The sequence below is a fragment of the Falco rusticolus genome, chromosome Z (genome assembly GCF_015220075.1).
Source record: "Falco rusticolus isolate bFalRus1 chromosome Z, bFalRus1.pri, whole genome shotgun sequence".
Lineage (NCBI taxonomy): Eukaryota > Metazoa > Chordata > Aves > Falconiformes > Falconidae > Falco > Falco rusticolus.
The window spans coordinates 36,666,707-36,793,075 of NC_051210.1; the positions used below are offsets into that span (position 1 = coordinate 36,666,707).

General features: G+C 40.3%; 2 protein-coding genes across 4 annotated transcripts; one reads left to right on the plus strand and one right to left on the minus strand.

Annotated features, from left to right (window-relative positions):
* Positions 1 to 15,779: 15,779 nt before the first annotated feature.
* Positions 15,780 to 16,812, plus strand: LOC119140961 (tubulin polymerization-promoting protein family member 2-like). Its single transcript, XM_037372620.1, is given in 5 exon segments — positions 15,780 to 16,034; positions 16,036 to 16,152; positions 16,308 to 16,465; positions 16,617 to 16,634; positions 16,637 to 16,812. Coding segments are annotated over 5 exon segments (690 nt in total). The 5' UTR covers positions 15,780 to 15,813.
* Positions 16,813 to 22,313: 5,501 nt separating this feature from the next.
* Positions 22,314 to 75,971, minus strand: SYK (spleen associated tyrosine kinase). Of its 3 annotated transcripts, none has more exons than XM_037374045.1 (14): positions 75,669 to 75,971; positions 57,832 to 58,278; positions 54,857 to 55,017; positions 44,859 to 44,997; positions 43,345 to 43,426; positions 42,295 to 42,344; positions 37,574 to 37,642; positions 31,117 to 31,207; positions 30,254 to 30,431; positions 28,781 to 28,990; positions 28,113 to 28,302; positions 26,604 to 26,744; positions 26,251 to 26,363; positions 22,314 to 24,654 (listed from the first exon to the last, which is right to left on the minus strand). In XM_037374045.1, exons 2-14 carry the CDS (start codon positions 58,243 to 58,245, stop codon positions 24,582 to 24,584), a joined length of 1,911 nt encoding a protein of 636 aa, XP_037229942.1. In that variant the 5' UTR covers positions 58,246 to 58,278; positions 75,669 to 75,971; the 3' UTR covers positions 22,314 to 24,581. The 3 variants fall into 3 exon arrangements, with proteins under 3 accessions (XP_037229942.1, XP_037229943.1, XP_037229944.1); XM_037374046.1 differs by having other exon boundaries at positions 57,832 to 58,283; XM_037374047.1 differs by lacking the exon at positions 37,574 to 37,642.
* Positions 75,972 to 126,369: the final 50,398 nt, after the last annotated feature.

Genomic DNA, 126,369 nt, shown 5'->3' on the forward strand with positions numbered 1-126,369 from the left:
TACAGGTAAAAATATCAAAACTACTTTTCTAGGTATCAGGACTGAAGATCCAGGTCTCCAGGTCTTGCTGATTCATACCTATAACAGAGGCACTATTAAGTAGCTTCAGGAAAGATTCCAGTATTCCTGCCCATCTCCACAGCTTCGCAGGGATTTATGGTTACTGGTGGTCTTTCAGCAGCAGCCCATTTTGCCAGCAGATGCATGTGGAAATGAATTTATCCCTAAAAAAAGAAAAAGAAAATTAAAAAAATTCTGTAATTGTAAGCCAGAACAACTTATGATGAACTTGTAAAGAAAAAGCATCCTTCAAAACACAGGATAATTTCAACAAATGCTAGTCATTTTCTTGTCCCTAGTCAATACAACAAGAAGAAACAGACTCAAAGTAAGGGAAGAAAGACTCAGGGCAAGGCATTAAAAAAAGAAATAGCGAAGTACTGGGACAGGTTGCCTGGAGAGGCCATGGAATTCCCATTGCTGGTGTTTGATGCTTGTCTTATCTCATCTAATAAGACAAGCATTTGTAGGGAATGACAGAGATAGTAATTTTGCCCTAAGAAAAAGAGTGGATGGTCTCAAGAATTCTCTTCCAGATTCCTGCCATCCTCCTCTCTCCTTTCCCTATGATTTGTGTTTGCTTGAGGTTTTTGCCTGCCCGCTCCTACTTTCTTAACCCTGTATTATGGCAGACTTGCATAGATAATTACTGGGTATTTGAGTGTAATAAGCTATTTTTCATTTTCTTGGATTTTCCAACTACATTTTGTTTGTTACATATCTGAAATAGCATATGACCTTGTTAAACCACAATTCAGTAAACCGTAGTTTGGAACAAAGAAGGCAGTTTTGGATTTGGAGTTCGGCAAGGAACAAACCAATCTCATGCTAATGTTCTGCTAAAGAAAGATGTGGAATGCTTGAGCTTATGGTCCTCAGAGGCCACTGAGAGGCCAGTGAGCCATCTCCTCAACCACAAAGTGTACAGGTTAAATCACAGGGAGGGTATTAACTATCGGATCATATGGGTGGTCTTCATCCCTCAGCCTAGCTGGTTTGCAAACTATGCAAATCTCCATTTGGCAGATGAGCAAGGGAAAAGATGGAAGAGTGTTTCTTTCCACAGTATGTAAACCATACATTTCACTCTGCCCTTCAATCATGTTGCTTGAAACAAAGCTTCTGTTGGGTCATGAAACCAAAGGGACCACTGCATTCCCCTGTGATGTTAAAAATGTAAGACCCATTCTCCAAAAAAAATATTTTGAGTGGACACATTAAGATGCCTTTGCAAACCCTCCAGAGTAGAATTTGAAGGTTATTCTCTTTTTAATGCCTGCGTGCATACATATATAGGAATATGTCCATGGGTAAGTAAGCTTTACAGACCAGGGCTGTGTGCTGCGGCTCTTACACAGGTAGTCCCCTAACTTTGTATTGAATATTTGTCACAGACAAGGCAAGAAGGCCTCAGGAAGACTTATAAATCTTGACCCCGGTCTACCTTCTCATAGCTTTAAACAAAACTCTTCTGAATATAAAACATCTGCGTGTTTTATGTTGCTGCAGGTACAAGTGACTCTTCTGCAAGCAGAAGAGTGATCAGTCAGTGAGAAGGTTTTTCTTCTCTCAGAAAAGGAAGAGTGGGACAGCCTAAAATACCTTCTACTACTTGACCACCTACCCTTTGTGCCTGGAACACCCATTGATGCTGATGGATACTGGTTTAACAGTATGGGTACCAGGGTTTAAGACAGCAGATGGCCCTAAGTATTGGATTTCATATCACAAAATTGACCTTAAAAATCAGCTGTGGAAATAATACAAGGGGTAAAGTGAAAGGGTGGAAAAAAAAAGAGACTTTGGGACCATCAAATTCTATATTTATATCTTGTTGCCATGAGGGAACCAGTGCCTGAAATTAGAGGCTGAACAGTTGTATTCAATGAGAGTGAGTGTGAATGTGTGTGCGTGGGGTGTGTGTTTTTCTGTTAATACAGACCAGGACTCCCCTATAATTAGAGATGGCAGGTGGTGAGGTCCTGCCACAGCCATGCGTTCACTCTGGCTCCTCGCTCAGAAATAGGATCTGGGGAAGCGGGCAGGCATGAGGGGCGGATGTCATAGGCTCTTGGGTTTTGTACAAGGCGTACATAACATGGTAACAGCAAGCATGATGGTATCAGTTTGAAGCAAGCTTCTTTTTTTTTTTTTTTTTTTTTTTTTCCTCCCTTTAACCAAACCTGAAAAGCAGTCCTAGGCTGTGGCTTCAGCAGCCAGTGGCATGAGGCCAGCTGAGCTGTGTAGACTCCCACAAAGGGTGTCTTGCTTCTGGCAGATGTCCCAGATACCAAGCCATTTGATCTCAGCACAAAAATAGTGGCATAAAATACTGTGCATTGGCTTTGCCCTGACAGCAGTGGGACTGTTGCTCTTCGCTGGATGGGTGGAAACGTCCTGCTGGGGCTGGAGCTTGTGTCCTGTGAGCCTTCTCCCCCCATGGGGCAGCAAGGTGCCTCTGTGCCAGGATGAGAAAGGGAAGAGATAATGGGGAGTTTTCCCTTAGCTTTAGAGTCATGCTTTTAAAAACTGACACACACTTTCCTGACAGACTGCTGGCTCCTAGCTTTGCTGCCGGGAAGGACGGAAGAGGGAAAACAGCGGGGCTTAAGGCTTCTGACACATATTGGGAGTGTTGCTGTGCCTTCAGGCGAGTAAAGCCTCAGCTGGTGTCAACTGGTGGAGATGGGTGACCAAACTGCTGAGAAACTGATGAACACCTGCTAGGGATCTGACCCAAGAGAAGAAGCACGAAGGAAGCAGAGTGTTTTTGCATGGAACAACATGAGATGGTGAGGAGCCCACAAGCTCAGGAGCATCATTAGTGTGAAGACTACTGTTGTTTGTTTCAATGCCACTTTATCTTTTCACTTTTGCATGCTTTCCCACCATGGCCTTTCCTAGCCTTGCCAGGGTAGAGCTATATTGCTACAGAATTTTAAACTGGTAACTGCTACTGACTGCTGCATACCTATTTTTTTTCAGAAAATCATACCATAAATATTGTGCCATAAATTATCCCCATTCCACAAAACAGTCCCATGTGGATTGGTCAGGGAAAAAGTGCAAGAATGCTCAGTTTGAAAACAAAATGTTCTTAGCCAGAAGAGGTGTTCTGTTTTGTTCAGTGGGTTTCAGATGTGACTGAAAGCTGGCCCTGCCCCCCTTATCCTTCCTCCTGGTTTTATGGGATGTGTACTTTTAAACTGAGCTGTGCAAATGGCTTAGGCACCACACCCAGAGAAGCAATAACCTGGTACTGTCATCAGTAAAGTGACAGCAGCCCAGCCCAGTGGCCTCAGTACTTCTCCCAGGCCACTGCGTGTGACAAAGTCTGCACTGCCTGACTTGCAGGTACAGTGAACTAAGTTAATTGCCCTTGGGAAGTTCAAATGTGTTGGAGGCACATGTGTAGCCCCAATTCTCTGCCTCCATCGCTTGCACCACTTGAGTAATGCAGAGTGTGCAAAACAGGTGTCAGGTCTTCTGAGGCAGTTCTGATGCTCTTGCTTAAGTCAAATGTAAGTTATTTTACAAGCTGTAAAACAGTGAAAAATGAGCACTTACACTCTCCTGCTTTTCGTGGACTGATGAACTGTCCTCTCAGTTTCTGGTGTCCAAGACTCTGGTAATCATCTTCAGTGTATTTGCAAGTGTGAACTTCTCTGGCTTCCATCCACAGCACACATGGTTTTTGCAACCTTCCCAGCATAAAAAAAGACAGTATTTTGTGGTGCGCTGGCAGTTTGTTGGTTTATTTGTTTTAGAAGAATCTCCAACCAAAGCAGATTTTTCCATTTTCTAGGAGAAGCACTATAGGCCAAAAGTGGAAGAATGAGAACTCAGGGAAAATATAATAGGTTAAGAGAATCATAGAATCATAGAATTGTTTAGGTTGGGAAAGACCTTTAAGATCATTGAGTCAAACTGTTAACCTAGCACTTCCAAGTCTACCACTAAACCATGTCCCTAAGCACCACATCTCCACATCTTTTAAATACCTCCAGGGGTGGTGACTCAACCACTTCTCTGGGCAGCCTGTTCCAGTGCTTGACAAAACCTTTAGTGAAGAAATTTTTCCTAATATCCAACCTAAACCTCCCCTGGTGCAACTTGAGGTCATTTCCTCTTGCCCCATCACCTGTTATCTGGGAGAAGAGACCGACCCCCACCTGCCCACAGCCTCCTGTCAGGCAGCTGCAGAGAGCAGTAAGGTCCCCCCTGAGCCTCCTCCTCTCCAGACTGAACAACCCCAGTTCCCTCAGCTGCTTCTCACAGACTTGTTCTCTAGACCCTTCACCAGCTTCGTTGCTCTTCTCTGGACACGTTCCAGCATCTCAATGTCTTTCTTGTAGTGAGTGGCCCGAAACTAAACACAGAATTTGAGGTGCAGCCTCACCAGTGCTGAGTATGGGAGGACAATCACTTCCCCAGTCCTGCTGGCCACACTGTTTTGGATACAAGCCAGGATGCTGTTGGGCTTCTTGGCCCCCTGGGCACACTGCTGGCTCATGTTCAGCTGGGTGTCGACCAGCACCCCCAGGTCCTTTCCCACCAGGCACTTTCCAGCCACTGTTCCCCGAGCCTGTAGCATTGCGTGGGTTGTTGTGACCCAAGGGCAGGACCCAGCACTGAGCCTTGTTGAACCTCATACAATTGCCCTGGGCCCATATGTCCAGCCTGCCCAGATCCCTCTGCAGAGCCTCCTGCCGTCAGTCAGATTGACCGCCACCCATCCCCACCCTGCAACTTGGTGTCATCTGCAAATTTACCAAGGATGCACTCAAACCCCTTGTCCAGATCATTGATACAGATATTAAACAGGACTGGCCCCAATACTGAGCCCTGGGGAACTTGTGCCCGGCCACCATCTGTATGTAACTCCATTCACCACCACTCTTCAGGCTCGGCCCTCCAGCCAGCTTTTAACTCAGTGTAAAATACACCCTTTTACACCAAGTCCAAGCCATGGGCAGCCAGTTTCTCAGAATGATGTGGAAAAAGGTGTCAAAGGCTTTACCGAAGTCTAAGTAGACAACATTCACAGCTTTTCCCTCATCCCCCGAGTCAACTTGTCATAGAAGGGGTTCAAACTTGTCAGGCAGGACCTGCCTTTCATAAACCCATGCTGGTTGTTGTATTCTACATGCCATGTGATGGTACTCAAGACTTTGCTCCATAACTTTCCCTGGCACCAAGTCCAGACTGACAATGTCGCTGAAATTGGGACTAAGAAAACTCCTTAACACCAATGCAGCATTAAGAAGCAGACATTCCTTTATTGCAGCGCTGGATGCACAAGGGATTATGCCAGCTAATGTGCATGCCATATGTTACATTCAGGCAAGATTATATAGATCATACATATGTTTATGCATTACATTTATCAGAAAAATCATACGTACTCATTCAATAGGTGGTACTATATTAATTAAGCATTGCACATGCTCCTTACAGATATTTTAGAATATCTGTATTCTGGGTGTCTCAAACAGTAGTTGGACCCTCTAGTTATAGCTGACTGAGAATTGAACTTTAATTACCATTCCCTATACAGACTTGTCTTGACCACAGTTCAACTTCTTTTGGTAAGTTTGGTTTCAGATCTGGCTTTGCAAGATCTTTTGTTTTAGCTCCTTCTTGGAATTATTGATAAACTTTCCCTTTAACAATATAGTGTCGCACAACTACTCTTTGATGTTAGCTATCCATTATACTGAAGCAAACAGTACAAGGTGACAACAGGCCTCTATTTCCCCAGATTCTCCTTCTGGCCCTTCATATAGATGGGTGTCACATTTGCTAATTTCCATGCAACAGGGACCTCCCCAGTTAGCCAGGACTGCTCATAAATGATTGAAAGTGGCTGGATGAGCACTTCTGCCAGCTCCCTCAGTGCCCCTGGGAGGATACCATCCAGCTCCATAGACTCGTGCATGTCTAAGTGCTGTAGCAGGTCACTGACCATTTCCCCTTGGATTATGGGGATTTCATTCTGCTCCTTGTCCCTGTCTTCCAGCTAAGGGCCTGTGTACCTGGAGAGCAACTGCTCTTACTATTAAAGACTGAGGCAAAGAAGGCATGAAGTTCCTCAGTTCCTCAGCCTTTTTCTCATCCTTTGTCAGCATGTTTCCCCTTGCATTCAATAAAGGATGGAGATTCTCCTTGGCCCTCCGTTTGTTGCTAATGTATTTATAGAAACATTTTTTATTGTCCTTTATGGCAGCAGACAGATTAAGTTCTAGTTGGGCTTTGGCTCTTTCAGTTTTCTCCTAAAATGTTTCCCTAGGTCTAGAAAGCACGAAAACTAGGTTGACTGTCAGTATGAAAACAACCATATAAGATCTGAAGAAAAGTTCATCCACCTACATGCCCTGTCTGTGGCATGTGCTTAGACCAGAACAAGTATGTGCTCCTAGAGCATCCTCCAGTATAAAACTTCCTGGCTACCAGTCAGGTTCAGAGACTTGCCATGCTGGAGGTTGTTGCCTCTCTATCTTTAGTGGCCCTTTTAAAGACCTCCTCTCCCTGGCTTTTGCCAATTGCTTTTTGAACTTCTTTATATTTCTGTTACAGAAAGCATCTCATGGTGGTGAGTTCCACCGTTCATTTCACACTATGAGGACAGAGTGAGTGGCTGTCATTTCTCAGCCGGCTGCAAGACCACTGAAGCACAGAAAGAACAGGAAAACAGGAACCCCACTGGACTGTGTCAGCACCCAGCACTGATGTATCAGAAATGCCAGGTGGAGTGGGATTTGTCTGTGCCATGGAGCAGCAACATCTAGTACTAGATAAATGTTCTTGCTAGCCTCCATCCAGGTTAGAGTAATACAGAGTGCTGGTGCCAGGTCCTGGTCTAGCTAGGTGAGTCCCTGACTGCTAGGATATGATTGCTATTGCAGCAGTACCCAAAGATCCTAACTTGGATCTGATCTGCATTTTCAAGATGCTGTGAACATGCAGGAAAAAGACAGCTCAACTCTTGGGAGCTAGCCACTGAAATACTTCGTGAGCAGGAGTAGATGGATTCAAGTAAGCACACAAGGGTGTAGATAGACATTACCTTTCTTTTGCCATTCCTAGATTTGCTGTGTGTCTGAGCTGGTGCTAGACAGTGTAGATTTAGAGAACACCTGTCAGATCATCACTGGAAAAATAAGAAGATCCAATTGGTTTCTTGGCTCCCTATGATGCTTTCTAAGGAGCACACTCTGCCCTGAGGCAAGGTGCAGGGCTGTGTCTGACACATCCACCAAATTAATCTCTGCTTTTGATATGCCTGGAAGGTGTTAAATCAGTCAAAACTGAAACTGTTGTCTTGTCAGCACTAGCCACTCTGAAAGGCAACAGAAGTGTGTATCTGCATGTTAGCTCTTCCTTTGCAAGCTGCAGTGGGACTTCAAATAGGTTGTCAATTTCCTTAAGTAGTGACAAAAATGTAACCTCTATTTTAATTTTTTCATTGATAGACCAGAGTAGGAACAGGTCTGTAGCTTTAGAAGTCTGGTGTCCCAGACCACCCTTACTCTTGCACTTTACAACCTGCAGTAAACACAGCAATTCTATTTACTAAACAGGATGCAGGAAAACTAAGCAATCAAGCAGGAAGCCCTAAAACAAAATGTAAATCCTCTTGTGTTGTTTAAGTCTGGTTGTGTTCAGTGCTTTTAGCTGGGGTACGTTGCATATGTGATTTCTTTGGTGGAAGGCAAGGTAGAAGAGAAGATATAGGGCAAAGACAGTGTAATACTAAGAATGCAGCTTGTGAAACTGGCCATTGTATGGCTTAGTATGTCAGCAAATAAGGTAAAATATGTGTTTTTAAATATCAGTTAAACCATGGTCTTTATGGACAGATAATGAAGAAGATAGCTTTTTGATAGAATAAGGCATAGAAATAATGTTGATAATTAGTTGTTAGTATTTTTTCTTCTTTTGTTTGAAACTCATTTTTAAATGCTTGAAATAGAACTCTAGTTGAAACAGGTCTGTGCACCTGGTCAGAAAAGGACAGAAAAGTTGAGCTGTCATAGAAAAATAATGGGCCAACATCAGCTATGGTATAAATGAGAATATCTCAAGAAGCTCATTGAATTTTTTCACAAAGGTGTTAAGTGATAAATGATGAGGAAGTCTGCTTGTCCTATTTGTATTTGATGCATGCCAGCATCTGAGACTTCTGTTGGTCTGAATGACAGCACACAACTGATGGATTGCAAACACCTTTCTATAAGGATCAAAGCAGTTTTGGAGCTTGTTACAGTAGATATCTAGAGGCGTGTTTCTTACAAGCATCTAAAATTTAATCTCTGACATATATATATATATATGTATATTTAAAAGCATATAATACACTTGCTTTTTGTATGGAAGTATATTAGCTCTAGAAAATGCTTTAACTTAATATTTCTTGTATGTCCCCCTGCTACAGAATGCTTTGACGTGCTGTGCAAAAAAATCATCAGCAACAACTCTGTACAGTATGTACACACAAATAATCTGTACCTTTTCAGATGAACTTCTAGATCAGAGTTGAGGAACTGCCAAATGACTGCTGCAGGCAGAAGGATGTTGTTGGAACGGTGTGCAAATGGATCAACTTGTTGAAACAAGACAAAACGAGATCATTTATTCCTAGATAATTGCATCAAGACAAGTTTGAGGTAAATGCAATTTTGCCTATGGAGGGAGATAATATAATGTAGTTAATATGGAATAGGAAAACAGACTTCAGGAGCAACATTAGTTTCTAACATAGCTTCAGTGGAATCAGTAGATGTTACACTGGCACTGGATGTGATCCACATTATCATATAGAAGTGATATGTATGAATATGACCTTTTCAATATGTTAGTAATAACTTTCATTAATGCAATCATTAAATGCCGTATTTCCTAATGAGTTAGCTAGAGTGTTGTAAAAGCATTTATCTAAGGCTTTTTTCTTAAGTCTTGGGAGAGGTTTAGCAAAGTGGCACACCTGCTTAGTACTCCAGCATTTTCAATGCCATGGGCCAATGTCTGCTCTCACTTATGCCAAGAAACTCCATTGTAATAGGAAAGCAGGACTTCTGGCCAACGTGAACACATATTTTTCCTAGATGAATTAATTTGAAAGAGGATGGTTATACTGTCAATATTCCTATAACAAACAATAGCTTTAAAATGCAACTGTAGTATCCCTAAAATTAAGTTTTGTGTTCTGATCATAATACATTGACTAGTCTTAACATCTGATTTTCCTCTAAGGTTAACATCTTTAACCCCACCCCCACCCCCCGCCCCCTTTTTTTTTTTGCTGTGACTGATTCTTGAAATAAACTGACGATTGTGGAAAATGCATGCTTACAAATTTTCATGAAAAGAAGTGAACAAAGTGGAAAACTGCTCAATGCTAAAGCAACAAACTTCTTTGTAGAGGTTACAGTCATGAGGTGCATCTAGAACATCAGAAGATTCCACACTGTTTTTACTGTCTAAAGAGAAAAGCAAAGGAGGGACACATGTGAAGAGGGAGGGCTGTGCCAGAGCCTTCATGTGGGAATGGTACTTGAGGAGCAAAACTTCTTCAGCTCTCTGGCTAAAATCAGTTCCAACCAACACTGATCCAAAAGGCATGCAAGGAGAGAAGAAAGCTGTGGCTGAAACTTCCTAAGAGAACTGGCTTAACCTTCAGTTTATTTGTTCATGTATTTTTTTCACTTCACATCCTCCTACACACAGCTTGAGGAAGACATTGAAGTTAAACTATATAATGACATTTGTATAATATAAGGAACTGTATGAAGCTCTGAAGGGCAGTGCTGACACAGGTTATATTTACCATATGTCTGTACCAAGCACTGACCGTGATCTTGCTTAGTGCCTCCATGAGCTGCCACACCTGCAGTATGACTACTAGACTAACTAGCAGCAGCACTGAGAGTAAATGAAAAATGTTTTAAGTACTCACAATTTGAAGGAGGGTAGTGAAAACTAGTTATTGTTTCATTTCTGCCTCAGCCCCCTTTAAACACATAAAGATAGCAGAGAGTATGTGGGGTTTCTGTTGGGGAGATAATAATAGATGTGAAGCATAGAAAAAAATGCAGTCCTATGCTGCTTCGTGCTCACTGTAATCACTCTTCCCCCCTGCAAGGCTGCTCGGCACAGCTCAGCTTTCAGGCTCAGTTTACCTCCTTGGGACAGCCAAGGGATGCTGGGGTCAGCAGCCACAGTGGCAACCTGCGCCAACTGTTTGTGTGGCAGGTATTTTCCCACATGTTTCCCGGGCATCAGTGCGGTGGGTTTTCATGCCTGCCCTCTGTCATCCATCCCGCCACTGCTGTGGGACACCTTGGCTCCTCTCACACCAGTACAGCCTGCCATGCAGAGAGCCTGGCTCAGACAGGACCAGGCATCTCCCATTGCAATGACTGCAGAGCATCACACACCATAGACAAATTCCCATGAGAAGGACTGTTCCATGGGTGTCCCCCTAAAGAAGATTCAGATTGACCACAGGTGAAAAGAGAAATCATAAACTCTTCCTGCGTTCGGTATCTGAAATGAGAAGCAGGTGATTTCCACAGACAGAGACGAAATCTGTTTTTCTGTACTTATTCATTTTTGCTAGAGGAATATGCTCAGTAAAGTCAGTGGTTCAGCACAGTGTTAAGGGTACATTATTTCTTTATTTTTTTCTGTGGGCTCACTGTGGGGTTTATGGCTCACCAGAGACACCAGGACAATACAGAAACATAGTTTTCCACATATCAGTTTTCAAGTAAAGGAGGAGACCCTTGAGTTCAGGTGGGCTAGACTGACGCATAAAGAAGATCACTTCAGTGCAGGATTATTAAACTTGCCCTAATTTAATCCTTTGAATAAGTTTGATCTACATGTCCATAAGAGGTTTCCTGATTGTGTATGTGTGTGTATGCCTGACATAAATAAAAGGTGCACTGAAGAACTGAAGGTATTAAAAAGAAATCCTACAAAATACTTTTACACAGAACAGCTGCATGTCTGGAGTCTTTAGTTTTGTGTTAATTTCTGACAAGTATCTTCACATTTTTTTCAGTTCAAGAATCTTGTTCTTTCAGCTTTTCTGTAAAACCCTTTCAAGTCCAAGCACCAACATGGTGCTCTCTTTTCTCACCTTCCCCTATACATCTGCATCAGAAAGATTATATTTGTTCAGCAAGACAGCTGAAGTCACTGCCTTTCAAACTTCTGCTATGTATTACATTCTCTTACTTGACTCTCATTTTAAATCAAACTTGGTTCTTCATCTACTCAGAGACCAGGAAAGGGACAATTTGGTTGCAAGAGGACATGCTCTGCAATCAAACTGGGGGGCTTGTGGAATAGGTACAGCTCCACATCTGAGTTTTGATTCATCTTCATCCTCCATCGTTTTGGGTTTTCTGGGTCTAGCAGTAATCCCAGCAGCTCGTTTCGACAGATTTAGAGTGTTTCATACAGTAATTGGACCCTCACTGCTTTAATGTCTTCGTTCAAACAGTTTCTCTGATCATGACACTGAAAGTGAAATCTTATGCTATACATAGCTTTATGTGAAAAAGGAGGTTTATGTGATTATGGTAATAGTTCGTAAAATCTAGCAGACAAAGAATAATTTAGAATTCATTTATTCATAACAGCAGCACTTAATATTCTTCTTGCCTACAAAAGATTTTCCAACATTAATCTTTTCTCTTGGATTTCCGCTATTCTGCAGAGCTAGTTTGGATTGCTTCAGTATTACGGTTGCCCCAACTTCTTTGTTTGTCCCTTTTAGTCTATTCAAAATACTGTTTTTCCTTAAATAAATAATTCTGATTCCATGAAGATGGTATCAAAGCTGTCTTCCAACTTTCATGCAGATTTATGTAAGTATTTAAACAGAAGAGCGAATTCTGGTCTCTGTTTTGCAGCTAAGCATCTTACTGATACATAATAAATCACTTCCCTACAACTGAAGATTTAAGCAACTTAGCATATCCTTTCATAATCTGAGAATTTCTTGTTAATGGTGCATTTGCTTCAGGAACAGGGGAATAGTATGTGTGCATGTCTGCTTATATATGTTGTTTATATTATTTCAGTAGGATACTGCTATTTCCCCCCCCCCCCTTCTTTTTTCCCCTCTCTCTTTTTTCCCCTAATGATCCTTTTATATTTCTTCAGCATCTGTATTATTGAAGATGCTACAAAACTCCCTAAATGTAATTTTAAACTGAGCTCATAAAAGGCTGGAAACAGCTTCAGATATTTAACTAGTTACTTGGGAACAAATTGTGTACTCCCTTGGTCTGACTTTGTCAAAAGCCTTGCAGTTGAAAGAAGAAAAATTCTGGCATATAGTCATGAGAGAATTGAAGAGTGGAGACCATAGGCACAGTGATTCAGATTAATCTCTGTACTAACGTCACTGACACAATACATCTGGAACATATTAAAACAATTTTGCTGTGTGATCTGTCAGTCGCGTGCTATCATTCTAGAGAGCAGCTTTTTAAAGCCCTGTCCTCAAGGTTAAATGCATTTAGTGACGGCAAACTGACAGATCACAGGAGATGCTTTTCCTTAGAGGTGTCTGTGGGGGTGCTAGGCCCAATGGCTTTTCATGATTTTATCAGGGAGCTGAAAGTACAGAAACATTGCTGTTAATAAAATCTGTGGATGACAACAGGAACAGAGATGTGCTAGAGAAAGAACAATGTAAGGAAGGCAGGAAATTTCAAAAGAACAGCAATCTGGTCATTTGCCTTTTACTTAATAAGGCATGTTGGTTAACAAGAATCCCTGACCGTACATGCTTCTGAGTATTCGTGCACACAAGGATGGAAATAACATAGTGTTTTTTGTTTGTTAAACATTGATAACCTCTGGTGAGCTTATTGCATGCTCACTCTACCTGTGAGTGCACAGCTAGAGAGGGGGCTTTGCCCTTTGGGGCAGATGGAGGTTAGATAAGACCACCCATTCAGGCCATCCAGATCCACAGGTGCATGACCCACCTTTCCTGGCAATCTCTGCAGTTCTGGAGCCTTGGTTGGTTTGAGCTTTTTTTATTTACAGCTTTGTTGATTTTATGACTGGGGAGCATTGCCCTGAAAGCTTTAAGGGAAGTGACCTTTTGGTTTATTTATTGTCATATGCAGACTGTGAGGAGCAGAAACAAATAAGCTGTTGGCATCACAGAACCATTCTGAAGTGCTTTTTTGAAGTTAGAGGCAAAAACTCCCCAAGAGGTGAACTCCTGACCTTGAAATTTATGGGCATGTGGCTACTCTCTCTAAGAGAGAGTAGCCTTCTTTCTGGGTCTTTCAAGCTTCACCTAATCACCGAAAGCTAGGTAAATATTTTTCCATTTAAAAAAAAAGTCATAGGCTTTAACTAAAAGGGGAAAAAAAGTTCAGTTCCAAAAATACATCCTGCCACAGAAAAGAGACACCTTAACAGAATATAAGAAAAATCCCCACCAACATGCACATCTGCCCTGCACGTCATCATTCCTGTGATGACACCTAGTGTCTCATTTCTTCCCTGCTTTCCTTGCACAGGTAGGGAGACTGGCATTCCTGCTGGGAGAGCCCCAAAACAGGCTGCTTGCAACAAGGGAAGAGGAAATAACTCAAAGGGGTGATCGGCACTTGTCTAAAAGGCAGAAACAGCACTGCTACCAATCGTTTGTCTGAGGTTTACATTGGCATTGTCAGTCTCTGCCCCTGCCTCACCAGCGGCAAGTGGTGCTGCAGCACCGGTGTGCTGCATGGCTGTGATGCTGCAGTCACCCTGGTGGGGTTGGCCTGGCTGTGTTCCCCAGCGGTGACAGGAGGTGGCACCGGGCACATTTTTGCCATTTCACTCTCATCTGGACCACCCCAGTCTGCAGAAGCCTCTCAAGGCTGACAGCTGTCCAGTGACCTTTGCATAAGACCTGCCAAGGGGCAAATGACCTTCTCTGCGGGGCAGTGGAATTGGTGAAGAATTATGGTTAGCCCAGTGGGAAGGCTGAAGGCTGTACAGAAGTGCAAAGGCAGTGATCATGCAGCAGTATCTGCAAGGTTTTCCTCCTGGAATGGGAAGAGCTTGGCCAAGCTCACCCCACTTGCTGTGGGCTTACTGTAACCAACAGTAAGACTGGAAAGTACATTGCCTGTTAATTCGTGGTGAGAATAAAATAATTCTGAAATAAGGCTTGGTTCCATGTTGCTAAGCACAGCTCAAGGAAAATAAATAAATCAACCAATGAAGCCACATTAATTTAATTTTACATGGTCCACAAAGATGAAATGCTTTTTTTGACAGTGTGCTATCACATTGTCGCTTACAAACATGGCAAAACTGCTAGGGTGCAAGCTGGGCCTTATTGCTGGCCAAGAACATCCCAGATCCAATTTCCAGTTACTTTAAGTTGTTTAGCCTGAGTGGAAAATGGTGTTTCTCAAAGTTTTTTCACAGGTGATGTGCTTTGTGTCTCTCCCCCTTCCCACCCCACCCCACCTTTTGGAGTTATTGGTTTCCTAGTGACCTCCAAAGATGTGTGGGCACATCCTTCAGCCAAGGCATGAGCACACTGTTGGCAGATCAGCTTGTCAAGGAAGGAGGAGCAAAGACTGGCTGCATTTACTGCTTATAGGGATAAATGTCCCTTTCCTTTGGAGTACATGCCCCAGCATGGATGGCATTTCCAGTGTGTGATGCTTATGTAAGGTGAAGAGGGCGAGGCATTTGTTTATTTGTCCCACAGTGAGCTGAAGGTCTAATACCCTCCCCCTGGCTCCGCCCCCTGCCCCCAAGGGGTTTGGACCACCACATCTCTGGTGGCACAGAGTTGTGTCCCACCTTTCTCCTTCCCAGCCCCACCTCTCCCTGTGCTGGGCCTTCTGAGGATTGTGACATGCATGGGTGCTGAGGTGACAAATGTCCAGCAAGGCACAAGGGGTGGCTTCAAGTACCCACAGCCTCCAGGACAGTGGGAAACTTGCCAGCACCATCACAATCACCACCAGCTCACACAGGTTAGCTGGGTCCACACCTCCCAAGAAAGGAGGGAAGGTCCTGGGAGACCCCCAGCAAGGCCACCTGGGGCCCCCTGCTACTCCCTTCACATAGCACACAGCCTCCCTGGGACAAGCCTGCCTGATTTTTCGCTCTAGAAGTGCAGACCCATGCAGGATTTATGTTAAATTGCAGCTTGCAAACAGCCTGGAGACCAGAGTCCCTAGGTGAAGCGCAAGGCTGTAGGAAAGGCTGATTATTTCAAAAGAGTTCAAGGGTGTCTCACAAGCAGCAGGAGTCAGCTGCTGAAGTAACGATCACGAGCAATAGCTTTTATGTTCTCAGAGATCCCCGATATCTGGTTGTAGTGATCTAAGTTGATCAGTACTGGAAAATTTACTGGTGTGGGGAGGACAACCTAATTCAGGGGATGAAGTGTGATGGAGAAAGATGGGGACAACTGCATGGTGACTACTTGCAAGAAGGTCTGTGAGATTAAGGCACTTATCTAGGGCCTGGAAGACAAATCAGGACTCATCATCAAATAACAGGCAAAGCATTAATAAGCTTACAAATGCAAGCATTTGTTATTGAGACAGTCTAACTGAAGCTTGCATTTCAGAAAGGTTCAGAAGCTTTGGATGCCTCATTCTTTCACATGCAGCAGTCATTAATTCACCCTAGAGCCCCACCTCCACCCCTCCTTTGCCTTGCCTCAGGTCCCAACCCACCACTGCCCTGATCCTCCCTGGATCCCGGATGTTCTGTGTTTACCTGTGTGGTCATCATGGTTGTCCCATGGTGAAGAGATACCTGTGGGTGATGCCCCTTGCTCTGCTGGAGACGAAGTGCATGCAACGTAAGTGTGTGTCCAGCGGCTGCAGATGGTCCTCACCTCCTTCCCTGCTAACTTCTTTTCTCCACAGCAGCAAGATGTCAGAGGTAGAAACCACTTTCTGTAAATTAATAATATATGGTGACATCTGCTAGTGGCAGCAACATGACAGGGAAAAACTTCAAGCTGTGCAAAGGTTGTAGGGTGATGGATGGGAAAGCCCTGACCAGCACTGACATTGACATCATATTCAACAAAGCTGAGTGTGGTAGGGAGTCATGGTGGCAGCACAGCTGGGCAGGAGTAGACAATGGCAGGAGTCAGGCAGGGTCTTGTGCAAGGGGCAGCCCTGGGGCTTTCTCATCCCACTGTCAACCAGCAATGAGGTAACTTTCCTCTCGGTCTACTGACACCACAGGACCAAAGGTGCTTGTGCCATCACCTTTGCTGAGTTCCAGCAGGCCATAAGGGAGCTTTGCAGCAAGCACTTCAAGGGAAAACCACCAGAGGAAGCTCTGCAGGTTGTTTATGGCCTCATCAAGGGAAAGGATCCCAGCAGAGTGGGTGCTACAGTGAGTATGAGTTTCCTCACCAATCCTGCATCTAGAGCTGCCCTGGAACCATTTGTCCTTGCTGTAGGGACACATGCTGTCCTCAAACATAAGGAAAAGCTTGTCTGTGAGCTGTTTCCAAACTCTTGCCTGCTGACCTCTTTTCTTGCACAAAGCCACCAAGGTTGGTGGGGTAAAAGGCTGACAGACACTAGCAACTACACTGACAGCCACAAAGAGTGTTTTGATGAGAGTGGCAAAAAGAACGGTCTTGTTGGCCACCAGGATCTGACGGACAATGGTGGCTATGCAGTTGGAGCCTACACAGGAGCTGGCTTTATGACCAGATGCAGTAGGACTGAGACTGCGTAAGGAAACAAAGGCTGTTCCTCTATAACATGGGAGGAGGGGCAAATAAACATCCCAAGCAACCAACCTTCTGTGTGCATCCCAAGTCCTACAGGGTGAAAATGCATGGAATGGACACTCAACGATGCTGAGGAGTGACTCAGGTTCCCCAGCCAACTACATTTTGACTGCTGTGTGGTGGCATTAAACCCATAGATAAGCTAGCCTTCTGGAAGAAATTCTATGGGCCAGCTAGCACTGCTATCACACTGCTTTGCATTTCCAGTCACGTGAACAGCAGGTTAGTCTGAACAGTCACTCATTATTTTGTCTCCCCTCCCAACATGCTACACTTTTTACTGTGATTTTTGACTTGGGGAGAAGCATGTGCGTTTTTTTGTACATCTACACTAGGTTACGTTTGAGGTGATGGTTTCTGGTGGCAGACAGCCTACCAGTGGTGCCTGACCACACCTGGAAGAGCACTCTTACAAGGTATAGGATGCAACACATACTACACTGTGGAAAGGGGAGGGGTATCAATCACACCGGTTCATGCTTTTTTCTTTTTCCTTCCCCTAGCTTAAACTGTTTCACCCATTCCTAGCACTTGGCATGGTCACTCATTACTATTCCCCCAGGCTTCAGGATGTGGGCTGCTGTGGAAGAGTTTGTGAGTCTGTGGCTCTATTGTCCTGTTGCTTTTGAGATCCTCTTGCAAAAAACATGGCTGAGAAGCTGCAGAACTCTATGACAGTGCCCCAGATCCAGTCACAGCTGTTTAACTGTTTTCTGTGCTTTGGTGTGTAAGTCATAGTCCCTTGGTCTTCCCAGGATGAAGGGCTGACTGATTTCTTCCCCACAATACAGTACTGCATGGGAAGCATAGCTGGTGCATGTTACAGTGTAATCAAAGAGATGGGTTTGAGGTTCTTCCAGTATTTTCCACACCCCCTCACTCCCAAAGACTTACTACCACATGATGGATAGTAGTCAGCAGGGTCCTGCTGATGCTTGGTGGCCAAGCAGAAAGGCTTACCAGCTTCATTGGCCTAGCAGTGTGCTACCACCAAATAATGCAGTTTTCAAGCAAAATATGCAGGCACCAGCAGCCTCCGCCACTGTATCATTGTCCAGGTTTGCTGTGGCATCTCATGTGTCCATTTCTTCTTGCTGCCCTTCAAACACCTTTGGACATTTTCAGTTTGGGGGCCAGGAAGAAAAGGACTGCCCTCAACAACCAAGCAAACCTTGAGTATATTTCTGTGTTCAGGCCTCATCTTCCTTGTAATTAAATGACTCAAGAAATTGCCCACATACAGTTCTGCAAACCAACACAGGAATGTGTTATTAGTTGGTTGTGTTTGGTTTTGTTTTTTGTTTAAATATGTAGCTGGCATGGAAAATGCTGTGGGAACTTTGGGAACAAACCGAGAGCTTTGTACTTGTGCTTGTGTAGTGTGAGCTCTGGTTTGCATTAACTCGGGTACAATGTGACACTGGAGGGTGAATTTCTGAGACATGATTCAATCTGTACTTTATCCTCTAATCTAACTTTTGTAGTACTCCAGCACCAACAAGAATCACTACTTGTCCTGCCTATTCCTTATAAGTAGAAACCACAAAAAGATGAGGAATGCCACGCTCACTCCCTATGGCAGCTACAGAGAGGACAGATAAAAAGGAAGTGATGGTGGACTGAAGACTTTAAAAATAGTACCTGATTACTGCATGCCCCTGGGGAAGCAGTAATACTGTCAGATGTGATTTTAAAATAGACAAAGACATGCATATGTCAATGACAGAGTCAACAACACATTTGCAAAGGAAAAATAAAAAGAAAAAAAAAGAAAAAAAAAAGAAAAAAAAAGAGTTTTTGCTCTTGTGGGTTGGGAGCCTACAAAAACTGAAGTGGCTCCTCAGTGCAAGGTGTGTGTGTGTGTCCTGTTACACCAGTGCCATCTGATACTAGATATCTGTACCATTTGCTATTTGCTTTCTTAAAGAGACCATATCATCTAGAAAATCAGCCATGCTGGGAGAAAGAGGTTAGTTAGGAGCCTTCCTCTTGGCAGTGGCTGAAGTTTATTGCGCATCATTTCTTTGTGCTGTCCTGTGACCATCAGAGGGAGCATGAGGGCTTTGGGAGAGGGCTGAGTGCGGTTGCTCCTCTTGCAACTGAAGAATGTGTTTGCATAGTAGTCAGAAGAAGGAGGCACGTGGAAGCTGCTAGAAGAGAAATGTAGTTGCACACATACAGATGGTCCAGTTTGGAGGATTTACTGGTAAAAGTGGAAGTCTTGGTGAAACAAAATTATGTTGGTAATGTAGGTGTTTATACCCAGATATGGCTAATAGGTGTCATTACTGAGGAAAACAGGGAAGATTGGCTCCAAATTACACATTTGTTGGAAAAAGAGTCATCCAACCAAGCCAAACAGTCCATTTACAACTGCTTCAAAGTAAAGTGAAAAAACACCCCCAAGTCCTGTTCTTTGGCAAGCTTGGTGAGCTTGTTTCTCTGGTGTTTCTCTTGATATATCCCTGTCCCCTGCAGCTGTTCTCTTCCATGCAGTTTCCTTGCTGTCTTCTAGAAATATGACTCAAGACCAATATCAGCAGTTCTTTTCCAGCTGGTCATTGCTTCAGGGTACTGGAAGTGGGATCTGATACACTAGTCAGCTATAGAAAAATTTTGGTAACATTGATGAAATCTGTACTTAAATTGAAACAAGATCTGAAGATACAGCTACAGTGGCTATGTATTAAGAACTGAGGCAGTAGGACAGGGTGTCATTGAACACAGGTAGGAAAGAATCACAAGAAACTATGCACACGTGCATGCGTTTGTGTGATGTTTTTAAAGCAAAGTCTTCAAACTGTGCAAAAGACAGCTATAAAAGCCTTCTGCTACCTGTTCTGCTGCATAGGCATGCAGTTACAGCCTTGGCCCTCTTGCTGTTCCCAAAACCAGCACAATTTCACTTTAACAAAGCAGGAAGAAGAAAGAACAGATGTTAAAGTCAATCCAACCACTGCCTGGTGGAAATGTGGCAGGACAGGCAAGTGAGTAGCTATGCAAAGCTGTGCTTGTGCTGCAGTGTGGGCTGATGGCTCACGCTACTTTTTGTGGTATTGAACCCTTCTTTGAGAAGTTCCTTTTTTTTTTTTTTTTTTTGTTGCATGACAAACAGCATGGGCAGCCTGGCACTCAGCCGTACTGACTCACTGTGGCTCGTGGCGTGCCAGGTGGGCAGCTGTGGCTGCCTCTGTGTGGCAGTGGGTTTCTTCCAGAAGCACTTTGTTACAAGGGTTTAGCAAGGAGAGGGCCTAAAATGCTCTTACCCTGCCAGTTTAAGGCACTTGTGATGTTAGGCAGACATGAGGAGCTGATAATTTGTGCATGTTTATATTGAACTGGTCATCCAGGTGCTATTTACATTGAGTTATGAATTTTAATGGACAGCAGTGCAATGCTTTCCCCAACTGCCTCTTGTTTCCGCTGCTTCTCTGGTTATTGAGAAATGTGCACATCTCCACTGCCCCAGGGAAGCAGTGATTCTACTTGGTGCAGAGTTAATTATATGCCAAGGAACCCAGTGGGTATTCACCTGAAATAACACATATATGACAGAAAAGAAAAAATACCTACTTGGAGATTGATACACCGTGCTAGCCTGGCTTCAGAGAGCTCTGGGTAGTTGGAAGACTGTTGTTTTCAGCTGGATTTCTGCTGCATCACTCTGGCTATTGTTTCACAGGAATCTGTGGTGTAATACAAGCCTGAAGGAAGATGTGTATGCCATTGGCTTGTCTGTTTTCCTCCATACTATTCATCAACCTAATAGGAGACAATTTCTTTCCCTACACACTTAGTCTTTCTGATAGTTGCTGCATGCTCCGCCCTCATTCCTCCCCTCCTTTCCAGCTGCAATACCTGGCTGCCCCAGTAAAAGGGTCTGCGTCTCAGCCCCCAGCTGTCCTCAGTTACAGCAGGGGTTAGTTGGCTGTTGCTCATCAGCCCTACAACCACTGCCTGCCTCCACCGGACCCGCAAGCTGCCCCAGCAGGGCCAGCCGGGGCCCAGATGTGGTTTTACATCACACGGTGGCATGTAGCACTGGGACATGCTGATGGGGAATGGTGATGCTGGCTCTTGAACTGGCTTTTTTCCATCTGAGTCTGGAATCGCTTTAAGTCTGATACTGTTTTTGTTTTCCTTCACCGCTGTTTCTCTTCACTGTCAAGAATCAGATGGTGATGGGTTTTTTTGGTTTTGTTCCCCCCCCCCCCCCCCCCCCCCCCCCCTTTCTTTTTCTGCATGACTTACAAGCTTTCTGTCCTCACTAAACTTAGGGCTAGTAATTACAATGTCTGGCTTAATGTTCCCCTGTACTATTCAGTCCAGATGCCACACTCACTCCCTTCTATGCATGCGTGGGACATACTTTGTACCTTTCTGCCTGCAGTTCCCCGCTACTGGTATAATTTAAAAGACAAGGGGATACAGTCTCAGAATTCTTTATTAATCATCCACAGCTAACCATTCACGATAGAAATCACTGACAATTTGTTTTCACATGGACCTTTGCTTCACAGCAAGCAGCAAATGGCTGAACAAGTTCCCCTGTACTGCAGAGGCACAGCAGCTGCTGGGCAGGAGGCAGAGTGCCAGAAACACTCCGACAAGGGCATCAGTCCAGCCACGTTTGGGCATTGCCGCCTCCTGGCAGGGTCGGGCTGCACAGCCCCACAGCCCACTCTCCCAAGGGCTCTTCATCAAACCTGCCATTTCGATTGTGACTATTTCAGGTGTGACAGCTACGGCTACTTTCCATGGTCTGATTAAAAGTCTCCTTTCTGCATAGTGTTTGAAGCAGGTGGAGATTGCGCCGGTTTTCCAGAAGTTTGGGTGGGTCTTCTCCGTAAAGGTGCATGGCCTCCCATGCTCTGGAAATACTCCACGGTTTTGTAGGTTTGAATCCTAACCAAAGTTGTAGTCATGCTGTGTTTTCCTCCACTGGAAAACCCTTCATACATGTTATCATCTGCTTCTTCTCCAGGTTACTCACACCAGCCCTCCATCCTCCATGCTGCAGTTCGCTACCCCCAAACTCTGCTGTGACAATTACTTGTGGGGCTACACTGCTGAATGGCACACTTGACATGAGTCGATCTAAAAATAAAAAGACACCCAAACCCAGACTGCCAAAAGACAAAAGCCCCTTCATACCAGTTGATGGTGCAGTCCCGCAAGTGGGAAGGTAGAACAGTTAGGCCAGAGTTTCTACGCACTTGAAAAGGCTTATGTGTAATAACAACATGCATATTTTTAGGAGATTTTCCTGCTAGCCCTGAATAGCTTCAAAAGCAGCCCAGGCTTCAGCGGGCTTATCTGTTGTGTCAGGTACCTTTCAGTGTCAATAGGGGAATCTTAATTTTTCACAACAATCACAATAACTCAGTAAATATACATGCTCTGCCCAGCATCAGCATTTTTTAGAAAGCACTTAAATATTAAAGGATTCTTGTTAAAACAATGTATTTTGTAAAACAGTGTCTTTAATTTCAATTGAAAACCTAATCAATTTCTTTCACAATACTTTATCTTCTCATGTAAACTTTTATTACATAACAGTAAAGCTAAAAATAATCAAGTAACACCAGAAAATGACATTCACTCAGAAGAGAGGGGAAAAAAAAATATTCCTCCAGCCTTTTTGCATCAGATAAAACTTTTAAAGATATATATATTTTAAAGATAGATAGATAGATAGATAGACAGACAGACAGATAGATTGATTTCTCAGGGAAACTGAGCATTGCCACTCACTGACTAGCAGAGATTTGTGCAATTTGTTTATAAGTAATATCCCCATGAACATACTAATTGCACATGTAGAGCTAACAATTTCTCTGTAACAGGACTGAAGTGACAAAACACCTACATATAACTATGGCTAACTTCTTCACAAGCTATTCTTGTAGAAAAATGTTTCTTAAAAACAACAACAAAAAAATCATCTTGGTCACATTTGTGGTGGTGGTCTATTGCACTCAATATCTTTCAGTAGCATGAAGTGTCTTGTACTGGACACCCAAGATTAAATTACCAAAAGTCACCAGATTTTTTTGCAAAATAGACCAGAAATCTAGTAAAAAGAAAAAAAAAAAAACCAAAACCAAAAACACAGCAGTAACTCCTACATTTGTTTATACTGATCTCTTTCATGAAAATTATTTCACACTTTCTTACTGTAATTGCCCAACCAGTTTCCTTGCTAGAGAAAAAAATATCACTGCACCTCTAAGAATACCCTCTTCACATAATTAAACACATATGTTCTAACCAGTCATATGCAATAAATATATCTAACTCTAAATCTTATTCTTCATATTCTTCTAAAATCTCTATATCTAGTAGATACAATGCATGTAGACTCCTAAGGTAATGTAAATGCCAGTAAAGTAGCTAGCTGCTAGTGAGTAATAAATGATAGAAATTTTTGATATCTGTAATACTTAAAATGAGATTGGACAAACAAAGCATAAAGGGGAAAACAGAATCAGAAGTTGATTACATTATTTGTTATTACTATTGCTATACTTGCACATTAATGGAGATGTATGGTGCACTACAAAAGAGTGGTAAGACAAAAACCTTCTCCTGAGATGCTCACAGAAGTTAATAACAGGACAAATACTAACATTTAGGAGTGGACAAAAGTAAACTTGATGTCCACACACCTGTTTTAAAACATTTGAGCTAGGAGTGAAATTTAGCTTTAGATATGATAAGGTGTGGTGAATTGTTACAACGCTTTGCAATAAAGGTTTGAAAAAAGAAAGGAATTATTGCTGTCTAAAACACAACACAAGCAGCTTTGTTATAACCAAAGAGATATATGGAAAAGATGAAGCTATGTGGAGAAGGCTGAAACAGCACAGAGAAAGTAAGCTGCTGCTCTGTCATCTTTCACTGTACAGCTATCTTTTCAGGAATACAGTGATGGAGATTACGTTAAAACCACAATCATTGTCTTAGGTGCCAATATGTTTTGTTCCAAGGGAAGAGGAAGCCCCTGAGTTCCCAGGTTTCACCAAAAAAAAGATAAATCCTTGAGGGGCAGCTGGGCTTCCACATGAGATAAGGAACAGAACTTAGTCACATTTAAAAGAGGTGATGATGTTAGAAATTCATATCTCCCAGTTCCCCTCTGCCTACATTACTACTGAAAAGAACACAATTGGTTTTAAAGGGGCGTGGGGGTAAAATCAAATCCGCTATCAGTCAAAGCAACAGACACACTTTCACAGTAAATTTCTTGCACAGTGAGAAACATTTATGGTATTCCTCATTGGGGAGCTGGAAAGCTGGAAACAACTCTTAATGCATTTGAGGGCTAAAAATATTAATAACAAGAATCTAAATTCCTATCCACATTCAAGTACAGGAGAGGAAGAGGTCTGAAAGACATTAAATGGTTTTTACATGACAACAAAATATAATGTCAATAAAAGTGTAAATAAAATTAAATGGAACGTAGCAAAAGTATAAGCATCTGCTCTGACATCCTTGCTCCCTGCTTTGGGGCATCTGCACTTTCAACACTATTCCAGGGCTGGATGTTGTACAGAAGGCAAGAAAAGGCAAGCCTGCAGACAGAGGGTTTAGCTCTGAGCTTTGCAGGGTGAAAGTGGCAGTACAAAAATCTAAGTCATTTGGTTCAGAAACTGAACTGCTTATCAGAGCATGTTGGCTGGAGGCAAGGAAGCTGCTGTTCTTCATGCTGTTAGTGGGAAATGTCATAATAGTAGTTACGTAATCTCAGCTCGACTGCAACAAATCCTGGTCGGTCCTCAACACTGTGGAAAGACAAAAAGCTTCACTATGTAGGAAGGAGAAAGCTGTAAAAGTGCATGGGCCTTTTGTAATGCTTGGGATGTTATCTCAGTGATAACTCATCCAAAGGTGCCCACAATATTTTAAGGCTACCAAAATGATGCTACAAAATGAACAACAAGTGGCAAATGTCACTGCAGAGCATCCAGTCAGTGGATTTACTATCATGCCTGGTACTCTGTGGTCAGTGAAGATACTACAAGAAAGAAATGGTAAATCAACTCAATTTCATTTTCTACTTTATTTACTTCAGTAATAATCTAAAGAAAAGAGTATTTACAGTGTATTACCTGCCTTATAATGGGTACTACAGTCATACAGAGTGGCTTAGCATCACTGAAAGAAGCCTAGACATACATTATATGGCTGTACTGTCTGTCTTTCCTCTATCTGCAACTCTTTGTTGATTTAGGAGAACACAATTAAACTGACAAGTCCTTACAATAATGCATTACATATTGAGATCCACCACCTGACTTGAGCTATCTTTTTAAATTTATTTCTTTTTCTTTCCAATATTAAATATATTTCAGTACAAACATTAAAAGCATCATGCTTTATGATATGGTTATTAATCACAACAAAAAATGATCCCTTTCACTCTAGAACTGTTGCAACATTCTTTGAGTCAAACTAAAATGCAGAAATTATTTTATGGCTCCATATTCTTTCTTGAGTACTAGATGCAATAAAACTAACGAATGAGCAAGGAACCTAAAAGTGAAATACTGCAGTTCCTTACATGGAATGCAGAGACCTTTACTGGACACAAATATTCTCCATATGTTGAACTGGAAGAATAAGTGACATTACAGTAGACTTTGGATGCTTTATGGAGACCTTCCCCCAGCTAAAAATAAGTTTTAAGAAAATAATTTAAAAAGATAAATAATAAAATATTTTAAATATTTTTTACAATATACTAATTAACATAATATGTAGGCTTTCTTTTTTATATCCCTCTACATTTCATAATTCTTTCTAAATTGTTATCAATCAGAAAAAGTGTTTCTGACATATTAGGTATGATCTGAAAAAATGTTTCGCCCCTCACTAATAGGAAGTCAATGTGGGATTCAATATGATTATATTCAGAAATGAAAAAAGAGAAAAATAGGTCAAAACAATTAATTATTGAGGAAGGAATGAATAATTTGGCAATACGACTTTGACATTTCAGTAAAAATAAGTCTTGGAAATGAAAATTAAACAAAATACAATCCAAAATGAAACAAAAATCTTTGCTCAATTTCAAACTTTCAAATATATCAGACTGATCATTTTGTGGATTTTCTTGTTTATGATGATACCCTATTTTTTGTATATAACTGTTTCAGCAAAACCAGCTGTGTCAGATCAGCTTCTTGTCGTACACTCAGTAACGCAAATAATTTTCACTTCAAGGTGCAACTGACATCTTAGTTTAGAGGTTGTAAGTTAAATACCAGTTGAAAGGATGTACTTTGAAATACCCTCCCCTCCCCCACCTCCTCCTGGCTGTTAACTAAGTAGATTACAATATATTTCTATTAAAGGAGAGAGTTTTACATTACACTCACTTGTATGTCCAACACAATTTCATTAGATCATAGACTTCTGTTGGACAGACTTCAGGACGTTCCATTCGTTCTCCTCTTTCAATCATCTGCGCAACGTCACCACCCTTCATTCCCTGGAACAGGGTGACCAGAACAGTCACTTGACTTGCAAAAGACTACAGTACACATGCTAGTATGAAACAGAGGCCTGGAATTGATTTTTTTGGGGCTATCCTTTGATTCATTTGTTGCAACAGATGGGGTGCTAAGGCCTGCTTTGGCCTGCAATAACCCTTTTTAGGTAGGAAAAGGCACTGGTTCAAATTTGCTCTTAATTTTTTACGGAAAAAAAATTGCCAGATAGAACTACTCACCTTATATGGCTTTTGCCCATAAGAGAAAGCTTCCCACATTAAAACCCCAAAGCTCCAGACATCACTTTTGCTAGAAAATTTGTAGAAATTCATGCATTCTGGAGCATACCACTTGACTGGCCATTTTCCATGACTCTGTGCCTAAAATAAGTCATAACAGAGAGGAAAAAAAGCAGGCTAGAGACAGTGATAATAGTAAACTACATTAGAATTCATATAAGCCAGGTTAACTTATACCTGAACACATTTATACTAAGTACCATAACATTTCTGATGCAGTTCACATTTGAGAGAATGGGTAGCAGCTTCTTCAAAACTGTTACAAAATTGTTCCTGATCTTCCATGTTCAAAATAATGTACTGAAATTAAATCTACGGCAAAGCAAAGCTTAGCTAAATGACCTGGAGTCATGTTTTTAGTGGCATTTAATTTAAAGTTGCTCTTTAAAAGTAAGATTTTTCATCTAGGCTCTCTGCAGAGGGTAGGAGATATGCACTCAGTTACACCGAGTCTCATTACTTGAAGTTGATGCTCCGTTTCAAAGCACAGTGACTGCCTTGTGGCAAACTGCAGTTTGATTAAATTATGCTGTAACACTGTGTTATGACAATACTAATGTCAAGCTATTCCAGCACAGTGCTAGAGCTAGTGAAAGAACCCCACTGCATTATGTGGAGTTGTAAAGGGAATGGGCCTTTGATACCTATTCTCAAACCTCTGACAAGCAGCTCTGGCTAGGCTAGTGGCAGTGATTTAAGATGTTACAGCCCTTTTCTGACAGCAGTTACTATTCCCATACGAAGGTCATCAGAAGAGAGTATATGCTTGCTCCTCCTCAGCACCGTTTCATGGTTGGGCCGTTAGTTTTAAACAGCTGATGAAAGGGAACAGGCAGAAGGAAGAAATAATTTGAACTGCAAAAGCAATGTATCAGAAAAAAAGATGGAGACACTTAGAGCCTTTGTCTCCCATGATGTTTTACCTTATTAAATATGGCAGTTATGTACCCTTTAGCTGTACAGAGATCCAACAAATTTAAACCCAAGTTAAACAAATTCTACTTAGATCAAATTACTATTTACCAATGGTAGTCTTCCAAAACCCTCCCCAGATTCATTTCTGTTAGACAATAATACAGTGTACTAGCCTAAATTTTCCTTGGACACGGTGACAACTGTAAGTGTACAAAAGTTCATCTCTACAACAAAGAGATTTTCCTCCTTTTATATAAGGAGGTATCTCATTTCCACCATATATTTCAACTTTCTGATGACAAGTTTACCAAAACTAAAGTAAAGGAATAAGCAAATAAAAGAAGGGACTGGCTTTTTTCGTCCCTACACATCTCTTAGTGTTGAACACACTTTGAAAGTCAGTGACCTTTTATCAGGCTATAAAATAATACACATTATTTCTGATTTTTGACTTTTAAAAAGAACTGCACTTCAACTGAAGATAACCTCATTAAGCTATGCTACTACCAGCTTTCAGGTCTGTGCAAACCTTACCTTATAATAATTTTCATCAGCACTAAGAGCTTTAGAAAGTCCAAAGTCACTAATTTTGGCATAATGTTGGGTGACTAGTAGTACATTCCTTGCAGCCAGATCCCTATGAACAAAGTTATTCTCCTCCAGGTATTTCATTCCCATGGAAACCTGATGAACCAGCTCTGTTATATTCTTCTCCGTGACATGTCTGAAAATCATAATTGATTTTTTAAGAGGTCAGGAGTTCATTTTCATAACTTTTCATGGAGTTCAAATATAAATCTTTACTATGAACTTCCCCATATCACACCAGGAACTTGATCTACTTATGTTAGCTAAGCTTTAATTAGAACAGGCAGCATAAGAATGTCCCGAGGAAGATGATGTGTGATCATATTAATAAATGAGCAATTGAAGGACATGGGAAAATGTTTTCATTTATTCAAAATGCACTATTTTACCAGAAATATTTGACAGTTAGGAGATGTGTACAAGATAATCATATCCTAGTGAAGAGTAACTGGAATCATTAATTATTACATTAACAACATACCAATTTAAAATTGCCCTTAAAAGGGGGTGGGTGGGGGTGGGGAGGTGGGGGTGGTGGTGCGGCAGGGGGAAACAGACCTGTATCTTTTTCCCCTTTGGATAAATCCTATGAAATGGAATCAAAGCTTACGTACCTATTTTTTTGCAAAAATTTGTTCAATGGCCCAAGTTCAGCCATTTCCATTACTAACATCCAGGCCTCAGCTTCACATATGCCTATCATTCGGACAATATACGGATTATCCAGTTGCTGCATAACATTTGCTTCTCTCAGTAATTCATCCTTTACGGCTGGATCATTACTCTCATTCTTAAGAATTTTTACAGCCACTGGCTTGGCACCCCTACAAAAAAGAATCCATTTCTGGGATTAGTTGCTGAAAAATCTGCCTGCAAATGCACACAATCTTCATCTGATGTGACTGTGCGCATAGTACTAACTGTGACGAAAGACAGAATTGACATTCAGAGGGGATAAGACCCAACTATAACAGGAACATCTCTCTATCAAATAGTCAGAAGACACCTAAGCATAAGAGAGGGAATGAAAAGAACCTGTGAAAATTATAGATTATCATAAAAATATCTTCACAAACCTGAAAACAAATGTACCAGACAAAAATCTTCTTGTCCATTCTGGCAAGAATGCCATAAAGCTTTTCTGGCAAGAACAGTTATAAAGGCCTTTCTAAGCACTGAGGTGTTTTGGGGGTGAGACTAGAACACGCAGCATTGCAAGGCCTCAAGGCAGTGCTCTGAAACCTGGAGAAACTAAGTCTACGTCTGCGATCCTCAGCTCATACAACTAAATGAAAGAGTAACTGATGAGATCAACAGAGCTCAAGTGTGAAACAAGATTTGCAAATGCACAAGCTGGGGCTGGAGCCCTTCAAATCCCCTCAGACTGTAGAAGGTAAAGAAAAATCCTTCCTGGCCCTGAAAACCTTGGTTAAAGAAATGCCTCCACCTTCAAGTGGTGCAAGTGTATATATAATCAGCCCATGCATAATATACTGATAACATTTTACTATGAAAATGCATAACAGTCAAGTGCTCCCACTTCTGCCAGTATAAAAAGGGTCTGTTCCTACTGCAATTACATGATAAAAGAGGTGACATATTCTGTCTTCTTTAAAATCAACATTCCAGCTTCATGAAACAGGTATTTATTACACTTATTTTAGGTGAAAATCTCTTTGCTGTCCATGGCACACTACACTGTTTCTCAAAGAGAGGTTGTGCAGGTGGGAAATACTGGGTAGCATGACTGCCCATACAAACTAGGGAGGAAGGCAGCAAACTGCACACTCTGCTATCCCTGACAGGAGAGAAAATAGTCATAAGGGGCACTTCACTTTACAGACAAAAATAATGTCTAGGAGGTGAGTATGCTGCAGGCAAAGAGGTGTCTGCAGAGGAAAAGAAAATGAGTGTATAGAAAATAGGTGAACGAGTGTATGTACAAAGACAGCATCTGGTGATCTCCACCAAATTACTTAGGTACAGTCTGTCATCTCAAATGACATACAAAGATTACTGCTGCTCTGAAAAATAAAGGCTACAGATTTTACATACTAGACTCCATGAAAATAGAAGTAAATGCTTACTTTTTCATTTTATAGAACCCTTTCTTTACAGTACCAAAGTTGCCAGAGCCAAGTTCTCCTTCCTCCAAGGTTAACAATTTCCTGTCAAGAGTGACATTTTTTGGTTTCATTTCATCTGGATCAGCATATGGACTTTCATAGACCTCAGTATCCATGGGTAAGGCCTCTCTCTGATCACCTGCAGTTCAATCAATGAAAAAGTTAGACATTATGTGAGACACTTTTGCTGCCACAGCTACTATATTCACTCTTTCTATGTTTAGGATCATCAGTGTGTTTGACTTATGAGGGCATTATAAAGAAAACATAGGCAGTCCAGATACAAGCACTTTAGAACACCCCAAAAGAGAGTGACTTCCAACTGGTGACAAGCCTTAACTACTGAGAATCTACGTAATGTGAAGCCAGGAGTCTCCTCTACAGCAGGAGTGTTAAAGGCTGACCTTTCTCCTTAGTACTTCCAATTAGTTGCCTCAGACGATTCACTCAGAATGGTGCCTTATATGTAGTCCATTCTTAGGTACCTATCTTTAATTACATTTTACAGAAAGCATGAGCACCAGCTTGGCACTGTGTATGCAACAGGGCACAATTATTTTTGTGAAGTGCAAGGATGCAGCTTTTAGAGTCAAGGAAGTAATAATATTTCACTTCAACATGGAAAAAATGATTTCTGCTAAATGATATTTGTTACAGATGGTAACATCTGGCAGTTTCAGCTACCAGGCTTCAGCTATGATAGTGGCTATAACCAATACACAACACGATGTGAAATATATGCAAGAAAAATGAAGTATGGGTTGAGGAGAGATCTCTGGCATAAAGAAGGAAATTTGATTAATGACATAAATTACTCTGCCTACCTTTTCCTGCTCCTGTAAGACCTCTCTTCCTTTGCAGCACATAAGGATTAAAAGGTGCTTCATCAGGCAGGTGACCAATAGCTGTCTGAAGCTGTAGCACACAAATAGAGGTTTTATGTTTAGCAATGAATAGGTAAGTTAAAAGCCTTTTTCTCCCCCAAGGATTATGGCATAATGATTGCAAGACACACATAGATGAGAATCAGAAAGTAAGAAAATAATCCAACAAAATTTATTTCATTCTGGAGGTTATTGCTTGAGTAAATATGCAGGCCAAATGAAACATACATTGCTAAAGCATAAAAAGTTATTGCAAATATTTCAGAGCATTTGATCTGAGAGAATTAACTGGAATGGGTCATGCACAAATCTTATTCTGCAGACATTAAAATTACGTGCTTTTTTCAAATCTGCCTTGTAACACAAGTAGTCATAAGGATTTCTCTTTAATCTGTCCTTCCTCCCTCTCCAAGTTCTGTCTTTTCATATCTAGGCCAAAGAGAATTTCCTAGCACAAACGAGAACAAATAATACTTCCCTGTTTCTCTTGTGGATGTTATAGAGTGACTCCACTTGGAAGAAACTGGGGTAAAATATAATTATTTTAATAGGCTTGTGTAACATCATGGACAAACATCATGGACCAGACAGTCTGCTCTAAGGGGGTTGAAAATGACCTAATTCTTACTGTAGCTGAACATCTGGTTCAAATATAATCCCTCTGCCTTTACTGTTTGTCAGAGGAATACTATGGACCACCCAAAGCATGTCAGCAGAAATACGGTGTGTTCTGGAGCTCCTTGGCTGAAGGACAAGTCTGGCACAATAAACTATTGACGAGGTAACCTGCTTACAATCTATAGAAATTTTACTATGTTCATGAGTGACTTCAGCCTCCTAAGACTGCATTTAAACCCAGAAACTCAAATACCAACACAAGTTTGATGAGTTCGAATAGGAAACAAACATACATTGTACTTCCAAAACACTGGATAGGGCCATTTTGCAAATATTTATTTCTTTTTAATAACTGAAGCTTGCAGTGGCATAAGTTCCTGCCTGAAACCATTGTGGTTTTCATGTAAAGAGAAATAAAAGCTTGAGTGTCCAGGAGTGAATTATTGGGTGCATCAGAAGTTCTATAACTTGGAAATTGCAGTTTGCAGGGAAAATGCCTGAGCCGGGTGGTACCTTTAATCATAAGGTTAAGACCTTTGATCATAAGGTTAAGACCTAATCATAAGACCTTTAAATCATAATGAAGTGATTCACCCAGCTGGATGAAGCAGAAAAGATTTCACTACAGCAAATCCTGAGAAGGATGCCAACACTCAGCAAGATTCTGGCCTGGTGGGACGATAAGCATGGTGGCATCAGGGATAGTAAGGGTAATGTTTCTGACTTGAATCATTCAGTCTTGTGAAACAGTGTTGAAAGGCCATTTGCTGTCAGGGCAAGCCCCAAGAGCCCTGAGATGGCTCTGAGATAGGTCAGGGACCAAAATGACCTGCCAGACTCAAGATCAAGGAGGCAATTGAATGGTATAAAACAAGATCCTCAGCTCTGGTTTTGTTTTTCTAGCCTGGTATTCCTTGCCAGGTCTGCAAGTTAAAAACTATTTCCAAGACCTGTATAATTTTATTTCACACACAGGCCATTCACTAACCCCACCTCCCCCCCCACTAATATTGGAATGCAATCCCAAACCTCTCAAGTAATGGGCTGGCAGTTTCAGTGTGAACAGTTAGGACAGTCTTTCCCTGCACTGTCAGGATGTACATAGGAAATGATTATGTTCAGTCAAAAATATTAACCATCTTTTGCAAAGCAAAACCTCATCAGAGTGAATTATACTGATTTTAGTTTGTGCATGTCATACATTCTATGTTGCTTCAGAACACATCAAGAATACTTAGGGGTTTTTATCTTATTGCTAGTTACTATGACCCATTCAGTATTACCACTAAGAAGTGATTACAGTTCCACTGGATAGCTTCCTAGATGTATTCTTGCTTCCTATGTTAACTATATATATACTTTAAAAGGGAGATAATTTTACATTTCAAAAGGTAATTGGAATCAATTAACTGAGTGGATACAGAGCAGTATGGACTGACATTAATACCTGTTGCTAAACAGATACAAGTACAAATAAAGCAGGTGCTGATTGCCACATTGCACAGATTTTATGGAAGCCTCTGGTTAACACTTCTTGGGCAAGGTGTCCAAAAGCACAGTGGGAAAAAAACAATAAAAATATGGTGACCTCTTAAGAAAGGGAGTAAGATGCTGATTCTTCAGTGGCAGTTCCCAGGATACTGGAACTGGAAGGAAAGTTCTGAAATATTTAGGAATGATAGAATCACAGTTTCAAAGGGTACGTTTTGTGTACTTTACCCTTAAAATAATCTTCCTGATAGAAACGCAAAGTGTTCAGAAAATGACATCTAGAAGAGACTGCATCACTCTAGGACTCCTTTGCTTTTTGAAAGCTTTGACAGGACTATCAATTGTCCTCTGTTCACTGTGGGGAGTACCTCAACTATGCACCAAAAAGTGTGATGGGAATATCTGAACCCAAGCTTTGATATGTTCCACAGCACACCCCTCACTTAAAACACTGGAACCTTCTCTGTAGTCACAATTACGTGAAGTCACACAGGCGTAGCTGTAGCTCTGAGCTAACCAATGAAGCATGGCAGCTCCATCATCTTTCCTTCCACGGTCAAGTGATGGATAGAGCTTGTGTAGTTGCTGTTACATAACAAGGAATATAAATTCAGTCCAAAGACATGTACAACTTCAGCAGATCTTCTTCATTTTTAGGTAAGTAAAGAGATTGTGTGCCACTTTTCCTCATCAAAAGCCAAGCTTATGAGGAATGAGACACAAGCACTTTGTGAACAGCCTTTGAAAATTATAAACTCAACATTTCAAACAGACTTGAACCTAGTGCTTGAGGAAGGGCTGCTCTTTTGATAGCAATATAACACTGCAGGCTGAATCATAATGATGGATAGTGCAAATTTCACTGCAACACCTTGTATAGGTCTGAGAAGTAAGCTTCATCTGGCTGCTGCACAGGGCAGAAACACTTAAGAAGTACTCAGCAAGTAATGGATAGCCCCACAAATTTTAAAAAACTTGGAGGGCATAAGGTCACATGTGATTGGTAATAGTTGCAGACTGGAAAGGTAGTTAAATATTCTTGACCCTAGGTCTCAGCATATGAACCAGCATACTTTGGACTACCCAAACAGAATTCATGTATACCAAATGCATACACCTCAAGAATCCATTCACCACTGCACAACAGCCGGTAAAAATATAACTGTAGCCATGACATAGCTGACTCCTCAAAAAGGATGTACAGAGGAATTTCTGCTCTTTGCAATTCAAGAACAGGAACTGCATTAAAAAAAGATGAGTGCATCACTCCTGTGCTTGTGAATAAAACTCTGCAGCTGTGAACTGGAAATGACACAGTGACACCAAATCTAACAAAGCGGTTCTCGGAGAGTTGCTCATGTTTAAGAAGAGTGATAATGTCTTGCATATTATTAGTGCTGGCTCAGTTAACTAATGTAAGTGTGGAATTATATTCCCTATCGTTGCAATTCAATTAAACAGCTTAACAATGTCTTTTTGATTAATATTTCTGGTTGAACCTTTTCAGCTCATACTACTAACTTGGGAATATTGTGCAGCACTCAGAAAACCTCAGATATTTTTCTTTAGTTCTGCCAGTTATGTATTTGCTGCGTGTAGCAACCCACATACCTCTGAATAGGATTTTCTAGCAGGAAGGTTGGAATTTTTCTGTTGAAGTCAAGTGAGGCTGACTAGAAATGGTGCAGGAGGTATTTATCGTTGCACATGCACTGGTCTGGGTAATAGTACAGTAAAATTTCCTTTTTACTTAACTGTCACCTAAATCCAGAGTCCTTACACTGCCCTACACTTTAAAAACAGCAAGTTTAATTCTGCAAATCTTTTTCTGACAAAGGGAGCTTTGCCTTAAAACAACCAAGGTATAGAGTAGGAGACTACTCCCTGTATTCTTACAAGCACCACAAAATGACCATGGAATTGCTCATTCAGTAAAAAGGAATACAAGAAAAGAGTCCACTAGAGAAGCCTGTTAAAATTGGCACATACTATGCGACACCTTGTGGTTTGTACACTTGTAAACTATGGGCCAGGCTGTCATTTTACGCTCTCATACTAGAAAGCTGTTTTGAGCCTGTCTTATTTTCACATAAAAATATTTTTTTTCTTCTGCTAGGGTTTAATTTTAGTTGATTAAACTTCTCAGGTACCCTCAGTTAAGCTAATCTACATGTGGCATTCTTCCCATTATTAGGGACTGGCTATACTAGAGTTGCACTTTTATAGTAATATAGCCACAACCACAATGAGAGGAAAGCAGCAGGCAGAGTTTGCATTGACCGAAAGATACCTTTCTAGCAAAAGGAATACCACCCTCTATGCATGGATAAGGCCTTCAGGTTTGATAGCATCTAGTTGATAATGTGAACAAGACCGACTTACTATTTACTTTAGCATATGAATGGACAGCTCTAATTTCTCTGATTCTTATAGTAAAGATGGTAATTTTATAGTAAAGAATATTTCTGAAGGCAATCAGTACAGCAAGTGCTATTTCTTCTCAGGTTATAATTCTGATTTGCAAAAATGAAAACGTATAGGTAGGACTAATAAAGTCGTTTTACTTTGCTAAACCAAACTGAACAGCAAAATACTGCACGACAAAGACCTTAGCCATATCCTGGGCTTTGGCAGAAACATCTAAATTTCCAGTAGGTGGCATGAGTTCATTTCAATTATCACTAAACCGCCAATTCTACATTACTGAGTAGAAGAGCTTGAAAATTTTTGATGAGTCCTAAAATTATATACAAATGACCAGTTTGTGAAACTCAAAAGAACCCATAAGTTCCAAGACAAAATAAATACAGCAGTGTAAATTTTCCGTTTAATGTCTGAAATTTTTTGACATAAGGGAAGTGCCTAATTAATCACGTAAACTCTGCATATTGGGGTTAAGGGATGGTAAATCTTGCAAACATTCAGAGCAGGACTTTTGTTTAGAGTCCAAAATTTGGCAGTATGATGAAATACATGGGTTTGGATATTCAAGGTTAAGTACACAGAAATTATAATCAAATCAGAATTCTTAAATTATTTTCTTAAACAATTGGTCTTTCTCTGCAAATATACTTCAGTCTGTACTCTGTGCATCTTCTCCAGAAGTCAGGAAATAGGTATTTGACTGCAGAAAGAAACCAGAGAGAAGCACAGATTTTACCAGGTGAACAGACAGCAGAGTGACCAAAGCCATGTCTAGAGGATTCAGACACCACACTCACTTTTTCGAACAGACCCAAAATACTTCTTTAGTCTAATGTGTGGTAGTATGGCAATATTTTTCAGGTGGCTTTAGAACATGTCCTGAGCCTATATATGCATTTGTACAAGATGACAGCACATTAAAAATGAGACGTGGGTCCTGTAAGTGTATACAGATGACAACAGCTATTGGTACTTCAGTATAAAAGTGAAGTTATAAAAAAGGAGTAATTGTTATTTAGCAGGATTATAAAATACAGTATATGTCAAATGTAGTTTTTAACTCTGAAGAACAGCATACCTCTAGTGCCTTTTATGGCGTCTCATTTTTGTTGAGGAGCAACTGGAAATAAGTAAATAAACAAGAAAAGAGACTCATGGGTGGCACAGGGACACACGTTATTCTCAGCATGAAAACAAAGCTCATTAACCACATGCTTTACAACTACATCAACTACTGGACAGCCATGCAACAGCATTTTCATTAGCACAGGGCTGGGTTCCCCTTGACTCCTGGACATCACCTTTCCCATTCTGCTTGGTCTTGTGACATCTCACATTTGTCCAAATGTAATTAATGTCAATGCATAACAAGATTTGTGCACACAGGTCCTGTAAGAACATATTTTGAGGTTGTTATTAACAAATTGTTCCCTAAATGTGCTTAATAGTAGCATTATTGTGTAAGCAAGCCAATTTTCTCATTAGGAATGATAGTTCAGAGTAGAAATACCATTTTGTTCTGATGTAAGTAACTGGCTTTTGAAAAACATTTTATCACATTTTATTTGCAGACATGTTGAGATCTGCACTAATATTTTGGGATGTGAGAAATAAATTAAAAATAGTTCCTCTGTTTTTAAAATTTCTTCAAAACCATTATTTAATTATAAAAACTAGGCCATAATTATGCAGATTGTTAGGAAAGAAGCAGAAAATTTACAAAATCTCACAATCTGATTGTTAGTAGCTAAGACACACATTTAGTAATTGCAAGCCAAAAGGGTGGTTGAGGGGAAAGAGTGAAATTAGTCAAGTGTAAGTCCTTTTAACTCAGTCAAAAACCTGGAAAGACTATATGAGGCACCTTTTTGCTGCCAGCCTTTGGAAAGGTGTACGATTTGAGTCTTGAGATAATTCCACCTCCTGCCCAAGTCTAGAAACCACAATGTCAAAGAGGAACAGTAAATGTGTCAGGAAAATAGCTAAAGGCATCTTACAAAACAGAAGTATATAAGAACAAAACACTCCTAACCTTTCTCTTGTGTGTGCCTGCAAGTACAGATATGATGCATCAAAAAATGTACTACAGGAAATCTTAGTACTAACTTTTCTTTCAACTATATTACTCTCAAACCATCTTGAATCTGTAGATACACCTTTTTAAAATTTAAGCACATCACCCTTTCCCCAGATCTTTTACACAGTATGTTTTCCCTACCTCTGTTCCTGAACTTTAGCCACTCCCCGCATATTTAGTCGTGTAAATCAGTTGATAACTTTAGTGTCTGGAAGTATGAGCAATGTATCAAACAAGACTTGAGACATACCGTAGCCTTAGGACAACATGGTTATTGAAGGAAAAAGCACAGAAACAGATACTAATTCCAAATGAAAATTAACAGGCTTTACATCTTACATGTGCACTTATGTTCTGTATAAAGATACTTCTAAAAGAAATGCAAATATGCTTTACAATAATACATAAATGTAATTAAATGTGACTTAACTAACATTTCTAGGGGTCACTGAGAGATCATGCCTACCTAATTAAAATTGTGATGCAGTAGTTATTGACCAAACATTTAGGCTTATGCTGAGGTTGAGATCATAATGAACCACATACACAGCCACTTGAAACAGCCCTTGAACTCTTACGTTAGATGTGCTGAAGTTTTAAATAACCCAGTTGGATTCCTCCCCCCGCCCCCGAAAAGGCAGCTTTTCTAATGGATCAGATTGGTATTTTTCCTAGTTGCTTTTTATTTTTTTAAATAAGTTTGATTTCACATTAAAAAAAGGTATATTTTGTTTCAAAAGTCGAAGGATAGCCATGCAGTCCCTACTCCTGCTTGAAAAGTAACTTTCTTGATGCTTGACAGTCCTCATAGCGACGATAGATAAAAAGTCAGTTACTGCATATTGAGAAAGCTTATTGAATCCACTATTTTCTTTTACCTCAGAAAACTCTTTCTATATTGTGAATAAATGAAACCCAAAGCACTTCTTAGCTACAGATTTGCAGCAGATAAATTCTCAAAGAAGTATGAGTGCTCTTTTGAACATGGTAAGCGTGGTTCCCTATACTCTTGTCAGAAGAGTTTAGGAAGTAGCTCCCTGTCTCCATCCATCCTGTGTTCTATATCTCTGCATATACTACCTTGATGGCAATCCTGCTTAACTCAAATGTTCGTATTAGAAATACAAATGCATGCTAAGAGAAATTACTCAGGGACAGCAACAGTACTAGTCTGAAGTTATGCTGTAGTCATAAGGTGTAGGCCTGTTCTTACTATCTGATAAACTGTGGCTAAAAATATACTGGAAGAGGTTCAATGGAGATTTGGTAACTGGCCAGCAGTTGGCAGCTTCACTGTAATGTCAACAGCTGATTTTAGGCTCATAACAAAATCTCCTCTGCAGGTTTAAATACGTATTGGGATGGTGTGCATGGAGAAAAAAGTAATTTACAAAGTCAAAAGGGATCAAAATCACCTTAAATCTAGCTATGGAGTTTCTGGTGCAAGGCAAGAAAAGTATCGGTCCATACACGTGCTGAGAGAAGTAAGAAGGAGAAAGCCTCCATATTCCGCACGGAGAAATTACATCCAATACAGACTCAGCAGAAAGTCTTTCCTTTTGCGGAGGAAGCATATTAGTATCATTAAAAAGCAGATGTCCAGATTACAGAAAAAGGGACAAGAAACAGTAACATCTTATTATTTACATTTGTTCTTGGAGCATTAGCAAGCTACACAGATCCCTTCCCTAATGTTGTAGGTTTTACTCCAAGCCCTTACACACCAACAGTCTGCAGTGAAATTAGCTGGACAGCCTGCCTTGTACATCATCCAGCAGATCTTTCTACAGTGGTCATACTCTCTCTTAGCTTCAAAGCAACTTTATATTTGGGCATGCTTTCCACTAAGGTTTTGGAATCTCATCTGTGTATTTCAGGCATTACTATATATGAAAATAAAAATATATTGAAAAAGTGGTCTGGTTGGGAACACCAGTATTAGATTGTCCCTCAGAACAGGCCATTGTCCTCCTTTCCTCAGCTGTTAATCATGTTGTGTCCCTCTACTGTCCTTCTTTTTCTTCTTTATTCTAATCAATCTTTTCTCACATGTCATGATCATTCCTATTGCCTGGCTCTGGATTATCTCCTGTTGGACAACATTCTTTGGTGCAGCACCAAAACCTGGTGAAAGTAATCACGCTGAGACCCTACCAGTGTTGAACAAGCTGGAAACACTCTTGATGTTTCCCTTTCTTCTACCAGCATGATGGTTGCTGGTCCTTGTTCCCATTCTGACCCACTATAGGCAACCTCTGAAAAACTGTCACTGCTCCTTCATCCATCCTGTGTTCTACAGCTGACTACTAGAAGTGCAATATTTTTCATCAGTTTCTTTCACCCTGTTTCTCCAGGAAATTTCTCCAATTAATCTCAATAATGTTGAGTCCCAATTCAAACATTAACAATCCCAATTCACATATTTTGGCAATCCATTTTGTAAAATAAAAAAGATGCAGTACTTCAGAAATGTCAGAAACTCTTAATTCTTAATTAAGATGGTGGAAATAATGTGAAGATAGATTGCACATTCTCTACATAAGTCTTCATGATTGTATTTGTTCTTTTCAGTATGCATTTTTGCTTTTGCAATCCAAATTCATTGTATTTCAGGCTCTGTGTATAAAAAAAGCTACAAGTGGTCTTCAGTGAGTTACTACTTTTGCATAATGATATTAATGTATGAGAACCTGTCAATATTAACTGAAGTCTTTGAGCTCCATAAATAGTAATATTCATTTTAAATTTTCCACTTTCTATTTATATATTATAGAAAAGTAACTTAGCAGGCTTGTTTTATCTAAAGAAAACACAAAATTCATATTTCTGTTATAAGAAGTTCAGAATGTCAAACATATTGTAACTTTAAGAAATATTTTAAGACAATATTTGCAAAATGTGCACTCAACACATCTCACTCATATCTTTGGTGCTCTTCCTTCTATCCATCATGCACAAGACTTAAATGTAATTACTACCAATCAGTCCTGAAAACATTAATGGTTGTACGTAAAACATGCAAGTGACCAAGCATATTTAAGTCAGCTACTTGCAAGAAAAGCACATGTTCAAGGGTGGAATTAATCTCACCTAAAAGCAAGGCATATACTCTTGGCTAATCGCCTGGGCTCCTTCTGAGTGGAAAGACATAGGCACATATTAGTGGAAAGTAGTTCTACCACTTCTAGGCTGAAGTGACATGTGGACAGATATGTCTCTTGTTTCAAAATTCCTCAAAAGTGAGCCTTTGTTATTTGCTGAATGAACAGTTCTTCATTTGAGTTCATTAACCTCAGGACAGATTAATCACATCCTGTTAGCGTGACCGAGTCTTTTACCTGTAAAGCATCATGAACAACTGGGGTAGCATTACTGCAATGCACTCATGAAAAGTGAAGAGGTTGGCCCATTTACTTTCACTGCACGGTCTCAAACACGAGTTAGCTTAGTCAGGTATACTTTTTATTTTGTTGTTACTACTTCTTTGATAAGTTAAATAGCTAAAATACGATTTCTTGAATTTACTGTCATACACATTTAAACTGCAAAATTTTCTATGGATAATTCCCACACTGAAGGTGCTTGATCCACCTCTATAACTGTTGTACACCAGATGATATACATGTGGTCTCATGTGCTTAAACTTCATGGTCATCTTTGTAAATTGCACAGATCCAAACCTTCAGGCAACATTAAAAAAAAAAAAAAGGCACCAATTCCAGTTGCATAATTTCCAGTGAGAATGTTTGTTCACAGGGACTCAACAGTACTGAACTAAATGTAATTGCCTACATTAACAAAACTGTTTTTTTTCTATAATGCATCAAGATAATGACCTACCTGATTAGGTTCTCCGAGGAGTGGTAAAACAACTAAATTAAACTTCCTATTTCAGATGAGATCAAGTACAGTTGAATGAAATGGTGTTATGTATCACACCTCAGGTGGCTTCTCTAATCAATGGACTCTGAGAACTTAGGCAATTATAATCACAGTTGGCCTTGCTCACTATTCTTCAAGTCGATAAAACAGCTTTGCCTAATTTCACTGCACAAGGAATCAAACCCTTGTGCAAAGTCTGATCTTTACTGCACCAAATATGAAAGCAAATTGAACCTCCATTTCTGCTTCAGTCAACAGATTCTTGACATGGACAATGTAAACAAAGCAGTAACTCTCCTACTGTTGATATAGTCACTTTGATACACATTGATAAAACATGACCATCAACAAGGCATTGTGTATATGAAAAAAAAACATTTTTCCTATACATTATACGTATAAAAGAAGTTAACATAATTAAATGATGAATAGCTCGTGCAAAACACTGATGAAAGCAATAATTGTGCTAGAATATGTTACGATTATTCTTTTCAGCTTACTGCTTATATCCCTAGAAAAACAAAATTACTGCTGCAATAATATCCAAGCATTAGGATTCCTAGAGCAGTATGTGACTATAAGCCTTCTCAAATGAATACTGCTGCTATATCACCACCTACTCTTACCTTAGAAGGAGTTCCAGGAAGAGGAGGGCAAGTGTTAAAAACAATGTTATCTGTAAAAGAATCAAATGTAGAAGGATACTGAGTAAGGTCAGAAACGTACTGTAAGAACAAACAATTTTACAAAGGGGACCAACTTTGTTTTTTAAATCACATTACAGTGCTTCTCCTGGCCTATCTTTGCCTTTGTCTGAAATGTGCAGCAGACTCCAGTACTTGCTGCCACAGAGGCAAAAGTACGTGCAATGCCTCAATGATTCAAAGGAGCAGAAAAAGTACAGTCATATCCTTTCACCATGGCACTTGTATCCAGTTGGAATGACAGAAAAAGTCCTTAGAGAAAGAACATCTCTTCTGGAATAGCATGAGTTAGAAAAGGATCAGGCAGAAGCACCTTTTTTCCCTTGGCCATCAGGGCAAGAGAGAGGACAGGGTTTTATTAACACGACATTAAAGAAGAAACAGGCCAGAGAGCATACCAGACCTCAGGACACCCCCACACTCCTTCCCCTCCTTTCTGCCAAGTTATCAGGGAATGCCTCTCTGACCCTATTTTCAGCATCGGGTGCAGCGAATCCTTTGCTCTGCCTGGCTCTCACCAGCATGGGAAGCAACTCCACATCCACGAGCCGCTCGCCTGTTGCGTGAACCTCTCGCTACACCCAACCTGAATACCCATAGCAATTCTGCTGGCGTGCTGGTCTTAGCTTTGAGCAAAGACCATTGGAAGAGTGCTGGGATGACCGCCTTGTTAGTGCGTGTGGGCCAAGTAGCACACACTGCCACTTTGAGCAGCAAAGCACATTTTGGATCTGACATTAATTTAAAGCAGCAATAACTGGAGCTGGTAGCCTCCTTTAAGCTATAAGCTACAGGTCTGACAGTTCTTGACTCTTTTGAAAAATTGGAAATTTAACATTTACATTTCTTTTAATCAAACTTTAATCTACTATAATCTGCACCCACCTACATAGCAAGTGGAAAAAAATGCACACATCTTCATCATCATTAACATGGCTGTTTATGCATACCAAAATAATAGGAATAACTCACCATTTTCTGAGCCGAGCTGTGGACAGGGAATGGTAAGAACCCTTAACAATCCATCTGGTTTGTATGAATAATGCTCAACTAACTACCAGAATGAGAGGAGAAAAAAAAAAAAAAAAAAGGAGAGAAAAAGATATTAAAAGATAAGGGAGCTATAATTAAATACATTGCCTCTTTAAAATTGCATGCATCTGTACAATAATTGGTATATTTTACAGCAAATGAACTGGGCCTACAGCAGATCTTTACTGCAAATGTCCCTACCCCATCTTTACTTCTGTTTAGCAGGGGTGCATGTTTCTGAAGTAACCTTGTGGATGAATCTGGAACTTGACCCAGGAACTGGATTTTTAAGAGTCAGCATTCTGCACCTGGTTCTGTTACTCACCAGCTTTGTAATTCTGAGCAAATAACTTCTTCTTATACCCCTGAGGTCCTGGCCTCTTTTTTTTAATTACTTTTTTTTTTTTTCCAGGATGGGTACAACTACAACACAGGAATTTTCCTAATATGCAAATGCTTTCTTTGGACCTTGAAGTCACAATGGGATGTAAGCAGTTAATAAATGTACAGCACGAACAGTTATAGCCACTTTTGCTCCTGGACTGTCCTCTCCATGCCATTTTATTACAGGCTCATTACTGCTACTCTGGCTTTGGTGCAATTAGGTACAAAGGAGGCCGGGGCGAGAGTGAAAAAGTTGCAGGTGTATTCAAAAAACTTGTAAGATACCATAGTTGCTTTTAAATTTCCAGTGACTCTAGGAAAGAAATACACAGGACATTTACAGGAAAGGCTAAGAATTAATATATGCAAATAAAGATTCATGGTTTAGATTTATGAGTCACTTTACTTGTTTTAATAGAATTTTAAGCAAGAGGACATAAGAGATTTCTGCAGGGGTTTCAATTCCCCTAGCATTTTCAATTTAAGTACTCATTTCCCCAGTATTCAATTTCCTTATCAACTATAGCATAATCAACTATGCTTTCCTTAATTGCCTAATCCTTACCAGGCTTCAGACATATTTTCGTGGTAACCCTTAGCAAACTATGCTTTTTCCGCATTGAAGGTAGAGAATTTCAAAGCTAGAGGATGCAGTATGTGTACAGCATCCTAAAGCATCCCTTTTGTGCTTCCTGGAATTCTGTTTATTGCTGTTGTAGAGGGCATCAGCAAGACTACACCTAGTATAGCCATTATTGAATATGGTCACTTGCAAATGTAAATTGCCTTAGATTCTAGAGAATGTTCAGCTAACAATAATAATTGCAGCAATTTTGAACTCGACCAAGCTGCAACATCACATTGAAAAATTATTAAACTCTCTACACTTACATAGCTTTCTACATTAAGATATATTTTCTTCATGTATAGAAACAATGTAAAGTTGGTAACATGACAAATAACCCGCCCAAACACGTTGCTGTTTAGCTAAAGACTATTGTCACTCAACAAAGTAAAACAAGCTGCCTTAGTCAGCTGACAGATAACCAAGTGATTCAAATCTAACAGACCTGCCAGAGGGTGTCAAATCTTTTTCCATCCGGTATGGAGAGCTTTCCTGTTTTATCTCTGTCAATACGGTAATGCAGTACTTTTCCATCATTCAGCAGGCACAGGGCATAGGAACCATTGCTGTCCCTTTCTCGGATACTGTAGGAATAAGAGAGATTCTTGAAGGTTCCACTTTACTAGGAACGAGCATCTGTGTTGAAAATTATTTTTTAAATCACCCTTTCCTTTAAGTTTTGAATTAAAAAGAAAGCAAAATCAGCACTGCAAAATCTGAAGGCATTTTGTTAAGCCTTTCATTTATTTCATAGTGTCATTTGTTTCCAGATAGAATGCTCTAAAATTCAAATTTCTTCTGCCTGCCGCAGCAACCGATGACAACAGAAAATCCACAGTGTGGAGCTCTTTGCTAGGCAGCTACAGAACACTGTGCAATGCACAAATAGCTCTCCAAGCAAGGAAGCATTTGAAGGCTTGTGTACAAGTTGTAAACCTTTTGTCGTCTGCCCTTACTGTCATCTCTTCATTTCAAAATAAAAGAGATAAGAGAGAAAACCCTTACTTTAATGAAGGCACTTATCTGCTGTTTTTAATTTTAGGTCAGCTGTAGAGGAGATTAAGGCGTAGCTGCTTGTAAGTGCTGGATCTTGGCCTCAGACTCCCATGGGCTTTGTAAACAAGCAGCTACACCTCAATCTCCTCTACAGCTGACCTAAAATTAAAAACAGCAGATAAATGCCTTCATTAAAGTAAGGGTTTTCTCTCTTATCTCTTTTATTTTGAAATAAAGAGATGACAGCAAGGGCAGAAGACAAAACAGTAAAATAATATAACATGAAATACAAATAAAGGGAAAATCTTTGTGCACTGAAACAGCTTGTCTGACTAGGGATTTAAAGAAAATCACACATTTCTGTATTCATCTATTCTTATAATTTCTTTAAAGACATTAAAGCTTTGTTGCAGATTTTACATAAAAATTCACATGAAATTTCACACGGTATATATATCTGGTCTCAACTTCACCAGGGAGACATCATGGAATGTAATATAAAAACATTATCTAAAATTCAGAGGTAACCAGGATGTTCTCCTTCTTCCAGGAGGTCTGCAAGCAACATCTAAGATGCCTGTAAAGCGTTGCAGAGCTGTTTTATGCATATTCAAGGCTAGCTCACACAGAGACCAGCATCTTCTCATGACTGGACCCAGAGTAGATAGGAATTTGCTACTAGCTCCATCATCGTTGGTTTCTGAGTTTAGAAAGTATGTTTTTTCATTTTAGTTTGAATTGCCCATGTTCACTTGCTGCTGACAGTGAGATGGCAGTAGAGATAGATTAAATTTTTCTTGAGTAATTTATTTTTGTAAGAAAATTCAGGTTCAGCAACACTGAAATGTTTCTTGTTCCAGTGTGCACAGAAATCTGCTCGCTCTCCCTTCAATTTTTCAAAAGCCCTGAAAAGAAACACAGCAGAAATACTCTCACTTAAGGTGTTGGAAAGCTTTGCTGTGCAACATGTGTGCTTGTGTCATATCTCAGAAGACTGCAGAGCATTAAATTCTCCTCATCAGCTGACTCACTCAAGGTTGAACTAAAACTGTGTTTTGCTGAACTATTCATGCAACTATTTTTTCAAGCAGAGTGATTCTTGTTGCCTAAGATGTGAACAGGATGCTGGATAAAATAAAAAGCAAGTAGGTTTAGGTTTTTTTCTGAAACCAAAGTAACTTGCCTAGTGTCTCTAAAGAAACTTGAAACACATCGTGGTTTTTCATGACATGCAGGTATTTTCTCAGTATGCTGATTTCCTCTGCGCTGACTGACCAGCGGAGAGCAACAGGTTCTGCTAAAAGAATGACTCTTACTTGCTCTTAGCAACAAAGGCTTGGAAAAATATTATCAGAAGAGAGGGCACTGTTTCTAAACCACAATGAATGGCATTTCATTGCATTCAGACTTCTGTTCAGAATACAGCACAAGTAAGATTATAAAAATGCAGTGCATTGTTTCCCAGTAACAGTAAAATGTCCTTCATGTTTCACATGAGGAAACAGTGGCTCCGATACAGTTAGCTCTAGTGAAGCTGGTTCTCATTGCAAGAGTTGTTACTATGTTACTATGTTACTAACATTTCTCAAAAGCACAGGCATCAAATGCGAGTAGTGAGTCCTGACTTCTCTTGGCACAGATCCCAACAGCCCTATCAGCACTCAGTGCAGGATTTAAGTAGAGTTCAGGATTATTAGGTTGTAGTTGCATTTCTGAGCTCTTCCTTCCCCCCAAACCTAACGCTATGTTAACTCTGACAACATCTGCAGTTCATGGTCACGGCAGCTTCTGTCAGACAGCTCTATCGCTGCAACATCCAAAGAATCTCCATTCTAATGCTCTTATGATTTGAGTAGTGTCCAAAAGGAGCCTTGTTCTGTTGGGGCTATGGCCCAGGTGGTTTTTTGTATACTGTAGCCAGTCCAACACAATTTGAATCCCTACAAAAGACAACAGGAGGTACTACTATTTTCCAAAACATTTCGGAAAGCATTCTGTTCTGAAAGTTCTGAAAGTAACAAAAGCATTGAAGCTACAGCCAAACGATGGCCTAAGTCTTAATTTTGGCAAGGAAATCCTTTACTGGTCCAAAAAGTGCTCTCACAGAACTTACCATCACAGTCCAAACAAAAAATATTTTTGCCTCTGGTGACAAGGATTGTCACAGGCCATACTTCACAGTTTTATTTTGGTTTTGTAAACTGTGATAATGGCTGTCTAGGTTAGGCTAAGCCTCAAGACTTCTGGCTGGGTACACAGTACCCAGTACCTTACAGTTATGATAAAAAACAGAATCAAAAAAGCTGCTCAAACTGAAAAGTTATAAACTGACCTCTTCACATGGAAATCAAGGTTATAACATCTTTTTGATGGTGCTGCCTGTACTACTCAGGGTCATCACATCAGATTTGGAGACTCTCTTTATATATAGAACTTCCCTTCTATGAAAAGTACACAATTAGAAAGTTTAGAAAAAAATCCAAAATTCCAAATGTATTATCTGTTTTAATGTGCTCTGAAATTACACACAATATTTACCATTCTTCAATACGAACTGATAACAAAAAAATCTTCACTATAAAAAGCTATTTTTTTAAAAAAAAGCACTTTGGAAAGGAAGAAAGCCAGCAGTGAAATATCACCTGGTCTTGCATTTCATGCCATTGCAGAGAATTACAGATCTACAGAACAAAAACATAAAGATAATAAACACCTGCAAATAAACATTATTTCTCTGTCATCCACTGATATTAACCAGAAACATGAACAACTTCACTGAGAGCAAATTTGAATTCATAGATTGATAGAGAAGCATCAAGGTATCTAGCTTTTCTATGACATACATTTTAAAACAGCAATTATAGAAGGAACTGAGATACTCGAATTGCTACGTGATGCAATGCAAAGAAGGTTTCGTTATTGATTTTAATTTTCATGCAATCTATGTGTGAATATTTTTACATTATTGTGAATGTAACCTAAATAGCAACGAAAAACTATTGGAGTATCATTGCAGACTGTTTGAATAGCTATCCATTCTCTCCTTTGGTAAAGGCTCTACTTTTGCTTGGAAGCAAAAAGAACAATGTCCCAATTTTTTCTGCTTCCAAGTGAACCAAGTGAAAAGCCAAATGATCCCTTTCTTCCTAAAGAAAAAAAAATCCCTGAGGGTAAAAAAAAAATAAAAATTGCTATTACAACATGCCTCATTGACTGTGTAGAAAAAAAGAAGTCACAGCATTCTACAGTGGAAAATAATGAAGGAAATAAACTAGCAAAATGCTTGCTTTAGGAATGGTGTGAAATTATTCTCACTCCTGAATCAAGGGCATGCTAAAGTTTGTTCTCGGCCTTGCTTTGCCTTCTCAGCAATAACAGCTTCCTTGATGCCACAGTCCCGCTGCTTATCAAGCTCCAGCCATTTCCTGCTTGTCTGCCCTAATGACCCTATCTCCTGTAATGTTATTAACAACACATCTATTTATTATCACTTCAATATCTGTAGCACACTGCACATTTTCCAAGTTTGAGGGCAATAAGGAATTAACTTGATGCCTTCTGTGAAAGGATCACACACAGGAAAAAAGAATTGACTGCAGTCTTCATTTACATAATTTCTTCTCCCATATTTAGTAACACAATCAAAGCTGTTTCAGGAATGCCAGCACAGTACAGAATTTAGGGGCTAGCTCAGCCACATGCTATTGCTATCTACGATGGAACCTAAAACTTCATCTCCTGATAAGACTATTGTGGTGCACTGTGCAGTAATGAAGCACCTTTGCGAGAATGATTGCATCACTGTATTCTATTTTGCTGGCATTGCCCCACCAAAATAGCAAAATACACCATGCGCCACCAAAACCTTTACAAATAGCTCTGCTGTATAACTGCACCTGCAACAGGGGATCTTGTCAGTACAGCTGTCTCTGTCAGGGATTGCATCTGTTCTTCACACCTCTGACTGATGAAGCACACAGTGTAGAGCTGGACTTGAGAAGCCACAGTGCTGCTGCAGTGGTCTGTGAGTGGCACCTAACTATGTACCTAACTGAAAATCAGTAACAGCTGTCCCAAAGAGCTGTAGGCATCATCCGGGTGGCTGTGGGGGGGAATACAGCACCTCCAGAAACATGATTCAGTGTCTGTATTTTAACATTTACCTTGGAAATTTTTTATGGTCATCTAAGCCTAGCAACTGCTTGGCACTTTGAAGAGGAACTTAATAATTAATTAACATCCCTGAATTAAGGTCATGTTTAGTAGGATTGTTTTCACCTTGTCTGATGTCAACAATGTCCAGTTTCATTTATGGATACAAACATAATACTGATAGATTTATTTAAAGAATACAAGGTCAGGTAAATCATCTAGCTCAGTATGCACTCCAGTAGTGGTAAATTCCTAGAGAAAAACAGTAAAATTAATGTAAATATAGACAGCTATATATATTGGAAACATACATTTTTGGTTAGATAGAAGACAAGAAAACTTTTATGGACAGCTTCACTTCAAAACTCGTTATTTTGAAACGGTGTTGTTCGTGCTAACTATAGGGACATATAAGAGACAGTTTAGTCTCCAGAAGTCACGAGATGCCATGATGAGTAGTGCTGTGAGTCATTCTAATAGTCTAAACTAGTTTTGTCCTCTTTAGTATATCTCACCGCATATTGAAGACATTCTTATGATAATGAAGTTATTTTTCACTTCACATTTACACAACTGTTCACATTTTATGTGAACTACATACAGCTATGAACCCATACAAAGGGTTTATAGAGACTAAACTGCTACTTATGCAATGCCTTTACTCACAATTTCCTTAATGTCGAATTTCGAAGTTTAACAGTAGCTCTGACTATTATGTCCCTTCATCTTCAGAATTTCCTGTTCTTAACACGTATGCAAGATCACTTGTTTATATAAATGAAGTGGTCATTACCAATGACAAACCAAGATGTGCCAAAAGCTATCACACACTTACCAGAGTTTCTTATGTGAAAATGAAAAAAATACTTAACATTTCTTATACTGCTGCTTTGTCACTGTTAGCATATCGTTTACTTATTTTCCGACTGATCTACACATGCATGCACTCACATAGATAATATTAACAATATTATCAATTATATTATTATATATTATGAATGCAAATATTATTATCATGTTAACTGTACTAATAATATTGATAATATTATCTATTATACCTGTATAATATTGATCATAATATTCAGCTTTTATACCCCCTACCAGGCAAAGTCTAATGAAAAATTATGTCTGGTAAGAACCAGCGTCCTACACAGCATGCAAAGTAGCCTTAATGAAGCTCACAGTGGCTTGAAATGTAAATAAAGTTCTCTATTTTCAGATGCTCTTCAGATCATTTTAGAGATACCAGATTTTCCTTCTATTCAACCACCATAGTTTTTTCCCAAAATTTTGTGGCTAGAGTGGCAATCTTTCATGAGCATTCTTCCCAGAAAAGGTGGGCACTGCTTTACATTTCATGTCATTTCATGACATTGTTTCTATACTCTGCTTTGAAAACAACCTTTGTAGCACCCACATATACACTTGTTTCACTAACTTATCAGTCATGACAAAAACTTTAAGACGACCTTTGAAAATTCCCTAGCAAAACACCCACAGTTAGCTCAGAACTTTTCCAGCAGCATGGATGAGTCGCAGTGTTATATTTCTGATGCTATCCATGACACCTTGAACTGTGACCAGGAAGCTTTATTTCCATAATTATTATATTAAAAAAATTAGATTTTATAATCTTGTAGTGCTGCAAAGCAGCACTAAAGAAATCTAGGCTTTGGGTGTGTTCTCACAGAAGCCACTGTACTGGATTTTGTTTCAATATAGGTAGGCCAGACAGCAGATTTCTGGTGCAATTACATTTTAGAATGTAAAAGAATATATGGAAATACTCTAGCCTTCTAAAATTTATTATTATTTTCATAATAAACAAAATTATTTTTGTCATATACCAGCACTTGCTTGTGGACTTGTTGAATTATCTTGGAATACCTCATCTCATTGAAAATCTAGCTTCCCTCTATGTTCCCAGGCTCCAGTTCCTACCTCAACAAGTGGTTGCCTGAAACGTAAAACAACGCACCTCTCTAGCACTCAACAATTTTGCTGCTACTGTTCAGTTAGCTAACAAATGAGTGGTTTATTTCTCAACAGCTGCTGAGCAAGCCCATGTTAGGCAAACCACTGCAGAAAATAGAAAACTTCTCTGAAGCAGACAGTTCTTTTGTTATTTACCATAAGCCTCGATCTGAGAGCTGGAAGAGCTCTGGAATTAACTGATTTCTGATACAAATGAACACCACACTACTTGTCTTGCTGCTCTGGCTGCTGAATTATGGGGCAGATGAAGATCTCACCTTGTTCTTCCCTGGGGGCATAAGAGTAAACAGCAGCTGAGTGGTTATTGAACTCTAAACCTGCCAGATAGGCAGTCCATGCAAGAACAATTGATGCATCTGAAAGAACCCTACAGACGCAGAAGTAAACAGTGCTGTCCTCAATAAGAGGGACCCAAGCTCAACTATGACTATCAGTCATATTTTCGTATTCTTTAAGCTCCGGTGGCACCTGTCATGTTTTAAACAGAGCCTTAAAGTTAACATTTCCCCCTCTATGGGTTTATCTAACTGATGTGAAAGCAGCCACCAGAGTTCCAGCAGAACTACGTAAGAAATGCACCCACTGACATAACCAGTCCCACAGGAGAAGGTCTGTCTGCTCCCTCCGCAGCTCAAGGAGCATGTCACTGCAAACAGCACCAGAAATGCCTCCTAGACCATCTCGAGGGGAAACAGGAAAATGCTGGGGAAGTACTTTTATTTAAAGCTGTAGGAACACGTACAGAAGATTAAAAAGATACCAGGGTCTGCAACAGAGGCTGAAAATGTCAGGTGTGCTAAATCACTCCAAAGCCCATCCCTGTTAGATAAGGGGTCCATTTCTTTGAAGAAAAATTATCTTCCTTTTTTCCCCCAAAAGAGAAACCTTTGACCACATAGAAACCAAGAAGTGCTAAAGGTAAACTGCAGAAGTTGCGAGTTTTAATACATAACCAACATAATGACTCAGCAGAAAGCAGCAGTATTTTTAGAAACAAAAGTCATTAAAAGAAAGGGTTGTTACTTTGTTTCAGATTACAGCTCCACTTGCCCCTATGTTTAAAAAGTAGGAAAACTATCAAAATCACAGGGCAATGAAAAGGAAGGGTGGTGTGATAATGCTTGCTGCTGATCTACAACAGTGACTGTGTACATCAAATCGATGAAACTTCTGTGCTATAGGAAGACACATTCAGGAAAAATGATCTACGATTGTAACATTTTTTTTGGTAAAAAATGTAACAAAATTTGTAACAAATGGATAACTTTTTTTGTTACAAATGGAAACAAAAGGAACAGGGTAAATTACCCTCTAAGTGTGATTCCAAGAGTATGAGACCGAAAATGTGAAGATGCATGGCAACTTGGGTGAGGGTGACTGTGAAACACAAAAAAAATCAAGGAGGGAAGGAAAGAGGTTTCAAGATTATGAGATGTCAGTACACTCAAAGCATTTGTAGACCTGACAGAAATTAACTCAACTGTAAATAAACATTTAGAGGAATTACTGGTTCCTGACGATTAAGATTGAAACATGGAAACATTTGATGGTTGCACCCACATTAGCAATTAGTGTGGCACAATACAGTAAATTACTAAAGTGAAAGAGTTAGTGCTGCAGAAGCATGTCCATTCTGCACTCGCTCCTGGGGCTTTACTTTGGACTAGCTTTAAAAACACCAAAGGTAGTTGAGTGCTGAAGGAGCCTAGGTAGGTAGGTGATGAAATTTCTCTCAGGAATTATACAGCTCCAAGTTATCCTTCCATTTGGGGGGGGGGGGGGAAGTTGGGCATAGCAAATGGCTTGGTGAAAACACTGCTTTTTTCAACTGAGAAATTTCCAAAAGAAAAACTTTTGTTAGAAGATTTCAACTGTCTAATACTCATGAGATGTTGGCTGTTAGTCACTATACCAAATGACACATTTGCACTCAGAAAATAAAAGATCATGAGGTCAAGCAAATGCAGGCAGGGCAGACCACGAATGGCAATACCAATGTAAAAGCAACTCCTTCTGTTGCTTAACTACAAAGCAAAGCACCATCACTGCCCCCTGGAACGCTGACAGTTACAGATCCCAACAGTTGTTAACTGTTAGCAGTTTCTTTGTACTGTTACCACTTTGGTAAAACAGCATATCAGTCTATCAGGTGCTGGTGGCCAGGCTTTGGCAGCAGGGCCGCAGAGGCTCTGTGAGGAGGTCAGGACCTGCCCTGGGCTAGTCACGGGTGGTTCCAGCTGGCCCAAATGGACACTCTGCAGGCCACTGCAGTGCCACTCAGCTGAGTATGTGGCATCCAGCTCTGTGAAAACATCCTTAAGAAAGGGCAGAACAGAGAGGAAAAAAGCCAAACACGAAAGAGAAGCAGCGGTGCAAACACCAAGGGCAGAGGATGGGGTGTGGAATGAGGACCTCCAGCTGCTGGTGCAGAGAGTCCCCTGCAGTCTGTGAGAGAGGCCACGGTGCAGCAGGTGTTCACAATGCAGCCCTCCAAGCAGGTGGATGCTTCCTGAAGGATATTTCCTGTGTTGAGCCCATGTTGCAGCAGGGAACAGCATGGAGGGAGTGACAGAGAGAAGCTGTTATGGGCTCACATAAGGCCCCATTCCCACTCCCAACCTCCCTCACACTGCTTGGTGGGGAGGGAAGTTGAGTGTGAAGGAGTGAAGCTGAGTCTGTGAAAATCGGGGGTGTGGGGGAATGAGCTGCAAGTGAGGGTTTTGATGTTTCTATCTTTGTTTCTTACTGTCCAACTCAATTTTAATTGACAATAAATTAAATTACTTTTCCCCAAGAGGAGTCTGTTTTGCTCATGAGGGTTAGTGGCACAGGATCTCCCCATCTTCATCTTGACCCACGAGCTTTTCCAGCCTGTTTTCTCCCCCTGTCCTGTTGACGAGGGGGAGTGTGACAGCATCGTGGTGAGCCATCATTAACCTACCACAGTCACTTAGTACTGCTTATCACACAAAATAAAGTTCAATTATTTTTTCTTGGTATTGAGTTTCTCTGATGCCCCCTTCAGAATTAAACCTAGTATTTGACTAAAACCCAATGATGCATGCCTTTGCTATAGTTTCCCACCTCCAGTTAAGTGGAAACCTAATCTTGGAGACACGTGCTTAGTACTGGAATGATTATGTCATGTGTATCATGCTGCACTGTGCTGCCTCACTGTGAATGCATGACATTTTAGGGCATATTTCATTTGAGATTCATTCAAGGGAACTGTGTAGTAACATCGGTGGCAAACAGCAATACTACAGAAAAAAGTAGTATTTTTTCTCACAGAAAACTCACAGAAATTTTCCATTGTTTCTTGACCCAATGAGGATACGGTGTTCTGATTCTTCCCGAGAGATCCTCCCATGGAACCATGGCATCTTCTCATGGGCTGTTGTGGCAATCAGCTTCTCCAGCTGAGGCTTTTGACTAATGATAGCTTGTTCAAGAGCATGCCCCTACAGAACGGTAAAAACACAGCTGGACAATCAAACTGTCTTCCGTAATAAAAACATGACAGATAGACTCCCAATATCAGCACATATTTGTTGTACGTGAAGAGAAGACCTAGTCACTATAAAGATATTAAAACAGAGACTAACTTATGATAATCCAAACACCACAAAGTTGGTATTCTTCCTTAACCTTGGAGAAACAGAAGCAAAAATAATCAATAAATAAAACCTTTAATAAATCAGTATTTCAACTGAAAATTGCATCATATTTTTATGCTAATAAGACATAGGTAAATACACTTAGTGTCACTCTTAGATGTCATAACATATGTCCATATTACATATCTCATGGCAGTTTACTGAAATAAACTGAACATGCTTTGCATTGTTGCAGCATGTCTGTGTTAAAGACTTTAATGCAAATTTCCCCAAAGCAGACAGGACAGTCCCAATTTTAGAGTAAACTATGTTAACATTCTGGTATAACCTACACACTTCTCTACCGCTTCTAAATTTGGTCCAGAATCTGTGAGCAAAACCCCCTAGTTTTGAGTTCATGAACTTCTTTCTAGATTGGGCTCAGGCTCATCAGAAAAACCTGTAAGCCTCAGCACTTGTAGCAAATGTAGTATAAGTTTCAGCCTTTTCCAATTTCAGCATTGCTCCACATATTTTACAGAGCAGAACACATTGGGTTACTTGCCAGTTCCAAAAAGGATGAAAAAACTAGCATAAATCCATGAGTTCACAATGGTAACTCATGGCTTCCCAAGGTGAAACAGCATCCCTGTTGCAGCCTGCTGCTAGTGTTTCCATGTTAAGACTGGCTTCTTCACAGTCATTCTAAGGAAAAAATGCAGCCTGTCTCCCTCATTCTTGCCTGACACATGCAGTACCAAAGGAATACAGGTAGTGCTCTGCAAGAAACCAAGTTCTGTTTTGGACATAATCTAAATAAGCATCATAGAAACAAGGCCAGCTAATAGGGGAGGAGATTAAACAAGTCACCATGTCGTCATGCCTGTCTGAACAACAATACATAAAAATTCAGAATCAGAAGCAATCACAGAATCACAGGATGTTCAGGGTTCGGAGGGGCCTCTGGAGATCATCTACTCTAACCCCCTGTTAAAGAAGTTTCACCTAGAGCAGGCTGCACAGAATTGCATCCAGACAGGTTTTGAATATGTCTAGAGGAGACTCCACAACCTCTCTGGGCAGCCTGGTCCAGTGATCTGCCACCCTCAAAATAAAATACATTTTTCCTCATATTCAGATGTAATTTCCTGTATTTCAGTTGTGCCCATTGCCCCTTGTCCTGTCAGTGGGCACTGCTGACTGATAAGTAGTATCATACTGGGCACTGTCATACCATATCATATCAATATTGGGCACTACTATTGATAAGATCCCTTCTCAGTCTTCTCCAGGCTACACAGGTCCAGCTCTCTCAGCCTTTCCTCATCAGGGAGATGCTCCAGTCCCCACATCATCTTTGTAGCCCTCCAATGGACCCTCTCCAGTACTTCCCTGTTTCTCTTGAACTGGGGAGCCCAGCACTGGTCACAGCACTCCAGATGTGGCCTCACCAGGGCAGAGTAGAGGGGCAGGATCACCTCCCTCAACCTGCTGGCCACACTATTCCTAAAATGCACCCCAGGACCCCACTGTCCTTGCCCACAGGGTCACACTGCTGGCTCATGGTCCACTTGCTGTCCACCAGGACTTCCAGGTCCTTCTCTGCAGAGCTGGCTTTCAGCAGGTCAACACCTGTACTGATGCACGGGGTTGTTCATCCCTAGGTGCAGGACTTTACATTTGCCTTTACTGAACTTCATGAGATTCCTCTCCACCCAGCTCTCTGGCCTGTCCAGGTCCTGCTGAATGGCAGCGCAGCCTGCTGGTGTATCAACCATTCCTCCCAGTTTCGTGTCATCAGCAAACTTGCTGAGGGTGTGCTCTGTCCCTTCATCCAGGTCATTCTGAACTAGACCCAGTGCTGACCCCTGTACAGCTACAGGCCTCCAGCTGGACTGTGCTGCTGGTCACAGCCCTCTGAGCTCTGCCATCCAGCCAGCTCTGAATCCACCTCACTGTCCGCTCATCCAACCCACACGGCCTGAGCTTACCTGTGAGGATGTTATGTGAGTGTCAAAAGCCTTGCTGAGGTCAAGGTAGACAACATCCACCATTCTCCCCTCATCTACTCAGCCAGTCATTCCACCACAGAAAGCTGTTAGATTGGTCAGGTATGATTTCCCCTCAATGAATCCACGTAGACTACTCCTGACAACATTCTTTTCCTCCACATGCTTAAAGATGACCTCCAGGATGAGCCTGTTCCTTCACCTTTCCAGGGATGGAGGTGAGGCTGACCGGCCTGTAGTCTCCTGGGTCCTCCTTCTTGCCCTTTTTGAAACTGGAGTGACACTGGCTTTCCTCCAGTCCTCAGGCACCTCTCCTGTTCTCCACGTGAGAACCAAACAAACCATTTCTTTACTTTCTTCTTTACCTCTATTAATTTTTGGTGCATGTGGGAATCTGATGACAAAGGTGAGTGCAGTGGCACATAAGGCTATGCTAGCCTAAGACATCATAAAAGTCCTAAGCTTTGTAAAATGCTGGGAAAACTACACTTATGGCCAATTTACTGCATGTATTTGGGGTAAAACACCCAGTGTTCAAAACTCAAACAGCTATGATTCCATTATGAAAAAATACTACATAACAGCAGCAATAGCTGGAAACAAACGCGGCAATCTCTTTTTCTCCCCAAACTCAAAAGACCACTTTATGGCAAAATCAGCCTGGATTTACCTGCAAATTCCAAGTTTGCTTGACATACTCTCTGATGAGATTCTCTTTCAAATCTTCAAAGGGTCCAGTTTTGGGTTGAACGCCTGGTGGTCTGCTGAAAGGTTTTCTCAGGAGACAGATAAGGCCATCTGCTTCCTCTGAGTGATAGTTAACGAGTTCAGCAGGACTGGCGTGTGACTTGCCTCCTGCAATAGCATATGAGCCACTCAGCTCCCTCTCAATTGTGTAATGATGAACCTTCCTTCCATGGGCCAAGGATAAGGCAAAGCCTCCCAGGTAATTTCGACTTTGGCGGAGCAAGTATAGTCCATCACTCATGCCTCCTTGCATCAGATACTCCTCGGCTTCTTCACGTGTAATGTTCCCAAAGAAGTACGGCAAATGGTTAGCAGGGTTCGTTGTGTTGGAAGCCATGTTTTCTCTTTTCCAAGTAGCAAATTTACTATCCTGTACTTGAAAAACAAAGACAGAGACATGAGCATCTGTTGAAAATAAAGGATAAACCAGTAACATGGCAGTTCACACATGGCACGTCGGTAACAGATTTTTTGAAAGGCTTTGGGAGGAAGATAACATTTTTGTTATCTTGTTAGAAGTTGTCTTCCTAAATCCCAATAGAAAGTTTTTCCCTGTTTGTATAGTAACAATGTGCAGATGGCCAAAGTGTACAACCGAGCTATATGAGCACAGGTAGAGAGGACTTCATGGAATACCATGTAAAAAGGGACGGTCCATAGTGCAAAACTGCAACTGAGGAATGAGCATCTTAACGCAGGGCCTTTTGGCACACGGTGCTTCAGGCTGACACCTTCCCTGGCCACTGCAGACAGGCAGAGCTGTGGTGTGCCCACTGCTTAGTTCAGATTTGGCCCATCAGCGGACCATAGCTGATCTGTTGTGTCTTGTGCTTGGGTCAAGAAACAGAAGAGAAATACCTGTACTGGTCTGTAATATGTGAAGAAAGGAGGTGTGGTAGGAAGGAACAGACAAGTTAAATGAACAAGGCTCACACAGTATGGAAAAGTAGTCAAGACACAGTCAGGCAGTGTTGCGCAGATCTTCTCGTCTGCTCCCTTCTCAAAGAAGGGAGATATCAAAGCTGCAGAGCTAGTGCAGCCCTACAAAATGGAGCTGTGTGCAGCATGTTATTTATTACTCATCTGGTTTGTAATAAAAGGTTTAAGATCACATACTAATCCACTAATATATCTTCTGTTTATTAATTGTAAAAGAAAGCTGTAACTGAAGAGGAAGAAGGCAGTCTTCATCAGTAAGTCACCACCAAGCACTGATTCTGCATAAACCACTATGTAAAATGACAATTTTGACTTCAACAGATGAAGACAAATGCAGCTTTCCTTAAACAAAATACATTATTTCAGTAACATAATGCAGGGTCAGAGAACTGTAATCAATAGTACAAGGTCCAGTTGGAGGCTAGTTAACTCGGGGTCAGTACTGGGGCCAATATTGTTTAAGACCTTCATTAAGGGGGTAGACAATGGCACCCTCAGCAAATTCACAGATTAGAAATATGGAGTAGTGGCTGAAACACCATAGGGTTGTGATGCCATTCAAAGGGACCTGGAAAATCTGAAGAACTGGGCTGACAGGAATTTAATGAAGTTCAGCAAGAGGAAACATCATGCGGAGCAGGCTTTCCCCCTTTGGGGCATCTGCCTTCCTGGCTTGGCAGCCATTCGGGGCAGCCCCAGACAGCCCTGTAATGTCACTGGGGAACAGCTGTGACAGCTCCTGACCTCATTGCTTTTCAGCACCTGCAGGCTCTGTCCCTGCACATTTTGCCCAGGGCTCATGTGGGCGCACACACAAGGCATGCAGGCTCCAGCAGGACTGTCAGTTTGTTCTACCTGTTTTGGCATGGGGGAAAAAGCAGCTCTGGACACTGTGCAAAGGCAGCCCCTTCCAGCACTCCTCTCCCCTCTGCCTGGCTGCACAGCGCTGTGGATGCCCTTGGCACCTGTCCCAGGACTGTGGGTGTGAGGAGGGTGCCAGGGACATCAGCAGTGGTGAAGACTCCCACTAAGTTCCTCTGTCTTCCCTGACCACCCCCTGCAGGTACCCTGTGCTACTCTGGCGGTGTCTGGGGGGGAAAGCAGGGGGGGTCAGGGTTTTGGGTATATCAGCTCTTCCCCCAGGGCTCCCCAACAGCTCAACAGGGCCCAGCCAATTCTCCCTGCCCATCCTGGCTTGAGCACTGGGGCGTGTGAAGGAGATCAATGCCTTCAGTCCTGCTCTCCATCCCAAGGGGGTGCACAAATAGAGGCACAGCCTGGCACAGCCCCGCATCTCTGTGCTGACCCAGGGCTGTGGCTACTGCTTTCCAGCCTGCAAGGAAAGCCCTTGGGAAGCTCTTCCCTCCCCTCTCCCACAGCCTTTTGGGGCTTCCTTGGGTTTTCTACTCCTAGCACCAGACACACTCCAGCACTTTGCACATCTCTCTTAGCAGGACATGGCATCAGGTGCTGAGGAAGCCATAGGGAAGAGCAGCTCTGCTATAAGGTATGGTGGCACGAGCCAGCTGCTACAGACAGGGCAGAAGTCAGTCTCTTCCCAGGTGTGATAGGATGAGAGGAAATGGCGTCAAGTTGTGCCAGGGTAGGTTTAGATCAGATAACAGGAAAAACTTCTTCACCAAAAGGTTCCCAAGCACTGGAACAGGCTTGTAAACAAGTCACCATCCCTGGAGGTATTTAAAATGTACACGTGGCACTTAGGGAAGTAGTTTCATGGTGGGCGTGGCAGTGTTAGGATTATGGCTGGACTCAATGATCTCGAGGGTCTTTCCAACCTCAGTGTTTCTATCATTCTATTAATCTGAAAGTCATTACAAACATGGAGGCTTTGCCCTAGTTCCCGTTTTCTTCATTCCTGCTTACTTGTTTCCCTCAGACACCCCATGTCACCGTGTCATTCATTTTACTCCACTCTGCACCACAGATACTGCTGGTTAGGAGATGAATGTACATCTTCCCACCTCTGACAAAGTGTTCCTTGAAGGCAGGCTCCAAGTCTTCAATCTCACTGTCACAATGCATGGAGAAAAACAGATTTGCTGATAGGTTTTCCATAAGAAAAGAGCTGAAATCATGTTTCACCGTAATTAAAACAAAAGAACAATTGCTATAATTTCTATTCTATATGAATCTTTGATGTCCTCAACAGCAGAGGTAGCTGGAACACAACATCACAGCTGCCAAATGTTAATCCTAAGACTGCAGAAGGTTTCCATTGACATATTGGTAGGTAGGTTAGCCTGGACACAAACATACTGGATGCATGGATGGATGAATGATCCATGCTGGCTTTTCACTGGCACTGTACAGCTAATTTGGAGAAAAGGCCAAAATAATTTCATACAATTCTCATACCAAAAATGGTACTACACTGCAGTACCTGTTCAAAACACCTCAGTAATGCTGCAGTGAACAAAATTCCAACAGAAAAATGCCACCACACTCTATCTGTGGGAACTTATTTTCACGGAAGTTCCTTTTCTCCATACCTTTAATTTCAGCAGTCTTGAAAAAAAATATTAGGACCTTCATATCTAAAAAGGACAAAGAACTTTAGAATGAAATTAAGAGCTAATAACATAAAAGTGGGGGCGTGGGGACGTGGGAGGGGAAACTCACATTCCCTGGCTACAAAAGATCCCGAGATGGCTACTGAAATTAAAATTCATTTTGATATTGATGTATTTCATATCAGGGTACTCCTCAGAGCATTGTTTAGTCTCAGTATTCACTATACACTCTTCAGAATGAGCTGCCCAGACAGAAGTTCTCTTTGGTGGCATGCTTTTTGTATAGTCTGTAACACCAGGTTGTTCCACTGTTGTCAATTCAGCATATTAATGAGTATTAATATAAATGCTGAAAAACTCGTATCTGCTCATTAAGAAGTCACAGAACACACACAAAACAGAAGTCATAAGTATGCATAGCAATAGACTAACACCTCCGAGTAAAAATTTCTCCACTCTTTTCTAAAAGATGTTCCAAAGCACTGTCCAAAGGGGAAGCATGTACAGGCATACCAAGTTAAACTGAACTACTCATCTCATGTACAGAAAGCAGAGAAGGTGGTATGACAGGGCATTCATTGGGGTTTAAATGTTGACCTGGAAATCTGACTAAATGCTCAAAAAACTGGACAGTGCAGAGCTTCATGCTGCTGTTCTGGCAGTGCTGTTGTTATCAAACTATTAGATTTGAAAACAGTTCAAGTATAACTACACACCCTGGGGTCACCTGTGGATTGACACGGCAGTAAGGGTGAAGCTGGAATCTGTCCAGTCAGAACTGAGATACAGCATGTTGCTGGAGGCTCCTTACCTGCATGTTCATCATTCAGACTGTGTGACTGGAACCGGTCCTTGTTACTTCTTGCTGGAGCTTGAATTTTAATGACCCTCAACTGTCTGACCTGTTAAGATGTCATGGTGTTGGCCTGTACTCTCCTACTATCTACTGGCTGCACTTCTACACACAGTTCTTCAATTTCCTTTAAAGCCCATTACGACACATCTTATGCTAGAAGGAAGTAATCTGTTATCCTGGACAGTCACGTTAACTCTGCAAGTGAAAGTTTTGACAAATTTAGTCTTTATACATTCTTTTCTACCAGACAAGTTATGGATATTATGCCTAGATTCAATAGTTAGCTTTGTTAATGCAATTAGAGTTTGTGGGTTTGAATCAGAACTTAACTAAAACAAGGCACTCGGAAATGCCATCTCTGCACACAAGTATAGTGCTGCTGAAATAAAATACATAAATTTAACTGCTGCTAAAGACCTTTCTTTTAAGGGCTTTTTGCTTCTTATTGAGTGACCTAGTTTTAAGTAGTTAAAGTTGTATTTAAATGTGGCAAAGAAATAGAAATAAGAGATTTTTTAAAAGGGTTTAATTAATATTCCCCAAAGATATTGACTGCTGTGAAAGCCATTGAGATGAAATCTGTATAGTTATTTAAAGAAAGATTGAGTTCTGTCCACTTCTTCACACTCTCTGACATAAAACCAAACTCCTTCATCCTGAAAAAGTATCAGCCCTGTTGGCAAATATGCAAGGCACAGTTACTCAGCTCCATGTCAGCACAGGGGTAGACACCTTGGCCAAGTGGTTCAACCATTCTTTGCTGATAAGTTGCACTGCTCCATCAGACCCAATTTTTGGAAGAAGGCTCTGTCTAGAATCTTGCAGAAAAAGAAAAACTATTTTTCCTTTCAATCCCCTTTTTCTTTTCATCTTGAACTCCAACTAACAAACAGTGTGCAGGGCTCTCCTTAAAACAGCAAATTGTTTCATGAACAAGGCCTGGCTTCCTATGAATTCATACACTACAGCCTTCAAGCAATAACCCAGACTCCTCCTTTTAGACTTACACTTGCTCCATCTTCCAAAATTCTCATAAGCGCCAACTCAAGTACCCTCAACTTCCTCCTTGTACATTAACTACTGGGTATCAGGGAAACACATGCTGCAGCTACATATTTAGATTGCAGGCTTAGAAAAAATGGGCACATTTTGAGCTCATGCTTTCATGCAGTGGAGGTGCTGTGCTGGCTTGTTCTCCTTTGGGCACATTTATTTATTCATTCCTGTAAATGATTGATAAGACTATCCATCAGACTGTCTCCTCCGAGAAGTTAGGCCAAACTTAAAAAGCTGTCAGGGAGAGCATGACAGGATGGTGACTGAATGAGCCCTTTTCTTTAGAAAAACAGGCAAAAATAGTTTAAATGTTATCTAGCAGTTCACAACAAATTCAGAATTCTCTCAAGCCCAAGAAATACCACAAAAGCCAAAGCAGACTCTGGTCCCCAGCAGGACAATGGCACAGATGGGCAGATAAAAACATTCTGAATGAATGATACATATGGTAGAGTCTTGAGCAGTAAGAAGTAGGTGTCTGTGACTGGTCTGTATTTAGACATCTTGGATTCCTTATTGACAGTATGACCTCTGCTAGCAGCAGCCATGGGCAATACACACCACTACCTACAGTTTGTGAAAAGACTTCATTCCAGCAGAGATAATTACTTGGCCGCAGCAACTTGCATAGCTGCAGAATCAAATTGCCTACGATATCCCCTGAATTGCCCAGAACATTTGTTCAAGAAGTCATCATTCTTTTGTAAAATTCAGACACAACAAAGCATCAAAATACATCTCCTTTTTATGGTGCTTGATGCTCTGAGCTAAGGGAATCATAAAGACTTTTTTCTGAGATGAAGACTGTGGCCAATAATGCACTTTTGGCACAACAGACCTCTCTATAAGGAGATTAAAGTTTTCCTGGTAGAAGCTTTAACCAACACTGTGAATGAAAGAGCAGTAAAAAGGAGTTTTCCGGTGCAAGACTGATTTCTTTGATTTGGCATATCATACCTACAAACTGACCTCTCAAAAGGTAAACACATAAAAGTACAGTCACTCCAGCTCCCAGAAGCCTATCAACATGTGCTGTGTGGTTCTCAGTTGGGGCAAAATGTGGGAGAAAAAGTAACACTTTGTATGTTTAGTCATGCTTCCTGCGCCCTAAATTAGAGTTACTCACATATCATTGTAATGAGAACAACATAAACGTGGTCTCTGGATTCTGGCTGCTCTAAGCATCTATCTGATGGTAACCAAGAAGACAGTCTCTTAGGTATGCTACATGTCTATTTCCAAGACTCAGAGTACAGGCAAATGTTCTATTGTCCTAAATAATGCTCTTGAGATACAGCATTCACTCCGTTTCACTGGTATTTGTTGAAGACTCATTTGGAGCTTGAATTTATACAGATGAGAAAGTCCATGCTATAAAAAGTTTATAAAATATGGACAATGTATCTCAGTTATCACTGGAAGAACAGCAGCAGGATCCTTATGATCTCTTAGATTTCACACACAATTTATTTATAAAAGTTTCAGACAACAAAGAGTTGATTTACTTTTGAAAAACAGGTTAATGTTGATGGATTTTGGACAAGGTTTCTCCACCACATCTAATATATGAATATTCAGTACGCAGCAACATTAGGATATGGTCAGACTGATGTAGTGTCCCATCAATACACAAGGAGTTAATATACCTGTAGAACATTAGATGATGGTTAAAAACTTCTCTATTTTGGAAGAATTTCTGAGTTTGAGATGGCTGTTCTCTTTGGTTGGACTTTCAAAATCTTGCTTTCCTTTCAGGAGTTTTATACCCTTCTAAAATCAATAACAGAGTAGAAGAAAATGTATTTGGAGTCACACTTTTCTCCTCTCAATTCCTCCAGGGGACAAATAACGCTCGGCTTGTCAAGTCAGCACAGTTACAAATGTGAGGCTGTAAGATGGAGATTAGGTCCCCAAAGGGCTGAATGTAAGGCTTTACCCTTGAGATGGCTGGAGGAAGTGTGGCTGGTTACCTGAGACAGGCACTTGAGTATAACAGTAAAATAAAGTCTAAAGTGCAACTCTCCCCATAGCCATTAAATTTGACTTTTAAGGAAGCTACAAATGCAATCAAATATCATGGTTATCTTACATGAAAGGAAAAAAACCTATGCAAATGCATAGGAAAATTAGGTACACACTTCCCCTCAGGTAGCTTCCTCATCAGTGTTGCAGACAGTGAGTACTCCAGACATAATTCAAAAGTTTAGTATCTCACACATTTTATGCATGCAGGGAAGCGTAACATTCTTACAAAACAGAGGAGAAAAACTTGGGAAAAGTAACCTGGAAAGAATCTATGCTGATCATACTGCTACCCTTAGCTAGCTCCTCTTTCATCTCTTATATTTAGACAAGGATAAAGGTAGAATAATTGTTTTATTGAAAGGTTTCATATGCTCAAAAGTGAGCATAGTGTTACTGAGGTACTGATCTTGACTAACAGAAGAAATTATAAAGAGGAGTATGAATCTTCCTTCAAAGATGAAACAGGAATGTGGAAGAAGACCCAAGGGCAGCTGATTGATTAGTTTACTTGTCCAACTATTTAATAAGTAAAAGGACTGAAGTGTGGCGAAAGATCAAAACGCAGGTAGTGGTGAAACAGTGGTCAACATAAGCTCTTTATTCGAACAACTATTTTTTCCCTTTCTCTTGTTTTTCAAAGTAGTAGTCTCTGAGCAATGTATGAAAGTAAAGAAAATTTTAGAGCAAGTGTCTTTTGCATGCAAAAAGCATAAGAAAGGCTCACTGCACAGCACAGAATTCTGAAAATACACACACAACTTGTGACTTCAACACTTCTCTGGTCATAAACAGGAAAAAAAAATATTAGAACGATCTGAATATGCATTTTTTCCCTAAAATTCCTGATAATTAGAACTCTTGGAATCAAGTGTGCTAATGTGAATAGCACCACAATTTTTCATTTTAATATTATTTTCTACATATTCACCTTGTGTAACACAGCTAAAAGCTGAAAGGAGTTAAGCATGCACAGAATTAGACCTATAAATTTGACAGTGACTTCATGTAGTATTCATGTAAATATTCTGGTACTTTCCAGATTTAGTACAATCTAATTGGTATACTCTGAGCTGATGTAAAATCTGATATAATTACCATTGAGTTATTATAAAACTATAGTTATTGTCTCACATATAAAACAGATATTTAGAATTTTATAGTAATTGAACAAACAAAATGGATTTAAGCACTTGCTCTATTCTAATTTCTTCACCTTTAAAATAACCTTTAAAATCACCTGAATGGTGGTCTTAATTTGATTCATCAGATTGCCTTTAAATGTCTTCTTTAGCTTCCTGAATAAACATGAAGATTTAATTTCTATCCAGACTTTAGGAGAGGAATTTTTATGAGAAAAGTATGCAGAAATAAAGGAAGAACATAGTATACGTTTAAAAGTAAGTCATTAGGGAAGGAAATGAAGCAGAATACCATTTTCTCAAGTTGTTCCAACAAACTAGATTTTGATTGGGACACTACGGTGAACTTTCCGACCTACTGAAAGAATCTGAAATCTTACTTAATTCAATCTTACTTAATTCAACTGGTAGCACTCATGATTTTTACAACTTTTGTAGACAGTGACATCTCCAAACAGTGTCCTGTTCATTATACTGAAAGGGAAGTGTGTAGTCCTGTCTTAGAGGGAAAGGTATTACACAGGGGATCACCAACATGTCTCTTCCTCAGGGAAGTGCCCTGGCTGTATACTGATGCCTAAGGCAGAATGTCTCAGCCTTCACCTACTGCATCTCTAACCAACTTACAGCCTACCACAACCTTTCCATCACTCATGCTTGGGCCTCCTTCTCCATGTGTTTCCTCCCACTTCATGAGAAGTTTTCCTCACGCAATCATCAAATGGCCATCTCTGATCTCTGCATCCTTTTACTGATGATCCAGGCATTATGCTGCACTGTTTTTTCCCAGTACTTCACTCTAAGACATGCCTTATTTCATCTCCAAAGGCTCACCGGTTGTTCCACACACACTCCTGGCCAGTGCTGATGGATACACAAAGCATATCTGTTAGTTTTTAAGCAAATTGTTTTTTCACTATTTCTTCAACATTAACCTCTCTCTCGTTAGCACTTTTAACAGGCATACCTGTCTCGGGTGCCAGGTTCCATATTTTACTTTGCAGCAGTCCAGTTTCAGAAGCATTTTCTTTTAGATATTTCTTATTTCTTGCACTGCTTTTAGGATAACTAGAGTGTTCCTGCTAGGGTATGCTGATGAGTACTTTAACACAACTGTAGCTTAATTAAGGCCTATCTGGGTACAAATAGGGAATGTGGTAGCTTTGGGATCAGAAGATATTCTGATGGGGAGTTCACAGCCCAGACCTATTAACACTGCAACACCTGTGGAGTTGTCTAATCTCTTGCAGGTTTTGCGTGTTCTCATGATTCTGAAAGTTTGTGGCCTTGCTAGCACCTTTCTCAGCTTAAGACAAAACTATGGTTGCCCTTGTTCATGTAAATCATCAGAATTTTGGCCATGTTAGAACTAAAAAATGCCTGCTGAACAGGTAGTATTGGTGCTTCAACTACTAGATTTAGGGAACCTAAACCCTTTATTTTTTTTATCTCCCCTCTTGTATCAAAGAGTTATTCATCCAAAGAACTGGGAAAAAAACCAAAATCACAAGCACACCTGAAATTATTATTAGCTTAAAAAAAAAGTTATTTCAGAAATATTGTTCTTGGGATTTGGTTCCCAGAGTAATTTTTATCTGTTCCGAAGACAATTAGACATATGTTTTTATCTTCACTGAAATGTGCTAGAAATGCTCTTACTTAAATTGCATCTGATATTCTGATATCATCAGACTGCTGAAGGCACTCTAGCTATTGAAATATTTCCAGAGGAAATACTACTTTACCTGGCAATACTATTACTGACTATTATAAGGCAAACAGATGCTTAGAAAAAACAGCACAGTGTTCATGTTATTCAGTGGTTTCCTATATAAGTTTCTGTACTGAGATCATGGAGGAGCACTGAGCACTAAAAAAAACATTCTTCACTGATGCTAGGAATCTATTGTTTCCCACAACACCTTCCTTTTGGGACTCTCCTGCCTTTGGTAATCTTTTCACATGTCATAGTTTTCCACTAAAAAGGTTCTTCTGCTTTGAGCTTTTGAAAAGCTTAGAAGGCTACTGGGGGTAGGGGTGAAAAGAAAAAAAAAAGCCAAAAAAAAAAAAGCCAGGCATATATGGATTAGAGTTATTCTTTCCCTGGGAGTAGCAACCCTATGACTTTCACATTTTTTAAGAAAAACGGGGAGAAAAAAAAAAGAGATTACACCAACACAGTAGTATCAACACTTCCTTCCACATTCTCACCCTCTACTAGTCCCTGCCTTGCCTTCTTTTCCAGGCAACTCTTATACTGTCACATATGCAACTATTGCCCCTGGCTAAAGATGTCTCTTGTCAAAGCAAACATTTCTGTCTTAAAACAGATGGCATTGTTTCTGTGGAAGTCTGCTGCCTTTTTGGCAAAGTGCTGCACTGCGATCAGTACCTACCGTACAAAACAGTGGAAGCACTGTGGATAGGCGAGCATCTGAAGGAAAGCACTCAAGTTATTCCAGGCAGACCCATCCCTACTCTCCCATTTTCCCACTGTGACAAGGTTGAACCAAGTTCTTTGAGCAGAGACAGACCTTCAACACCAGCTGTGGGCTCTGCAGTGACAACCGAGTACAGAGATAACTGATTCTTCCTAATGCAGACAAAAAAAAAAAAAAAAAGTTTGGGTTGGGGTGCACATACAGAAGTCTTTCTCAAGGAGCCCACAGCTACCTCTGAATACTTCAGGAATTACTGAGCTGAGTTACATAACATTTCTTCCTGGTTTTATTCCAAGTTTAGTGCCTTTCCAGAAATACAGTAAAAAGTAAAACTCTTCTATGTACTGCAGAGACTCTACTATGAAAGTCAGTGAAAACATGTGAAGACCAAACCAAAACCACTATCAGCCTACCTGCAAGGACAATCACTAAAAATAGATGGAACTGCCTACACAGTAGCCTGGTTTTTTCAGGTTCAAAGATACAATGACTTTAAGCATATCAGTACAGCCTGTTTCCAGGTGGGATATAATCTTATTTTTACAGAAGACTTTACAGACATAGCTATAACAAAATGCTTATGGACAAGATAGCTCAGTAAAAAAAAGACACACCAAACTATCACTAAACTTTCACAAAAAAATGCCCCAAATCTTTTTCTCAAGGTTCATTACTGTCAATTGTTTTTCACACCTCAGAAAGAAGTTGACAGAAGAAGGAGATCTACCAGAATGACATACCAACACCAAAGTTGAACCAAAATGTTCTTTTCCAGGAAAGCAAAACCTGGAACATCTGCCCAATTTCCAAACACACAAAAAACAAAAAAATGCAGCCCTGACTACCACAGTTGGATACTGTGGATTTTTATTACCATGAGAACTGAGAAAGATCTAGAAAGATCGGGCCCAAAGTGTGGACAGATGCACAATCCATAACTTTGTTGTTCATTCCTTGTGAGATTTTTAGCAAAATCTCTGGTAAACAAGACATCTCTCAGAACTAAAGCACTATCAGTTCTAGAAGTCACTACTATCAAACAAAAGATGAAAGAAAAGTAATAGCTCCAGCTTGAAAATAAAAGATATCCCAGCAGAAACTGAACATTATTGCAGCAGTATCAAAGTTTGAAAGCCATCACAGGACTAAAATAAATATTTCATCAAAATTCAGGATAAACACCACTCTGGTTTTACTAGCGGGCAGACTCAAAAGACATGCTTGCCTTTTTGGTTCAAATAAGTATCTTTCTTTTAACTTTTCTTTTTATTTTAAACTAGTTGTTTAGTTGTTGCAGGATGACATTTCCAAAGCTATTACAAAGGTATGAACTTCCCTTCTTTCTGCAGCTTTGTCTGTCTCTACTTAGTTCCTGGTCTGGACACTACAACTGTAGATAACAACCTCAGGTTTTCAGCCATGAATGTCAGCAATTGCATACTGTTAAGTGAACAACAAATCAAGACTATTTGGATCCCATTAGACGTCATTAATTTCTCTGAAATGTATTGATTGCTCTGTCTCCAGGATCACTAAAACCCGTTAGTGGATGGATGCCTCAATGGACTGGCCTCATTGTGAGCTGGAGTGGCAATATTAGGCAGGTTCCCCTTTCAGACCAAGATTACCTGTCATCTCAAGTAGTCTACAGTACCCTCCTTTACATAAAGCAGAGAAGTTATTGCAGGAACAAAAATAATTTGATTTTTGTACTTCTAGAACAGGCAAGTTTCTACAAAACTGATCGAGAGTTCTCAGTGCCATTTTCTAGAGTCTATAAAAACCCTGGCATGTTACTTCTTTCTTTGAAAAGCTCCTGGTAGGAGCATATAGCAGGGTTAATGTTCTGCTACAGAGGTACTGTAACTGACAATGGCTCATCTCTTACTGGTAGTTACACTCAGAAAAAGTTCACAGCCACAGAAGTATGAAAGAAAGGACAAGCATTTTTATTTTATTTTTTTGAAAGGAAGATGTGATACTAGTTCATACAGCCAGACTGCCAACATTAAGGACTAGTTCCCTAAAATCTGCATAATAGTTTTGTTAATTAGGAGCCAGATCAAAGGAAGACTTCTCTCCAAAAATATTATCCTCCAGCAGTATAGTTAGCTCTTCCTGACTAGCTTTGGTGAGGACATGTACATCAGAAAGGCAGACTGCATAGCAAAAAACCTCCTCATACCAATTAATACATCAGTGAATCAGCAGTCCAGAAAAGATTGAGTCTGCATCCTCTCCCCATACCACCCTATACCCTCAGAACAAGCAGCACAGCTAAAGCTTACTTTTCACTGCCATAAAGAGTGAATCAAATAGTCTTAGCAAGCAGCAACCCCTTTTAGCCAGCAAATGACCACTTACACTAACTCTAACCTCACCTCTCACGTAAAGCATGAGAATGTTCAAGAAATGCTATGCAGAGAGAGGCATGACCCTTTTCCTCCCCTCCTGCAGAGGAAGCCTATTTGCAACACCTGGACCAGTGAAATATTCTTGATAAGGCCCGTTTATCACTCTGGGCAGAGAGAGGATGCACCTGGCTTCAGCACGTTCTGGGCCAATAGGCAGAATTTCCCTAGCTCTTGCATGACAAACTGCCAGGCTGGAAAAAAAAATAGCTTTTTTTGGGTTTTTTTTTTTTTTTTCTTTCTCATGTTGTGCTGTTCTTTGCATAGCATCAACAGTTACATTGCTAAATTGTCCATTGGTAATTGTTGCTACAGATAGTTGCTACACCAGGATATCAACAAGCTGCCTACATTTGATGAAACTTGTGAGTCAGAGGCAACAGGATTTCACACTAGCAACATCACTCCCTCAGTACACCACTGCTTCCACGTGAATGCAGCTCTGCACCCTTTGCAGAAAACATGTCCAGTGGGTTTGAGTTCACTCGTCCCTTACTGGATTTTTTCCTGAGCTTCTATGCATAGGAGTGCCTGATCTTTGTTATATCCACTGGATGAAGACTGTCATGCAGCCATTCAGCTCACCTGGGGCAGCAGATTTCTTACCAACTGCACATAACTGAGGACAGAATAGTTACTTGGAGCCTCTGCTGATGCCCACTTTGATTCTGGGGTTTCCGGCTGCATGCATGACCAGAACGGTTCAGAGCAGCCTCTTGATACTCATTTTAAATAAGTCATCGTTCTCAGAAACTTGCAAGATGGTTCACTGGTTCAAAAGATAGCTAATCCCATTTATCTGATTTACAAAAATAATCCTTATTTAAGCATCCTGCTTGCTTTACTAACTTTTGAGCAAAATACTCTGGAATTCATATATATTCTTTGAAATGCAGTAGTGAAATTTAACACCTTATGTCAAAGATTACTACATTAATGCTACTTCCTTTACTTACATTCCCCATATTTCAGATATTGGAGATTTTCACCTTTTCAAAATCTTAGTTTTGTTTTTTTGCATAAACTGAACTTGCTTTCATGATTCAAGTTATCAAATTTGGCCTGAGTTTCCCAGAGTAGTAATTTATCCATGAACAACTGCTTAGTACACTTACTAGCTTCCTTTTCTGTGTTCTGTCTAAACAAAATGACAAAAAGGATTTTTCAGTTTAAGTTTTTCTCATTTTAAAGGAGTTTGGGAGGAAAAAACCCTTCCTTTACAGAAGGTTTCTAGCCTCAGTTTTCAAATCTAGATTAAGTAATCCACTTTTCAGGCAACCCTACCAAAAAATCAATAAAACTAGTTTTTAAAAAACAATAAGACTTTGTTGTAAACTGAGCTTTGTTCCTTTGAAATTTGTAAAGCCAATTTTGAAATGGGCACTAGAATTTGTAAAAGCAAAACTGCACACTCAGTGGTCAGCAGCAGCACGCATCTTAGCATTTTAGCTCTAGCATCCCACAGATGCTCTCAGTCACACTGGCTTTAGCTAAGAGACAGTACACTCTGGCTTCTATGTGTTCTAGACTCCACGGTCTCAGAAAGTTTTAAGTTTTTCTCCTTTTCTCACTTACATAATTACTTTATTCCAAGGCGGGGGGGGGGGGGGGGGGGGGGAGGGGGGGGCGGGGAAGCAAGAGAAAGACTATCCCAGATGGTAGGGGTGGGCTGTGGCTAATGTATTAACTGATATTAACTGATGAACCCTGGTTCTTTTACTCATTTTACTGAATCTGTTGCTTACGATAAAGATTTTTAAGTACTTAAAAAAAAAGTGCTTTTTTAAAAAAAAACTTTATGATATTAAAATATTTAGGCAAATGTATGCCCATTTCTTTAGTACACATTCTACTCTAACACTTCCTGCCTGTGTTTTCTCTGTATTTTCTCCCTTTCTTTCCTTTTTACAACAACCGTGTTTAAAGAAGTGGCCATTTAGTCATCGTATCTACAGGAAGTTTTGACCTAATTTTAACTTTGCAATGTAAAGACAAACTACAAATTTTTATTTTATTTCTTTGAGGCAGGTAATATTTTCTGTCAAACATTATGAATATTTATGAATTATTCTTACCCACAGTAAACGCTGGAATGCTGGAATCATTTCTTTTGATGCAGGAGCATACAAGCTCCTTCACACTTCTTGCACTTGCAATGCTGATGTTTTCCCATTACTCACTCTGACAAACAATGCAGAAGTCAGTGGCAAAAGGTTTTCTTCTGCCTAGCTGTATGCCTCTACATTACCCTGTGTCATGAAATTTAATGCTATATCAACTATACAGCCTTGCTCCTGAAACCTTAAAGGAGGAAAATGCAAACACTAACCGACAACTTTGTGTTCAAATTATTTTTTACTATGCCCAAAATAAATATTAGTAATTGTGTGTTGTACTATTTTCTACTGTATACAAAAATAGGGAAAAATCTTGCAAAGCTCACAGCTTCTTTTTCTCACAGAGTGATCAAAGGGCTTAAACTAAACTACAGAAATTAATAATGTTTCTTTGTAAAGTGGTGCAAATATTAGGAAGGAAAAAAGAAGTGTAATTTGCAAAAAAGTGTTATGACTGTGAGACCATGACCTCTGAATACAATATACATTTCAGAAGTGACCTCTCCCACATCCAGTGCCTCTGGCACAACAGAACCAAAAGAAAGGATGGGAGACTGAGGAAAAGTCCCTACCTTTTTTTTTTTTTTTTTTGTCATCAGTATCTTCAGAGGTGCTCAAGTCCGGTTTATAATTTTATCATTGGTCTTCAGAAATGTTATTTTGCACTCAACATAACCCACTAGCTGCTTCTAAAAATAAATTCAGTTTTTGTCTTCCTGTGACTTCAAATTCTGCTCTTGCATCACATGCAAGTGGGTGAGCTGCACAGTTCACCTTTGCTTACACAGAGTGTTAATATTTTCTTTAACAGAAACAAAACCAGAACACTTCAACCACATTTCTCTGGGATTTTGCCGTCACCCCAACTGAATGTGAAGATGGAAGCAATTACTTACTTTTATCTATTTCCGCCATTTTTGAGCATCCTAGCTGATTACAAAACCTTTAATTCAAACTATTTTGTTTTCACCACACTATAATCTTTCTCCCCCACAGGATAACTGTCAGAATATAAAGAACATTCAAACTTCCTTATTTGTCTGTTTATCACTCAATGCTCAACAGAGGGATGAAGAAAAAAAAAAAAAAAAAGAAGTCGCAGTTCCTCTAAGTGGACTGCCTGAATGTATTCTACGCTGCTATACTTTATGGACTCCAAGACTGCAAAAATACACAGCACTGCAAGCCGATACTAGCTCAGTACCGGATGGCTGTGCCCATGGATTAGGCTGCAGATTCAACCCAAGGGCTCAGGGGACCAAAGCTTCTGTGGGAAAAAAACAACAGCGTGAAAGAAGCCTAACAGAAAAGAACATTAAAAAAAAATAAATTATGAACAGTGAATTCCCTTAAAAGGAATTATTTTGTTTTAAAATTGAAGTACTTTACAATGTATCATGTAATGTGGACAGACTGGGACTCTGCTTGCAGCTCTTCTACCGGAGTCAGTATCACCTAACAAAAGCATTTATTACCTTTGTCCAAAATAACATCCCTTCACACTAATCCGGCCAACTACAACACAAGGCTTGTGCAGTACAGCGCTGAAGAAGAAAACTGAATATGCTGGCAGAACACATGAAATTAAGAGCAATTGACTCTGGCTTCAGGCTCGTAGTGTTCAACTAGTCTCAGCACTTCTGGTTAACACACTACAGTTGTTTTCTTGGAAACAAAATAGGGAAGTTTGATAAGCAAGAAACATATTTTTAAAGACACTTTGACAGGCATCAAATCCTTGACAGACTATGCACCATTCAGACAGAAGCTCCACTTTCGTGTACGCTTGGCTTTGTTCAAAAGCGACCACGACAATGATGTATAAAGACATAACGAAATGTGCATTTTAGTATCTAAGTTCCAGATTTAGGTTTCTCAGACGCTGGGCCAGTGGTATTTATGTTCAGAAACACTGTAATACGGGACGGTTTCACGCTCGCTTTCAAGCGGGTGCGTTCCTAGCCAGGCGCTGCTGCCGCGACACGCGAGCCCCGCCGCGACACGCGCGCCGCCGCTCTGCCACCGCTCCGTACGGCGCTCCCGCCGCCCCGCGCCTCTCCACCCTTCCCTCCGGAGATGCCGAGCGCTCCGCAGGGCCGGTGACCCTGCGGGTTCCGCCGTCCGCCCCGCGCCGCCCGACCCCGGCCCCGCCGCCGCACGGCGCAGCGCGGCCGAGGACGGGGCGGCGGCGACGGGCCAGCGGTCGGCGGGGCCCCCGTGCCGGCGGCCGAGCGCCGCTACTCACCGCTCCCCGCGGGTCGCTCCGCACCGCGCCGCTGCCACTCGCCGCCCGGCGGCTCCTGCCGCTGCAGCCCGGAGGGAACCGGGGGGGCGTCGGCCCTCGGGCGCCCGGGCCGGGCCGGGTCAGGGTACGGCCGGGAGCGGGGCGGGACCCGCGCGTAGCGCCCGCCGGTGCCGCCGCTTCCTCGTTTTCTCTCGCAGCGGCGGCCACTTCCTCAACGGGGTGTCGGCGCGCTCCCGCCTCCGCAGCGGGCGCAGCCACCGCGCCCCCGACCCGTCCCTCGGGCGGCGGGAGAGCGCCCGGCCGCAGCCCGCGGCCCCTCCCGTGTCGCTTCTCCCGGCGGCGAGGAGGGCCCGTCTCCGCCGGGCCCCGGGGCGTGGGGCTGCTCGGGACCGTGTGGCGCGGCCGTCCTTGGCGCCCTGCCGCGGGTCCCCCGTGCAAGCGGCGTTGCCCAGCGGGCAGCCGTGTAAGGTGGACGCTTGGGAAGGGGGGTCAAAATGTGTCGGGTGTGGGCTTCCCTTCAGGAGTATGTGCGCTCTCGGTGTCTACTGGAAGTTCTGTCTGTCGGTACTTCATACTTTGGTCAGAAAACGACCCTTTAGGGGGTTTCCTTCTGGAGCAACACAGGGGCCTACCACACCACAGTATCTCCCAGTTACTTTTCACTCGACACTCCCCCCCCCCCCCCCCCCCCCCCCCCCCCCCCCCCCACATCTCAATCAAAAATCCTTTTGTAGCAGTTCCAGGTGTGGAGGAGACTCCACTGTGCCCAGACACTGAGCTGAAGGAAAGACCCTCTCCAAGGCCTCCTCAGCACACGGTGTGACAGGGAATTAAATCCCGCCACAGATGCCCCCAAACAGCCAAAAGGTGGCAACCACCCTTTGGCAGGTACCACACCGCAACGCGCTGCTCCTGCCAGTGGCCACGCTGTGCTCGTGGCTGATGAGTGGCACGAGGCGCCTCAGCCGAGGCAGGTCTCCTGCAGCTGTGGCTGTGCTGCATGACATGACATCGTGTCCCGTGATGGGCAGCGCTAGCTGGAGGTAAAGTCCACTTCCTTCTTCCCCGTAATAACTCAGTGTTAGCACTAATGTGCGGTACAGCTGCTGTTTTCAATGGTAAAAACCTGGTTCTCTTTCCTCATGGCAGAATGGACCGCACACCCCTTAGAGTTAATAGAGCCACCGAGGTACAAAACTCTCATTATTTCATACCAGGTAAAAAGGGCTCTGGTTCTGGTCCATTTCAGTGAGAGTTTTGGTAATTGCTGAGTTTTGGTAATTGCTGTAGTGGCCATGCATTTCTTATTGGCACTGACTACGTGTTAGGGAAAAAAAAAAGTTAGAAAACCTAATTATTTGACGTCTTTTGATGGCACAGTTCTTTTCGTATCCATATACAAGTGTGAACAGAGCATAATCTATAGGAAATAGCTTTTGGAAAATCATTATTGGACTATGAACTGGTTTTTAAGGAGAATTCTTATCTTCAATTGGTGAAAAAATCATCAGTACTGCATGGCTTTAAATTGTACATGAGCAATTGTGCTGGACCTGCCTGGGGTGGAATTAACTTTCTTCATAGCAGACAGTGTGGTGCTGTGTCTTTGATTTTGGCTGAAACAATATTGTTAACATACTAGTAATTTGTCTATTCCTGGATACTGCTTGCACAATGTTGAGGCTTTCTCTGTCTCCCACTCTGTTCCTGTCCCCAGCACGTAAGCTAGAGGTGGACAAGAAAATGGGAAAGGACAGAGCCAGAATAGCTGCCCCCAGCTGACCGAAGGGATATCCCGTACCATCCTCAGCAGTCAAACTGGGGGTAGATGAAGCAGGACAGAGGAGTGGGGCTGTCTTCCAAGGTGGCCACTGCTCAGAGATTTGCTGGGCATCTCTATGCTTGTGGGAGGTGGTGAGTGAACATTGCTTGGTTTGGTTCGTTTTATTCCTTTTCTTCACCCATTAAACTGGTTTTATCTTGATACATGACTTTTCTGGCTTTTGATCTTCCTACTCAGTCTTCAGTCCTTGTTATGCAGGGGGACCTGAGCAACTGGCTGCATGGATGTTTGGCTGCTGGTCTGGATCAACCCATAACAGCAGCAGAAGGGAAATGCAGTAAGGGAATTAAATGTTTTTTGATGCCACCCACAGTTTACTTTTTCTTTCATTTCATGTGAGATCTAATAAAAATAATTGAGTTCTGCTATACTGATATTTGTTAAGGGACTTAAAACAGTGGAATATATTATTTAATATTTTGCATGTAATGTTATGTATTATCATATCTTAACATGTATTTTATCATTCTGAAGCTTTTCTGTGTTGTGTGGCTTACTCTATAGAAGGCTAGTAATTAGTAAAATTAACTCTTCTTTTTGTCTAGCAAAATTTGGTCAGAATATATCTGGGGTTACTGGAAGGATTCTTCGGATTTGTGGAATCTCCTGCCCAATATTAATACATACAGCAGAAACCAACAGTTTGCTCATAACCTCCGAGTAGTTGTGCTGTATTAAAACTAAAAGAATTAACTTCATACTCCTCTGTGCTTTTGGAGAACATCTGAGGGAATTTCAATACTTTCATTGTTGCAATATGATTTGGAAGATCTCTGCTTTCAGGAGCCATGACAGTTTGCTTAAGGCCAGGGTACATGTATAGTGATGGGAGGCTTTACAACTGCATGACCATGTGCCATGCCAATCAATGACTGTAGGAGAGCAGAGAGATGGAGCCTGGGTGAAATACCATGTCTCCTTCTGGTAAAATTCAGCCGTGAAGTCGGACTTACCTGTTACTGTAGACAAAGATCTCTCACAACGTAAAAAAACTGAATAATTTCTCACATACCATGGCACTGTTAAGCTGCTCTGGTGGTTCCACATGTGATCTGCCAGTTTTTTCTGCATAGTGAAAGGTGTTGTGGTTTAACCCTGGCTGGCAACCAAGCCCCACACAGCTGCTTGCTCACTCCCTCTCACCCAGAGGGATGGGAAGGAGGATTGGAAAGGAATGTAAAACTCAGGGGTTGAGATAAGAACAATTTAATAGGTAAAGCAAAAGCTGCGCATGCAAGCAAAGCAGAACAAGGAATTCATTCTCCACTTCCCATGGGCAGGCAGGTGCTCAGCCAGCCCCAGGAAAGCCGGGCTCCATCACACTTAACGGTTACTCGAGAGGACAAACGCCATAATGCCAAATGTGACCTCCTTCCTTCTTCTTTCCCCAGTTTATATACTCAGCATGACGTCATATGGTATGGGATACCTCTTTGGCTAGTTTGGGTCACCTGTCCTGGCTGTGTCCCCTCCCAATGTCCCATGCCCCTCCAGCCCTCTGGCTGGCAGGGCGCAAGGAACTGAAAAGTCCTTTTCTTAGTATAAACATCACCCAGCAACAACTAAAACCATCAGTGTCCTATCAATGTTGTTCTCACATCATAGCCAAAACACAGCACTGTACTAGCTACTAAGAAGAAAATTAACTCTGTTCCAGGTGAAACCAGGACAAAAGGAATTTGGATGACCCCTTGAACTCAGAGGACCTAACAGGTGGAAACAGAGGGTTATAGCTGTTGGTAATGATGAAATTTACACCACAGGCTTGTTTCAAATCTATTTCTTATCCTATCATGAATCACAATCGATTAGATCAATTGATTTAAAAGAATATTCCCAAATCTAATTTCTTTTCTATACTGGCTCTAGTATCAATATGATTTATAAGAAGTAGTTGTGTAACTGAGCCTCTCCAAAGTTCAGAAATTCTGAGTTATGAAGCATCTGTTCTGTTGCCTTCCCACTATCTGTCTTCATTGTTGCAGGGAATAGATGCTTAACAGAAAATACAAGTAGGTACGTTGAAATAGACCTTTCTTCCACTAGGCTACCATAGTGAAGCATTATTATTTATTTCATATACCAGAGGGAGTTTTTATGTTGGTTTGTGGCTTACAGGTATAGTGGAATTTGCAGATGTACTTTTGCAGATGTATTTTACACTGGTGGAATTCTACTCCAGTGCAAAGGGTACCACTGCGGCCTACTGTCAAAGTAATTACAGGGTGAAGCTTAGCATTTTTTAAAATGCTGTCTGTGTCTATAGTAGGAAACGTTAAGTAAGCTAAGCTGATGCTTTTTTGTCTGATTGAATGTTAAATTCTCTAAATTACATAGCAATAAAATATATACCACCACAGACAGACAATCTCATTTGAGGTTCAAGTTCTTGATACTTGACTATACCTATAACTAAAATTCAAGAGTCTCTGATAGGAGCAATTAATGTCAGTAAGATGGGACTCTACATCTATACAAAGAGAAGAAAGCAGAAGTGACTCACTTTGCCTAAGGAATATAAAATTTCTGCACAGTTCATTGAATTCAGTCATGGTCGGAACAAAAATGCATGCTATTTGGGAGTTATTTATTATCTACTTCATTTTAATTTTGATGGAAGCAGTGATTCAGTGTTAGTACAATAACAGTAAACAACATTTAGAGAAAATAAAAAACCAATAGTCCGAAAGCAGTGTTGTGACACAAAAGCAAATGTCCTGTCAGCAAGTACCAAGCTGGATCAGAAACTTCAAAAAGCAAGGACTATAATCTCATTTCCTTTAGCCTCTTTCTGTTACTAAAGGAGCAGCAAAGATCCCCATTTTATACAAGAGCCAGGTATTTCATATATTGTAAATACCAGCTATTTATTTCCTTAAGGATTTCACTTATTTATAACTGAAATTAAGTGGAAAACAGTAGTACCAATCTTTAAGGAAAAAAGAGTACAGTTACACAGAAATAAACGGGGGAGGGTGTGCAGCAAATTAATTGACCTGCTAGCTTCACTGTGAGAATCTATAAATTATGACTGTTTTGGTTATGTACTAATTTATTGCTTTGACTAGAAATGCCAGTAGCAGTATTCTATGTTATATGAATGTAAGAGTAATACTCAGAAAATTCAGGGCAATCAAGGTATTTTATTTGCCAACTTACACTAAATGTAATATCTGCATTATTTTATGTCCATATAACAATTTAATTGCCAAAGTTTTGCATGTAATAGCCACATTTCTCACCTTTCCCTCTATTTTTACCTTAAACCAAAAAATAGATCACACTTATTATGTATGTCTGTTACAAAATCATTGATGGTTTTGCTCACTAGTGATTAAGGGTAGTCTCAGTGTGTATTCATAACACGTGAAAGATCACAATGCGAGGAGGTGTGATATCTACATTTTTAAATATATCTGGGACAATGCAGGTGCAGTCTAAGATTGTAGATTAACTGAGAAAAGTTGTTTCCTGAATTTATATGACTTTACAAAATATGTAGTTATGTTAAAGTGAAGATGTAGGCTTGGCAAGTCCAGTCTTTATGACTTCAAATACCAGACACCCATGGCTAGTTATGGGTACTAGCTTTTGTTTTTATAGCAATGATGTGTCTGTTTAAACCAGTATTAAAGAATGGTACATTGAGAACACTGGCTGAAAGAAGAAAAAGCATATACAATAGCAGGTTACGATAGAACAAAAAGCAGGTTTGTTTTTTGTTTTTTTATAAAGTAAATTGTTCTTTAAAATACTTGCCTAACTGTAACACAGAAAATTACCAAGGCAGTGGGTAATAAAGAGCAGATAATAACATTTTTAATAAGTCTTGAGCAAAACCCTTAAGAAGAATTTATTCACAAAAGAATGGATAAGCTCTGCTTTGGATGAGAACTAGCATAAATAAATTTTACACACACACACACACACACACATATATATATATAAAATCACCTTATACCTGTCAGAATATTGAGTAGCTATGGGGGAAGATTCTGTTTCAGCATCCTTTCCACAAGCAGTTCAGTCTGTAAAATGCTGGATCTATGCCTTCCGTGAGCCATCTTAGACTGCCTCAATCAACAAACAGGAACAGTGTTGGAAGCCAGTATGACAGAGCTGAGGATTGCATTGAGAAGTCATACTGTCTGCAGAAGCCTTTTGTTTTTCCATCATTGGTTGTGTTCTGATATGCTAGAGCATGGAGACCACATTCTCTTGGTCTTGTGCATTTGGGATTCCCATTGATTAAGCGGTAAGTTAACAGATGGGGTAATCCACCTCTTGCATATTGTAATGAATAATGCCTAGATTCCTGTGTGTACATGCTAAGAATATGAGAGCAGAGCCCTACTGGATGGAAACATACTGGTAAGGGGGACTGCCCAACGTGAGACATGGAGTATTATTAGCAGGCATGCCTCCTGGTCCTATGCGTTGGTATCTAAAACTAATATATGTTCATGAAAATAGTAGAAGCAGCTACACTTCTGCTGAACCTAGAACATCAATGAATAGAGACAAATGGACAAGAAATACAGATCCTGGAGAATATGTGGAAATGGAAATGGAATAAAATGTTCCCAGTGTAAGCCTACTGATGGCCCTCAAAATTCCTAATTTTTTATTTTCCAATGTAATGTTGGACTTAGTATAACCTGTAAATAAACAGTACAAAATACTTAAACAGTATTATTTACATATTTATATAGATAATTCAAAAGAGCGTGACGTTAATTCAGGATAAGCCAAGCTTATGTGACTTTTCTACAGTATTTCTCCCAAATTCTATGCTTCAGAGAGACTTCTATTAGTTGGGTGTCTTATGTCATGTCTTTGTTAATGAGCACTTCTCTAACCTCAAGGACTGGGAAGCAGACATGAGAGAGACACACAAAGAGAAACCGCAGGGTCAGCTTGGATCCAGCTGTGGTTTTATTCTGTATGTAACATGTCAGCTATTTCCTACAAAGCCAGCCACTATCTTTGCACTGTCTGGTCTAGAACCTCCTATTTGCTTAGACGCAGTGCTGACACAGTCTGCATCTGAGTATTGATGCTTAATCTATTAAACCTTTCTAGAAACCGAATTAGCCGTCATCCATAGTGCTCAGAGCTAATAATGTAAGCTGGACCCACATTGCTTCCTGAGGAAGCAGAAAGAGTGTTCCCAGTAGCAAGAAGTAGTCCTCTGTGAGAACAGGCTGGGGAGACACCCAGTATGTCTCTTCATGAAGCCAGTTTATAATTGTTACAGATTCTGACTGAGGCACAAAGAGCAGATGTACTATTTCTGGATTAGTGCTAGCCCTGGAAGAGGTACTGTGCATTTCCACATCACTGCACTTGAACTAACGAGTCCTGTCAGATCTGAGCTGACCTTGTATCCTGGTCATAGTTATTCTTCCAACCAAACAGCACAGGCATGTCTAATTCAGGGTTCACTGTAAATGAATCAGGCTATAAAATATTATAAAATAATTTTTGCAATGCAAAATATTAACTATCTGTTCTCATAACCTACTTTCCTGCCTTTACAGTCAGACCAAACACATCCTTAATATCAGAGTCCTCATGCAGAATTTAGTTTTAGTTTGCTTGCTGCTGCAAGGTAGCTGGGGCATTCATACTGAAGCAATATACCTGAGATGTTGTAACCGAAAGAATGTCTCGAAGTTGCACAAATAGCACTTTTCATTTTTCCATCATATTTTTTTTTCTGAAACTTGACTTAGCATTGACTTAACTTTCCCACAGTCCACCTCTGAATAAGATCTACACGAAAGTTAAAAAAGACAAACCAAAACAAAATTTGCAACTGTTTCAAGTGCTTTGAAAAATTCTGTGGCAGAATTGATTAGGGAATTCCTCCCTCATTGGATTACAAGAACGTTATCATGCCTCCCAGCCTATAGAAGGAGCAGAGGTATGGCTGTTCAAACAAATATGCAATTTATACTGGTACTTATGTCCTAATTTTGTATGTACAATAGGATTTTACCAGAAAGAAACTGTCATTCTAAAAGCTATAAAAATGCATGTTATCAGGAAGAGAGATTTTCTACCAAAAAGCAGGATTTCACAATCAGAGGTTACTAACCCTGAAGTTTTAGGTTGATTGTCTTCTTTTTCTTTAATCTGTACTGTGAGAAAGATACAAAATAAACCCAAAATTTGCTAGGCTCTAAGAACATGTTTTTCTCTCTACGGGTACATGTATACACACAAGTACATATTTTAAAACAATCTTTAATGGTCTATCTTGAACTCAATTGGTTTGAACTTAAACATGCCTTTAAAAACATACTTGCCTTTAGAATTGTGCAAAGCCACGAGAAAGAATTAGATCAGTGTGATAATAGTGTTTTTTTCCTCTGTGCCACTACAGATAAGGTCCAGCTGTTCTGTGCAAGAACTGAAGCAGCATATGGCCGTAGAAAACCTTCAGAGCTCTAGGAGACAACCCAGAAGAAACATCCATCTTAACTTAAAAATGAAGTTCCAGAATGCAAAATAATGAAAAAATGTTTAGAATGAATCATGAATATGGGGCAGCTGAAATCTCTCTTTTATCTTTCCTTCAGAATGTGAACATGGGAAAAAGTGTCTCAACCAAGTTTCTGTCAAAGACAACACAAATGCACATGAAAAAACATTTGTAATTTCTTGAGAACTGAAACTGTCGGGGATCTCACAGCTTTAAAACAGAAAGCAGAAGTTAGCTTGATTTTAATCTTATTTACATTGATTTTATACAATGACTGTATGTCTAGTAGAGGGCTTGATTAATGCTGTCAAAATTATCCTTTATGTCTATAATAACTTTTCTCTAGCCATGTTCATGGTGAAACAAAACTCTTCAGATGCTGCACTGAGAAGCTGAATGAACAAGCTTTATGTGAAAAAGAAATATTTATCTAGATTATTTTTAAAAAGTAGACATTATGCTTGAGTCAAAACCAAAAAGGATAGTTAGGGTATCACTGTGAGGTCTTAGTCAGACACTGTACTGCAAGGCAGCCCTCATTGGGAGTGGAAGTCAAAGCACTTAACTATGTCCAGCAGCCTTAACCACACATGAATGATGTCCTTGCAGATGTGTCATGACGACAGCACTTATACTAACTAGCATGTGAGGGGGAAAGAACCAAGGCATGCTATATGTTAACTATCAAAAGGTGTTGTTTTGTTGTTAGTCTCTTTTTTCTTCTTCTTTTTTTTTTTTAATTTCTAAATCTGTGATACAGCACGCATCAAAAATTAAACTAAACTAGTTTGAAATTCATAGTTTTTTAAAAGGACCAGGTTCCTTCAGCCTTTCCTGTGTACCAAGATGTTTTGTTTTTTTTTATGAGGTATTGAGCGTAAAACACTTTTCTGTATTTAGCAGTTTTCAAGCGCAAATCTTGAAGGACCATGTGTGCATGCTGTACTTACTATCTTCACGTTATAAAGCAGAAACCAACCTCTGAGGCTGGAGACAGCTATGTAACAGAAAAAAAGTTGAAGATGTTGGTTACAGTGTGGAGTCTCACTGAAACACCTGGAGCACTGATGCTTGGTCCCTAGTCCCTAGTCTGATTCATCTCTTGCAAGTCATACAGCAGTGTAGAGCCCAGGCTGCCAAAGCAAAGTCTGCATCTGACCTCTAAATGACGTGGCTGCAAGCCTGGAAGACATGGACCATGGAAAACAGAAATCATTGAATCCCGCCAGTTTTTTAAAAAAACCACTATAAATGGATACCATTGCCCTAGATTGCATTCAAATATTCTTCCATCTTGCAGATTTTCAAAGAAAGTAAAGGTGTTTCATGGTGTTTGCTCTTTTTATTAGCCTCACCAGTCAGACAAGAAAAGGTTTATAAAGACATATTGATGGGTGAAGGAGATTGTAATTGCAAGATTACAGGTTAAAGAAAGATTTACGCTGTATCAGCTGGCCTTGGACTCTTATTTTAAAGAGACCATATTTCCACTGTGTTTGTGAGATGCACTGTATTCCCACTCGGGGTTGTAACTTTATTCAGACCTCACCTTCAAGCCTTTCAAGAATTCAGCTAGAAGAAATTCTGGTTACATTTTCCCTCACTTTTTTTTTTTTTTTTTTTTTTTTACAATTACTTTATTTAATCTTAGTGAATTATTCTTCTCTCTACATGGGCTGCTGCAGCAGTTACAGCCAAACAGCTGTTGCTTTCCCAACTCAATTCATGCACCTTTTAAAGCTTGAAAAATGAATCGGTAGCAAACTGAGAGTGAAGCTCCTAGTTGGCCTGTGGAGCTAAGAAACCACACAGGTTGCTGAGACCACTAGTTGGGTATTTCAGGAGGATACCAGGCAACTGATCAGGAAAGACAATGGGACATCAGGATTCAGGACATCCCGAAGATATCTCCAGGTTTCTTCATAAAATGTGTTAAAAGGAACAGTGGACTTTTGTGGTTACTCTGATTGCATGGAGTCAGAATTTTTAATGTCAGATTTTAGTCAGCTTTGAGGCTAACCCTGTGTTGTTTTTAAATTCTGCATGTGCCTTGTTTTTTGACATGAATATAATCACAAATTCCTTTTTCTGTGTTTCCATTAACTCATCTTGGCTCACCCATATTTAAACACTTAGAAACCTGTGATGAGCCCTGTTTGATCATACTAGGAGTTCATCTGTGTGTCTCTATATTGCTGTAAGGCAATGGTAGACCCCATGCCTCTAGGGACAGCTGACTTACTTTTTATAACTTTCTACAACCTCACATGCACATGTGGACATTTGGAGTTCCCGCCGTTCTCCTGCTTTTGCTCTCACTCTCTCTCTCCCCGCTCCACTCCCTCCCCACAATATATATATTATTATTCTGTCATATCTGCAACTCTTGCAAGAGGAGTAAATGGGGTTTCATCTCTTTCAGTACATGTCAGTGGAAGGTCGGCATGGGTTTTAACACTGTGCACTCTGTTAATACATGCTGTAAGTGTTACTACTTTTGAGCTTCTGTCTCCTCAGTAGCACCATCTGCTGCATTCAACCAAGTAAGGAAAATAATTTATTTTTTATTGAATATAATAAAGTATGGGAAAATGTTATGATGAAGCATCAAATTTATTCTTTTATTGTACCAAATCTATAAACATCTCATTCAGAAGTTCTGCAAAACATCATGATGTGAATGCACAAAATAAGCTTCCAATTTTTTTTCCAATGTATAACCCATGAGGTTTATGACATTTCAGGACTTTATAAGGCATATCCCCAGCCCAATGGGTGTAAACCCAAGTATGACAAATAGTAATGCTGAGGTGTATGAATAGGAACAAGGTAAAAATAAAAACCAAAAAGAGAAAAAGCAAGAGACCTTATCTAAGGAAACAATATGTAAGAAAATGTACCTGGTATGCATTGACACACATATAAACATAATACAATAAAGACCACTGAGGTCACAAAGTTAAATAATTTGAGTAAAGAAATGCCTGAATTTAAGGTCATGTGCAGAGTTTTAAGTCACCCTGCTTGATTGCAGAAGACATCTTCTGAAATGACATGGCCCATAAGCAATCTTTTCCAGGAACCCTGGCTCACGGCATAGACAGGGTAGACTTGCTCTGGCAGTGAATCAGGTTGGGTAGAGATTAATTCTGCTGATGGGATTCCTGTGTTATTTTTAGCTTGACTGGACATTATTTGGTGAATGAGGGTTTGCCTGTGAAAGGAATGCAATACCTTACATACACATAGAAGTTTAAACGGCAGTAATTCTGCACTGAGCCTCCTCTGTGAATACTCTCCACTACAGCTGACAATGCCTTTCTGTGTGTTAGCTTACCACACTTTCAGCGAGGAATGCCCTTCCTCCCATCTCCCTGTCCTTCTCCTCCCTATACATGGAGGGTGGCTGTGACTGCCTGCACAGGATGGTTGGGAGGACAACTGATGCCGTGCCAGCCCAGATTACAGCTTACTGCCCTGCACGTTTTGGCTGTTGGCAGGCATTAAGAGAAAATGAAATGTTGACAAGTCACTTACTAAGTAACTGCTAATCCCCTTATGAACTGAATGAAGCAGGGGCCTTGTGGATAATTAGTTTCTGTTTGTAACATTAGTGATTGTGTACTGTACAGCATGAACATAGCTTAGTGTATTATGGTTACACACGTGACCAGTCCTAACGTTTAAATTTTGGGAGCCTAACTTTGCAACTCTTATACAGAACTTAGCCAAAGACAAGAAAACAAATATTTTTCTCACAGAATACTCCATGCCATAAATCAAATTCTTGTTTCACTGCACAGAGACACTAGAATTCATCACTGAATGGCTTAAAATTATTTTAACATAGGCAAAAAATATCTTTATTATGGCATTTTGGGGGGAAAAGACAAGCTGTTTCTGATGAAATTTAGAACTAAAATTATGAAAGATTCAGTTTTACACAGACAATGGAGCCTGCAAAAAATCACTCTTAGAGGTCACAGTCTGATGAAGTTATAAGCAACTGACATCAGGGCCTCCTGGAAATGTCATGAACCTCAGCTCCATGTAGTGCTACAAATCTATCTACAGCACTTGCCTTGTTCTATTTTTTGTTTACATTTCTGTTTCACAAAGGCTAAAAATATTCAGAGATTTTTTCAGGACTAGGAAGTGAGAAAGGGGAAAAGCTAAATAACTGTTTGATATGATTTTCTTTTATTCTGATGTTCTTTCCTGTTTTAGAAACATTCTTGAAAGCTTCCCTTGTCAGTTTAAGGGTCTACAGGAAAACTTGTGAACCATGTGATGATCAGCGGTTTCATCCCAAGAGCTCAAAATAGAGGGAGGCAATAGATATATACATCAGGTAAATATGAGTAACATGAAATGGATGGCTGGTGACTGGTGGTTTATACCTGAAAAAAAATGAAATATCACATAATGAAAATCATTACCTCCACAAAGGTATTTAACTGATAGCCCAGGTGGTAATCTTGGAGAAAACAGAATGATGGGCACCGGCATCTACATACACTGGACACTAAAAGCAATGGAGTTGGGTTTTATCTGAGACACATTATTTGAATAGTTGAAACTATGATTGTTCTGTAAGTCAATTAAAAATCATCTTTCCTCTGCACTGCCAGTCCAGTACTAGTAATTACTGCCATGTCCATCCACACTTTCTCTCCTTTTGATTTACTTTCTTAATGGATGACAGTGCTAGATTACCTAATAGATAGTTAGCTGGAGTATGCCAAAAGTAGTGGATTAACCAGACCGTGGGGTCTAAAGTTACTTTTAAAATCTGCACTTCAGTCAATCTGAGACAGCAGCGTATAATATTTAGTTATGCAAATATTTGTTAATTTAGAACAAGCAAACATCAATGACAAAAATCAGCTGCTGTGACAAGGAGGACTTCCCATATGTCATTCTGACCTCACCAGAACTGTTACTCAGTCACAGTAACAGGCAGTAACAGCAAACTGCCTTCTCACTGCAACACACAGTTCCTTAGTTCCTTAACTAAGCTCTGGTGTGAGAAAAAGGTTGCCTTGAGAGTGCCAGTTAGGCAGAGGGCTGTATGACACAACAGTACAATTCACCACAGTAAACCTGTCTGGTGCTGTTTCATCCTAAAATGATGCAGCTCAGATAAAGAAGTAGTTTGCATTAAAAAAAAAGAACATAAAAAGCCATAGGATGGTCCAAACTTCCCTAACAGCAACGGAACAACTTCTAGTCCTGACCTCATAGGCTCAGAGAAGTGTGCTTGAGTACATAGTTGCATGAAACTGCACGAAATGACTAAGTAGTCATGGAGCAATGACACATACAGCTTATGGTACTGTCAGTTTTCTGCACAGGGTATTTACCCATTTATGCCTGAATACAAAGTGTGCTTAACAAAACTGTGGGTGGAATGAAACTGAGAGGCATTGCAGGTTGGAAAACAGTATTAGAATTCAACATGGAAAAAAAAATATGGAACAATGTTCAGGAAAATTAACCCAAAAATTAACAGGAACAAATACAAGAAACTACAGGTAGGAAGGATTATCAGTGGCATGAATGAGGGAGAAGATTCAGCTGGAGATAACAGTTCTTTCAAAAGTGATTTAAAGGTTATATTTTATAACAAGCTTCATGTGAATTAACAACATAATGATACTACAAAACACCCTAAATGTTGTACTGGAATTTACAAGGAGAACAGTCAGAGAAACCCTCCTTCTGCTCCAGGCAGCATTACTAAAGCTGTGTGTGGCTGGAGTGTTTTTTTCTGCACAATTTTCAGTAGTGGGCACATGCATTGCCAGGAACATGTAGGCAAACTGTCTAGAGTGAGATACTTGGAGACAGTTCAGTCCCAGTCCACAGAACTGCTGAGAGGTCCAGGAACCTGTAGGGCTGTTATTAGGGAGAAGCCTGAACAAAAGGTACGATGGTGACCTTTATGTTTAAAAAAAAAAAAAAAGGGGGGGAGGGCTATAGAGAAAGAAAAATAATCTGTATTCTCTGCAAAAAGAAATAATCTGTATACTCTGCAAAAAGTAACTATGACAAGAAGTAATATACTTAAGCTGCAACCAAAGATGTCCAGTATAGAAATGAGGAAAAGTATTCAATAAAGAGGGCAGTGAGTAACTGGAATAAATAGCGTGGGCAGGTTGTATAATCACTGCCTTTCAAAGTTTTCAGAAACAAGTCTCTGCCATATACCTCATACAGTCCTGTGCTGGAAAAGAAGCCTGACATGGAAGCTCTCTCGCTGTTGCTTCCAGGTCTAGTTTTCTGCAAGTCTGTCCAAGGGAATGTACAAAATTTTACTTCTACACTTAATCTGAAGTTAATAACAATCCATGCTAGTTTGCTTTATGTTCCCAGCAGGCAGCTTGCGGCACTGTGGGAGCTCCTAGCCCCAGCCACAGGCAAATGTTCACAATCCCAAGTTGTTTCCTGATTGCACATGAGTAAGCTTTTGGCTTTCCTGGGTTTAAAGTCCAAATGAAAATCTTGTTTCACTGGAAAGATATAACCTAGAAAATTCTCTCAAGATAATATTTTGTTAACTGTTGTTCAGGAAGTTATAAATTGCATGAAATAAAGATCTCTACCACTATACACTCAGAACATGTCACTTTTTGCACATTTTTTCTATTATCATCATATCTTCCAACAATAGTTGTTCTGACATCCTTAGCTGAATCTCTGTAAAGAAAAGAGATTTGAAAGATGAAGCTGCACTTACACAGATTGTCAGCTGTTAAGCTATTAGGCTGACATTATTCAATGTATCATCTAATGCTTTCAGTTTGCTTTAGTTTATTAGGATATATAACATATAAAGATATTAAAGATCAAGGCTACAGGCGATGGACTTTTGTTGCAGCAGAAGCAAGCTGGCAAGCTGCAACAAAGCTTTTAGCATTGGTCAGGTTCTACTGTCCGTACTGTTTCTCCTTCCTCCAAAGGCCAGGCCACACTACTCCTCCTCCACTCAGCCCCCACTTCCCACACTCCTCAGGGCTATTTAGCCACTTTGCAGGAGTGAGCTACAGCTGCACATCATCCATGTCAATCAACCCACTGCCTCTGAGGCAAGGCCACAGCTGCATGTTATCAGTGTTAATCAACCCACTGCCTTCATTCCTCTACAGACTTCAATGGCTGATTTTCATTAAAAGGTACTATACTAGGATATTTAATATTTTTAAAATTATAGAGAAGAAGGAGGGGGCTCAAGGGTCTAACTAATTGGTTTAAAATAATCCTGGGAGAGTCCACAGGTAAATTCAGCGAGAAGGATTTCAAGGGTAATGTTGTACTGTGTGGCTCTTTGGCTCTGGGACAGATATTCTCTTGTGGGTTTGCCCTCCCCAGCTAGCTAGCACAACCCTTGCTGACTGTTCTCACAGCCAGAATTTTTGACTGCCTGATCACTGTGATATCACTGACGTTTTTTGCATTGGTTCCTTCCAAGTTACTCAGTGTAGTAATCCAAAGACAACAGTTTATACATAGCTTGTTTGGCAAACATGGATTTAAATGTGAATGCAGAATTTCAACAATACATTTTAGAGACTTATATGAACCAGCTTACTTCAAGCAGAAACAACAGGATTACTTTGCTGCCTAACAGCATTCAGTTCTCGTCCATTCTGGAGGCACCGGTGATGCCTGATGTGACAAAAAATAAAACAGTTTACACACCTGCCCATTGACAGTTATACTGAAAACACCCCCTCATTTCACACAAACCATTAATAAGTCAGTAGAAGATAACTATTTGATGTTGAACAAGGTTGAAGATTGCATGGTGATGCTCTGGTGACCCATTTGTTATGAATTCATGAGGCATTTAGTTTCCTCAGTTTTCACTCACACCTCACTTATTTATTATATCGTCTGTTCACACAAGAGTGAATCCCATTGCCTGCAAAGTGCCTAAACTGAGATAATGCATGGCTCAATCTTTTGAAGTAAAAAGCCTGAGTGAAAAGGTGAATCTGCAGGGACATAATTCCAGGTGATAGATTGAGTCGTGCTTGGAGGTAGCCTACTTGAGGAAAATAGTTTGTGACGTGTTAGGATGCAAATTTACACTATACAATTCACACTCTGCATGAAGAATTTATGTTAATCCACAACTCTTAGAAAGGGTCAGATCCATCCCATTTAATTTTAGACATAACTTATCGTCTGAATGGTATGTATATTTTGTATAGGCCAGTAATCTAGAATCCAACAATGGAGACTGTTGAAAGATGATTAATTATATAGCAAGGTAAGTGTCTAATGTAAGGGAACAAGTCAACTTCTGTGTTTTCTCACTCTTTCTCTCTTTAGACTGTAGAGACAGTTTAGGCTAGATGTCTAGCTTCTGAATGGCTGATGTTATATGAGCGGGATGCCACCTGAGAGCTGTGACTCCTTGCAAGTGTCTGAATGAAAGCTTATCTGCAGGTCTACATGTGGAGCCATCTCAGTTACAGGGTTAGTAACATATACCCATAGATTACACTCTTGGAAGAATACCAAACTAAAGTTATTGGACATGTATTTTGACCTGTGGGTTTCCGCTTCATAGGTTTCTCAAATCATATCCTAACTTAGTTAGATTTTTATATATAAGTTATTAAGGAAAGAGACCAAAATAAAGGGACAAAAGTTGCAAATTATTTTCTTGCTCTGGGAATAACATACTACATATAAATATTTGCTCTGACAAAATAAATGACGTTCCTAACAAGTCAGAAATTATTTTTTCAAATAACTAAGATATTTCTCCTTAATTGCTGTTAGAGGAGGACTGTGGTTAAAATAACAAGACTCTAGCTTGCTTGAATTAATGAGCTTGACAGATGTTATAATTTCTTCCAGTGAAGTGTGGGAACATTCACCAATAATTAAATAAATCTGAATGTTCTGTTGACTGCATGCATTCTTACAAATTACTAGACACATTTATATATTTAATTAAAGGATTATGACACTATCAATTTCTCTATAAAGTAACCATAGATACTAAATGTTGTACAATGTATTTTACCTAATATTGGTATAGTTGTGAGGATGAGCATGCAACCTCTTTTTCCAAAAAGAAACTTACTAATCTCTTCAATGTCCAAACTAATTTATCTTGTCTTAAAACAAAAGACTAACTTCTGCTTTGGGGTATATTTTTTGCAATCCAAATGAAAGTCAAAGGACTTATATGTAGAATCTGATGGAGTTTACAGTTTATTTGGACACCTCACCTCCTGTCTTGAGGTTTTAGCTGGGAGGTCTTTTAGGTTCATCAGATTTTGCAAGTGCCAGCTTGACAAGCCTCTGTTCTGTCTTCACTGAAAGGGTGGTGAAGCATTGGAACAGGTTGCCCAGGGACGTGGTGAAATAACCATGCTTGCAAGTGTTTAAAAAAAGTGTAGATGTGGTGCTTACAGTCATGGTTTAATGGTGGGCCTGGCAGCCCTGGGTTAATGGCTGGACTTTAAATGTCTTTTGCAACCTAAATGATTCTATGATTCTATCATTTGTCTTCATTTGTTGATTTTTTAACATGAATAGGAACATCAGTCAAGAATAATGTCTTCCACAATATCTGGGGAGAAAGTTATCGGTATATTTTGATACCTTGTTAATCAGAACAAGTCATAATGAGTAAAAAACTGCTGTTAAATATCAGTAAGTGAACTACCATTGATCTCAAAAGACAGAAGAATTGATAAAGGGAAGGAAGAGGTACATCAGTGGCAAGCCAATGTGGATTTAAAGCCAGCTTTAGTCAAAACATCTTTGCAGAGATGCCTTAACTGAGTGTGCTAGTTTTGGCTGGAAGAGCTAATTTTCTTCGTTTTAGCTAGTATGGGGCTACGTTTTGTATTTGTGCTGGAAATAGTGTCGGTAATTCAGGGATGTTTTAGTTACTGCTGAGCAGCGCTTTCACAGAGTCAGGGCCTTTTCTGCTTCTCACACCACCCCATCAGCAAGTAGGCTGGAGGTGCACAAGAAGCTGGGGGGGGACACAGCCAGGACAGATAAATCCAACTGACCAATGGGATATTCCAGACCATGTGAGGTCATGCTCAGCAATAACACAAGGTGAGAAGTTGGCATGGGGGGGCTGCTGCTTGGGACTGGCTGGGCATCAGTTGGTTGGTGGTGAACAATTGTTTTCATTTGTATCACTTGTGTTTTATTTCTCTCTCTTTGTTATTTTACTTTTCATTACAAATTATTATTATTACTATTTTCATTATTATTTTATTTTATTTCAGTTATTAAAAGGTTTTTATCTCAGCCCACAGGTTTTCTCATTTTTACTCTTCTGAGTCTCGTCCTCCATCCTGCTGATGGTTAAACTACATCCAGCTGGGGTTAAACTGCAACACTGAGGATTGCTGTTTTGGTTTTAAAGTGGTAACCAAGGCCATTTAAAATAATCAGCAGAGTCCCAGGTAACTGGTGAGCTCTCAAGCAGCATTGTAAAGTGCCCTTGTGAGATCTTGGTGAGTTCATAGCAAATACTTGCATATATTATCCATAAAGGATAATTGGGTAAAGAGTCAAAACATCCTCGCTTCTCAGTTCCCAAACATGACCTCACTTCCAGCTTTACCTCCTGATTTACAACTCCTTTTATGATTCTCGCTTCTGCAAGTTTATTTTTGTTCAATTAATCCTTTACTGTCACATTCCACAGCTCCTACTGAGGTCATTACTCTTATTTTGGAAACAACTGTTTTTGATGAAATGTTTTAACTAGTGTTTCACCTTTTTTAGAACCTAATATAATATCCAGACTGGCACCCAGAAGCCAGCTTTTACAGATACAAGATAACTGTTGCTTCTTAGAGTTTGTATTAGTCAACTGCTACCTGTACTCCATAAATTATTTACCTCCTCTGTGAACATAAAGCATCCTCTGCTGTGTCCATTAGGGCACAGCACATTATGTACTATCGCTTTGGGCAGGGGTCCTCAAAATACGGCTGGTGGGCCAGATACAGCCCCCAGGCTCCTCAATCCGGCCCCCGGTATTTACAGACCTCCCCCCCCCGAATCCCCCCCGCCGGGGGTTGGGGGGGAAACCAAGCAGCCACAGATGGCTGCCTGCCACTGCATCCGCGCTGGCCCCCTGGTTAAAAAGTTTGAGGACCTTAGGGGGCCTTCAGTGACGGCTGCTATTCTGAAAAACACCTGAAGTGAGGACTAAAAATTCACCAATTCTAAGGGTAATATCTTTTTTCATCTGCCTTTAAAGGTACTTCCACAATCAGTTGCCTGTAACAATTTTATACATGGCATAGTATTTTATAATGCTATCATTACTGAAATACCACTTAATGGGTTTCATGGAGTCTCCATCTGTCCTCACTGTTAGTGGAAAAACACCTGCCTGAAATAGTTTTGTTTGGTTTCTTTGTATAATTTGCTTTGGGGGCAAGCATAAGCTAGTATTCAAGCAGGGGACATCATACTGAGACTTCTGTGGAAAAACTTAGATATGACTTGAAGCATTTTTACTCATTTACAGCATCTTGTAGTAACTTGTTATCAATATTACAATAACATATGACTACTGCAAATACAATCCATTTACTTAATCCAAGTCTTGCCACTCAAGGCTGGTAAAAAAGAAAATTAATTGGCTATCAAGAGCTGTATTCAGAGCTTCATAATGTAGGACATAATGTCTGGAAAACCATAACCAATCCTTTTAAAATACACAATGATTCCTAGCACATTGTATTTCAATACTGAGCATAATATAGTGAGGTAGGCCCTTAGTAAGCTTTAGCAGGGTTAAGATGTCATATTTAATAACAATAACAAAGTTCCCACTCACTTCAAAAAGCAGAGGAGTCCACTGAAAGACTTCCATTCCTTTTCCTCCTCCATCTTTCTGCACTTTTCTGAGCAGTGTCAGAGAGGCAGATTTTTCCTCTGTGTCCTGTGTATCCATTTGATGTCATTTAAGCCATCCTTTGATTTTTCAGGATAGTATAGGATTCATTACTGCATTTAACATCTTGCAGGAAAAGCATTGCCTCTGACGCTTCTGAGGAATTAGAGGTCTCAGTAAGGTGCTGTTTGCCTACAACCATGGTGGAATGAGTGCTAGGTGCCAGGTTATTTGGCCCCTTTCCTCCATTTTTCCAGGCCAGGTGCATGCACTGGCACACAGCTCACATGCCAGGTCTACAGGGCTGCGCAGTCAGAACCATTAAGTGGTGCAGTTCCTCACTTAGTGCTGGATAAATACGTACTAAAGGAGAGGCAAGTAGTTTGCAAGCTCACTATAAGCAAGTCTCAACAGAGAAAGCTGGCAGTGCTCCACACCTCACCCTCCGGATTGTTCCTGGTACTGTAGGGCTCAACAGCATTTTTAAATGTTTCTATTCCTTTCTTTTCCCAGTTATGAGACTTCTGACATATTCTTCTCTCCCCTCTTGCTTTTGGCTCTGCTACTGATAACACACAGCATGGAAAGCCCAGCTTGATCTGGCTAAGTGTGTGTCTAGGGATTCTCTGAGGGCACTGTCTCTACCCTCCCCAAATCCTGGTTTCTGGTGTACTGTGCATTATAGTACACATATACATTATCTTGGGCTCTGTGAAATGTCCCAGTACACCAGTACTCTGTTGATAAGCCTAACAGTCTTCTTGTATATTCAATAGCAAAAAATCATGTTTGTCAAACGAGGCTAAGTAAAATATAAAAATTTGATTGATTGCATTAGCCTGCAGTTGATGTATCAACACAATGATTTTGGATTCGGTTCCTGCTTGTATTTTAGGTTCTCTTGTTCAACTACAAGTCCAACAATGCAAAGCCTTTCTCATCCACCATTTTAGGTATCTGATATGGGATATAGTCTGATCTGAGTGCTAGCACATAGGAGAATATGAGGATTTCCAACAACCTGGATGATTGTCCCTATAAGTAGTAAACCACAGTGGAGAACTACAGCTTCGTATTGAATATATCTGAAAGGATACGTTTTGTCTCAATTTTATAATTTACACACTTTTTTCCCTGAAAAAATAAAGAAACAGACATTTTTTTCACAATTATTTACCCGTTCTAGATAGAATTTTTTATTTCATGCTCTTTATATATTGTATTATGTAATTTATGTTCCACATCTGGTCTATAATAAAATTTTTCTAAGGCCTGTAGAGGAAGCTGTGCCTTGTATTTTTTCTTGTGCGCTTTGGAGTCATTGTCATTTTTTCTAGGGTTTTCTGTAGAATTTTTAGACTCTTGGTCTTGCACCTGTTTATATTGACCTCATCAAAATTATCTAAGGCATATTTGCACATAGGTGCTTATGTATGAGCACACGATCTACTTTATAGTTACATTTCTCAATTTCCATTTGCCAGAAAGAACATATCTTTGGAGATTTAGTTTTGTTCACATCAGAAAGGAAATTCACAGTCCACACCAAGAGGAATTTCTTTTGAGAAAACGATCTACCAACCACAGACAGTTACAAAAGACGTTGTAGGCAGGTAGTCTAGTATGACCATGAACTTCCATGTATTTGGAGGAAAACCTGTAGGTCACATTCCTCCTGCCATAAATGGAGGGAAAATATCAGTGCTTGAGTGCAAGCCTGTGGTGTGTGGTGTCTGTGTCGGGGGGGACAGCATTCTATCTTTGACTACTTGCCCAGGCATGATGGTGGTGGATGCCATGTAAAAACTAGAAGAAACATCGTGCTTGTTATGTTCCACAGCTGGAGTTCAGAGGAATCTCTGCCTTAAAAAAATCATAAGTAGAAAGAGGCATGCAAAGTAGATTCTGAGGCAAATTTATTATGACATTTTCTCTGTCGTGGTTAGGTAGGTCAGGTAGATGGGCAAACAGAACTTACGATTTTGCTTGTGCAGTACTATATCACTTCAGGGGAAAAAAGCTTTGGCTAAGAATAGCCTTATATCATATGATTGCTGTAGAAAAACCTTCTATATTGCCACTTTACTGTTTTATGCTGGGCCCTTACTTATGCATTGAATTTGTGCTTTAAATGCAGCTGTTTACACTATGACAGCTGCTACAGTGAAAGTTTGTATTTTGAAAACAATAATCAAATTAGAGAGGAAAACACTAAGCCTCTTCAGCCTAGGAAACAGTCAAGCAGGGAAGATTTGATAGAGGTCTATGAAAGAATAGTTGCATAGAATGACTGGGTAAGGAGACTGATTAAAACTGAGAAGACTGAAAGGGTGGTCAAGCATCGGAATAGGCTGCCCAGGGACGTAATGGAATTATGCAGGAGACCAAATTGTGGGCTGATTGTCTCAAAGCTTGCTTACATCCCTGCTGAGCTTGGTGCAAGGCTACCTGGTGATTTTACTGAACTCAGCAGTTATGAACTGAACAAGGAGCAAACAGCCACCTGAAACTAGACATCAGCCAGGGTCAAGGAATGGCCATTTTGTTTTGGGGGACATGCCCAGGCACAGCTGACCGCCTCAACCTGCCAAGGCATACACAGTCCATGGCAAAGGACCATGCAGCCGTTGTGTGTGCCCCTCAGAACCAGCATGCCGAGATGGGGAGCGTGCGCAGATATGTGGTACATGCTGTTGTCCAGGAAATGGTCTCCCCGAATATCCCATGACAGACTGGGCCATGAAACAGTAAGGGGCATGCGATGCAGAGACTACCACTACCGATATACGATGAACCTACAGACCAATGGGACACTGCTGGATCCATGGTGGTGACTATCCTTTGCAACTTTATCCCAACTGCTGGCTAGGCTTCCTTCTTTTCTACCATTCCTTCCCTTTCCTATCACTATTTTCTTGTGAATACTCTGTTCCAATAAACTTTCCTGATTGGTGGCATTTGACCTCGTTTGTGTCTTCATCTCATTCCAGGTATAACATCGAATCTCCCCAGCCTGGGCTGTCCCAGACCAGAACAAATCACTGTCTCTGCAAGCGTTTAAAAATCACGTAGATGTGGTGCTTAGGGACATTAGTTAGGGATGGACTAGGCAGTCCTGGGTTAACGGTTAGACTTGACGATTTTGAAGACCTTTTACAACTTAAATGATTTTATGTTTCTATGAAAACAAAGGCATAGTTCTTCACATAGTGTCTAGTTAAGCTGTGGCAAGCCTTGCTACGTGTTGCTGTAGGCTTCAAAGAGCTGGTGCAAGATTAAAAGGCAAATGTCCATGCTTATGAAAGAGAAATCCTCTGAAGGGTTCTTAGGAACAAATATCTTTCTGTTTGAAGATACCATGTCCAAATCAGGAGGTCCCTCAGACTTGAGCAGTTGACAGCTGGGAAAACATTCAGCAGGTTTGCCCTTTTCATAAAGTCTTTCCTTGTCACCTGCTTTTGGCCACTGTTGGAAACAGGATTTTGAGCTAGTTTCTGTGTGGTCTTGTATAGTTTTGTTTTTAAAAAATACAAACTATCATCTAAAATATTACTTTTTATGAAGAGGGAAGCCTAACAGTCCCTGAATAATTTTCTGCTAGGAGCAGAACTCATAAAGGAGTAAAAGAGCTTATGGGTGAATATATATAGCCTAAGGCTCTCGAAAACCAGAGCAGAAATATTGCTTTTATATACATATAACTAGTTTTTCACAAAGAAAGGGTTAGAGGTAGACAGCTCTACTTCAGATACATCTGGCTAGCTCAGTTAAGCTGTTCTGGAACAGACATGTGCTACTTTGAGTAATGTGAGAGCATGAGACCTTATGTGCAGATGCTGTCACTGGTGTTCTAATTGAAAAGATAACTACAAAGTTCAGGATGCCTCTTCAAACTCAGTCAGGGATGTAAACAATGAATAAACGGTTGTCATTGCTGCTGATACTAAGGAGTCACCTTAATTTCTTAGACACATGTAAAACATTGCTAAAAGCCAAGTTAGGTTAAAGGCTTTTTGCAGCTTGCTTTCAGAAGTCTTCATTCACAACAGTAAACACAAAGTGCATTTATATTTTGGAAAAAAAAAATCATAAACCATCTGTCAGCAAGTGAGATGCCTATGCAACACACTCGCTGTGACAGCAAGTGTGGTATAGCATCCTGTCAATAATTTACATTTATAACTTTCCTTCATAAATTATGTGTTCTCAAGCCTTGCAAGTGTTAGTGTTTTAATTTTAGGACTTTACCTTTTGACCAACCTGCTGATCACCATAATTTCCTCTAGTGCTGTGAGATTTGCTCGGTACTTCCTGGAACAACAGTTGATAGAAAAAAATCTTACAAAATGTGAAGCATAATGTAACAGAAGGGTAAAAAGACCATATGCACAAGGTATGAAAAGATAATAATGTAAGAAAAAACTGTTACAGCACTCCCAGCAGAACATACATGCAAGTTACACAGACAGAATGGTTTTGTTTCACTTTTGGGAGCATTGGGATTTTTTACTGAATGCCTATTTTACGTTGCTGTCATTGTAGATGATGTTGCAAGGAATTAAAGATACTTGAGCTTGCCTCTGAAGTGTTTTCTGCACAGACTGTCATGGAAAGGTAATCACGTTAACAGGAAATGCTAATTAACTATGCGTCAAGGAGAACATAGAAACAGGAGGAAAATTTGAGAAGAAAGCATGTCAGCCAAGGGTAAGAGTCGAGCAAGACTCCGGGGATTCTTCTCTGTGTTGGTTCTGTGTACAATTCCTTTGCAGTGAGGAGTCATGCCACATAGTTAAATAATGAGAAGAAAGCACATCACGTAATGTTTGGAAACTGATGTTAACCTTTGATATGGTGAAAAGGGGTTTGAAGGCATAGCTATCACCAGATTTTATTTGAATGAATATATTCACACATAGTGAGAAAACTTGAATTCCTAATTCTTTATAGGTCATAAATAAAAAGGTATTTGCTTGTTTCTTCTTAGCATATTTTTCTTTTGGTTTTGGCTTTTGATTTTGTTTTGTCTTTTTGTGAGTTTTGTCCACATTGTGTGTTCCTCTAACAATGAACCACGATGAATTTTCAGCTCAGGAACTACAGACTGTGAGTAGGGGTGGTGTCATGTGTGGCTTTAAGTGGTTGTGGTAGTGGTAGGTTGGGACTTTGTACATCAGTTTAAAATCTTCAGCTGAAATCAGTAACAGATTTTTAGAATCTCATTTTCTGGAACCCCGAAGTCTCATGTAATATCTACAAGACAGAATAAAATGCTCATCTGAATTACAATACAAAAAGAAAACAAAAAGTATAAAAGTTGTACATTAAGGAAGTCTATCAATAAATTTTATTGCTGTTTTATCAGCTGCACAGACTTTTTTTCCTGCCAACATTCATTGGAAACTTCTGATTTCTCTCTTGTTTATTGGCTTTTTCATTCATTGTAATTTGATTGTGGAGCCAGCATATCATATCTTCCCTTGATACACATATAATTTTGTTAAAGTCTGGATGTTATAAACCAAAGCACTATTTACCTTCTTTTTCCTACACTTTTCCTACACTTTCAGTTTAAAATCACTTTTCTCCTCTTATACTCTACCAACAGTGTCCCAACTGTGTTCACATCCTACTTGTAGTCTGTAAGGCTGTTGGAAGTAGTCTTCGGCTGGTCCCCAGACTAGATTAGATGGCAAAACCTGCAGAGTAGTTTTTGTGCCTTGCTGGGATGGCAGTGCAGAAGACATTTTGCACCTCAGCATCAGTACATAACACTACATGCTCAGAAATCACAGCACATATAATCATTAAACAATGCATTGTAAAGAAGCAAAAGATTATATTGGATGCTCACCTGCACGATGCTGCTGTTTCAAATCTTCTTTCTTCTTTTACTTTTCTCTGTATGCAGGCCCAAATGCTACTGTCTGTAGTGCTGAGGAGCTATCGTGCTATCATTTGCCACCATTAAGCTAATTTTTAATCTATTTGACATCAACCTCAAACTCTTGCTTCTCAAATAAGCCAAAAGAATTACTTTCGAGCTGTGAAGGAAATAACTCATCAGAGCTTTGATTATTACTGATTTGGTAAAAAACATGGGCATGAAGGAACTCAAGATGATTCAAGATAAATTAATGAGGTTTTTCTTTAACATTTCTACATCATGAAATGATAGACAACATCAGCCTGAGACAATTACTGCATGCAGATCTTACCTTGTCAATGTTAATCTAAATGGACAAGCTAGACAGCGATGCCAAGCCTTATGCAATTTCCTAATGGAGGAAATTAATGTTCTTGCTTAGCTGCATGACTATTTCAGAACCTCAGAGAAGCTGATGCCTGCTGGAAAGATACATCTCACTGATGCTCACAGCCCTAAATACCCCCTTTGTAATTAGGTGAAGAGGCAAAGAAACACAAAGTAGTCATTCTGCAAAATCCCGATGCAGCATCATGCTTGACACTACCCCCTGTGTTGGAGTGTCCTCCTATAGTTGTGTAACAATTTGTATGTTACAGCTGCCTGCCTGTCTTTGATTTCTTATAATCAAAGACTCAGATGGAGTTATGATGCAAACTAGCTTTTATAGTTTGGAAATTTCTCCATTTCCTTGGGAAAAAGGGGGAACTAAGTGCCAGGGAGAGCCTGCGTGCAGCCACAGCCTCTGGTGTCTCTGCTGTCCCAGCTTTTTGGCTGCCATGTCCTCCAGGCCACCCTGGTGTTGTGTGCCCTTACATCATGCTCCTGGGAAAGAGCTGTGTGAGAAAGAGCCGGGGCATGTCTCAGCAGAGCCTCCCTGCTGTGGCTCGGGAGCCACAGGGGAGCTCAGGCCCTTGCCAGGGCTGCACCACAGCCATGGCCATGACTGTGCCCGCCGTCCACCCTCCTGATCCTGGCCACCAGACCTGATGTCTCAGCTTGGCCTTGGACCTGCCTTGACCATGCAACTTGCCAGGCTGTAGCTGGCCTCTTGATGACCCTGATTACTGTAACTAGCCCTGCCTGGCTCTCCCAGTGGCCAGGGAGGCCACTGCCTGTCCTGCCCCCATTGCCCCAGCTACCAGGACATCCCTGCCCATGCAGAGCAGCTGCCCCTTGCTGGTCCCTGACACTACAGCCTCAATTTTCAAGAACTGCATGTGCAAAAGAGTGCCTAGCAAGTACTAGCTTTATTAATAGCGTTATTTGAAATCTTACTGGATGCAACCATCTGTCAGAAAAGGCATTCTTCTCAAAGGCCAAATCTGCTGCCAGGAACTGTCAATAAGAAAGAAAATATTAAGAGAGGGATCCCAACTCTTTACTTCATTAATGCTAATTTCCTTTACTTCTAGAAGGTATTATAGTAGAAACCCCTGAAAAAAATTACTGAAAGATGGCACTGTTTCACATTGTGGTAACAGTGTATTTCAGTAATTTCATTCTGAATTTAGAAAATAATTTTTACTTTTCTCCAGAATTGTTCTTCTTTTGGTTTTTTCCTTCCAGTTGAGAAAGGAGAAAATATTAAAAAGTAAAGGAAAGAAAATTTTAAGAAATGAAACAGTGGAAATTCTAGAAGGCAAGAGAGCTATCTGATATAGGCATATTACAGAAATTGTAACAGAGGTATGCCAACATTGGTTTCCATGGATGTTTTGAGCAAGCAAAAGGACATTTTTAAAATCTAGATTTTTAGCTTCAGCATTGTAGCACTGAGCATGAAAAATCATTTTATTGTTTAATTCTCATAATGTAAAAAGGAATGCAATTTTTAAAAAATGGGAGTTTTGTATTTCTATGCAATTTCTATTTTCTGTAGAAACTGGATTTTTACCTGCTAGATAACTTTCTTTTTTTTTTTAGGGGAAAATTCAGAAGTGAATCACTGACCTGCTGTAGCTGATAGCAAAAGCCAGTAAGTTTTATTGATTCAGTGGTGTGAGAAGAGTCAAAGTGGACATGCACGTCAAGCTCCTTTCTGCTTTCACCTCTATTCCTAGAATTCTTCCCAGGACGGAGTCTGCCTTGATATGAGAGCGAAGACTTACAATACAGTTGTTTTCAGTGCCCTGGCATGAAAACAGAAAAAAAAAATCCTGAAGGTATTTTGTCATCAGTGACCATGAAAGTCTATCAAAGCATGTTGGGATCAGCTGCTCCAACATGAAGCAAGAAAGACAGCTGGTGGAGTATCAGTGTCCAGACTGCTGTGCCAAATGCTAACGAGGTGACTTAATCAAATGTTAAAGGTGGAAGATGCCAGAGCCCAAAACAGAATCTATTCCATATCTTGTCACAAGGGAAAAGAAAAAGGGTGCCAATTACTATCTTGAAGAAGAGCTGTTTGCTTAACAGAAATGGACAATACTGCTCACTACACTTCAGCAATATATAACTCATGAAAATGCTTAGATGAGTTCTTGAGAAACAGAGCCACCTTTGCGGTTCTGGAACGCAGTAACAAAACCATATGTAGCCAAGCACAGCATTAAACTGTTCAGCTATCTGTGGTAGAGTCAGATAAAAATACTTTCCCCAGACTCTGCCACAAATCTGTGTGATCAAGAGTAGACTAATCTGTGGCCAGTCCCATGACTTTCCTCCAATGCATTTTGAGTTTTGTGGAGGAAATGCCGATAAATTCTAGGAAATTTGTAGGTTTCAGAGAAGAGCTCTTCAGAAGAGATAACTTTGAACCTACTAAAACATTGTGAGGTATAAAAGGGAGTAGGTCCCAAATTGTTCTATGCACATACACAGAAACAAAGACACATACACATTCATCAGTATTTAAATAGAGAGAAAAGAATACTGAGGTTGTAAAATATTTCTCCTGAAGAATGTTGCAGGGGAAGCAACAGACACCCTTGGGTTTAGGGAATTGAGGTCCCAGTATTATTTATACCTTGCTCAAGTGATTTGTTGACAGCAATAGGACTTCTAAGTATCACTTCTCTGCCTCCTAAATATGACATTTTCTGAGAAGAAAATTTGGGATCTGCAATTATTATTTAATCTGTGTCTGGCACAAGACTCCTTTCAATAGTTCCAGGGTGTCAGTGGAAATACACTTTGCCAAGGCCAAGTCATGCTGTGATCAGGAAGATAATGGTGGCTGATGCCAACTTGTCTTAATATGCAATGTTTAACACTCAGTATAGTGCTCTGAGATGTTGTCATAACCGCTTTAAGGCAGAAACAGATGGAAGAGAAACAGGAGAATTTTCACAATCTGCAATGACACAGACATGGCCACAGACCCAGGGTCAGACACACAGGAGTGTCTTTGCCAGCAAGACACTTCACACATAACTGTTGATCCCAGATGAAGCAAGAGATTTGTTATCATTTCCTTTCTCTGATAGAAATCAGAAGTGGAAGTGAAAGTTCAGTTTTGTGTCATCTTTTTTTTTTTTTTTTAATTGCAGAAAGAACATATCGAGGATTAGTAACAGGCTTATGTGTTTGGGAATGCACAGGAATTCATGCCCTCAGAACCCAGCACTCACTCTTCAGCTTCCTTTCTGTGGATGGAATGAGGCCTGAGATCACTGGGTGTAACTGTAAAGGCGTTATTAAACAGTAACAGCAGCAGCAAGAAAAACACTCATGATACATAGAAGTAAATAAAGTCGTTTCATTTCCCTTTGCAGGTTAAGAAACTGTTACTTCAGCTGTTTCCCTTTAGCTGGCTTTCCTCTTTAGCACTGAGTCAGAAGCAGGTGAGCCAAGGATGGATTTGTCCACCATGGCTCCTTTTTAATATTTTCCTTAGAATGAAGATTGTTTTCTTTCTCTTACCTCTTGAGTTATAGTTGACCTTTTTGCATAAAAATAAAGACTGTTGTAAAAAATGTCACTAATTCATAAGTAGCACTTTGCCAACCTAAAGTCTTGCTTAAAGATGACTCTTGCAGAAGTGATACTTTTTCATTTCTTGATTTTTATTTTTTAAATTTGGGAGAGGATAGGGCTTTGCACATCTTACACCTGCTTAAGCACTTTTGCACAGAGAACTTATAGATTCCATCACACGTTACTATGAACTATGATTTATTAAGAGATGATAGGAGTGTTTGGAAATAGAAGGTAGAGCAATCCATAAAAAGAATTGCTTCACTTTATTTTGTTAGAGTTAGAAAATAACGTTAACTATTTTCCATTTTCCATGCACATAATACTTTTCTTGTACTGTAAAATGCCAGTAGGACTAATATGTTGAGACTGAGTGTACGAGAAATGAGTTGATACAGGGTGAGAAATGTATCCTAATCCTCATGCCACTTAAATTGATGTTTAGAATCTATACGTTCCATACATACATTATAGAATCCAAAGCTTCTCTGATTCTTTTAATAACCATTTATAATGCCTACTCTGACTCAGTCACATGATGGGAATGGCTAGAAACAGAGATGTACAAAATAACTGACTCAGTCTGAAGTATGCCTGTTGCACATGTTTGGATATGTTTTCCTATTGAAGCTCAATATGTACATTTTTCTCTGGTCAAATACAGACTGCAGCTGAAGGGGAGTAGGTACCATTAGGTGCTATGTAGGAGCCTGAGAATACGTTCAACAACTGCAGTGTCAGGTGAGTAAAAAGTAACAGTTTCTCAGAATTTTCACAGTTAATTGGAGGGAAATGAACTTTACACAGGGGTTGATGCACTTTAAGAGTACTTTAAGTTCAGAAACCTGAGTATTTGCCTGCAGTAATCTCAGGAGATGAGGTGAAAGCTGAAAAGTATGATTTGAGCTCCTTACTCCCATCTGACTTTTCAAGACTGACTGAAGGAGGATAATCCTAAATGTTTTCTCACAAAATACGTAAATATCACCAAAAGGCACAATGGACTTATTTGTTCATATAACTTTACTTTAAATAGAGAATGCCATAAGCTGGAGAGTCTTGACACAAAACTAGCTGTTTCATATGAACATTTCCCATGAAAAGGAACAAGTTGAATGTTTTTTCATCATCATAAGCATTAATTATGAAATCCTATTCTTCTCCAAAGTTTTCTGGTGTTTGGTACTCATAGGTAGGTTTGGTATAAGAAGAGTGTGGTGCTGATTCCTGGGTCACCTAGTCTTACAAATAGTCACATCTGTTTTCTGATGTATCCTAAACATGTCCAGCGTAATTGGTGGGGATTTTTTAGGTTTTTTGTTTTGGTTGTATTTGCTGAGAAAATTTCCAGACCCTCAGGAAATGTTATCTTGTGTGTGTTTCAGTTCCTAAAAGTGTTCACATGTGATCGGTTTTCAGAAGTGCATTGCTGACAGCAGTCCACTGATTTAAAATTCAATTACATCAGTTGTATTGCACTGCTTGAAGCAGAAAAAGACTAACACTGCATTTTCTTACATTGTCACCATCCTCTCAGAGGATAAATAAACTGCAAGATCTGTGCTAATTACATTTTCTGGATAAATTTTAAAAATTGCATGAAACACCCTTTCAAAATGTTGGAATTTTTTTTATTGGTTGGCCTGTGGAAATTGAATACATAAATGTACACTACACAAATAAAAGCAAGCACTGTCATGTGACCAGTAACCAGCACAGATTCAGTGACCATTCTAGCTGAGATTCTCAAAAATTCAGGCAGCAGCATGTGTTTAATGAATGAGCAAGACACTGGGAATTTTGGCCAGATCCTTTAACTTAATGTCTCTGTTTGCCCTGAATTTTGAAGTAGAGGTAGTGGACTGACAAGGTAGCTATGAAGATAAAGAAGTGGTGGTTTTGGTACAGTATTTTGAGTATATAGTATGTTCTATTTACTACCTGAACATACTGTAGTACCATACATCAGAAATAATATATAACTACCTGAGAGGTACATTAATTTCTGTTATAGGCACTGTTACCTAAATGAAATTTCTCATTTTTCAAGCTTTAAGAGTAAATGTGTACTTATATATAAAAATATATTTTTCTTATTTATATATATTTATTTATGCACTTATATATAAGTACCTACATATATATATATATACAGAGAAAGAAATACATAATTTTAAAATGCAGTCTAATTAAAAACACAAAATTGCACAGGTATGGGGAAATTATTGGTAGTGGGTTTGAGCTGTCTAAGGATTACAACATATGAATGCAAAAAATAAGTTTGTTCTGAAAAATAATGAACTCAGTGGAACATGCAGTACAATTCCCATTGGGCACATGATACAGTCATCTAAAACTCTGCAGTTCAGACAACTGCAGAAGAAACTTTAGCTATAGAAAACCAGATGACCACAATTTTAGCCTGCATGCTTCACTACAGAGTAACCAAACAGGGTAGTTTTTATACTGTTTTTCATTATTTTTCTGTATCATCTGTTAAAACTGTAGTCATCTCTGATTTTCTGCACTTCTCATATAGTCTGTTAGAGGCAGAATGCCCTTTACAACAACATCAGAGCCAAAGGTATTATTTTAACTTTCTTCCTGTAATCTTTGTCCTCCAAAGGGCCACAGACACAATAGTTTTTATTTACTATTTCTATCCTACCTTGTGATTAAACTTTATCATACAGCCTTCTGTCCAGTACACTAGGTTGATCTTTCTGGGAGCTGGTCCCTGAAACCCCACCATATGTGGAGCAATTTATTCTGTCTAGCAACACTCCTTTCCTGTTGTATTACGCAGAAATCTGGTTGTATTTAATAGGCTCCCGACTACAAATTTTTGTTCAGGTATGCTTAAAATACACAAAACAAAGTGGATGAAGAATCTTCTTGTGAAAATAATTTTTATGACTAACATGGAAATATTTTATGATTCAGCTTTATCCACCAAACCCAGTAATAGATGTGATGAATAGTTATAGAAATCTCATTTGTGCTGTTCTGTCAATGAAAAGAGCTCTGAAATGATTGCAGGTATAACTTGCTCCATTCCAAGCCACTTTGTTATGTGAAAAGACAATGTAAAGATACCTGTAATGAAAGGAGCACTCTAATAAATTACAGGGCTGATTCATTTGCTTGGCTTTGCTTTGTCCTGGTTTGCAAAGCCAGAGTTGTGACAGCAGAACAAAAGTGGAAAGGATCACTGGTGTTGTACTTTAACACCAACCAGTAACTAGGTACCACGCAGCTGCTCACTCACTCCCCGCCTCCCCCAGAGGGGTGGGAAGGAGAATCAGGAAGGACTGTAAAACTCAAGGGTTGAGATAAGAACAATTTAATAATTGAAATAAAATAAAATTAAGATAAAAATAATATTAATAATGATAACAATTATAATGAAGAGGAGGGAGTAGGGGAAAGGAACAAAATCCAAAGGGAAGGGAGAAAAGAAACCAAGTGATGCACAACACACTTGCTCACTCCTCACTCACTGATGTCCAGCCAGACACCAAGCAGCTATCAGAAGGGCCTGGCCAATTTTCTCCAGTTTATATACAGGGTATGATGTCTCCTTGGTATGGAGCACCTCTGTGGCTAGTTTGGGTCAGCTGCCCTGGCTGTGTCCCTTCCCAGTTCCTTGTACCCCTCCAGCCTTTTTGTTTGCTAGTCCTGAGAAACCTAAAACCCCTTCACTTACTATAAACATTACCTATCAACAACTAAACCCATCTGTTATCACCACTACTCTCACACCAAATCCAAAACACAGCACTGCACCAGCTACTAAGAAGAAAAATGACCTTTTCCCAGCTGAAAACAGGACAAATGGGAGACCAAATGAGTAGAGCATTACCTTATGTTAACTGTGTTCTGGAGAGGATGCAAAAGCCAAAGCAACAGAAACCAGACCCCCCCAAAATGATAACTACAGCATTAATGTAGGCAACACCCCTTAACGACAAGAAATCAGTGAGAGGACGGACAATCTTTCTTGTAAAATATGCACACATACTTCAGAAACTGAGTTTTAGGGCAACTAAATTCGACATTGGCAAGTAGTATGTGCCAAAAATTATCTGTGCCCTTTTGTATCACTAACCATTCTTTGCCCTCTTTCTGCTCTGCAGTACCCAGGAAAATGCAGAGCAGAGCAACGAATAGGATACTCTAGTTTAAATTTCAGTGTTGCTTAATGTATGATCTGATATTGGCTTGAGCCACATCTATTGGACTTCACACAGGACTGCAGTCTTCACACAGGCCATACATAAAAAGACCGGAATAAAAATCATGCATTCTGGATAATTTTTTTTTAACACATAGATGATTATATACTGCACCAATAATGAACATGTCACACGATTTCTTAACCCATGACAGGCAAATTTTCTGGGAGCTGACATAATGGATGGATTTCATCAGGTAGATACCAATCCTGAGTTCAAATGAATGAGAAATAGATCTAAATCATGAGCGCAGCAGGGAGATAAAAAGTCTTTTTCATATACCTGTTTTTCACTGGATGGAAGTGATTACCCTCAATACTAGACAAAATGCAAGATGTAAACCAGATAATAACTGGATAATGAATATTTTCAAAAAAGTCATTAAAAATATCACCGGAATCTTAGAGTCATATATTTGGCATTGAATCCATCCACCTCTTCTGTGACCATGTGGTGGCAACAGAAGGCCATAGTACCAGTTTAATCTCTCAGAGGCCTCGTGACAGAAATATCCCAGTGATGGTTAAAAACTCGACTGCAAAGTCACAAATGTCCCTTCTGAAGTGCCAGAGATACAGCACAGGCATCATAAAGGGCCTAAAGCCTAAAAACTGGGTGGGATAAATGTCCCTGGTGGTCAGAAATGCTGGTTAGAAACGAGGTGTAATGCTGGCATTACCTGCTCTGAGGTCAGGCACCACCTAGCAGTGGTTTCGTGTGACTTCAAAAGTCTGCATGGGCTCCAAGTACAGTCATCTTGCTCCTGTGCCTCTTTCAGAGCCACAGTTTGTGGCTGTGGAGTGCTTCATCTGGCATGGACCTGGCACTGACAGGCACCATGAAATATATTCTCTCCATTTTTTTCTTATACTTCAGCTTTGTACATAGGCTATTCAGCTGTGTCAAACAGAAATTTGCTGAAAGCAGTGTCTGCAGAATCAGGTCCCGCATAGCTTTGTTGGCTTGAAAGGAGTTATTTGTCAGGTAAGGTTCAAATAGATTACTGCAATGTGGAAAAGTGCACCTAAATGCCAAGAAACTCTGAGCCAGAACAAAGCACTAGTGATTTGTTGTACATAGAGGTCTGTTTTCTCTTTCTTTTTTTTTTTTTTTTTTTTTTTCTGATTAGTCAGAATGTTATTACTGCAGAACTCTGAAAAGGCAGAACAAAAGAAGAAAAAAATTCTCTACTGACAAAATCAAAGCATGTTAACACAGCACAAGTCCTGGTGATAGTATGGTGGCTTAGTGTCTAGAAATACCATCCTGGGAAAAGGTTGAAGTGTTTTCTATACCTCATTTAACCTAGTTTATGAATATATATTTTAAAGCATCTCTTAGTTATTTTAATTAGTACATTTTTATTTTGTAATTTCTACCGGCTACTCAAATTCCTTTTCTCCAACTTTCACAAACATTCACCACCATTTGCCATTCAATGCTGTAACACATTATTACCACAACTTTGCACAGTACTGGAATTTCTCCTAAACTAATAGACACCTCAAGGTCATCAAGGGGCAGTGGAAAAATGTTCATAATAATGACAACTGCCTGGTACAGCCTTATATCACATAGCACAGTTCAAACAGATATCAAAAGTATGTAATTTCCAGCAATACATTTCTGTGCTTTTCTGATTCAAAGTCACTTTCTTCAGTATGCTCCTGGTTAAACATTCATTTATCTGATAGAATTCTAAGACAGTCAGTGCTTTTGTTTGTTCACATACAAGGAAATTTAAAAAAACACTTTATTTTCTTTTAAGCCACCAGAAGTTAGTCTTATTGATACTGAAAGTTTGATAAAAAGATAGATTATGAAATCATCTGGATATGCCGTTTTAATTCTAATAACTCCTTTGGATAATGGTATATATATTTAAAAATCTGTTTATATAATACATCCTATAGGATAAATTCATTGCTACAGTAAATCATTTTAACACCACTGGTTTCAACAAAGCTGCAACATAACTGCCCTGTACTTTGTCTTTTTAATCCTTCCTCGGAGAATTAGAACCAAAGTGAATACCTTCCCACATATAATTTAGCAATTAAAAAATATTATTCTTCCCAGGCTTGTTCTGTGGCAGGGTGGGATATTTTTATATAGATTTTTTTTTTTCACAGCTGCAGCAGCAGGGTACACACTAGGTGCGATTATTGTCTAGTCAGTCACTGAAAAACTGCAGAAAATGGAACACTCTTTGAACTCCTAAGAAGGTGTAATCTAATATATGGTATGAACCTCCCCTACAGCTTTTGGGGGGGTCTGATAAGAGGGGGATCTATTCTGGTGATGGTAGCCTCTCACTATAGCTTTCTGTATTGAACTTCCAGACAGGCTGATGAACTTCAAGGCAGCATCTGAAAAAAAGCCATTGGGAATCTCATTGAGAAGCTTACCTTTTCTGATTCCTGAGACAAATGCCTGGACATTCTCTTTCTGGAAGTTCCTTTAACAGAAAAGTTAAAGTGTTGAACCATGCTGTTCACAGTGAAACCGGTCTAAATGATTGACACAATCAGCAAAAGTGAGGCAGCCTTGACCATCACATAGAAGGCAGTTCTCCTGGAGGGAACAAGACTTCAGTCAGATGCGGGGGTCAGACCTATGTAATTTTTACCTAACATCAGGGATCATGCAGGCCATTCATAGTGTAACATTGGTATCCTGAAAGCAGACCAGTAGATTGGGAGGGAAAGTCTTCAATCTGCTGAGCTTAAGCTACTCTTGTACTGAGGCTACATGAGGTTTGATGGATTGTAGAAGCTGTGTCTTAAACCCTTGTTTTCAGCTGTTGAAGACAGCTGTGAAGAGCTCAGGCCATTTGTGGTGAAGTTTATTTCCTTTGAAGTGGAAAAATGGTCACTACAGACTTCATTAGAACATTAGATCACAACAAGACTTCCCTGAAGTACTGATTGATGCAGGACTTTTGAGAACTGTACGCCAAATATGCATGTCTTTTGCAGACTTATGCATGTTAATGATGTTAGGAGAATGGTATTGGGTGCTCAGACATGTCCAAAAGTGAGCACAGAGTAGCCTACCATGAGTAGTGTGAAGCCACAACATGAAGACACAAAATAACTTGGTAAAAGTTGCTGGCTGAAATGTGATTACTGGAATTTGCAACTTGTTTTCATAAGTGTAAACTCTTTGTTTGGTTAATGTAACCTCTTATTTTGGTCATTTTATAAAATGACAGATAAAAAAATGTCTCTTTGTAACCATGCAAGGTTACTGAAATCATTAGGAAGGGAGAACTCTGACAATATGTGCATAATCTTTTGTCAATACAGACTTAGTGAAGGACTCAACTGTTGTACTTTGGGTTATTGTACAGTGAGTAAAGATCAGAAGGTCATGCTGATGTTTTGCAAAGCAATAATAGTCCACCCAAAACCAACAGAAAAAGAAGCAGGGATACTGCATTTATTGAAATTCCCCAAACTAAGCAAGCATGTAGATGCAAAATTTTGGGTTAATTGAATAACAAATTACACACTGATATAGTCTGCCATGATGAACCTCCTATTGCACACCTATATGGTCTACACAAATGAACCGAACCTGCAGCCTTGAATTGAACTTTGCAGCTCAACCTGGGACCTTCTAGTAATGGGAAGCATTGATCTCCGCCCAAAGAAAATGCCATAGTTGTCACACTCGTTGGTAATACTTGCAAAGTTCACTGAAATCAAATCTCTTTAAAGAAGCACATGAATCTCAACAGAGGCCTTTTGCAATTAAATACTAGTTATGGAAAGGATGGAACAGCTTCTCTCTTGCTTAGACATAGGTAAAAGACTTCAGTGAAATCTTTCCAGCTATTCCTCTCCCTCTTGCTTTCTCTGCTAGCTCTCTTTCCTAGGGAGAATCCTTCGTGGTTAACCAGAACAAATTAGCAAACCATCTCTAAGATTTGTATCCATTATGTTTCCATCCAAAATGATTCAATGAATGGTTTGCCTATTCTGAATTTGTATGCATAAACATAGTTCTTCCTGAAATTATATTGAGAATATTTTATAAAATGAAATGTTTAATGTCCACACAGAAATTAATTAGAATGATCAAGTTTATTTGTGAAGTGTCAGCAAATTTAGCAGGGAAAGAACATTTGCTAGGTTAGTGAGATTGTGTAACTCACAGAAGTAGGTAGTGGTAGCTGTTAATGCAAATGTAGCCTCCCTGTCTTCTGCCAGCACAATTGAAATGGCCAGAATATACCTGCATTCATCCTTGTTCCAGGACTGCAGCAGTGTTACAGAATGGAAAGGGCTCGTTTGTTTAGAACCCATTTACACAGAAAGTCCCCATTTCTCAGTTCCACAAACTGGCACACCTTGAACTCTAATTTCAGTGAAGCTAAGCTTTCCCCCACTGAGTATTTTGCTTAAGGTTGCTTGCTTCTTACAAAGAAATCTCCCCTAGAAATGGAACAGCGACAGCAGCCTTCTTTGAGCTAGCCCTGGGATATTTCATAAAACTGGCAAGAGATAAGGCACACGTGTTTTGCTATCCTACATAAGAATATTCTGCATAAAATTTCATTTTTTTAATAGTATTCCTATTTCTTCCATAGGTACTATTGCAGAAAAAAGGACAACTAGCCAAGTTCTGCCTTCAGCTGAAGTGTGCAAAGCCCCAGTGTAAAATCAATGAGAATCTGACCCCACAATAAGTATTATGGCCATATCATAAATGTCTAATAGTTAGGTGGGCTTTTAAGGAAAATTCTGTTCTTAGATACACCATTTATATACCTGAATGACTCCCTCAGCACGAATGCAATAGTGTTAGTGGTGGCATTGCTGCACAGTAAATGAAGCTCTTTAAAGTCTTACTTCTGCCAATGCAGACCTTTAATCTTCGGGCCACTGTGCGGGCCGTAGACTCTTTGGGCATATCTACATGCATCATACAACTGTGCAGCACAGGATCTAGGTACTGGCAGAGGTCCCAGTTGTAAATCATCAAGTCACTGAAGTCGTAACACTTCACTTTTCAGCAGAACCAATTACTCTGATAGAACTGCTGAGCCAAGATAGTTGTGCTGGTTTTGATTTTAGAGCTAGCTTATCTGGCACAGGCTTAAGTATCTCTTCATAGTACACATTATGTTCTTTGGACATGCTTTAAAAGACGCAGAACAAAAGTCATACAGCTTCTTGCATCCAATTCTACCAGCTTTCCTTAAGAAAAATTTTCATAGGACTCACGTTTTGTTTTAGCAAGTGCTAAATCTCATGATCACATTTACAGTCCAGGTCTTCTGAGGCCTGTAATGCTCCAGACACAGACAAAGCCATGTTGTTGCATATTATTAACGTATGTCACAGTAGTATTGGCAGAGAAGAGGGTAGAATTAGTTTGGATAAATGGTATAATTTTTAATGTTTTTCTTAATTTTTAAAATACTAATATCTTGAATAAACATGATTATGCTATTCTGAAAACATTCTAGGTTATCGTTATTTCTTTTAGGGAAAGCAAATACCATATATTCCTTTTATGTTGAGCAGTATAATAGCACACAGCCCACACAGTGGGTAATTTAAATGAACAGCAGGCATTCAAATTACACTGAAAGGATTGTTATATTTCAAGCAGGGAACATTTTTTATTACAGTCACATTCCTGATATCCTACAGGATGCATGCACCTTTTTTTTTTCTTTCTTAATCTCAGACCAACAGACAACAGCTGGGGCAAGTGGGCATCTCTGAGATACCCATGAACAGTATATGAATACAGGTACCCCACCTATTTGATGCTGGAATGTTTTGTACTGAGGGAAAACTGTATTTTGTGCTGAGGAGCTGTAGCATGAATTGCATGCAAGCAGCCTCATCGTATACAATCAGTGATGCACAGTTTTGTTCAAAGCAGACAGCTACTAATGGCATTATCCAGCCCAACGAGCACAGATTTGTATAACAGGGCTTCCCAAAAGTATTAATCTAGCAGTGAAGGGAGGCAGAAGCTCAGTATTTTCTGTTTGTGTTTGACCTCTTATCATGCTTTGGACCTTGATACAGCCTTGACTGCTTCTCTCTTGCTTTGGAACGAGCCTGGCTATTTTTCCTGTAGCTACACTGGGACTCCAACTGATGGTCGTCTTACCCCAGATCTTTAATCTGTGTTTTCTCACCTCATTAGCTTCCTCCTTCCTCATCCTCACTATCTCTTTCAATTTCAAGGCTGCAAAGCTGTAGTTCATTATAATGAACTATAGTTCATTAATGGTGCTCTCCCAGCTATGGAAATTTCTCACCAAAAAGCTGCCACACAAATAAAGTGAGCTAAATGACTGGGAATTTTGCAGTGTTCAAATGACAGTTTTGCACAATCTTTATCACCTCAAAAGGAAAACAAGCATATCTGGGGATTCATAAAAATGCATACTTTCTAATGCTACTAAACACATTAGGCATCAAAACGGTAACTTAAACGTTTTTGTTAATCTTTCCATGTGACTCAGATTGTCTCTTTATTGCCCACTGATGTGCAGCATACAGATATCCAAAAGTGTTACCCAAAACCTGCTGTAAGTCTGGAGGCTGTATAGCCAAAGGGACTCATGATTCCTTGCAAGCAAATCTGCTCTTGCCCATACAGCCACAGTAAGACTTCTTCTACCCACTTGACTAGCAGTGAAGATGTATCATCAGAATCCACTGCCATGTTCTCATAGTGAATGTAAGGAACTAGCAGGAGGGGCTAGCGTCCAGAGAGCACTAAAACTCAGCACAGCCTATTCTTAGCCCTGTTACCAGTAGACTAGATGATCTTAGACATGTGAATTCACCTCTCCAGACCTCAGCTCTACCTACTGAGGGCAGTGACAGCTATCTGCCCTTGGCTTATGATCTGACACGTACTTGGAAAAGGTTTAATACTCCTCTTATTATTCACCTTTAAGGGTAAGCGAAGAACATGCGAATTCTGCCTTTAATCTATTCAAGCATGACCTGTATTCTAGAAACTGAAGCTTTACACTTTCAGTTACTTGGAGTAATGTTCAAAACAGTAAATAACTTCTGTCTTCCTCCAAATTAATACAATTTCTGCCAAGAAATTTTGCTTACCTAGAACTGTCCTTCAGAAGATTGTCCCTGATACCTTGGCTAATATTGTTTTTAAAGTGGCTTTGAGTTTTCTCATGTCCATTAAACAACCTTCAATTTTCATTCTTTAAGGCAATTAATAACTAATAAAGAACAAAAAAGTAAGGACTTTTTTTACTTATTTGCCTGGTCAAGCTATTTAATACGATAACTCAGACAAAAGAAATTAAGTCTCTTGCGTTGTTCTTTTCTACGCTGGCAACTCTGTGTTTTTGTGTGGCTAACAAGTTTCATTCCAGATTCTGTGGAATCAGATTTTACGGATATGCAGAGCCATTGGAAGAGAAGCTGTCCTTGTAAGGAGACTAAATATTCCTGACCAACTGTCCTCTGCAGTGAGTCCACAATGACAGGATGAACATGAAGCAAGGACAATTGGTGAGAAGGATCAGGTGTCATTGACACCATGACATTTTATACAGGTCTGCAGATATGAATAAGTGTACAGATGCCAGCAAATGCCTTAAAAATCTTAAGACATTTAATAGAGAAATATGTAGTGAGAACCACAGAAAGAACTGAAAAATCACCAAAAAAAAAAGTCAAATGGATCACACCAGATGTCTTATTCAGCAGTTTTCGTTGCACATGCACCCCACCCCCACACCCCAATCCTGACCTATGTTACCATGGCAATGCTCAAGTGATAACCCGCAGTGGCGGCTGAATTGGATACATCTGGCTGTGACAGCTGTATCTGACTCAGAGTGGATGCAGGAGGGACAGATAACAAAATAACAGCCACGGGCTGATTTGAACAATGTGCCCACTTAACAGTGCTGGTCAAGGTCTACTCAAGCCAAGTTTGAAAGAAACTAAGTTCTGTAGTCAATATGCAAAGATGAGTCAATTAGTCAAACGTGAGTCGATTATCTTACTCCATAAACAGTGGACAGTCCAGAGCCCGTTGAGTTCTCCTGCACAGCAGTGGGCTGCACACCAGGATCTTCCCCCGAGGAGGGACACCTCTCAAAGGTTGCTCCTCAAGGCTGAGAGATTACTTGCTCCAACAGATGCTCAGTAAGTAATTAATAGCATGCTAAACCTTGACATCTTAGCTAAGTGGCATAAAAGACTGATTGCACACCTAGATATAAACAGTTAACCAAATCTGAGACTAAGTCTGGATCTAGGTGCACTTAAACTCTCCTCTGAGAAGGAGTTTAGAAGGCAAGGGAGTCCTTTCTGAACCTCATGACTCAACAGGAGGATCTTCCTGACATTTTTTTCTGACCTTGTTCTCTGTGCAGTAAATAATCAAATGTATCTTGCTATCAATCTTGTTAAACCACTGTCATTTACTATCAAACTTTATTAAATTGTTATTTTAGACAATAATCATATTGCTACTTGTCTCTTATGAGTGAAGTGCATCACTCCATCTGTGACATTCAAGAAGTAGATTATGACTGATATTGGTACCAAAAGGCTTGTACACTGTGTCAGGTACAGCTGTAGTATTTAACATTTCATTACAGGCTTAGGAGAGCAAACCAGGCACTTAATATCCATAGGGCTCAACTTAGCAGGTACCATCAACAGATACATGGCTCTACTCGCCACTGTGAACATCCTCAGGAAAGTGGTGAATAGCAATAGTACACAGCTCTGCAAACAGCAGCAACATGGACAGAAGTGGAAAGGATTCTTGCTACGCAAACTCTCTGCTTCAAATCTAATTGGTAGAAGAGAAAGGTGGTAATAGACTTAGCCCAGTGTCAAGAGGAGAGCATGAAAAGGTCCTTATGACATTGTGTGTATACTGCAGAATCGGAAGAATTGCTAACAATGTACAAATTTTGTGCACCTACACTATAGGCTTCTAAGACAAACACCGTTTTTGTCCTTGGATATTTCTACAAAGGCATGAGATTAAACCACTGATACTAGGAAGAGTTTCTAATTAGTAGAATTCATGTCTAATTACTCTGATTGTACTCTTTATATGGTGAAAGGTTCAATAGCAATTGAGAGCAGAAATCCAGCCATTGATAGAGGGCTCTTTCTGCTACTACTCACATCCAATTACTGTTGAGGGATCTGAGTACCAGTCAGGTCTGTGCTGACCTATGATGAAACTTTCCATTTCAAATAGGTAACAATAAGGTCTGAAGAAAAAAATTGGGAATTGTGACTGCATAAATAAAACTAATGTCATTTGCAAATTATGTAGTAGACCGTCTATAACTAAAAAGTTAAGACCTTTCTCAAGCTGTTTGATGTAAACCAAATGTTTAATACAAAACACTTACAGCTAACACTTCAACTAGTTAGCCTTAAACACAGAAAGTAATAGCAAGTTTCACACCCTGTTTATCAACAACTGAAATTTACACTTTCAGTTACTTGGAATAACGTTCAGAACAGTAAATAACTTCTGTCTTCCTCCAAATGAATGCAATTGATCATAAACGGGGAAGTTATGTGGCATTGAAAGTGCAAAAATAATATGATGATTGTATGAAATCATAGCATCATAAAATAATTTAGGTTGGAAAAGACCTTCAAGACCATTAAGCCCAATTGTTAGCCTAGCACTGCAAGTCTACCATCAAACCATGTCCCTAAACACCACATCTCCACATCTTTTAAATGTCTCCAGGGACGGTGACATTTACCACTTCTCTGGGCAGCCTGTTCCAGTGCTTGACAAAACTTTCAGTGAAGAAATTTTTCCTAATATTCAATCCAATCTTCCCTGATTTTACTTGAGGCCATTTCCTCTTGCCCCATCGCTTGTTACTTTGGAGAAGGGACTGACATCCACCTGGCTACAACCTCCTTTTAGTTAGTTATAGAGAGCAATAAGGTCTCCCTTGAGCCTCCTTTTCTCCAGGCTGAACAACTCCAGTTTTCTCAGCCTCTCCTCATAGGACTTGTTCTCTAGACCTTTCACCAGCTTCGTTGCCCTTCTCTGGACATGCTCCAGCACCTCTATGTCCCTCTTGCAGTGAGGGGCCCAAAACTGAACACAGGATTCCAGGTGCAGCCTCACCAGTGCTGAGTACAGGGGAATCATCACTTCCCAAGTCCTGCCAGCCACACTGTTTTGTTTGGATGCAAGCCAGCATGTTGTTGGCTTTCTTGGCCACCTGGGCACACTGCTGGCTCATGTTCAGCTGGGTGTCAACCAGCACCCCCAGGTCCTTTTTCACCAGGCACCTTTTCAGCCACTCTACCCCAGCCTGTAGCGCTGTGTGGGGTGGTTGTGACCCAAGGGCAGGACCCGGCACTGAGCCTTGTTGAACCTCATACCATTGGCCTTGGCCCATCGGTCCAGTCTGTCCATGCCTTTTGGAGTAATTTATATGAATAATAACAGATGGCAATTTTTATATTTATGTATACATGCTATGTACATATACAGTGCTGTAAAATTAATGAGGTTAATACAGTAATGGTAAATAATGATATTTTCTTATACAGTGTGACCTAGTTTCTGTCTGGTAATGGTAAATTAAGGGTTTTTTTGGATAATACTGAGTAAAGCAATTACAAATCTTTCACTGATCACTCAGTTTTTGCGAGCCCTTGTGGTGGGTTGACCCTGGCTGGATAAGAGGTGCCCACCAAAGCCACTCTATCATTCCCCTCAGCTGGACAGGGGAGAGAAAATATAACAAAAGTCTCATGGGTCAAGATAAGGACATTCAGCAATTACTGTCATCTGCAAAACAGACTTGGCTTAGGGAAATTAATTTAATTCATTACCAATCAAATCAGAGTAGAATAATAAGTAATAAACCCAAATCATAAAACACCTTCCCTGCACCCCTCCCATCTTCCTGGGCTCAACTTTACTCTGCAATTCTCTACCTCGTTCCTTCCAGCAGAGCACGGGGACGTGGAATGGGGGTTACGGTCAGTTCATCACACACTGTCTTTGCTGCTCCTTCCTCCTCAGGAGGAGGACTCCCCAAACTCATCCCCTGCCCTAGCGTGGGGTCTGTCCCATGTGGGACAGTCCTCCATGAATTTCTCCAACACAACTCCTTCCCATGGATGGCAGTTCTTCACAAACTGCTCCAGCATGGGTGCCTCCCATGGGGTGCAGTCCTTCAGGAACAGAGTACTCCAGCGTGGGTTCTCAAAAGGGTCACATGTCCTGCCAGCAAACCTGTTCCTGCCTGGGCTCCCCTCTCCATGGATCCAGAGGTCCTGACAGGAGCCTGCTGCAGCACAGGCTTCCCATGAGGTCACAGCTTCCTTTGGGCACATCCACCTGCTCTGGTGTGGGGTCCTGCATGGGCTGCAGGTGGGTATCTGCTCCACCATGGACCTCCATAGGCTGCAGGGGCACAGCCTGCCTCACCATGGTCTTTACCACAGGCTGCAGGGGAATCTCTGCTCTGGTGCCTGAAGCACCTCCTCCCCCTCCTTCCTCATTGACCTTGGTGTCTGGTGTCTGCAGAGGTGTTGCTCTCACATATTCTCACTTCTCTCTTTGGCTGAAGTTTCTACTGCGCAGTGTTCCCCCCCACCCCCCACCCCCTTCTTAAATATGTTGTCCCAGAGGCTGATCTGAATGCTGTCTCAGCTCTTTCCCTCCACTGAACCTCTTCAGTGCCCAAGACAGCACCCAAGCTGTCACCTGGCCCATCCCTGTGCCCTCACTGGTGCCATTCTGAAAGGCACGATCTCTTAAGCATCTCTAGAAGAGTTCTGGCTCCTTTGGGGAGGATCAGCAATGGGCTCAGCCTTGGCCAGCGGTGGGTCCATCTTGGAGCCGGCTGGCATTGGCTCTGTCAGACATGGGGGAAGCTTCTAGCAGCTTCTTACAGAAGCCACTCCTGTAGACCTCCCCCCACTATCAAAGTGTGGCCACACAAACCGAACACAGCCCTTAAATGGTTCGCACCTAAGAGCTGCTGTAAAACATGAACGGCATTGTCCTCCTTTTAAAAGGGTACAAAATAACTGGATGCATTAAAAAATTAAGGTCTGCACAGTTATGGGTTTTTTTCCCCTTTTCTTAAGTTTTATTTTCAGGTGCAATGCAAGTAGCTCACAGAATGTTTGAATTTTTAAGGCATTAAGCTTATACAAATTTAAGTCTTTGACTACCTAAAATATCATTTGTCCTCTGCTAGCTGTAATCACATTTGCAATAGCTGTGCTGTCTTTGCTGATTCTCAGTCTCATGTAAATGTTGAAGAAGAAAGTAATCCCAGCTCTGAAATTCTGCTGCTTCTTCATTTTCGCTTGTGTCTAAATGCTTGGTACAAGAAACATTTGTGCAGAGTAATATATTGGCACCCAAGAATAGCAGAGTTAAGATCAATGAATGACTCTTTTGGTTAATGTCATTCATCTACATTTAGCAAGTCACAAGTTTCTTAACCTTCCTCCTTCACAGAGGTTTCCTTTAGTATGCCTAGATGACTATGATTCAAAGACATTGTGGGGTTTAGTGTGAATATTGATCAGCCAATGGGAATTCTGTTCTTAATATACTAATTCATATCCAGTATATTGTGTTATGGGTGCTTATACAAATTCATGAAGACAGAAATACTCTGTTTTGCTACAAAGGGTTCTTACCAATTTAGAAATTTCACAGCTTTCTTAAAAATATTAAATATTGTTTATGGGTTTGTCATACAGCACAGTGTCTTCTGTATTTACAGTTCTATGCAATTTATTAATGTTGAATTACTATTTTGTGTATGCATGTGTTTGTGTATGATTTAGTAAGGTGTAGAGGAAAAGGAAAAAAGGCCAGTTAAATGCAACCCTTTTTTGCTCTTCATGACAAATAAATTTTGTTTTTCTGTTCTTCTTTGGTTATTATAAAAGTTATCAGTATATTTTTCAGAAATGATCATGTTAAATACCGAGCAGTGTTATACTTTCTTCCCGTTTCACAGGAAATCAGGTTAAATGCAGTTAGCTACAAATTTTTAGTGACAATAGCCCTCTCTCTTGTGTACCTGGACAGATATTAGAGAATGGAGTAAATAGCCTGTCTCCTTCAATCACCTTTATGGTATCTGACATTCCAGAATCCAGAGAGGATTAAGCCCTGTCTTGCTTTCCTTGTAAATCAGCAAACTCCTGCTTGCTCTCAAGTGTTCAGAAGCAAGCCCTGGAGTTATGACCCTCATATAGACAAAAAGGCAAAAATATCTTCTTGTGCCATTTCCCTTCACCAGGAACCAAGTAAAAATCTGGAAAGTTTTGGTTTAGAGTAATACAGCCATTAATGGAAATTGCAAGTCATGAGAGTGTCCAAGGGCAACTGTGTTCATCATATTGCAGGTTTGAGTGAGAAAGCCTGGGCTGAAATCCACTGAAATTTAGCGGAGAAGAAAATTACTTTATGGGATCTGACAATATTTTCTCTAAACTGCCAATTTCATCTACAGTCTATAGAAGTGACATGTCTTGCAATTTTGCGGGAGTAGCTGCTTTCATTTACTGCAAGCTAAGAGCTAGTCAGGGTTTTATTATTAATTTTTATTATTATATTTAATTTCAGTGTGCAACACTGTTATCTTGCAAAGAGATGAACTAAAACCCCATAGCTGCCAATCTACCTACAGGGCCTAAAAAGGTTACAGTGTAAGATGCCCCTATCCAGCAGAATTGCAGCTTGAGCTTTCTCCACAATTCACAGAGTAGCTCAGGCTGTCAGATGATGCTTTACTGATAAAACATATTAGATGAGGATCCATATTTCTAAACCCAGCCAATTCAAGAGGTAGTCTGGAGTCACTTCAATGTAAATGAGAGTCTTAATTACACCCAGGAAGAATTTGGCCCCATCATCTCATGGCATTGGTGTAGACCACTAACTGCCTGATACACTACGTACGAGTTTTAATTGTGTTTGCTTTATACGTAAGATGTGATTGTACCAGAGATAGTCACATGCTCCAGTGGATTGTAAATGGGCTATGATGCATTTAGCCAAATATTAAAAATACAATATATAATTTTATTGTTATATTTTCAAAATTATATGTAGTAGTAACTTGCCAGTTATTTGCTTTTTTTTGAGTTTTTCAGGTTCAAAGAAGTGCAGTCACTAAAAAAAAATCAGAATTTTATGCTTCATTTACAAAATAGTGGAAATATCCTAAGATTCAAATGCAGTGCACAAACACAAAAACACACAGCCTTTGTGATAACCTGCCCTGTAGCTACAGTCATACCATATTCACAGAGTAGGAGTCTAATTACTGCACAAAGTACAGGGTGTTAACAGATCCACTTCTGCCAATCAGCTGCCCTGGAAAAACACTCAATTTTTCCTTAAGCTAAATTTCTTCCTATTGGACAAAAACTCCTGTAAATCTTTAAAAAAAAGAAGATGATGTGCTAAGGTCTTTTGTAATGTCCTACATACCCGCTGATGACAACTCAATCTCATTTTAGAGCACAACTCAGAAATACACTATGGGAAGACAACAAGGTATTATAGATTTATGATAGCTATTAGCCATTTTTAAGGATAGTTGTAGGGAAGAACTAGATTTCTTTAAGGCAATGCATAGCTAAGACAGTAGCTTTCAATGTATGCAAGTGAAGAGGGATGTATTTTAGCCAGGGTGTGGTTTAATGAAAGCATTGTGGAGAAACAGACATTAACAGGAGGAAAACCATCCCAGAAAAGACAAACTGAGCTTAGGCCTTGATCTCTGCTGGCTGCTTTTTGTCAACATTATGCTCTGCCTTGCAGGGAGAAAACCTTGATAAGTAAGTAACTGTTTTACATCCTAAACTTTTACACAGAAACTGAAGACTTTCTCATTTTTCCATGCTGTACATGGGCCATGGGCTGAATTTTGACTCAGAAGCTGTGCTTTCAGTGCAATGCAGATGTGTGCTAAATGTGCAGCTCATATTCTGCTAGGGAGGTCTCTTGTTCCTTAAATGCCCTCTCCAACTTGGGATGCAGCGTAGAAACCTAGCGATCAAGTGCTTGCCTAAGACTTTGTGAGGGAAGGGTGTAACAGAAAGTCTTGTAGGCTTTGTGCCTTTGTCCTCTGCACTTTCCCTTCCACTCGGCAGCATGAGGCATCTGGTTCACACTTTGCAGTTGCAGAGCAGAGTTTTTTCATGCCCCTGGGGGAAGGCCAGTTCTTCACTCTGAACAAGCCCTGTTCACTCTGCCCTACATTCAGATCAATACAACCTCCCTACAGCTTAGGGCAAGAAAACGTTTACCCTGCTGTGCCACTGCTGGTCTGTGTGGGACTGACCTGGGTTTAGGTCTGTGGGATCCACTGGCAGGACCATGTGTGAATAATCTGTATTTATGATGGGGTGAGGCATGCCTGGGATTTTGGAAGTCTGCCTTCTCTGGAGCACCTGAACAACCCCTCTGAAAGCAGTAGCTGTACAGAACCATTGCTGACGGTAGGAACTGCCATACCGGTTCTGAGCAGAAGTAGTAAGGAAAATCCCATACCAGTATCCTCTACAGTGTATTATAGTGTGACGATCCAGTACTGCGCTTCTGCTCAGAAAATTCTCACGATGATTTCAACGGGAGAGAGCCCGGGCTGAAACTATAGAACTAGACCTTGTGTTTGTCAGTGCAGGTATATATCTGTGACCTGTAAATGAAAGATTTCAGTTCTTGGGACAGGTAAGGAAAAAACTACAACAGGGTAGGTATATTGATACTTGTAATTGAAGTAAATTCAGTTTTGGAAAGAATCAGGGTTTTGAAAAGCTATGTTTATAAAAGTTCTAACATCCCTTCCGCTGGAATAGGGTTCAAGAACTAAAGTCTCCCAGACTTGTAATGTAAACTGAGTGAGCAAAAGCAGTGGCAAATCATTACTCTAAAGCTCATCAGGTAGTTCTACTATTTCTAAGGAAAATTAAAAGCACATTCCCAGTAAGCACACACTCACTGTGGGCTGAGATCTGTTATGTCTCAAAACTACTGAGGAGCCACACTGTTTGTAACTACAGAAGCACTTTGTAGACTACTTGAGTAAGACTGAATTTTGCAGTCAGAATACCATGGGGCACTACCAGGTAAAAGCACAAGCTAAATTCCTGGGCAGTATTATAAACTTTACAGGCTAAGCTTTGCTGTGTTGCAGTAATTATAATACCTTGACTTTTTGGTTTCAGGATATTAATTAACCAATTCTCCAAGCACATGGGATTAAGATATTGCTGAGAAGTGGTGACAAAAGCAAAGGCAGGGGTTTGCTGCCAGGCTGTAGGAGCAGGCCTGTGGCGCAGAGAGGCACATGCTTTGATCTACAGCTGGCTGCCTGGAAGCCTGTAAAAACAGG

Excerpts from the sequence above, each read along its gene's own strand:
- SYK (XM_037374045.1), bottom strand. The coding sequence starts at position 58,245 with ATGGCTTCCAACACAACGAACCCTGCTAACCATTTGCCGTACTTCTTT. Across the intron at positions 55,018-57,831 it reads AGCAAACTTGGAATTTGCAG|GGGCATGCTCTTGAACAAGC; the intron begins GTAAATCCAGGC and ends ACCGTTCTGTAG. Across the intron at positions 26,364-26,603 it reads ATGGGCAAAAGCCATATAAG|GGAATGAAGGGTGGTGACGT; the intron begins GTGAGTAGTTCT and ends ACCCTGTTCCAG.